The sequence below is a fragment of the Panicum virgatum genome, chromosome 8K (genome assembly GCF_016808335.1).
Source record: "Panicum virgatum strain AP13 chromosome 8K, P.virgatum_v5, whole genome shotgun sequence".
NCBI classification, from domain to species: domain Eukaryota; kingdom Viridiplantae; phylum Streptophyta; class Magnoliopsida; order Poales; family Poaceae; genus Panicum; species Panicum virgatum.
In genome coordinates this window covers 51764369-51905770 of record NC_053143.1, presented here as the reverse complement: position 1 = coordinate 51905770, position 141402 = coordinate 51764369, and the positions used below count along the sequence as shown (strand labels likewise).

The 141402-nt window shown below is 46.8% G+C and overlaps 9 protein-coding genes and 2 long non-coding RNA genes across 18 annotated transcripts; 8 read left to right on the top strand and 3 right to left on the bottom strand.

Annotated features, from left to right (window-relative positions):
• Positions 1-12099: 12099 nt before the first annotated feature.
• LOC120645146 lies at positions 12100-19547 on the bottom strand. 7 transcript variants are annotated; one of them, XM_039921911.1, is made up of 12 exons: positions 16016-19345; positions 15849-15936; positions 14583-15765; positions 14306-14461; positions 14143-14220; positions 13846-13920; positions 13531-13766; positions 13219-13443; positions 13028-13120; positions 12847-12945; positions 12407-12742; positions 12100-12321 (listed from the first exon to the last, which is right to left on the bottom strand). In XM_039921911.1, exons 4-12 carry the CDS (start codon positions 14412-14414, stop codon positions 12292-12294), a joined length of 1281 nt encoding a protein of 426 aa, XP_039777845.1. In that variant the 5' UTR covers positions 14415-14461; positions 14583-15765; positions 15849-15936; positions 16016-19345; the 3' UTR covers positions 12100-12291. The 7 variants fall into 7 exon arrangements, 6 of the variants coding, with proteins under 6 accessions (XP_039777845.1, XP_039777847.1, XP_039777846.1 ...); XM_039921913.1 differs by lacking the exon at positions 15849-15936 and having other exon boundaries at positions 14583-14808; positions 18946-19345; XM_039921912.1 differs by lacking the exon at positions 16016-19345 and having other exon boundaries at positions 14583-14808; positions 15849-15992.
• Positions 19548-24380: 4833 nt separating this feature from the next.
• LOC120645946 lies at positions 24381-24895 on the top strand. The gene is made up of 2 exons (XM_039922645.1): positions 24381-24661; positions 24755-24895. The coding sequence occupies exons 1-2, from the start codon at positions 24458-24460 to the stop codon at positions 24893-24895; spliced, it is 345 nt and encodes a 114-aa protein (XP_039778579.1). The 5' UTR covers positions 24381-24457.
• A 1202-nt stretch (positions 24896-26097) lies between these two features.
• LOC120646397 lies at positions 26098-26894 on the top strand. The gene is made up of 4 exons (XR_005664415.1): positions 26098-26202; positions 26266-26373; positions 26448-26558; positions 26630-26894. It is a non-coding gene; the product is annotated as an uncharacterized LOC120646397 (long non-coding RNA).
• A 10019-nt stretch (positions 26895-36913) lies between these two features.
• Positions 36914-37643, top strand: LOC120646396 (receptor-like cytosolic serine/threonine-protein kinase RBK1). The gene is made up of 2 exons (XM_039922976.1): positions 36914-37104; positions 37321-37643. Exons 1-2 carry the CDS (start codon positions 36940-36942, stop codon positions 37528-37530), a joined length of 375 nt encoding a protein of 124 aa, XP_039778910.1. The 5' UTR covers positions 36914-36939; the 3' UTR covers positions 37531-37643.
• A 1401-nt stretch (positions 37644-39044) lies between these two features.
• Positions 39045-43018, top strand: LOC120645145. The gene is made up of 2 exons (XR_005664150.1): positions 39045-39767; positions 42460-43018. It is a non-coding gene; the product is annotated as an uncharacterized LOC120645145 (long non-coding RNA).
• Positions 43019-46434: 3416 nt separating this feature from the next.
• Positions 46435-47862, top strand: LOC120645945 (protein ALP1-like). The gene is made up of 2 exons (XM_039922644.1): positions 46435-46664; positions 46806-47862. The coding sequence occupies exons 1-2, from the start codon at positions 46435-46437 to the stop codon at positions 47860-47862; spliced, it is 1287 nt and encodes a 428-aa protein (XP_039778578.1).
• Positions 47863-51137: 3275 nt separating this feature from the next.
• LOC120645144 (leucine-rich repeat receptor-like kinase protein THICK TASSEL DWARF1) lies at positions 51138-52899 on the top strand. Its single transcript, XM_039921906.1, has one exon. The coding sequence runs from the start codon at positions 51207-51209 to the stop codon at positions 52434-52436; it is 1230 nt and encodes a 409-aa protein (XP_039777840.1). The 5' UTR covers positions 51138-51206; the 3' UTR covers positions 52437-52899.
• Positions 52900-56620: 3721 nt separating this feature from the next.
• Positions 56621-88706, top strand: LOC120645143 (glutathione synthetase, chloroplastic-like). 2 transcript variants are annotated; one of them, XM_039921905.1, is made up of 15 exons: positions 56621-56691; positions 56787-56846; positions 57307-57388; positions 84533-84702; positions 84921-84996; positions 85111-85241; positions 85985-86107; positions 86207-86287; positions 86568-86648; positions 86725-86794; positions 87129-87250; positions 87481-87617; positions 87693-87885; positions 88010-88136; positions 88292-88706. In XM_039921905.1, exons 1-15 carry the CDS (start codon positions 56636-56638, stop codon positions 88292-88294), a joined length of 1512 nt encoding a protein of 503 aa, XP_039777839.1. In that variant the 5' UTR covers positions 56621-56635; the 3' UTR covers positions 88295-88706. The 2 variants fall into 2 exon arrangements, with proteins under 2 accessions (XP_039777839.1, XP_039777838.1); XM_039921904.1 differs by lacking the exons at positions 56621-56691; positions 56787-56846; positions 57307-57388 and adding an exon at positions 83554-84087.
• Positions 88707-95313: 6607 nt separating this feature from the next.
• On the top strand, positions 95314-112501 carry LOC120645142 (nuclear pore complex protein NUP107-like). The gene is made up of 25 exons (XM_039921903.1): positions 95314-95541; positions 96297-96658; positions 98627-98696; positions 105638-105753; positions 105889-105920; positions 106038-106163; positions 106582-106740; positions 107065-107157; positions 107245-107412; positions 107550-107648; positions 107723-107931; positions 108014-108071; positions 108434-108522; positions 108599-108730; positions 109102-109224; positions 109471-109569; positions 109676-109867; positions 110031-110202; positions 110304-110460; positions 110594-110796; positions 110969-111110; positions 111185-111345; positions 111457-111573; positions 111668-111765; positions 112102-112501. Exons 1-24 carry the CDS (start codon positions 95423-95425, stop codon positions 111746-111748), a joined length of 3279 nt encoding a protein of 1092 aa, XP_039777837.1. The 5' UTR covers positions 95314-95422; the 3' UTR covers positions 111749-111765; positions 112102-112501.
• A 4892-nt stretch (positions 112502-117393) lies between these two features.
• Positions 117394-120581, bottom strand: LOC120645141 (laccase-19). The gene is made up of 4 exons (XM_039921902.1): positions 120397-120581; positions 118331-119610; positions 117935-118164; positions 117394-117821 (listed from the first exon to the last, which is right to left on the bottom strand). Exons 1-4 carry the CDS (start codon positions 120493-120495, stop codon positions 117667-117669), a joined length of 1764 nt encoding a protein of 587 aa, XP_039777836.1. The 5' UTR covers positions 120496-120581; the 3' UTR covers positions 117394-117666.
• Positions 120582-134852: 14271 nt separating this feature from the next.
• Positions 134853-137101, bottom strand: LOC120646395 (putative laccase-18). The gene is made up of 3 exons (XM_039922975.1): positions 136917-137101; positions 135288-136797; positions 134853-135192 (listed from the first exon to the last, which is right to left on the bottom strand). The coding sequence occupies exons 1-3, from the start codon at positions 137019-137021 to the stop codon at positions 135038-135040; spliced, it is 1770 nt and encodes a 589-aa protein (XP_039778909.1). The 5' UTR covers positions 137022-137101; the 3' UTR covers positions 134853-135037.
• Positions 137102-141402: the final 4301 nt, after the last annotated feature.

Sequence of the window (141402 nt, the reverse complement as noted above, 5' to 3'; positions counted from 1 at the left end):
GATAATTTGGGCGCAAGCTTACAGTTATGAACATGAAAATTTTGCTCCCTCCACTAGACTACAACTTTTTTGCAGGTGAACACGGACTGTGCTTCGCTGGCCACCATCGCGGCGCCCTGCCCGACGGGTGGCGCTTCGGGACGCCGACGGCGCCCACAGAGTCGAAGCCCCGCCCCTCCCAAAGATCGGACCGAGGCTCCGAGGGGCTACTGTTGGGGGCACCACCTTCGGTCCGGTCGCCGAAGGTGCGCGAAGACAGGAAGTCAAGGACTCTGAAGCCGATGCCAACAGCAAGTACGGGGGTGGCCCGTCTTCGCTTGTCTTCGAGTCGGAAGGCGAAGACAAGACACCAAGAACACTAAAGCCGATGCCAGGAGCAAGCACGGAGGTGGCCCGTCTTCGCTGTTCTTTGGGTCAGAACACGAAGACAGGCGAAGACCGGGCGACGCCAGCATCATGGTAGGGAGTGGTCAGTAGGCCCCGTGGTCTTCGTCGACCGGGGTGTAGAGGACCGCCTGGAGTTGTGGGCCCTTCTGAGTTGTACCGCACCCATGCTGTGATATGGAAATCACGTGTACGTCCGGGAATATTCTAGGTATATGACCGTTGGAAGGGTGTAAAAGAGTAATTATACATTGGAAGCGTAACGCCACCTATAAATACCCCCTGTAATGTTCATTGATGGGAAACATTGAATAGAGAGAGAGAATATTACTACTTGAATTGGGTACTTGTCCCTTGCTGTTGTAGTGTCCGTCCGTCCCGGAGACACTCTCCACCAACAGGGAAAATCGGCGATCTCATCGCCGTCGGCGGAGACGGTAGTCTCCTCTGCCTCCGATGGCCTCTGGCGCGTCGTGAGGTGGCGAAGACCACTGCTCTCTTGCTGGCGGGTGGGGTAGTTCGTAGATTAATTCCTAGGGTGTCTAGGTTTGGGTATCCAGGCGGCGCCGACGAGGCGGGGGCGGCGGTGTTGCGTTGGAATAAGTCCTCCGATCCCGGACTCTTCCTCCTCTTGTTGGCGCTCTACTCCAGCACCGGCGATGAGCCCGTGGAGGTGTGTCTCCCTGTGTGGGAGTTCTGTTTAGGAGCTCTCCGGCGGCATCTCGTATCTTTTGCTTCAAGGCTGCGGAGGCTGCTGCAGGATGGATGGAAGTTTGGAGGGTGGATCCGGCTCGTGTTTCCTAAGGCGGCGGTCAGCGTCGACGGCGAGCGTAGATCCAACATCGAGGGGACTTGGGGTGCGTCCCCGGCCGATGGGCGACCAGCGACGTCTTCATCTTTTGTGGCTCACTTCAAAGCCTTCGTGCGATGGAGTTCCCTCCGGTCTTTGGGTGTGCGGCGGCCGGATCCGGCAATTCCCGGTGGCGGAGTTCGTTGGAGGCACCGGCGAGCATAGGGGGTAGGGACCTGCTTGTAATTTCTCATTTTCTAACGGCCCTTTGTGCCAGTTGGGTGGGACTGTTGTCCTTCGTATCCTTGTACAACATACTTGTATTCGTATGGGTCTGTGTACGTTTCCCTTAACTTGGAATACAGGTATGTTTCATCAAAAAAAAAGTTCTCTTTCTATATTGTATATTCCAACCTAGCCCAAATCTACACATGCTAAATTAATAAATAAAATAATTTAGGAGGTACTAAAAATGTGCCCAAGCCAAATACTTGTTCTTATAATATTGTATAAACACACGTTATCCTACCAAAGCTTTAGATAGATACTGAAAATTAATAGTAGCGAATATTATTGATTTCAGCAGTATTATACACACACAAAAAACAAAATCCAGTGAAGCAGCCAATATCAGCCAGCCAAGGCCCAGCTTAGATCAGATCCAGCTCACCCTCAAGATATATTGCTCAGATAAATTTGTGCAGAAGTAAATAATACTCAACTAAAATACAAAACAGCATATAGCTTACGTACTTTGAACAATCCGAACTTTCAATATTTTGACTAACACTCGGATATTTCAAATTCCTTTGCACACATGTTGATCTAATGGTCAACATTATATTTGACTTTGAAGATCAAGCTAAATTGAAACATGCCTTGTATCTATAAACAGAGAATGTGTAACACGAAAATATGCGCCAAATTATTATGGCCAAAGAATCAATATATGTGCTTTACAAAGATATATTAAGCTCATATCAAATATGCTTTTTGCGAATCATATCAAATGTGGTTTTTGTGAATCATATCAAATATGTTATTACGCAGGTCTATTATATTACACACACAAAAATACAAAAATCCAGTGAAGCAGCTAATATCAGCTAGCCAAGGCCTGGCTTAAATTAGATCCAGCTCACCCTCAAGATTGTGAATCATATCAAATATGCTATTACGCAGGTCTATTATATTACACACACAAAAAATACAAAAATCCAGTGAAGCAGCTAATATTAGCCAGCCAAGGTCTAGCTTAGATCAGATCCAGCTCTCCCTCAAGATTGCTCCAGATAAATTTGTGCAGATGTAAATAATACTCAAGTAAAATATAAAACAGCATATAGCTTAGGTACTCTGAACAATCCGAACTTTCAATATTTTGACTAACACTCAGATATTTCAATATTCCTTTTCACACACTACGTTGATCTAATGGTCAACATTATATTTGGCATTGAAGATCAAGCTAAAATGAAACATGCCTTGTATCTCTAAACAGAGAATGAGTAACACGCAAATACTCACCAAATCAATATACGTACTTTACAAAGATAAATTAAGCCCGTATCAAATATGTTTTTTGCAAATCATATCAAATATGTTTTTTTTGGCGAATCATATCAAATATATATGCCATGGCCCAGCTAACCCTGACCAAGCTATATTTAGCGTGTATTGAATTTAATTACCTAGCAGGTGACAGCTACATGCTTATTGTACAAAAGATTTTGGCACAAACAGAATAGATCTGGCAAAAAAATAAGAATATATTAGTAAATACGTTTTGCTGACTCACCAGCACTATTATATATACATCACACGCCCTCGTCAAGGCTAGTAAGAGAGCGAGCGAGACTCCACTCCTACGCCACGGCCAGATCCGAACAGCAAGAGTTTGGGTGTTGAGAGACAGAGAGATCATCGACACCATGGCGGCACGCAAGAACCTGCTTCTCATGGCCGTCCTCCTCCTCTCCACCGGTAAGCTAAGCAGCGATCAAACTTCTCTCTTGCTTGCTCTTCTACCACCAAGATACCCCAGCTAGCTAGCTCAAAAGTTAAAAGCGACCGCCATTGTTGTCGCATGGATGATTTCAGTTGCGGTTCACTCCGTGGCGGCGGCGGCGGCGGCAGGAGGCGGTGAGGTACGAGGAGAAGACTACGCTGACCCGGTAGCCGCCGGCGGGTACGCGTTGTGCCGGCCCGGGTGCCCGGACGCCTTCTGGAACTGCAATGACTGGTGCGCCAAGAACGGCTACAAGAACGGCGGCGTGTGCGTGCCGCCGCTGCGCCAGCAGTGCTGCTGCTTCAGTGGATCTGCGTGAGGGAGGCGCGGAGCTTATTGAGAGATCTTTCGACGACGACTAGTTTCTGTTTCTGCAAGAACAAAAGGTGGAGATTCTCTACAGCCGGGAAAATCAGATGATGAAATTATTTCTTGTAACAGGACGAACCAAATGATCAGATTAATATGATTATATGAAATTTGAGTTCTTGGGAACGTTCTTGTGAACTCATGGATCTTTTTCGTTGCTCAAAACATGGGAATTTTTCGCGATTAGTTACGCGAATTTCATCATCTGACCTACTTGGTTTCTTCTAATATAAATTTTTTGCTCGTCTAACGGACAAATCAAGAACTTTAATTAGACTAGACTCACTTAGACTTCCAACTCATAGCTTTCAACATTCGACAGAATGGTCAAAGAACTTCTGAGTTTATTTTCTTCTTCCTGCCAGTGTAGGATGAGAGAGGTCAGATAAATACGGCCCATTAAACATTTTACCTATATAGGCCCAACATTGTATAATCCAGCCCAGATAAGCTTGGTCTGGGTCTAGCTGGAAAACAAACCAAGGCCTATCTTACAGCAAACCATATCAACCTTGCATCGAGTGTCCAATCATGGAAAATAAGTACATAAATTATCTTTTACCTTACTATAAAAGTCTAAAATTAAGTATAAATTATCTTTCATCTTACTATAAAAGTATCATCGGACTAGTACCTGTGTGATTAAATTTGATAAATTTTTATCACTAGGAATCCTAAAATGACTTATACCTGTGATAGGAGGAGGGATTAAATAAAGATGTAGTATCAACAACAATATAGCATTATTAGCTGTTGTGTAACTAGTTAACCTCACCAATACCACATTCAGATATTCGCACAGCCCCTCGCCATTTTCAGCTACCCTGCCCGGCCCGCTGATGATCTGAACGTCAAGAATCAGACAGTAAGATCACAAGCAAGGTGCTCGATCTGACAATGGCGGCATATGCAAGACCCTTCTCATAGCCGTTCTCCTCCTCTACGCCGGTAAACAATTCTGCTTCTCCTCTCCCTGACGATCCTCCCCCGTGATCGAGCCATTCGCTGACTGCCGGAGCTCGCCGTGACAATAATTGATCAGCTGCAGCCTATGCCGATGCCACCACCGCAGCCGCCGGGGACGGCGAGCTGATGCGAGCAGCAGACGAGGAGGGCCCCGCGATCAGCTTGCCGGCCGGCGAGTACGGGCGGTGCCTGCCGGCAGGGTGCCCGGGCGGCTTGGACGGCTGCGAGGAGCCGTGCAGGAAGGAAGGCTACGACAAGGGCGGCGAGTGCGTGGTGTCCGTCCACCAGTGCTGCTGCCTCGGCCTTCCGCTGGCCGCTTGAATCGGCCCTTGATTGGTTACCGGCCATCCATGATACTACTGTATCTCTGTCTGCATAACTGCATTCACCTCCGACATGAATGGGACGAGATATGTAAGAGCTATTTTCAGTGAAAAAAATCTTGAATAAGCAGAGGTTTTAAATTATTGTTACTATTATGAAATGCTGATGGGATTACCTATTAGTAAATTTTTTAGTACAGCACAACACAGACGCACACAACACGCACGCACACTCATCCCTATGAACACACGTACACAAACACTATCCTTATGAGTACCTCCGAATGACTGGACCAGCAGATCTAGAGACTCCCGAAGTCACCATTGGCCGTCTCGTTATCGAGGGGAACGTCACTTACCACTTAATGCATAATGCCGAAAAATCCTAAAATAAATTCAGAAAAGTGCGAGCACCCGTGCCAAGTCGAGGACTTGAACCCAGGTGGGTAGGTTCCACCACAAGAGACCTAACCAACTGATCTAAGATCAGTTCGCACCTATTAGTAATTACCTTCTGGATCTTTGCTGAAGAACACGCCATGAACAAAATGGACTGGCCAACTCTTTTTTAGTCTTGATTGGTGGCTTACTACTACAAAAAAGTATTAACCGCGATCTTTTGAAAACCACTCTGAGGCAGGCAGAATTTTCAACCAAGACTGTCATTTTTTATTTACCGAGGCTATTATAGAAACCACCTCGCAATAACCGAAGTGAGCACCCTTAAAATGCCCGCCTCGGTTAATATAGAATAACCGAGGTGGTCATCTTAACGCAACCGCCTTGGTAAATACATTTACGGAGCGGGCATATTACAATGCCCGTCTGAAAAAATACTAGCCCAGCCTCAGAGTCTAGATAGCCCATAATTGGCCCGATACCGTGCTCAGTATATAAATAGCAGAGTTAGGGTTTCCACTCCTCACCCTCACTCGCTCTCTCCGAACCAGCGTCGCACTCCCTCCCTCTCCCTCACTTGGCCGACTGCTCCCTCCCTCCTTCCCTCCGACGACGCCCCTCCTCAACTCCGACGGCGCATGGCCGGGCGCACCATCCCTCCCCAGTGTGACGCACCCTCTCTTCGAATCAGCAGTAGCGGCCGGGCAGCGCGGCCCGTACCTCCCCGAGCAGTGGCGCATCTTCCACCAGTGGCAGCACAGGGCGCTCGAATCTGGCCAGTGGCAGCGCAGGGAAGCCAGATCTGACGGCCACGGAGGCAGCGCACCTCTCCCTTTGTTTGCACCGGCCTCACCTCTCCCCTTCACTGGTGGTAGAGCAGGGCGGCCGGATCCGACAGCAACGGCGGCGCACCTCTCCCCTTCGCCAGCGTTGGCCTCACCTCTCCCCTTCATGGGTTCGCTAGATTTTTTGTTTTTTATTTTATTAACCGAGGCGTGACCTTGGGTCCGAGGCATTTTAGATGCCTGCCTCGGTTAATCTAAAATGCCCGCCTCAGTTAAAATTATTGTAGTAGTGGCTCCAATCGGAACTAAAGATCCCTTTCGTCCCCTAGCCATTGGAACCGGGACTAATGTCCATTTTATTCTCGGATCCGATACCAGCTGGGACAAATATAAAGAATCAAATACCCTTTTTGTAGTAGTGATATCTGAGATGACAAGTATTTGGAAACTAAAGTGTAGTGAATTAAGTTTTCATCACTGCATATGTGGTAGACTAACAAGCTCTCTCTATCTGGAAAACTTCATAATTGTGGAAATGACTTGTGGTGAGTTACAACAATAACAGCTCTGATGTCCATCAGGGCTTTGGGCAAGTGCACCATCCATGCATGTTGCCACAATTCAAAGTCAGAAGCATTATTCCAATGCATGACATTGATCAAGCATGTACTTATGGCGCAGCAAACATAGTTTTCAGTAGTCTTGAAGCGACTCAACTTCCCGCTGTGCCGTTCTTGCTACTGTCTCGAACATCACGACAAAATAAGAATGAGCAAGTATGTCAAGCCATGATATGATTGACATTTCCAGTCTCGTGCCCCTGGTTGGAGATGGTATATTTTTTTGTTTTTCTCCAACACCTCACTGGCTCATGATTCATATGGTTAGTCTGGTTTGATGGTAGAAAACAGAAACTGTAGGAGCTTCCTGTATGTACGTAGCTGACCGAGCAGCTTAATTTTAGCAGGGACTCGCAGACTGCTGCCTGACTGCTCTCTCCCTCTGTGTGCATATATATGCAGTAATGCAGAGTTCTCCTTCCGTAATCCGTATGCATGCATGAGTTCTTCATTTTTCTGTTTCCTTCAAATAAAAGAAAGACATGAGATAGGTATGAGTAAGGCGGCTGAGTTGCTCCTGATGACACATACTGCTTGTTACCACGACCATCAGTAAGAGTACGTTGCTTACCAACTAACTTTGGAGTGCCGGTGGCCAATTAAGCAAGCTAGTGGCACGGCAGCACTACTGTACTGCAGACTTGCAGATGAGAAATGATGGTGAGAAAGCCAAGCCGACCAGACGCAAACGGGACAAGATCGATCGACTTGTAGGTGAATGGACGCTCTGTCTACCACTCCAGGCTCGGCAGATTATTGGTCTCTAATTAGAAACCGCAGGGTTTTTCCGTGCAGATGACCAAATCGTTGTGAGTTGTTACATACTGCAACTGCAAGGCCATCAAAGTGCAAGGTGGTGATGGACGATGAGCTTGCAACGTATATATACAGGCTAGCAGTCACCAACTAAAGCAGCTCGACTATTGGCATCGAAATGAAGCATGATCACAAACACGTACTGGCCGTGAAATTCTTTCCACACTACCACTACCAGAACCTGCCATCATCATCACGAACTGGCCCTGCATCTGGCCATCTTCCAACTTTTTTTATTTACAGAGGGAGGGGGAAACATGACGAAAGAACACTGGCCAAATTGTTGCGCATCCACCCCATGATACCTTTGCTAATCTGACGCTGCTAGCTTCAGCAACTCAGGTGCAGGCGGGACGCCACCGTTGGTGGCAGCTCCGGCGGGGGCGGCACATGCGGACATGCCCCTACGGCGCGGCGGCGGCTCCATCGGGGAGCCAGGGCCGTACCGGCAAATTCGAGGGCCCTGTGCGAAACAATGGACTGGGCCCTAGTGGCCTAGTGCAGGATCGCGAATACCAAACGATAGCAGTCGGCAAGCACGATGTGCTGTGTGAAAGCACAAATGTTAGAAGTCACATGTGTGACTGGCAGTTAAATCATCACAAAAGGTCCAATAACTATTTTTTGTTCCGGAATAATTTCTTTTATTGCTGGAACAATTGTTATTGTTTGAGCAACAAAAAAATTCCAAAAAAAAAGTTTGTTCTAGCAACGAAGCATTGAGGGGCCTGGTTTATTAGGCCGATTTTAGGTTCAAAACATGAAATCCTGGAGAGGTTGTGGTGCTGTGATAGGTCCACTCGATATCACACACGTGACCCCGAGTAGCACCCATGTAAAAGGAAGTGACAAGTGATACGCCTACAACAATTTATCTTTTAGGAGCAATTTTGGTCATATTTTGCCACAAATTGGATCAACAATCAACTAAATTAAAATTTTTACATGACTATATCTAATGTATATCTAATATTTTGAGGGCTCTTTAAATTTGGGGGCCCTGTGCGGTCGCACGGCCCGCACGTGTCTAGATACGGGCCTGCGGGGAGCTGTGCCTCCTCCTGCTGTGGCGCGGCGGCTCCGGCCGGGAGCTGACCCTTCCTCGCCGCCGCCGCCAAGGCTCGCCTCCTATCTTCACGCACCAAACGGAGAGCATGATCCCGCAGCTGACGACGGCGAGCCCGATGAGGAAGAGTAGGATCGCGATGATGGTGTCCATGGAGCTAGCAAGCAGCTGGACTACTACCCAAGAGAAGCAGGCAAGAGCACTTGACCGTTGTAGGAGAAACATGGACACGGACTCATGGAACTGACACATGCTCTTTCTAAGAGGCATGGAGTGATGGAGACACGTGTCAGTTACTAAACCGGCCAATCGAACGCTTGGCCCGCCTGTCATCGACTAGATGTCACAGGCTAATAACTTCCTCACAGTAGCATAGAGGCATGGAGTGATGGAGCCACGTGTCAGTGATGTGAGACGATGCAGGCATGCAGCTAGTAGTACGCATGCAGTGGCCAAGGTAACATAAACATATTTTTGACACTCTCCAACAATGTAGTGGCTCACCTTGGACATGACAAATTAAGCAATAATTGGATCAAGGCCCTACCATCTTTCTTATTTTTTTGTATTTCAAATCTCAAAATGGTTGAATTAGTTTGGACTGTTGCTGCTAAATGTTGAGAATATATTTTTATTTTTGTATTTAAAATCTAAAAATGGCTGAATTATTAGTTTCTGCTGGACTGCTGGCGGACATTTGAGATGATCGCTAGCACAAATACATTTTCACCATCTATTATTTTATTATTTGGCCAACAAACGGAGCCTCCACGTTCGCTCTCAAGGCCTAAAAATTCCCAAGTTAATCAGAGAAAAATAGAAAAATAAAAATTACCCACCACTGCCATTACGATAAAAATTAGTCTAAAATACCCCTGTGCCTAATTAAAAATCACCCACCAATGCCATTATGAAAAATTAAATATAAAATACCATTTAGCTATGTATCAGTTATAAATATATACTATTAATAAAAACTAAAGCTAACAACAATCAATCAAAATAAAATAAAAATAAGAATAATTATCTGCATAATATTATTAAAGCTCAACAAATCAAATTGTTATTATAGGTAGATCATAGTTGAATTGTTTTAATCAGCAATAAGACATAATTTACGATAATGAGCAGGTTGATGTATGGTAAAAAAATAGTATAACCTTTAAGTAAGGATACAGCGACATGTAAATTTTTGAATTTTCAATACTCGCCGCGCAAATGCGCGGGCTATACGCCTAGTTGGTACAAATAGTACCTTGCCATAGGCAAGCCCGCACGCGTCTGTTGGGATGATCTAGGATGCATGCTCACGGGCGGCAAGCCGATTAATCAACCGGTCACAGGGGACTCAACTTGTGCAGCCGCTCCTCTCCCTACACTGGTCGTCCTCCCTCTTGCATTGGTCGCCTTCTCCCCGCCCTTGCAGTAGGGTTCCTTCAGTTTGGTGAGGCTGCTATCACTTGGGATGTTCTGATCCTGGCAAAATTTGACTATATAGTCACAGACGCGCTCCTCCGAGATGAAGCTAAGCCTGGTTATGGACAGGCCATTCTTGTCCTGGCAGCAACCTGGTAGAAAGACCTTTGGGATGCCCTAGGGCATTAGTAAAAATCATTGCCGGCAGCAGTCTGACTCTACATGTCTACATTTTAAGTGTGATAGGCAATGAGCAAAGAGTTGGTATCTTTGACCAGCCGTTTCAAATGATCGGTAGACAAATTATGCATCCTGACTCTTGTGAGGTGAGAGAAACAACATGTGTGTGCTTCAACCATGCACAAGAGTGCTTAAATACCCTACAGGCTGCACTTATTTTAGAGGGTATGGATGATAGCCAGAGCCTGAAAGTTTCATGGGGTATTGGAGATGAACAAACTATGGGAATTGCAAATTGCCTCCTGGATGTGAGTGAGCATTCAAGAGAAAAATAATACAGTGTCACAATTTAGATCACCACGTCATAGATGGTTGTTCCTTCCTCACACCCATTGGTGATCGAAGCGAAGGGCTTTGCCTCTGGTATGGTGAGCACCATTGTTCCCAACGCATGTCTAATGTAGTAAACTCTGATGCAGTAAACTCATCGCAAACCTCATCAAGATACGTGAAGGCAGCAACAGGTTCACTAGGTAGAGCACCACAGGGCACAATCCTCCCCTTCACGGCCCTGTTCATACCCAGAGCTTCACTAGCTAGGTAGAGCATATGGTCAGAGAGGTGTGCATATATTTGTCGAAGTTGTGAGGACAAGGGATGATTATTAGCCTAATGCTCCTTCACTATCGATTCCTGAGGTGGGAGTAAACCTAACAATTGGCTTCCATTCAAATTACTATAAATAAGAAAAAACAAATACCTTTTGTAAATATCTTTTTGGATAATACATTTTTTCTGAATAAGCTTTTGTACAACTCCATTTTTTCCCCTCCACTTCAAAGTATAAATGGCTTTCAAGTCACGAACATGATTGAAAATATACACATCTGTTTACAAATTAAAATCTTTAATATGGTTATGTTATTGTAATATTTGCAAACTACTACCAACTTTAAACAATGATAATTTTTTTTAAAATGCATGACAATGGACTGGGGCAACACGGGTTATTAATGTTGCTTTTCATAGGTTTCATGGGAAAGATATGTTGGGTTGGATGGAACTTACAAATGTGTTGCAACAGGAATAAATTAAAAAAATGACTAGAAATTGAAATGACCATGTGCACATCTAATCTCATAGAAAACGAATCTGTCCACACCATGTGCACGTTTCTCTCTACTTATTAGCAGGTTTCAACACCACGGCTGTTTGGTAGAACAATTGAAACCGATTGTTAGTATCTCTTTGTTTCAAATGAAATTATGAAAATGATGTAGTCAGATCATCTTCAACATTAATTTTGAAAAGCTAAAAGTTAATGTTTTCTATATTTTTATTGTGTTTAACACTAATAATTTACAGTCAAAGTATTGTATTAGAGACTGTGCTGCTTTATCTGAAGTGACATAGTATTGAGAAACTAAGTTGAGTAGATGAATTTACTTTCTATCACCACACACGTGGTAGACTAACAAGCTCTCCAACAGAAAAACTTGTAATTCACTACAACAGGAAGGGTTATTAACGACAGGATATGTGGTCGTTAAAAGTGCAGTTGTGGTCATTAAAAGTTATTAACGACCACAAAAATGTGGTCGTCCATGGTCGTTAAAAGTTCCGTCGTTAATACTATTAACGACCACATACAATTTCCGGTCGTTAACTTTACAACGACGACACAATATGTGGTTGTTGAAACTCTACTATCAACGACCACATTTTAATTGATAACGACCACAATTTTGATCGTTAATACTATTTTGACATGTTGCATGAGGTATTCAACGACCATTTCCTTCTTTTTTAACGACCACAATTTTTTTTATCAGCAACAACTTTGTACTATGGTAAATAGCTTTAACAACCACGTCAAAAAGATTAACAAATATTTTCAGATCGGCTACTTTTGGGGAGTTAACCACCGCTTTGCACCATGTAGGGAAACCATATATTTTTTAACAGGAAAAGAATGCATGCTTGTTAAAAAAATATATTTGCAAAAAACATAATCCAACATCATAGTACTTCATGTTTTTTGCAACAGATATCCAGGACATGAAACTAACAAAGGCTAAGGCCAATCCTATAAAGAAGATCAAACTAGCTGTAAAAATTGGCATATGCATGCAACGTAGATCTGCTCATAAACCATTCACTTGTCTTGTTTTAATAATCTTCATCCGGATATCTTGTTCCCTACAGTATGAATGTTTCATATCAGCACTGAAAAATAGGGGGAAAATCAGGAATAAACAATATTTTTGAGTGTCCATGTGCTTACAGCTGATCCCGGTGAATCAGGTTGGCTATAGTTAGCACTCATATACTTCTTCATTTGTGCCCATTCTTCTTCCATTCGGCTCATACGATTGTTAACTTTTCGATTTTCTTCATGAAGGACTTGATTATCATCCTGAAGTGCTTGTCTTTCTTGCTCAGACTGTGCTATTTTTTCTACCAGTTCAGCCTTGGTAATAGCTGGACTTCTCAAGTCTCTTGCTTTTATTCCACCACCATAACCAACAACATGGTCACGCCTTGTGGATGGGAAGCACTTGTCCACAAGTTCTACATTAGAAAGAGAAGGGTTCAACAACCTTTCCTTCTGAATCTGTGCCTGCAGAGCAAAACAATCTGAATTATCGGCTTATACCAACACATATGTAACTATTATGAGGTAACACTGAAAAAAAAGAGGTCCATGTGGAATTATAAACTTACATGCTTGCTGGAGGTTTCAGAATCCACAAAAGTTCCACCCTTTGTGTGAGTGATAGAAAATAATGTGTCCAAACTTGGAGGCTTGTTTTGGTTGCCACCCTATAGTGATAGAACAATGGAACATGTAATAAATTGACAAGTAAAAAAATTGAGCAATGAAATCTATACAGTCTATACATACATTGTCCCAGATGATCTGTCTGAAAGGTTTGCTGCCACTGTGATGATGAATTTTTAAGCTAGATCTATTTTTGGAGTTTCTCTTGCTTTTTTCCTACATTTTGAAGAAATTATGTTACTAAGGGCAATCACAAGGGGTCACATGTAAACCACACAAGTTATTATTATATAAGATGCAAGATTAACACTTACTGTGAACTCCTTGCTGTAGAAATGTTCTTTGACAAGCCACTCCCAATCTGCTTTTGGAATCTCTTGAGGACAATTCTTAATAGCATGTTGCATATTCCTTGCTGGCTTAACAAAATGCCGATTTAAGTCTCCACGCCAATTGTTCCATAGATCTCTAGCATGCTCCATGATCTCATTTTCGTAGACATCAAGTTCAATATTTTGGTCTGCATTTTCGAACTTGTCCTACATGCGTGTGAAACAAGTATTGTTATCTGGACTTTGCTGGAGGACAAAAAGAATGAATAGGCAGCTGCATAGGAGAGCAGTTACCTTAATTGCATAAAAAATGTGCTTCTGAGCTACTGGACTTATATCTGTCCATTTCTTGACCCTTATTGGAGTGATGTTAAGATCACGCACAATTCTACCCAACTGTCGTGAGAATGTTTTAGATAAAGCTCTCTTGTTATAGAACCTCACTTTAATTTTCTCGTCTGCCTTTAGTTTAGCAACCTTCTTACATTTGTTTTTTCCACGACCTTGTTTCTTTTCAACTTTTTTGTCACCTGAAACATTAATGAAAATATCAGAACAATTTTGATCCTGTCGAGACTGATTTTATTTCACTTGTGTTAGTGGTCATACGATTTAATCTATCTGCAAGATGCTGATCCTCTTGTGCTTCTTCAGTCTCCATGTTATCATTATTAGACAATCCGTCTGCATATGATGTAAATAGGGGAAGCTTGAGAATATTGTAAAATTTCACCTAATGTCTATTTAATGACACTTTAATCTATGATTGGCTAACACTGTCACAAAGTTGAAGGTTACAGAAAATCAGTGCTCATCTCTGAGTGGTTGACATTTAATTTTCAGTACCATCATGCATTGAATATGTAGTACTCTAAGGAATCAAAGTCATTGCAGCATGTCTCCTACCTTGATCGACAGACCTTCCATCATCTCTGCTCCATCCAGCATGCATCCTATCTTGATCAACTAGATCTTTGTTCTTGGCTGCAAGACAGAAGCATTAACTGCAAATAATAAAAAGTTTTAATTCAAGATGGATTTTCTAATGTTTTCAGGGTCGGAGTCGCACATAAGAACTTCTTTGCTTTCTTGTTCCATTCTGACCAATCTGTGTCTTCATCTTCTGGTTCAGAGCTAGCATATGCAAAATATGCACCTTTGGACTTCGGTGTATTCATTGTCCTATCACACAGATCATCTAATTCATCTCCATGTTCTGGATTATCTGTAGGAGGATAGATATGAGTCAAATAACTAAAAATTAGATATTATATCAACACCCTTAGTGCATCCGTTCTCTTGATAGAACTAATACATAAGGATAACATAGCTGTAACATTATTTACCCTCAGGTACTTGGAAATGGTTCTTGAAACTAGTAGCTTTCTTGATTGAAGTATGAGCACCATTGGTGCCTACATTACTACTGTTGTGGATTGGTGCACCGCTACTGATATTTGGATAGGTTCGCTTCGCATGTTGCTGACGAAGCAGTCCAGGACTTATGTATTGTCACTTAGCCAATGCTGCAGCCGTGAGATTTCCATACCTGCCTCTTTGCATAGTGAGAACCTGAACAAATAGCAGCCATATCAATTACTTAAAAGTGGTGTATGAAGGGAAAATTATTATGATAAGCACTGAACCTAGTAAGCAGCCATATCAATTACTTAAAAGTGGTGTATGAAGGGAAAATTATTATGATAAACACTGAACTTGGTAATGAAAATATAGCAATATTCTTACCTGGTAATGAAAATATAGCAATATTTCTTAAGAGTGGTGTGCAGTACATGAGAAGAGATTAGGGAAAAGAAACAAAGAATTAAACCTGCTGCATGCTCTAGCTAACCTTGACTCTAATTGAACTCTAGGCCATACTGTACTAAGGCTTACACTAACAGCTAGCCAACTCATGAAAAAATAGCACCATCATGGTTTCCTCTTTCCACATGATGATATGTTTGAAGGGTCCTCAATGTGCTCGTCTTCATAACCATCATCATCAGGTTCAATTGCTTCATCATCTGAATCTCCAGGGGGTACATCATAAGTGTCACGTGGTTGCATTTTGACGACCAAGTGCCATCCTTTGATTAGATTGTCCTTAACAAAAAATACTTGAGAGGCTTGTCTAGCTAAGACAAATGGCTCATCTGTCTTAAGTAAACACTTGAAGTTTATGCTAACAAGTCCATAAACATCTGTCTTTATCCCTCGAGAGTTATTAAAGATGTCAACCCACTTGCAACGAAATAATGGCACTCGCCTTCCACCTAAAAATTGGAGCTCAAGTATCTCTGTCAAAACACCATAATATTCTACATGGTCCTCATCCATGCTTCCTTCGGAAATAACAGCCACCCCACTATTCTGTGTACACCGGTTCCTATCACGACTTTCGATGCGAAACCTAAAACCATGTGTATCATAGCCTGAAAAACATGTTGTGTTTTTTAGAGGGCCTCGTGACAATGACAAAAGGTCTTCCATTCGTTCACTTTTATCATTTTCATGTAAATGATGAACCTGCAGATTTAAAACATATCATGCAAACTCCAGAAACATACCTATTAAACATGTATGTGTACAAAACTAATATTGTGTTATACCTTCTCTTTGAACCAAACAATAAAATTTTGGTTCCAAAGGGGTGTAAACTGTTGTAATTGGGAGCCCTCAGGACTGCTGGTGTACTCACTACAGTACCAAAAAAACTTAAATCATCTTGTGAAAAGAAAATAATATGTACGAATAGTATGGCCTGAGCAACAAATACCTTATAAATGGTTGGACCTCATCACAATTTCGGAGAACATAAATATGGCCTTGTTGTAACTCAACCATATCAAGGTCTCTAGTTTTGCCAGCACCAAGTGGCCGTCCAGAAGAGGAGAATTCTGGTAAATAGAATTTTTCATGGTCTGATGTATCATTGATTCTTCCAGGTCGATTGTGCATTGTCTCCATATCATCCAAGTACCTCGAGCACAATGTTATAAACTCATATGCAAGATAGCCCTCTGCTATGGAAGCCTCTGGGTGAGCCATGTTACGAACTAGGGACTTTAGAAATTTTATTTGCCTCTCAAATTGATACATCCAACGATATATTGTGGGTCCACCAATCAGGGCCTCGCTAGCCAAGTGTACAGGTAAATGCATCATGGGATCAAAAAAAGAGGGTGGGAATTCCATTTCAAGTTTACATAATGTGCTTGGTATTGTACTCTCAAGTTGCTCCAGTTGCTGAGTTGATAATGCTTTGGAGTTCAATGTGCAAAAAAATTGGGACAGCTCTACCAGAGGTGCATAAATGTTTGTTGGTACAAGTCCTCTTAATGCAAAAGGAAGTATATGATTCAAGATGACATGGCAATCATGACTTTTCAGTCCAGAAAGCTTTCGCTCCTTCAAATTAACACAACGGCTGATATTAGAAGAAAAACTATCTGGAACTTTCAAATCTCTGAAGAATTGTAATAGTTTATTCTTTTGTTCAGTAGTGAGATCGTAAGGTGCTCGTGGATAATCTGTCTTGCCATTATCTTCAATAGGATGCAGATGCGGCTTTAGGTTCATTTCTTGCAAATCAAGGCGACTATTAATATTATCCTTTGTCTTTCCTATTATATTTAGAATTGTTCCAATAATACACTCACATATATTCTTTTCTATATGCATCACATCCAGATTGTGACGCAGCAAAAGTGTGCTGAAATAAGGTAATCGAAAAAATATGCTTTTCTTTAACCAGTTATCTCCTCTTTCACTGTGTGATATCTTGGTCTTCTTACTCGGATCCTTAGACAAGACTACCTCCTCTAGATCATTTACCTGTTGTAGCACCTCATCTCCTGTTAGTGGCTTTGGTGGGCCACGATGTTCCCTGGTACCATCAAAAGAAGTTTTATTCTTTCTCCATTTATGATCATTTGGAAGGAATCGCCGATGGCCCATGTAGCAAAACTTTTTACCCTTTGATAACCATAATGACCATGTTTCTTTGTGGCAAACGGGACAAGCCAGCCGTCCCTTGGTGCTATGTCCTGATAGATTCCCATATGCTGGGAAGTCATGAACAATCCAAAGAAGAGCTGCTCGGAGTGTGAAATTTTTCCTGGTTGATGCGTCGTAGGTGTCAACGCCATTATCCCAGAGATCAATCAGCTCTTCAATTAATGGTTGCAGGTAAATATCAATTGCATCCCCAGGACCTTCTGGTCCAGAAATCAGCATGGAAAGCATTATATTTTGCTGCTTTGTGCACAACCAAGGTGGCAAATTGAGAGGAACAAGGAATATAGGCCAAATGCTGTATGAGGTTTTCATGTTAGTAAATGGTTGGAAACCATCACCAGCAAGGCACAACCGTACATTGCGAGGCTCAGAAGCAAAAGAGGGATGGGTATCATTAAAATGTTTCCATGCTTTAGAATCAGCAGGGTGCCTCATCACGCCATCATCTACCCTGCCCTCATTATGCCATGTACAGAAACTAGCAATTTTCCTACACATGTACAGTCGCTGAAGTCTTGGCTTGATTGGAAAATATCGCATAGTCTTCTCTGGGATCTTCTTCCCTTTGGCTGACACTATTTCTTCACCTGAATGCTTATCTTTCTTCCATCTCGATCTGTTACATACCTTGCAGAATTGTGCATCTATATCATTTTTCCAGTATAGCATGCAATCATTATGGCAAGCATCGATTTTTATGTAGCTTAGTCCCAGTTCCTTCATAATCTTTTTGGCTTCATAATAAGAGTTTGGCAAAGTGGAATTATCTGGTAGAAAGTCCTTGCGGAGTAACTCCACTAACATAGAAAAGGACTTGTGACTCCACTTCCCCAAATTCTTTGTATTAAGCAACTTAACAGTAGCAGCTAATTTGGATATACTAGATCCTTCATAAAGAGGTTGGCTCAAGTCTTCAAGCAATCTGTAGAATTTTGCAGCTTCAACATTTGGTTCCTGTTCATATTCTTCATTGGGAGTTGGTGCCGTCATAGTGTTGCTGATTGGGTTAGTTTCTTGGGGAAATAAATCCATCATCAACTCTTCCATTCCATTATAACCTTCTTCTTCAGTTATTTCATAAGAGCCACCATCCTCTTCAATTTCTGAATCTGTCTCAGGCTCACCCAAAACTTCTCCATGATGATACCAAAATCTATAGTTTCCTATGATCCCAAAGATTTTAAGATGGGAATACACTTCCCCACGAGATTTGGAGTATGTATTGCAGCATCTGATGCATGGACATTTAATTTCATCAGAGCTACCTGTCCTATTAAAGGCATAGTCCAGAAACTTTTTTACACCAGCCAAATAAATATCTTTTTTGGAGATGTTCCCATCTAAACATTCCTCACTGATACGTTCATCAACTAAATCCATCCATGCCTTACTTGGTGCCATCTAGTGTTTTATATCTGACTACCTAACTACCTGTACCAATATATATGGAGTCAAAACAGAGATATCTATCATTTACCAGTAAGATTTTAATTACGAAAATCTTATTTAAATGAACAAGACCAAATGTATCAGTACACCTAATTGTTATTGATAGACAAGCAACTGGGCATGAGAGCCAAACGGAGCGTGAATAATTGTCAGATCAAACAATGCACTTCCCCCCTTTAATTTTCTGAAGTAGGAGCCCATAAAAATTGACTAGGGAGATGGCAATCAAAACTAACGGACCTGCAGGACGGATTGATAGTCCTAGTTGGAGAAACTGATGACATTGGTCAGAGGTGCCGGCAATGGACGGCGGGGACGGCAGGGGCGCTGGACGGAGGTCCTGGCGACGGGTAGCAGGAACGGGAGGGGCGCTGGCCGGAGGTCCCGGCGACGGGTAGCGCGGACGGCGGGGGCGCTGGCCGGAGGTCCCGGCGACGGCGGGGACAGCAGTGGCGCCTGCTGGAGGTCGATGGCGATGGAGATGCAAGAAAGGGAGCAGTAACCACACGGTCGCTTGGGATCCCTATGGCCTATGATGACCCGGCGAATAGATAACTACGGAGTCAATAACTGATTCTATTAGATCAGAAATATTTGCGCCAAAAATAGAGCTGTTTCATTGAGTCAAAACAGAGTATTTTTTTGGAGACGGCCAAATCAGAGCAGGAAATTTTGGCATCCCGCTTTTTTTCCCCCACGATCCAAGGTACAGCAGCCCAGTTAACGACCACACAAGCAGCTGGACAACGACAGGATTTAATTTCGTCATCTTGTTCACTGTATAAGCCTTGGCCTGATGTGGAATACCACACGACGACCACATATTATGCGTGGTCGCTAATTTCTGGTCGTTGTAGGTGGTTTCTCTTGTAGTGATTGTAATTGTCGCAATGACTTATGGTGATTCACATCAACAATACCTCTGATGTCTACCGGGCCGGGGCTTTGGGCTAGTGCATCATTCATGCATGATGCCAGAATTCAAAACCATTATTCCAATGCATGACGTGGAACAAGAATGTACTAATGGCGTAGTAGGTAATATAGTTTTCAGTAGGCATGAAGTGACTACCATGTGGCGTCAACCTTCCGAATCCGCGTTGTTGCTACTATCTCGAAGATCACCACAAAATGAGAATGGGGAAGTACATCGAGCCTTGATATTATTGACATTTCCACTCTCGTGCCCCTGGCTGGAGATGGTACTTCTTTTTGTTTTTCTCCAACACCTCACCGGCTCCCGATTCATGTAGTGCTTATAGTCTCGTTTGATGGTAGAAAATAGAAACTGTAGGAGCTTCATATATCACTATACCTATATGCACGTAGCTAACCAACAAGCAGCTTTTATTAGCAGGGACCTGCAGACTGCCTGACTGCTCTGTGTGTGTATATATGTTCAGTAGTGTAGAGTCCTCACTCCATATGCATGTATGAGTTTTTCAATCTCTTTTTACTGAAAGACATGGGATAGGCATGAGTAAGGCGGCTGAGTTGCTCCTGATAACACGTACTGCTTGTTACCATGATCATCAGTAAGAGTTGCTTACCTACTAACTTTGAAGTGCCGGTGGCCAGGAGCAAAGCTAGTGGCACGTAAGGCAGCTCTGTACTGCAGACTTGCAGATGAGAAATGATGGCGAGGAAGCCAAGACAACCAGACGCAAACACTAATTGGTCCCGAATTAGAAACCTGGGCTTTTCCGTGCAAATGGCCTGATCAGCATGGGCTCACTGCACTCGCCAGAAATGGCAACGTTCGTCGTTTGGGTCACTCTCACATGATCTCACATGGTTCGTTCAGCTCGAAAGCTGCCAAGTTTACAGCGAGATCGAACAGGAGCTCCCAAAGTCCTGCCCGGCTTTGAATGCATTGTGGCCGGCTTGGAGCCAGAACCAACCACCATGGCATGGAAACCTGGACGTTTCTGTGCAAGTCCAGTAGTGCGTTTAGTTTGCCAGAAACGGGAGCAAACACACCAGGGCCACCACCAGCTGCCTGCCACGAGCTTTACGTTCTTGCCATCTCGTTGATGGGACGATGCAATGGCAGGCGTGCTGGTGGATCGTCAACTACAGTAGCCATCACAGCCCATATCATTTTCGCGTTTGCTACAAGCTGGAAGGCTATCGAACTGCAAGGTGTTGATATGATCGATGATCAGCTTGCATTGCAACGTATGCAAGGTAGTCAGCTAGCAGTGACCAAAGCCGCTCGATTGGCATCGAAATGAAAAACATGATCACAAGCACAAACACACAATCAGATTGTTCTTTGCACATCACTAGCCATCATCATCACCAACAGGACATGAAGAAAGAAGGAAGAACACTAGCCAGAATGTTGCATGTACATCCACCCCTTGGATCAAACTCACCTGGCATGCTCGAATCGATCGCACACACCCTACAGACAGACACACGCAGTGAAGAGCACGCAGACTAGAGAGAAGTAAGAGCCGGCAGCCTAGCTTGCTGCGTGCGTCCAATCTGATGACGCCACTACTGCAACAACTCGATCACGGTGCCGGTGGGGCGCCACGGTTGGCGGCAGCTCCGGCGGGGGGCGGCACCTGCCCCTGCGGCGCGGCGGCGGCTCGATTGGGGCGCGGCGCCGGCCCCTGCGGTGGCGGGGCGGCTCCGGCCCGGACCCAGGCCCGGCCCGGGGGGGGGGGGGGGGAGCTGTGCCACCGCCCCGGGCCCCCAAAATGGAGGGGCCTCCAAATGTGTATACACGTATACTTGTATATTTGCAATTGGGCCAGGTCCAAAACGAGAAGCCAGAAGCGGCAAGCTAATCTCCTGCCGATCAATCAGATCAACTGATGATTCGCATACCGCGCCTTCGACCACCGCTCCATCACGCGCAACTCGCCGACTCCTCGTAATCCTAGCTGTTCACCTACTCGTCCGGATCGGATTCCAATCTCACATCAGGCCCGTATCTAGACACGTGCGGGCCGTGCGACCGCACAGGGCCCCCAAATTTAAAGAGCCTCAAAATATTAGATATACATTAGATATAGTCATGTAAAAATTTTAATTTAGTTGATTGTTGATCCAATTTGTGGCAAAATATGACCAAAATTGCTCCTAAAAGATAAATTGTTGTAGGCGTATCACTTGTCACTTCCTTTTACATGGGTGCTACTCGGTCACGTGTGTGATATCGAGTGGACCTATCACACACCACAACCTCTCCAGGATTTCATGTTTTGAACCTAAATCGGCCTAATAAACCAGGCCCTCAATGCTTCGTTGCTAGAACAAACTTTTTTTTTTGGAATTTTTTGTTGCTCAAACATAACAATCGCCTCCGACGCTAACTGCCGTTTGCCGACGAACTCGATTCATCTATTTGCATTGCCGACATGCACGGCCGGGCCGGCGGCCGGCCGGCTAGGACTACGCCAGAGCCTGAAGTGAAGTGTGAAATCGTAAGTGATCTGATACTAGCCCCTTGCCCCCTCCATTGATCTTCCGTCTTTGAAGTCAAAATTCATCTATATGGTGTAGGCATGCACCTGCCCCTGCGCGGCGGCGGTGGCGGCTCCATTGGGGAGCGGCGCCTGCCCCTGCGGTGGCGCGGCGGCTCCGGCCGGGACCTGCGCCTGCCCCGCCGCCGCCGCCAAGGCGCGCCTCCTCTTCACCCACCAGACGGAGGCAATGATCCCGCAGCTGACGACGACGAGCCCGATGAGGAAGAGTAGGATCGCGATGATGGTGTCCATGGAGCTAGCAAGCTGGACTACTACTACTCGAGAGAAGCAACTGCAAGAGCACGGTGGAGGAGAAATGTGGACACGGACTCTAGGAGGCGACTGGCTGGGACAGATGCTCTTTTTCACTCGGTTACTGAACCGGGCGATCAAACGCTTGGCCCACCTGTCATCGACTATCGACTAGGGGTCTGTTTGGCAAGGCTCCGGCTCCTCCAAAAACAGCTCCGGCTCTGGCTCCTCAAATGGAGCGGCCTCTCTGGTGGAGCTGGAGCCGTTTTAGAAAATATTTGGCAAAATAGCTTCACTTGTTAGATTAATGTGTAAGCCACGTGAAGCCACGATTTCATAGCTTCATCTTGCTTGTATAAGCCATCGATGGCTTTAGGACCGACTTCACACGTGAAGTCGGTTACAAACCTACCGTTTGGGAGGGCTTCGTCTGGAGCCGCTCGTGAAACCGCTCCAGAAGTCCTCCCAAACTGGGCTTAGGTGTCACAAGCTAACTTCTTCACAGTAGCATAGAGGCATGGAGACCGCATGTCAGTGATGTGACACGACGCAACTAGTAGTACGCATGCAGTGGCCAAGCTGACATCTTTTTTAGGGCAAGGGTGCCCTGAACCTTTATTTCATTGTGAAAATAACAATTTACAATGATTATAAAGATTACAGAGGGCTAGTTAAAACCAAGGTGACATCTTTCTACAACATATTTTTGACGCGGTTTTTTATTTTTATATTTTTTTATTTCCGTTTTTTATAAAAATATATTTTCGATTTGTTAATTTACAGAAATATACCCCGGCCGACCGGCTGCCGGGCGGCAGGGGCTTATCTGCAAAAAAAGATGAAAAAATTGCGAACAGGTCCTTGGAAACCGGCCAGCCCCCCACCTCTATATAAGGGTGTTTCCTGCCCCTCCCACTCATTTGGCTTGCTAAAAATCCAGAAAAAAGAAAAGAGAGGGAGGGAGGGAGGGAGAGGAGGGGTGAGGGAGAGGCAAAGCGGCGAAATCCTGTCGGATTTTCAAGGCGGCGACTTTAGGTAACTAAAATTTTCCACATTTTATAAATAGATTATGTTGTAATTATTATTATTTTGATATAGTAGATTACCAATCAGTTCAATTATTGTTAGGAGTGATTAGTGGTACATTTAGGTGTATTTACTTATAGTGATTAGCATTGATATAGTACATTAAGTGTTAGATTTAGTATTAGAAAATACTAGAAAATTGTTAGAGAAGTATTAGAAAATGCAAGATAATATTAGAAAATTGTAGAAAATGTTAGAAAATTGTAGAGAATGTTAGAAAATTGTAGAGAATGTTAGAAAATTGTAGAGAATGTTAGAAAATTATAAAAAATTATAGAAACTATTTTGTTTAAACAGTAGATTAGCAATCATTTTAATTATTATTAGGACTGATTAGTGGTACATTTAGGTGTAGTTAATTATAGTGATTAGCGTTAATATAGTACATTAGCAATCTAATTAATTAATCTTAAAAATTGCAAGATAATATTAGAAAATTTCTAAAATGTTACAAAATATTAGAAATTATTATTAATGGTTAGAAAATCTTATAAATTATTTAGGAAATATTAGAAATATTTAGATGTGTGTAATTATATTGTATTGTTTTGATCTTACGTGGTAGGTATGGCCGGGGTTACTCCTGCGTTGCTGAACCCAACAATAGACTCGGGTCACCGGTCATTCCTTGCGAAGGTTCAGCACCAAGAACTAAACGTGCTGCGTCCACGTCCACCTGCAGAGTTGGTTGCTGTAGACCCACGATGGGTGCCCAGGTGATATGTCGTATATTTTTTGTTTTTATCCGTTATACATTTCGTTATATAATGTATTAACATTTGAGCACTATATGATGCAGGCTGAGCGAAGCAGGTCTTCTCACAGTGGCTCGTCTTGCTGAGAGTGCTTTGGTGAAGCTAGACTGGTCTCTAGTTTCAGCTCTCGTTGACAGATGGAGACCTGAGACACACACGTTCCACCTCCCTTGTGGGGAGATGGCACCGACCCTGCAGGACGTTGCGATGCTGCTTGGTCTTCCTATCACCGGAGATGCTGTCGGGCCCCGCGTGGTACCTTCTACGTGGCTGGAGGATCTTGAGGAATGTTTTGCAGGTGTTGCCACCACGATTGATCCTGAAGATTTCAATGAGCACCCACAGTCGAAAGGCCCTTCCAAGTCATGGCTCCTACAGTTTCAGGTACAATTTCGTACAAAACGATATGTTGATGTATTTTATGGCTTTGAAATAACTCATGTGTTTCTTATTCTCAATGTTCGTACTTCATTGCAGCCGGATCTGTTGGCAGCCCATGCTGATGACTACAGCGTGACTAGATCACTCGAGGCATACCTGCTGTGGTTATTTGGGTACATCATGTTCAACAACTCACACGGGCACTGTGTGGATAGGGTGCTTCTGCCATACGCATAGGAGATCGCCGATGCAGATGAGGATGCCATACCCTTATATAGTTGGGGTTCAACGGCTCTTGCATGCACATATCGTGGACTCTGTAAGGCATCACGGCAGAATGATAGGAATGTTGTCCTAACGGGGTGCCCAATTCTGCTACAGCTTTGGTCTTACGAGAGGATTGCGATCGGTCGTCCCATGTTTGACCAGTCACCGTACACGCCGGATATGTATGGTGACATGGAGGACGATAGACCCACCATGGGGACTCTCTGGTACTCTCGACAGGTATGGACCCGATAAAAATTTATATTCTATGCGTACTATGGTCGTACATTGTTCCCTCAATACCTTTCTTATGGACACATAATTTTTATTTTTGCAGAAAACATGGGCACATGTACAGACCCGGCGGTCTTATCCTGAGTTTGTTGCCGAATTTGATCGATTGACCGCAGAAGACATTGTGTGGGAGCCATACAGTCCTTTGGCTATAGCCGCACGTGCACCGCTTGGGATATCTTCGGTGTGCACACAGGACCAGGTCCTATGGATGACTACTGCAGCATTGGTGTACGACGTTGCAGTTGAGGCCTACTGCCCGGATAGAGTCATGAGGCAGTTCGGTCGATGCCAGTCTTTCCCTGTGTCTTTAGCGTTGGATCGTGTTCAGCGCCACGATCATAGGCAACAAAAATGTATGAGCACCCATGTACTAATAACGTGAAACTAATTTCTATTTAACGTGCAGTTTATCAAGGGCTGGGCATCCTTTCTCGACAATGTGGGTCACTCGATTACAACCATGGGTGGCTGCGTGTGATGATGCAGACGAGCAGTTGACTGAGGATACCGGTCCACACACTGAGCCTTTGTTTCGGGCGTACCTGACCTGGTACGAACCGAAGACTCGTTGCCGTTTGACGTATGTTGACATGCATCCATAGCCGCATGTTGTAACTTCGCAGGATCGCTATGCACGACACAGGGATGAGGCATTAGCTGGGGCGGTGAGTAAATGTTGACGGCATTTTCGATCTTTTAATATTTGTATACTAAGTTTTTTTTGTTGCAGTTCGAGGCATGCAGGCTGCTTGAATTAGATTGCTCACTGAATGTAATGAGGATTCATGGCGGGTCTACGATGAGCGTGCCGGCACAACTCAAGGCCTGGACCACTCAACGTGTTAGAGCCCGATGTATGCTTCAGGCCTTTGGTACGCGGACGGAGTACAAGGATTCCTACGGATCGTCGCAAGCGTCGACGTCGGTTCCTTGTGGTCCCGCATGGCAGCAGCCTCCCTTATATCACCGACAGGCAGAAGGTATGGTGTGATATTTACCGATCCGTATGTTTATATGCATTATTTAAATACGACTCCACACAGGGTACGGGTACCCCGGTTCTCAGCCCTATGGAGGGCCAGGTGCCTCGCAAGGGGCTCCATTTCATGGAACCCCGTTTACCTCTATGCCACATGCTGGAGGGACTTTAGGTAAATATGTGGTGTATAATTTTATTTGCTTATGTTTTATGGTCAAAGGCTCATACGTTATTATTTATACTCAGGATCACAACAGTTCACCGGAGCGGGGCCGTCTTCGTATCACCCTATGCCGTCACCATCTGGATATGAAGGAGCTTCTTCCTATCCACCACCACCACCTCCTCCAACACAGGGTATGTACAATAATTTGTACGGAATTGCATTCACCTTTTGAATGTTACTTAAAAAAAATTGTGATCTGTAGGGTGGTCTGAAGACAACGCCGCGGCCTCCTTGGACGAGTTTACACGGTTGTTTGCTACGCCTGCCCAGGACGATGATCCCAACTTGCATACACCTCTGACTCAGTTACGCCGTCCTGCCAGAAACGTGGGGCCACCGGAACATCATAGCTACCCTACAGATCACGTACACGCACAACGTAAGAGAGGTCGGAATGGTAGGGGTCGTTAGTTGTTTGCACTTGTTTCTCCGGCGGCATTATGGACTGTTTCGATTGTTCGGATTATGATTATTTATGATTGTGGTAGTTTACTTGTCATTTATTTCTATAGATATTATTGATGTGAACTTGTTATGTTTGTGGGTTCCATAATGCTCGTGAAATAAGGGAATCTCTTGCGAATTTTTTCCGTGATTTAATGAAGGACAAGTTAGTTGCGGGAGGAGTTAGCGGCCGAAATCCCACCGACGATGATGACGACTACCGCATACAGAGTAAACTTCGTGACACGCTCATATAGCTCAAAATAGGGACCATAGTGTATCTATCTGCGAGTACGAGATCACAGGTTGCCACTGCTCAGCACGACGATTTCAAAAAACCGCATTGTTTGCCCAGACAAACGTGACAAAAGACGACAGCCCAATAGTAGTGCCCTTTCACCATTTCAAAAAGATGTGACAACACGGCAACCACAACCAGCTCACATTCAAAGCAGTCTCTCGGGCGAGGACGACGGAACTGTCATTCTATAGCGAAGGTCTGTAGCGTGTAGTGGGGAAGGCGGCATCTAGGCACGATCGACCAAGCGGCAGCAATGCAGTGCTGTGAGTCTGCATGCACTTAGATGCTCTGCATGTACAGAGATGCATCGAGTAGTCAGTTCGATAATTGCATCTAGCCTTTTCAGTGTTCGGCCAGCTAGCCTCTTCACTGTGTTGTCATGTAGGCTTTTCAGGTCCATTTACACTCCACACTCCGGGTATCAGACCTTTATGCGCCTATAAATACTCCGAAGTTTGTGAACTCCCATCAGCACTCAAACAACAAAACTCGTTGTATACCCAATGTCTGGAGGTGGGTCTAGCGGGAAGAATTACTACGGTTTTGGGAAAAGAAAAGGGGGAAGAAAGGGAGACCCCATAATATGGGAGTGGCCTCTTGGACCTGATTCTTTCTGGAACCAGTGTTTGAGTTTCCACCACAGCACAAGAGTGATTTTTACCAATGAAACTCCTCTACGACAATATGATAACCGTAGAGAACCGTGGCCAAAATGCAGACATGGTGAGGACTGCTTAGTGCAGATGTGCACCGACGGGATGGATGGTGGGTCGGCGTTTCTTCAAATGCCCACACGCATGGGTAATACTCGGTTGTTTTATTTCTTTATCTTCGTTGAGATACCTTACATGAAATTTATTTTGCAGTCTTCAGATGCTCTAGAAAACTGTGGTTTTACCAGATGGGTCGATCCTGCACCAATTGATTCAGTTCAGGAGTTCATCGAGTACCTCCAGATAAAGATCTTTTATCTGGAATGCAAGGTAAACCATTACGAGGAATTGAGCGAGGGTAACAAAGACGACGAAGATGATGATACCAGCAATGCTGCCGCTTCACAGGATGAACCATGCACTATTCCTTACTGCAACTGCCCTTGTCACAAGAAGAAGGGCCCTGCCCCTCTGGCACCACCGCCTGCACCACCTGCAATGGGTGGATACTGCGGAGAAGGCTCAACGCAGTTTGCTACGTGGGGGTACGGCTACTAGGACTATCTATTGCTAGTCACATGCTGTATCGTTGTGTTTGTTGTGTTTTTCTAAATTACCTAAGGCATGTTAGTTTAGTTCAGAATCTGTTTACCGTAGTTGCAACGGGTTCTGCCATGCCACTGCATGTCTGATGTGTGTTTCATTAACGTTGTATTATAATATAATTCCTATGATTTATATTGTGTAATGCAGTTTTTAGTTCTTAATTCTTACCGTTATATTTGATGTGTGGTTCACAGTATTCTAGTCTCCTGAAAATGTCCGAAAATATTAAAGGCAAGTTCGAAGATTCACTAGATTGCTTGTGCGTGCGTGGCACCTCGGCGCCGTGATCTGTGGCGCCGAGACGTGTTATCTCGGCGCCACATATTACAGCGCTCACCCCCAGGGTCTATTTCTGCAAAAAGTTACAAAAAGGGCACATATGTGATATTATTTCGCTAAAAAGTTAAAAAAGCGGCCGGTAACCAAGGATCTGTCTGCAATTTGTTTTCGTCTTTTTTTGCAGGTAAGCCCCTGCCGCCCGGCAGCCGGGCGGCCAGGTCCCGGCCGCCCGGCAGCGGGGCGGCCGGGGTATATTTCTGTAAATTTCCATATCGAAAATATATTTTTGTAAAAAACGGAAATAAAAAATATAAAAAAAACCTATTTTTGACACGAGAAAATTCAGTGCCTCCAACAACGGTTGGGCTACTCTAAAAAAAAAACAACGGTTGGGCCGGGCCACCATGCATGATGCACCTTGCAATCCATTCACATTTTGATCCGTGAGAATGGCGCAATAGGATGATTGGCGAGCAGTGGGAATTTTTAATTTTCCACGCATGTATATCCTTATATATCCGACCTTAAAAAGAGAAAATTTGTTCAGATGTTTTTCATGATGCAACTGAATCAAGAGCACTCAATACAATCTTATGAGGTTACCATGTTTTATGGATGCCTATGTCTTAAATGTGACAGGCGATGTGCAAAGAGTTGATATCATTGATCAGCCATTTCGAATGGTAGGTAGGCAAACCATGCATACCACTCTTGTGAGGTGAAGGAAACAAAGTGTATGTGCTTCAACCATAAGAGCGCTTAAATACCCTCTAGGCTGTGCTACTTTAGGTGCAATGGACGATATAGTCAGAGTCAGATCCTAAAAGTTTCATGAGGTATTGGAGATGAACAAACTACGAGAATTGAAAGTGGCATCTGAGTATTGAGTAAGCATTCAAGAATAGTATAGTGTCATAATTTAGGCCATCACTTTGTTGATGATTGTTCCTTCCCCATACTGATCGTTTGGCTTATAGGGGCGAAGGGCTTTACCCCTGGGATGTTGAGCACCATCGTTCCCAATGCCATATCTAATGTAGTAAACTCAGTCAACTACCTCTTGAAGACGCACAAAGGCCTACTCAAAGATGTTGTGCAGTGCTAGGGCACACTCATCACCTCCCAGCTCCTACTGCGGAAGGATCACTCACCCTCAGGGCTCCGCATTGCAGCATTCAAATTGTGACCAAAAGAGATGCACACAATTCATTGGAGCAGAGCGCACAATGACCAATGAGAAGCTTTTTCTCTGCCAACTTTCTTTGTACTTGTTTCAAATTAATTTTATTTTAGCCTTTTTTTCAAAGAGGCCAAATACAAGCTAGCAGTGGTTATTGGAGTACAAGTAGAGGTGGCAAGAGTCCAAATAAAAGAGTAACGGTAAGAGAAACACAGGAGACAAACAGTGCAGGGTGGAGAAAGATAGACTGTCGAGCTGAATTTGTGTCTTACATGTTCTTTGAACTGCTCACTTGTACAAATCGGCTTTTCTCTTGGATTCAGTTAGTCTTTTGCCATCTCCTTTAATTAATTGATTGCCTTTTGTTGCATTTTGGCAGGTGGATGAGCCCGGATCCAGCGGTAGTTTGTATCTATGAAAGCCATCATGTTCGTGCATGAACGGACGTAAATCAAACCTGGACGGCGGCCAGGAGTCAAACAAGGTAGATACCTAATCCAAGGCTCCAAAGGCAGCAACTCTCCAGGAATAAGAATAATCTGCATCAAAGCACAAGCATGGATTTGATTTTCTCCAAAACCTCAGTGGAATCAAAGTGAGGCTGAATAATGAGGATGCTAGATGCATCTCCTAGAGATGAAAGCATATTCAGACATTCATATAGAGAGATACAGAGGGGGAGAGGGGGCTTCGTGCAGAGCATATGGCCTCGTTCTCCTCGAATTGAATCGATCTTTGTGGTTTTGTGTGATGTGTGGACAATGGGCAAGGAGAAAAGCATAACATTTTTGTGTGATGTGTGGACAATGGGCAAGGAGAAAAGCATAACATTTTTGTCTCAAACAGACAAGAAGGGCATGACAATTGTTTCGCCCTTAGTTTCTTCCCTCCCACAGAAACAAAAATGCTAACAGATTGCAAAAGTGCAGAGCCAGCAGCAGCAGCAGCCCAGAAGGGCATCCACAACCTGTGAGATCCCATTGTCTTACCACGGCTGTACTAAGGGCAACAAGTTGTCAATCTCATGGCTGCAAGGGAAGTAGTACTACTGCTGACTGCACACACAACTCTCTCATACGGAACTTTTGTGGTACCATACAGAACTGGCATATGCCAAATAGGACTCGATCAAATTGAGCATTTCAAAGAAAAGTGTACTCATTTTGTTATCTTTTCATTGCAAAGAAAGGTCACGATCAAGAAATGGGGTGAGAAAAGTTTAATTTTAAAATGGTACGCACAGCCAGACTTGCAGCATGATACGACAGCCTCTACTACCATGTCATAAGTTCAAAACACACTAGTGTAGGAACATGCGCAGCCACTTTGTATATGGTATGTAGAAATACTGTGAAACACGGTCAATTAGTGAATTCTTCTCATTTAGTTTCCAAATACAACAATTGATCCAATATGCTCCTCCATTACTTCACCTCGAATAAATCCTCTTGCACAACTCTAGAAGAATTTTTGTAATTTTTCTTATTCTACTGCCCACATCTTTCTAGTATGTGATTGAAATCTTGCAGGCCCGTGCATATTGGTTCTCATAAAAAGCTAATTAACCCGAATGAATCTCGAGTAAAGTTTTACTTTCCGACTCAGTTTCGCTTGTGATTCTTGCAAATACCCTTGCACGGAGCTTGTTCCGTTCTCTCTAGATCAAAATACTTCGCATTGGACCGTGGGCATGGATTTGGCTTTCGCCAAAATCTCACGAACAGCACACGGTGGAGGTCAAGGATATGCAAGTTAAAAGCATCTCACGCAGAGATAATAATGATACCCGCAGCCGTGAAAAGATCCATACATATGTAGATAGATAGATGGAGGCCATATGAATCGGTTTTGTCATGCATTTCTCCTTGAATTCAGTCAATCTCTAAATTGGTGTGAGCGAACCGGGAGAAAAGCATGACAAATTGCAGAGCAAAGATTAGCACATTCCTTCCATGAGGCAGAGTCCAAATTAGATAGCTTCTAAATTGCTTGTTGGTAGGATCAGCCCAAAGAGTGTGACATTTCTTAGATGGGCCACTGCTCATTTGGGCCAAGATTTTTTTATTTTTTCTCTGATTGGCTCCGCCCAACAAACATAAGGCCCATGAGCCCACAAGATCTTTCTCCCATGGTCCATGGATAACGCTTAGAACATGTTTGGTTAGTGTCCTAGCTAGTGACGAATTTCACCACAAGGCTAAAGATATGTTTTGAAAGCATGAATTCACAGAAATTTGTATTAGGAACAAATGAGAGTTCCCTGTGTTCCAAACAATGAACTTTTGTTAGGCATGGCGTGGATTAATGAAAAACCATGATGACCAACATCTGCCCCCACAATCCCACTCCCACACGATCATGGGAGTGCCCAAAGGTAGGCGAAATAGAAGCTTGGGTTAACTTAGCAAAACGAAGGCAGGTGAATGATGAGATCAGTTTCTTTGGTCACATTTTATATTGTAGGTAAATGCTGAATGCACAGGCCTGCATGTGCGTGGTACTTTCGTTAAACTTTATGATTAAAAAAAGCATAGAGTTTTTTTTAAGAATGTACCAGATGCATGCAGCGGCTCTGTGAAACTACGAAAGTAATCAAGCATCTCTGATGAAATCTGTTGAGGCACGATGACTGAGGTTAAACAGAGCATCAGTTCTAGGCATGCATCTGTAGTCTGCTCGCTGCATGCCCGCATCTGTCTCCTGCACTCCTGCTGTTGATGAGAGTTGCTGAATGCAGATGGTGCTTTGCTGCTGCTACAACCTGTAGAGAGAGTTGTGTTGCGTTTGCAGGTCCGCTCCTTCCTATTCAGGCTGCGTTGGCGCTGCAGCCGATCACCGTAGATCACGGGGAAAGTTTCTGAGAAACCCGGCCCCCCGGCTCGATCGGCCGCATTTCAAATGCATCGTTGTTCATCTGAGTTGTGCGCCAGCGTTCGTTCTCTCCTCCATGAACAGAGGAGCAGCGACTGATGACTGTGGCTAGGTTGGCCCTTGGCCGACGGCGATCGACTGTGGTGGTGCCGTGCCCCCGGACACGGCAAGGACGACGGCTCGACGCAGCTCCGGCAGTGGGTAGCTAGGTCAGTACGGCGGCGCGCGCGTGGCTGCTCCGTCGAGCACCCCTTCCTGTGCCTGCGCTCCATAGCCCGAGCCTATCGCCGGCGCCGCGCCAGGCTCGCCGGCGCCACGCGTGGTCGTCTCCTCGCTGGGCGGCTGGGGTCGCGAGGGAAAGGGGGAAAGGATGTGAAACCGGACGCGATTTCAAAATTATCCTAGCCGCACAGCCTATATTGGACGGACCGGATGGACCCAGAGGTGGACGGTATTTGAACCACCGTCCACCCGGTCGGTATCTCAAGCTCAACCACCACCGTCCGCTGCCGGGGTCGCCGCTCGCCGGAGCGCTGCCGGCCTGCCGCGTCTCGGCCGGCCACTTCGCCTCCTAGCTAGAGAGAGCCCTCCGCCGCCGCTATAGCATGCGTCCACCATGCTCTCCGTCCGGCTCTCCCTTGGCTCTGCTGTGCTGCCTGGTGCCCACGGCGGCTCTCGCGCTCAGCGCCGCCGTGGGGTCGTCGTCGTTCTCCGCGCGCGGCGGAGGCTTCCGCTCTCGGAGCGACCGTGGTCTCCGCGCAGGCGGCGTCGGAGGCGGACTTGAGCGTGCGTCCGCTATGCGCTGCCTTGCCTTGGATACGATTTGATCATGCACGCGGCACGGTCAAACCCAGGCCGCCGAGGCTTCTTGTTCGCGTCCACGGATGCTGCTCCTCTGACAAAATCTCCTGTCCATCCACACCTGTCACGGATGTTGTGGCGCGGTATGCCGACGAACCCAGAAAAATTATGGAAATAATCATGCATCTCTGAACTGATCAAATCTGTTGAGGCACGAGCAGGACTAAGGTTAAACAGAGCAGTTCTAGAAACTCCACATGTTTAGCCAGAGCCCAACCTAAAAACTCAGTCTGGCGAAGAAGAAAAGATGTAATGCAGCAAGTGGCGAAGCAGAGGCACTGCCACACCACTCACCTGACTACTGAAATTGTTGGTGCACTTGTGTGCAGTAGTCTATGCATGGTATGTATATATATTTGTCATGTAGAAGTCGTTTAAATAATAGTAAATGATTTAAAGCCACAATCCAAAGAACAAAAATGAGTCCAGGTCACGATTAAGATATATATATATATATATATATATATATATATATATATATATATATATATATGGGGTGAGAGAAAAATGTTTATTCTGAATAGGTATGACAGCCGGCTTGCAGCATGATACGAGAGCCTCGATCAGAGGTATGTAGAAGGATAGACTATAAAAAGAGTCATTTTGTGAATTCTTCTCATTCAACTCCCAAAAGGGAAAAGACATTAACAAATGAGGGTGATCTTCTCAAATCCAAAATGCTAATTCAGAGCAACAGTTAAGTTGCTACTTGCAAGGTAGTAGGCTGTATCAGGTCCAAAATTGGGATACTTGTGTCTGTGGATCTCTTAAGATCTCTACTTCAGAACTAAATCTACTGCGCTCAAAATACTCCCATGAATGGAGGACACCCACAACACGAGTCAATCAGTCTTGTGACTCTTCCATGACTAAAGATGCAGCTTTTCAAATTTAAAAAATACATCAACAGCTTGCCCCAATGTTGGGATCTTGATTATTACTACATTGGCTTTCAGCAAAAAGCCCAAACAATCTAGCTGCAGGATTCATGCCATTACATAGTAGGGAATTGGATCCGTTTGTAATCCAGGTTTACCCAATCGAACACTTTGGGTTCTTGCCATTACACAGAATCAAGGTACCTCTTAAAAAGTGTAAGCTTGCATTTGGTTTACTCCAAAATCTCAATGATAAGTTAAACTGGAGATAGACTATGTGCATACGAATAATTTATCATGCAGATGAGATCTCCCTAACCTAAACAAGATAGAAATATATAGAGAGATGTGTGTCGTATGATGATCTTGTTCTATTTTGTCATGCATTTCTCCTCAAATTCTGTTTATCTCGATATTGGCGTGAGTTATTAGGGGAAATGGCATGACAAGATTAGAAGAGAAATCCCTAATTCTTTTCATTAAAAAGTAGAGTTTAAACTTCCGCATAACATTTCTAATACATTCAAATCAAAAATGTTTTTTTGGATAAAAGGAAGATCCCAGCGTCGGACGCTCACGGGTGAGTGTCTACAGCCAACAGAAAAGCAGCAAGCAGTCTGCAACCAAAACAGTTTAAATATCCAACAGTATAACAGAACAAGGACTAACCTAAACCATTGATTCAAGAACAACAGGGCTAACCCCACGAAAGGGCCTGTAGCCTAGTGGTTACAAGAGTCTCGGTAGCACCTGAGGTCATGGGTTCGACTCCCTATAGGAGCGAATATTCTGGGATTTAACGGCATTGTGCATTCAGTGGTCCCGTCGACAGCGAGACGCATGTGGTGACTTCGTCAATCTCGAGGATTTGCCGGCTCAGTCTTCGAAAATGCTCATAGGAGTAGGGTTTGTGTATATGTGTTCATAGGGGTGTGAGTGTGCGTGCATTGTGAGTGTCTGAGTTGTATTGCATAATCTCAAAACAAAACAGAGCTAACCCACCAATCTTCTTCTGCAATTCCATATGCCTGATGCGCCAAAATCTAGCAGCACACCTTCCAAGACAATCTGCAAGTATGAATTAGGCATGGTTCTACTAAAAACCGCATCATTTCTAGTGAGCTAAATAGCCCAACATAAAGCTGCAGCACCAACCAACACTTGTTTTCTGAATTTGTGAGAAAAAACCATCGAGCCAGGACCCTAACAGTTCCGAATCAATAGAAGGGGGCTGAAGTTCTAGAACAGAGAATCCACACAAATTTTGCTATATGGCAATAAAAAAAGATGTTGTATAGTTTCCTTAGAATAATAGAAACAACACCTATCGTATGCCCTTCCAGTTTCTATTGATCAAGGTATAGATGTCCAAATGGGCCGTGTTAGATGAGTCGCACGGAAAACGACACGAACACGACCCAACACGATGGGTTTAGTGCCAGTGCCAGCACGGCACAGTCGTAGTGTAGTACGTGGGCTGAAACCTCAGCACACAGTGCCGGCACGGGCACGACACGACTAACAGTCGGCACGGTGCTGGCACGGGTCCAGCCCACAACACTCATATATACCTCCCACCTCTCTCAAACCCTAGTCTCTCGGCGTCGTGCTGCTCGAGCTCCTCACCGGCCGCCGCGCCATCGACGCCGCCAAGCTCAGCCTCGTCGCATGGGTATGCACTGATCATCAACAAGCAGCTGGATCAGCGCGGCCATAGGCGCCTGATGATGACGCCTCCATTGATCGATCTCATGCTGTGAGCTTTCTCCGTGCATGCAGGCGAAGCAGTTTTCGTCGACGGCGAGGAAGACGAGATGCTCAAGATGGCCGACCCGGCCCTGGGCGGCCGGTACGACGCCGAGCAGCTCGGAACGTGGCGTGGGCGGCCAAGCTCTGCGTCCAATCCTCCCAGACCACAGGCCGCAGATGAGCAAGGTTATACCGTTAGAATTAGTTTTGAAAAAAGTAAAGCTTTTCTATGTTTAACAAAATTACTACTCAAAGTAATAATTTTTATGCGTAAAAGGCATTTCTTCATGATCGGAAACAGTACGAAAAAAATTTCACACACCACATACAAGTGGTTTGATTTATGAAATATCGCATTCGGCACGGCACAGTCGTAGTGTAGTACGTGGGCTGAAACCTCAGCACACAGTGCCGGCACGGGCACGACACGACTAACAGTCGGCACGGTGCTGGCACGGGTCCAGCCCACAACCACTCATATATACCTCCCACCTCTCTCAAACCCTAGTCTCTCGGCGTCGTGCTGCTCGAGCTCCTCACCGGCCGCCGCGCCATCGACGCCGCCAAGCTCAGCCTCGTCGCATGGGTATGCACTGATCATCAACAAGCAGCTGGATCAGCGCGGCCATAGGCGCACTGATGATGACGCCTCCATTGATCGATCTCTCATGCTGTGAGCTTTCTCCGTGCATGCAGGCGAAGCAGTACTTCGTCGACGGCGAGGAAGACGAGATGCTCAAGATGGCCGACCCGGCCCTGGGCGGCCGGTACGACGCCGAGCAGCTCCGGAACGTGGCGTGGGCGGCCAAGCTCTGCGTCCAATCCTCCCCAGACCACAGGCCGCAGATGAGCAAGGTATACCGTTAGAATTAGTTTGAAAAAAGTAAAGCTTTTCTATGTTTAACAAAATTACTACTCAAAGTAATAATTTTTATGCGTAAAAGGCCATTTCTTCATGATCGGAAACAGTACGAAAAAAATTTCACACACCACACTACAAGTGGTTTGATTTATGAAAATATCGCATTCGAAAGTGAGTTTATGATTTTGAAAAAAAAATTGCTTGCATAGGTGGTGCAGATATTAGTAGGGGAGAGGACGCAGGCGCATCCATGGGGAGAACGGCATAGGGGGAGCCACCGTCCGGGAGAGCTGCACGATGAAACGGACGGCTACGATGCGGCGCCGGGGTACCTGGATGATCTGAGCCGCCACAAGGCGCTCGCCTTCGACTTCGATGGGGAATCCACGCCACGGACGCATGTTGGTCCTTATTCTTGAATTTTAGGCACAACCTTTTATTGTGCTAGGGATGTATATTTTGTACATACACGTTAATTAAGTTGTGCATTGTACATGATTTGATGGGAAAGCTCTGTACATTTCGTGGTGCACTGGGAATAAAATTAAGATTTAGATCTGTCAACTTTTTAACAAGGAGTACAAGAATATTTAATGCACACAAATATTTTAAACCATCAATTTTTCATGCATGTATTATTACACATGCATAGTAAAGCTGTAGCGCTTTTTTTTGGGAGGGGGGGGTGGGGGAGGGGTTGCAAAACAATTCGTTACACAATTCATCTGCTTGCGACAACTTGTCATATTGTAAAAACAAAATGTGATTGTTGGCTCTTCATTTTGGGGTTTAGCTTTCCTGGTGCCTAGGGAAAATTCAGTGCAAGCAGAATTTATGGTGCTAAGGCCTTTTTCAATGGTAAAAGTCAGTAGGTATCTATAAACAACAAGTAAATTTAGAGTTAGTAGGTAGGGCTAAGCCAACATTGAATGTCGTGAAGTGAGAGAGAAGCACATTGAAAAATATTATAAACTGACTGCTAACTATTTTTGCTAGCTTTAAGCTACCCCTTTGGAGAGGAGCCCTAAAGAACAGTAATTCATAGTGTACATATTGTACAATAAAGGAGAAATGAGAATTTCTTAAATTTGCATTGTACATCAGGTTGATTAAAACCTGCTTGTTTGCTCGCACGCCCACATTCCATGCGAAAAAGTGGACGCGCGGCGTTCAACGGTGGCTCTGGCTATTTTTCGGAAAAGTCCTCTTCTTTACTAGAAATAATAACTAGACCCATCTCATCCAAACAACACAATATGCGCATTCATATATTTGTCACTTAAGTCCTATAACTAATGTTTATTTTGATACGAAGAAGCAGATTTTGGATAATGCTAGGGGTGGGCATTCGGTCTATTCGGGTATTTCGGTTCGGTCTATTTGGGTTTTGCGAATTTCGGGTTTCAAAAAATGAGAACCGAAATTTTAAAGACAAAATTAGGAACTGAACCCGAATAGACCGAATATTTCGGTTCGGTCTATTCGGTCCACCGAATTAACCGAATAATAAACACACCCTCATCTTCCATCAAAATATATGCAATGAATAGTTAAATAGAAGTACGAGTAATAGCGATAAGTAACTATGAAAAAATAGCATAATGAAATAGACACACAAATATTAAGATGAGATAACAACTATTAGCTAATAAGTTCAAAAATCACATAAGATATTATGGCATACCAAGAGTTTGAATGAATTTCGGGTTATTCGGTCTATTCGGGTTTTGGAGGCTAGGAACCGAACCCTAACCCGTACCCCGAATTAAACCATAAGTGTGGACCGAACCCGAACCCGAGAACCCGAATAGACCGACATTTCGGTCTATTCGGTTCGGTTCGGTTTGGTTTTTTCGGGTTTTAAATGCCCACCCCTAGATAATGCTGCCGTCTTTTCAAAAAAAGCCCTGGCGCTTTTACAATTCCCCCCTCCCGCAGCCCCAACCCTAACCCCCTCTCCTCCCCAGCTCCCCGCCGCCCGCCGCCCTCGCCCTCCTCTCCTGCTCCCCGCCGCCGCAGCCCCTCTCCTCCTCGGCTACCCTCCCCTCCCCTCACCCCTCCGCGCGGCACGGGCCGACGTGGATCCGGCGAGTCGCGGCCTACCTCCCGTGGCTGCTTGTCGGTGAGCGCGTTCTCGAAGGCCTCCTCCTCCTCCTCCTGTTGCTGCTGCTGCTGCTTCGCCCTCAGCACCTCCCCGCCGGCCGCGGCCCCCGCTTGTTCGAGAGCCGAAGGCGTCGAGGCTCGCGCAGCCTTCCCGGCGGTGCTCTCCTCCTCCTCCTCCGCCCTCGGCGCCTCCCCGCCGGTCGCGGCCCCGCTGCTCCTCGGGCATCGGCGGCGATGAGGCTCGCGCTGCCTCCCCGGCGGTGCTCTCCTCCTCCTCGGGAACCGGCGGGAAGGGCGCGGCTCCGGCTTCGACTCGGCGCTGTGCCCCTGCAACTGGGCCGCTCGCGCCGCCGCCACGCTAGGCGAGCGCAAGCGTGAGCATGGCAGCGCCGGGTGCCGGCACCATGGAGGGTCTACGCCGAGGTCCGCACGCTAGGCACCCTGTCCGCGCGCCGCGCCCCCGTGAGGGGCGCGTCGCCTCGAGACCCCGCTCGTCGCACTCTCAACCTCGTCGCTGGATCGCTCGTGCTCTTTGACGGCGGCTGCAAGGGAGGTACTTCCATCCAAATCATTTCACCACTTCGTTCTTGTTAGATAATTTGGTTCTAAGGTCGAAACGGTGAGTGCTTTGTGCGTGCTCTATGAATCAATTCACTAGGAGAAATTCGACGACTGGGGCAGAGTACTAGGATGGGCATGATGAACTGCAGTTGATTTGGCTGTGGTTACTTATATTCTGCAAACTATATGCAGAATCTTTGTATATGTTGCTGCTGCAGGTGTTTAGTTCATGCTTTAATTTGCTTCATTCGTTTTTCCTTCTTAAGAAAATGGCATGGGATCTGTTCAGACAAAGTACAACATGTAGTACTGAATCTTGCACTGGTATCACCTAAAAAAAATGCTTCATCAACGCTCACATGGTTCTGATAGTTATGGTAGACTTGCCAATTGTTTAGAGAGCCTTCATGCAACATATCATGTATCTTGTTACTTAACCACTTGGGATACAGGCTCTGCACTGGTATCCATTTTCGAACATAATTTATCTATATTTTGACAATTATTCCTGCATATGCCAAGTAATACCTTGGCGGTGCTCCTTTTCAGACGTGCTTAGTATATCATCCTAATGAATCTTTCTGCATACCAGGCTGATTTGGGTCATCCTAATGCTCCTTTTCAGTTTTGGGTCATGCAAACTGATTTGGTCATGTAATAACCGTTAGTCTCCCAAAACTTCAGTTCACATATACACATGACTGAATTAAGTAGCGTCAATGTAGCTGATTGCTGACTCCAACTCTTGGAAGTTGGAACCCTGATGATAAGTGCGAATATGAACAAATTATTTAGTGCCAAATTCTTATAAAACGGTATGCATGCTGGAGTTTGTGTTAGCTACTAAAATTATAATCATGGTTCATCTTCTTATTTGCTTATAGATTTATAGATCTGCATTTACATGCTATATACATAGTATAGTTTCAGAAATAGTGCAAGCTAGAGCCTGCATTTCAGTAGTACATGAATGGATGGAAATTAGAAAAGAGCAGCCATACAGAATTATCAGTTTTAATATGCATGGAAATTTTCATTCAGGTCTACTTCATCTGCATTACATTTTTTTCATCCTGTTAGTGATTATCAGCTCACACCTTAATTTGAATTGAAATTGATTAAGTATCTTAATGTTCTCACACAAGATAATTCAAATTGCTGTCATGCCTTATTCCAGTTTATATTAGAAAGGTTGAAATCAGAAAAGAGCCAAGTCAGCTATGCTAGCCATAATCATTCAGCATGCCTAATTTTCTTCTATTAGCCTAATTTTCCAGTTTTTTGTTGACTTTTTAGTTATTAGCCCTTGATGTTTGAAAATTTCAGACCCACAAAATATTTTTAAGCATGTTCCTTGTCTCCTTTTTCTTGTTTTTTTGGCGAACGTGCCTGAGCACGTATTTCATTAAGAGGAGTAGAAGAGTACAACAACGCCATCATGAACTGCAGTTCATGATGCCCAGATGTTTGTTACAAATAGATGCTTACATAATCATGTTTAGGCGACCTACATGGATAGGAGCTAGCAGCCCGCAACAGCTAAGAAAAGCTTCTAAGGACCCAAAGCCCGCCTGTAGCCAAGCATTGGCCTCCTCAAAAACTGCATTTAGGACATTGTCAACCGATTGAAAGACATGATCAAAAATTCGCCGGTTCCGTTTCCTTCCAAATAATCCAAAAGGCAAGAAGTACCAAAGTATCAAAAGATTTACGGTCGACCTTTCCAAATCTTTTGCGAGCAGCTAGCCACCAATCAGAGAATATGGCGCCTGGGTGAATCGGTGAAATCGAGTGCCAACGACCACGTAGAAGAATTCTGTACCAAACTTCCCTTGAGAAGGAGCACCCAACCAGCAAGTGTGATATAGTCTCAGGCTCTTGATTGCAAAGGGCGCAAGTGTCATGTTGCTGCAGATTATGGCGTTTTCGTCTATCGGCTGTCCAACAGCGATCATGTAGAGCCAGCCAAAGAATTTGCATTTGCCTGGCGCTCTCGTCTTCCAAAGGACCTTGGCTCCAGTGATAGAAGATTGACCAATAAAAAAAGCACGATAGGCCGAAGCAGTAGAAAAATTGTGGGGCTCCAAACTATGTTGCACCAGAGGTGATGATGCTTTGCTTTTGCAATTTACGTGTTCCTACCTATCCAATTTCCTAAGATTAGTTTTCAGCTTGTAATTCCTTCACTTTATGGGAATGCAAATTACTACAGAGTTGATGCAGCCATAATATATGATGTTGACCTCTCAGTTGTAAGCTAACAAATGTTTGTAGAACCTGACATTGGAAAGCATTTTCTAAGGATCGGAACGCAAGGCTGTTCAGGTAAATATATTACCTTAAGATTCTGGAGTAGCAAACTGAAATTCTTCTCAGTGTGACAGTGCCACGGTTTTAACTATCTAGCCAATGGAAATATGGACTCTTATTATCAGATCTGGCAACTAAATCTGGACTCTTTCTATTAGATATGGCAACTTCTGCTTGACCGAACAGAAGGACTTGTATTATTTGCTACTACACTATTGTTGCATTGATTATTGATAAAAGTATTCAGGCTCATGCTGGTGGACACCTATATTAAGATCACTCCGTAGAGGACACCGAAGAACGGCATATAGATATGCTGCATACATATTTAGTTTAACCTTATGTTCTAATGATAATTTGCGATTTGTTTCTAGAAAAACTGCTTTCCTGCTTCCCTAGCCGGCTTTTGTGGACCCTTCATCTCGGGCAAGAAGAGTCTGATGCATGGGATCTGCGGTCTCCATGGACCTCCGCCGGCAAACTATGTAGCATGGTGATTAACTTTTGGTTTCAGTTAGTATTCAAAGCTACTTGCTAGGTTGTTTGGTAGCTATGCATACTTGTGTTGCATGTAGATATATAGTGCTCAGATGTGCCGTAATATTGATGCTCCAAATTCCGGACAGACACCTGATGATAAGATAAATTGGGTCCTCGGATGTAACCATGGTGATCGGATGTATACTGTGATGTTGATGATTGAGATGCCAGATAGACACCTGATGGATAAGATAGTTCGGTGCTCGGATGTATATTTATTATTTAGACACCTGATGGCTAGGATAGTATGGTGCTCGGATGTGCAGTAATATCTATGATTCAAATGCCGGATAGACACATGTTAGCATGATGTGGCTGTTACCTAATGTGGTGGTTTCGTATTGAATTCATCTTATACTATACGTATAATATAATTGTCACTTTTTATTGTCTTATGGTTACTTACATATGATTGTTTAAATGATAGGGCGCCCATTGCGCGCCGAATGTTCTAGTATTTTTAATGGCTGGCACAATGCAATGACTTAAAGTTGGGGACATTAAGCGCGGCACGTAGTGTTGTCGTTCTGGACATGCTTTTATAATACAGTATATTGTGTCGCAGCAGACAACAACTAAATACATGTACCGGATCAATTATTGCAACAATTAATAATAAGATTACTGAGCCTAAACACAGTACATCTCATCGGTGGTGCCAAATAATGTCAAGACTATACAAGTTACCAACTTAGGATATACTACCTTGATTAACCGAGGCGGTTGGCTGACCACCTCGGTAAAGGCCCCGATTAATCGAGGTCTTGCGACCGAGGCGGTTGTCATGCCCGTTTCGGTTAATCTGTTTTGCCCGCCTCAGTTAAACATTGTGTAGTAGTGCCAATTATTAGTTGCTTCGACTTTTATAAATATATAGATTTTACTTTATATGTAAAAATATAATATATATTTAGATGCATAATAAAAATTATGTATTTAGAAAAATTAAAACGACTAATAATTTGAGAAGAGAAGACTATGAAATAGTATGTATCTATAGTACTAGTACTAGTTAACAAGGAAACACCATTGTTGGACGCCTTGACCTGTTGCGAAGCTGGCAGCACTAGGCGTACGCGTGGCCGTGCTCTCCATCTTTTCAGACACACTTTTTATGGTCATTGTAGCCGGGGCGGAGTAAGTCCTTGTCCTTGTGTGCCAAATAGCAATCAAGGGTCTGTTTAGATGAAAGCTAAAAACTTTTTGTGTTGGAATTTTGTTAATTTGAAGTACTAAATGAAGTCTATTTACAAATTTTTTTTTGCATAGATGGGTTGTAAATCGCGAGACGAATCTAATGATGCTAATTAATCCATAATTAATCAATAATCAGCGGAAGATTACTGTAGCACCACTGTTGCAAAACATGGATTAAGTGGGCTCATTAGATTCGTCTCGCGATTTACAGCACATCTATGCAAAAAGTTTTGTAAATAGATTTCATTTAGTACTCCATACATGTGTCGAAACATTGACAGTTTTTTTTATTTATTTCCAGGGTCCAAATCCACGCACTGTCCGAACTGCCAGCGCAAGAAACAACACGATTAATTACTGCACCGGAATCATATCCCAGCTGCTTACATGAAGCCAACAAAATCTTACCGTGTCCTGTCCACAGCAGCGGAGCCAGCGAGCGAGTTGCTACAGTGTACAGCAGCGTGGTGATGTGGCCACAGCCCACAGATGGGGATCGAGCAGCAGCCGGCGGCGTGAGACCAGGTTAACCATTTCGTTTTCCGGTCAAATCCCGGTGTTTAGCGGAAACGGAATTCCGTTCCGAAATTTCGGTAAATTTTGGCGAATTTCGTTGAATTTCGGTCGAAATTTGTTGAATTTTGAATTTGAAAACGAAATATACCGAAAAATACCGAAATTTCGGATCCCGGTAACTAGCGGAAACGAAAAATTTTCCGAAATTTCGGCGAAATTTCGCCGAAATTGTTAACCCTGCGTGAGACTGACCTCACTAGACTACCCGCCTTGGATGACGTGGAGCGGGATTGCACTGTTTGACACGGTAGAAATAGGTTTGAAATAGGCAGTGGGCGGGGTAGTTGGATAGGTAGTAGTGAGGTCAGTCTGAATGCGGTCGGCAGGGTTTGGTCCGCGCCACCGCACATCATTCAATTCAGGGGCTGCCTCCTGCCTTGGCGCGCGCTTGCAGGGGCCAGCAATGGCGTCGCCCGCCGGCCGGCCGCATTGGCGTGGCGCGGCGCCAGGTAGACGCCGACTGAGATCTCACAGGCGATGCGTAGGCCTAGCACAAAAATTTTGACCAATAATTAGGAGTACTAAATAAAGTCAATTTACAAAATTAACTCCACAACCCTGCGCTACTTCGCGAGACGAAACTAATGAGGTCTCTGACCGCACGATTAGAGGATGGTACTGTAGCATTACTGTAGCCAATCATCGATTAATTACTGTTATTAGATTCGTCGTGAAAAGTTACACCCATCTGTGAAAATTTTTTGCAAATAAACTTCGTTTAGTACTCCATACATGTGAAATTCTTTCCTCAGGAATTGTGTGTGCTACTCATGCTACAAAACCAAACAGAGCCAGGACAGAAGGTAATAAACACACTGGCATGCATCTGGCGCCCGTCCCTCCCCTGCGTGGCCAAATGCGGCAACCACACCTGCGACGCCATGGCGGCGATCCCAGCAGCTCGCCGGAGCATAGCCGCCGGGGCGCACGCAGGACCTGCGTGCTTCGAGTTGGAGGTGGTGCCGGGAAAGGACCATGCATATGCCGCCATGCGACGTGAGACGACACGACGTTTGGATAAAGCTAGCTAGCGCGGTCATGGTCATGCCGCCCTCCCTAGGCCGGGCGGGCAACCTTTTTGTCCCCTCTTCCAATGCAACCTTTTTGTGTTTACGGGGTTTGGGGTGGCTATGGCTGTTTTCAACGGTTCCTCCTAAATTCGATCTCTAAAAAAAATATTCCTTCTCCCCTATACCAATTCCATCCCCCACACAAAATTTTCCTCCAACAATATTCCCTACACTACTCCCCCTATACACCACCATCACATATTTTACTCATTTTCTCCCAACTACCACTTCCCTCTTCATTCTCTCTCTTTCCCGTGGTGACCGGGGGAACCCAAGACGCCGGCGAACGGGCCTCCGCTGCCGGTGCTCCTTGGCCCTCGCCGATCCTTCGGAGGGCGGGATCGAGAGTTGGGCCACCAGATCTACCCTTGCTGGTCCGCGTCCGCTCTCATCGTCTGTCCGGCGACGCGTCCTGTGCAACAAGCAGACGGATCCCCGCCAGCTGTTGTCCGCGGCGCAGGCGGGCGGACGCTGCTGCTGTGACCTCCTGCGTGTCAGCTCGGAAGGCGTTGGCGGTAGACGAAGAGGGTGAACCTGCTGAAGGCAAGTATCTCTGCGTTTTCCAGGGTCAGTGGACCACCTTCGATCCACTCTTTTGTGTTTCGTGGCTGAGAAATCCATTAGAGTTTATGAACTAATGCTTTGTTAAAAATTTCTGAGACGTCATAGTTCATAAATTAGACAATTTGGCATCCGATCCACAATCCTGAGCTAGAGAAACTCATGCTCCTGAGCAATGCAGAGCTATTAATTAGTCATGTCATTATGGTAGGTTCAGTGCAAATAATGTAGGAACCGGTGCATTTACATGTTAATTACTCCTGTCATTGCTGCCGAGGAATATATTTATTACAATTTCTTGTTTAGTGGTACTAATTCTTTACTGTTATTCAAATTTGTGACATGTAATCTTTTTGCAACTTTGTGGTCTGTTATTTGTTGCACTTCTGAAGGTCTGCAGAAGTCATGGAGGACAAAAACTTGCTGCTGAAATACCTAGATGTCGCATACGACTCTGATGAAGAGATGGATATGGAGCTCGATGAAATGGAGGAAGTGATGTCCGTGATGTTCGTCATGGAGGAGGAGCAGCACATGATCCCCAGAGCTCCCCAGCTGCCAAGCGACGTTGTTTGTCGTAACTTCAAAGAGGGCCACGACAGGATATGGGCACACTACTTTACGCCGAACCCAGTGTATGGCCCCAAAAATTTTCGTCGCCGGTACGGTTTGCGCAAGACTTTGCATATTGATTTTCTGTTCCAATTTATGATCAATGGACCTGTGAAAGTAGACACTTCACCATTTTCTAATACGTGCTACTCCTATAACTGCAGGTTTCGTATGGCAAGGCATGTGTTCAATAGGATAGTAGATGCAGTCAAGCTTGTGGACAAGGAGTTCGTTCAGCGACATGACTGCACTGGGCTCATGGGATTGAGCAGTTTACAGAAGTGTGTTGCCTCCATTCGGATCCTAGCATATGGACTCCCAGCTGATGCTGTGGACGAGTACATCCAAATTGGTGACTCCACTGCTCTAAAGGCAATGCGGCATTTCTGTAGAGCTATTATCAAAGCCTTTGGTGCAACCTATCTCCGTGCACCAAATCAGCAGGATATAGCTCGGCTACTTGCTGAAGGGGAGAGTCGGGGATTTCCTGGCATGCTAGGCAGTATTGATTGTATGCATTGGGAGTGGCGTAACTGCCCAACAGCGTGGAAGGGTCAGTTCACTGGAAGATACAAGAAGCCGTCCATGATCCTTGAGGCTGTCGCTGATCACAAGCTTTGGTTTTGGCATGCGTACTTTGGCATGCCCGGTAGCTGCAATGACATCAACGTGGTTCACCGCTCGCCGCTCTTCTCCCGATACATGGAGGGTCAGACAGCCCCTGTAAACTTCAATGTGAATGGAAGGGCGTACGACACGGGTTATTACTTGGCTGATGGTATATACCCCGACTGGATTGCCTTTGTCAAGAGTGTGCGTCAGCCTATGGAGAGGAAGACACAGCATTTCGCAGCTCAGCAAGAATCAGCCCGAAAGGACATCGAGAGAGCTTTTGGTGTCCTGCAAGCAAGATGGGCAGTGGTTCGAGGGCCAGCTTATGGTTGGGACAAGCGAGCAATTGGTGAAATAATGAAAGCTTGCATTATCATGCATAACATGATAGTCGAAGACGAGGGCGACGGCGCCATGAACACCAACTTCGACAGCCTTGGGGACCTTGCAGATCTTCGGACAGGCATCCTTGCACAGCGAGATGCTTTTGTGAGAGCGCATCACAAGCTCCGGAACCGTGAAGTTCATGGTCAGCTGCAGGTAGACCTGATAGAGCATCAATGGACTCGTCTTGGTGCTAGGTTGAGCTCTAATGGAGCTACAATGTGAGGCTCTAGCAGCTTTGTGGAAATTGTGCTTGAATCTAGCAGCTTTGTGGACATTGTATTTTAATCTAGCAGCTTTGTGAAATTTGTGAAATTCATACATATAAATGGTTCTCGAATACTGAAAGTGAAAGTGAACTGAATACACAAATATAAATGGTTCTCGAATACTAATACATGTGGTTCTCACACGCTAACACAAATGGTTCTCACACACAAATATAAATGGTTCGCACACGCTAATAGAAATAGTTCTCACACATAAATACAAGTGGTCACACACTACAGATTCTTGTTGTCTCAGTCTGAACTTGGGTTCGTGTACTTGGCAAGAATTTTGTCCTGCTGAGCCTTGTAGAACGGGCGGAGACACGGAATGCACATATCTAGATCAATGCTCAAAAACCGCTCTTCATCAGCCACAATCCTAGCCTCCCTCTCCTTTTCTTCCTGGGCCAACCGCCTGTCCTCTATGGCCAAACGACGTTCCTCAAGCCTCATATTATGCTCCATCTTCTCCTTCTCAAGCTCCACTTGACGGTCCAGCTTCTCCTTCTCGATTGCAGCTATGTGGGCAAGGTGCACATTCTTCTCATTCTGAGTCTCCTTCATGTATGAGTTCCTATCACTCCAAAGTCCATGCATCTTTGAAGCGAATGACTCTGCTGTCTTCTTCCTAGAAGCTTTACTTGAGTCCCTCCCTAGTGGGCGCTTGCCGTTGCCAGAAGATGGGGTCGAGTTATCATCGGTTGTGTCCACTTGGTTTGAGGCTCCGTCAACCGTCTCCATGCAATCTTCATCATCATTAGATGTAGTCGGCTTCTCTACCTCCTCGTGCCACTTTGGCTCATCTTTGAGGTATTTCCAGCAATGCATGTAATTGAAAGGCTTCTTTTGGGCACCAGCATACCTCGCAAGTGCCTCAGTGGTCTGCAAGTAAATGATAGATATGTAATACAATTGATAAACATGTAACAAATCATGCATACACTGAAAAATGAATGAGGCATACCTTGTCCGCATCTGACATTCCGCTTGGATTAATCCTGACAATTTCAGCATAACGGTGAGAAAATATAGTGCACTCTACTTTTATGCCTTCCCAACGCTTAGTAATCGACTTCTTTGACCTTTTCGGGTATGGGCTGCATTGTGAGTTGTAGCCGCTGCAAATTCTAGACCACATCCCTTCCCTTCGCTGCCCGGTGTTTACTACCGGGTCAGTGCAAATGGAAACCCACCACTTGGTTAGAAGGATATCTTCTTCAGGGGTGAAATTTGGCTGCTTTACCCTGCTAGCCCCTGCTGTATTGGAGGCAGAAGCCCCTCCTTGCATCTGTTGTATGGGATGATGCATTGGCTGTTGCATGGAATGATGCATTGGTTCTTCATGAGGAGGAGGCATTCCCACATTGTGAGGAGAGCGGTAATATGGAGGGGTTTGTGGATGCATGCCATAGTGCTGGTTGCGGAGCATCCATGGCTGGGATGCTGAATTGACCGTTGCATCAAGATGGAGCCGCTCTTCATCTGTGTCGCAACCTTGGTAAGCATTGTTGATGACGTGCTGCATCTTCACAGGTCATTGTCATCAAAGTTAAAATACAATTGAATGAAAACTCAAAGCTGACTGTACATAGCTTTTGTGAATGACAACCAACCTGCCTGATTTCAATTTTTCAGTGACACTATGCTACTGATTGTAAAAGAGAACATATAAAAACCAATGAAAATTGTGGTTCAAACACAGATGGCATGAAACACACACAATTATATTTAGGCAATAGTCTGCGCATACAAATATCCTTAATCATTAACATGACATAAATAATGTACCAAGGAAATCCTAGATCCACCAAGGAAATCTTCAACATGCTCCATATTCCACTGCCCAAAGCTAATGCGCTAATGGATCTGACTAAATAATGTACGAATCCTTAGCTTCAACATGGAATCAGACTGAGATGCAGTAGAGGTACCTTCTTGTGCGCCGGCGCTTCGTCGAGGACGAGGGATCTCCGAAACTTTGCCTGGATCGATGACGGAGCCGCACAGACCTCGGCAGCTTCAATGTCGCCCCGGTGCTCTTGCCCACCAACGCCCCTCTTTCCCCTCCGTCGCTGTTGTCGGTGGAGATGCGCTCGGGCTCCGCCAGATCTGGGCCCCACTTCCCCGATGTGCCGCCTTCCTTCGCCGCCGCTCGGTCGCGTCGTCGGCACTGGGGCGCTAGCGTACCGGCCTCTTCTTCCACCACGCTCCCGCTGCGCCGCCCCACTTCCACCCTCGCGCGCGCAGCAACGGCATTTGGCGACGCGAGTAAATGCTCATCCGATGGGGGCGCTCTGGCCGGCCTCTTCATTTGGAGTGCGCTCGCACCGTCCCCCACTATAGCGTTGCCTTTGGAGGGCACCGTTGGAGCGGTAAGTTTCTACAGTACGCCCCTAAAGGACGGTAGGGGAAGGGATGGAGGCAACCGTTGAAAACAGCCTAACTAATGTGCGCGAGCTTCGTGTAACCCCCATGATTAGGGCGAGACAAAGCGCAACATGACAAGGGCAACACCAAGATGCTGCTGCTGCTGCCCTGCCCTGCCATTGCCAACCACATCCACATCACTCTCTCTCTTCTTTTTTTCCCCCTTTCCCGTCCGGCTTCCTAGGAGCCGAACAAAGCAGCAAGGCTTCACAATCATCAGGAGGAGACGCAGGCGTGTCGCGCCGAGATTCGTGCGCGGGCCGCGGGACCCACCTGGCAGCCTGATGAGGAGGAGGAGGGGCACCCAACCTGACCTGAGCCTCTGTTTCGGTGCACCCACCCAACAACTGTCAAAGCGGCTAGCTTTTCCCCCACTGGGCCCCGCCGCCCCTCCCAAGGGACCTGCTTTGGGCCCACGGCTCAGTGCCGCCAACGCGGCCGGCGAGGACGCCCAGCCCCTACCGCTGCCTCCACGTGCGGCTCCCACTGTTACGTGGGCCGCGTCTGCGCGGGGCCCGCGCGTCATCGAGAGTGGAGCCGGATGGCGGCAGTGCCGCCGGCCACGGGAACGTGCGGACCCACCCGCCAGTGAGACGGGGCCGACGTGGCCGGCACGAAAAGGCAGGGCCGCCCGAGACGCCCGACGCTGCCACGTGGGCCCCCGCGTCCCCGGGCCCATCCGTCAGCTTCCGCCAGACTGGCACCCACACCTGCCCGCGGGCCCCAACCGCCTCGCCCCCGCACGCGCTTCAAAGAACAGAGCGCCCCCTCCCGTCCTCCCCAAGCTTACCACCTCACTGGCTCACTCCACTCAGCTCGCTCCGCTGCCGCCGCCACCACCGCCACCACCGCTTCGCATCGCCTCAGCAGCTCATGGGCCCCGCGCGCGCACCGCAGCGCCTCCCCTCGCTGCTCGCCGCCGCCCTCGTCCTCCTCCTCCTCCTCCTCGTCGCAGCGCCGCCGGCGGAGGCGACGCTGCACCCGGTGGACTACCTGGCGCTGCAGGCGGTGCGGCGCGCGCTCTCGGACCTCCCGGGCTCCCGCTTCTTCTCCTCCTGGGACTTCACCGCCGACCCCTGCGCCTTCGCGGGGGTCTCCTGCTCCCCCGCCTCCGCCTCGCCCGCCCGCGTCGTCGCGCTCGCGCTCGGCGACCCGCGCGCCGGCGCGCCGGGCCTCGCGGGGGCCTTCCCCGCCGCCGCGCTCGCCCGCCTCCCCGCGCTCGCCTCCCTCTCCCTCGTCCCGGGCCGCGTCACGGGCGCCCTCCCCGCCGCCGTCGCCGCCCTCCCCGCGCTCCGCTTCCTCGCCCTCCCCGACAACCTCCTCTCGGGCCCTCTCCCGCCCGCCTTCGCCCCGGGGCTCCGCACCCTCGACCTCAGCCGCAACGCCTTCTCCGGCGCGCTCCCGCCGCCGCTGCTCCGGCTCCGGGCGCTCCGCACCCTCGTCCTCTCCCACAACGCGCTCGCCGGCGGGATCCCCGGCGGCCCCGTGCGGGCCCCGCTCGTCCACCTCGACCTCCGCGGGAACCGCCTCTCCGGCGCCGTCCCGCCGCTACCGCCCACGCTCGTGCACCTCGCGCTCGCCGGGAACCGCCTCTCGGGCCCCGTCGGCGCTGTGCTGCGGCGGCTGCCCCGGCTCGCCTTCCTCGACCTCGGCGGGAACCGGTTCTCCGGCGAGGTCCCCGGGGAGCTGCTCGCGTCGCGGATCGGGTACCTGCAGCTCCGCCGGAACGCATTCTCCGGGGAGCTCCGCCCGGCGGGACGCGTCGCGCCGGGCGCCACCGTGGACCTCAGCCACAACGCGCTGTCCGGCCGCGTGCCAGCCGAGCTCGCCACCGCCGGCGCGGTCTACCTCAACGGGAACCGGTTCGCGGGCGAGGTGCCGCGGGAGGTCGCGGCGGCGGCGGAGGCCGGCCGGATGCGGGTGCTCTTCCTGCAGGACAACTTCCTGACGGGGGTCGCCGTCGGCGCCGTCCCGGCCAGCGCCGCCGTGTGCGCGCACTGGAACTGCGTCGCGCCGCCGCCGGCCGTCGTCGCCGCGTGCCCGGCGAAGGGCGGCAGGGGGCGGCGCCGCCCGCAGGCGCAGTGCGGCGGGCGGAGGGGGTGAGTGAGTTCTTGACATGGGTTTAAGGTTTTTTCTTGGGTTTAGTGGGTGATGGTGGTCAGGCAGGTCTCAATGCTCATGAGACCCACAAGTGATTAGTAATAATTCTTGGTGTATATTTTGATGTTAATCCGGGGATATAGGGCTGTGATTTTGCCGGTAGGACACGTGGACGGCGGATCATCGGGCGGGTTGCCAATGTTAAGTGGTTGCAAATTACATAGGAAAAAGTTTGTGTAAAGGAAAAGTAAGAGTTAAGCTGGTTCCTGTTGTTTCGTCTCAACTGTCAGATCAAATGAAAACCCAAAAAGTTCGAGCACTCAAATGTCAGGAAACATCTGTATTTGTCCCATGGTTCCTATGAATTCATATAAGTTTTACTCCACAGGATTCAGAGCAATCTTGATTCATCTTGCATCTGCTGACACTGTGTATACACGCAACACAAGAGTTGTGCATTTTCTTCTCTGAACTTTGTCTTTACAGTTGAAGAATGATCATTCTCTGATTTTAGGCATCCGTCTTGATGCTGGATTCTCACTCAATCAAATTTTGCATAGATCTGTGGTCTGGCTCTTATGCATTCATTTAAACTGACTTTGCTCCACATAATTTACACCTCTCTTAATTTACCTTGCATATGTTGGCAAATGCTCAAGAGATGCATATATTCAAGGTACTGCATTTTTCTTTTCTGAACTTTGGCTTTGCAGTTGGACAATGATCATTCTCTCCCTTCTTTCCTACCTTACCCCTTTCAATATTTCAATGGTTACATTCAGAGAAGCTTGCCTCAGGAAAATGTAAGGATTATTACTGTTTTTCAATGGTTACATTCAGAGAAGCTTGCCTCAGGAAAAAGTAAAGTTACTCAAATTCAGCAGGAGGGGTTCTCATGATCCCTGGTCCATATAAAATGCTCGCTCCAGATAATTTTAACCCATCAGTTGAATTAGCTTTGCAGAGTTGAAGAATGAACACCATCTCCCCCTCCCTTTACGTCCTTTAACTTTCTCATCTTTTCCTGTTTCCAAGTTCACTTTGGGAGCCCAAGAAGAATCAGAATTTGACCAGAACCATCCGGCGTTACAGTTACAGTAGCCTTTCGACTCCATTTATCGGATTCTTGGTAGTACCTCCTGCAAAGCTGTGCATACAATACAACACTTAACTGCCTGCCTGCTGTCTTACTCTAGCAGCACCTTGTTTTAACCTTTTAACAAAGATAGTAAGTACTAGCAGAGTGGTAGAGAACAAAAGTGACAGTGCCCCCAAAATCTCTTGGAATCCGAGGAATTCATAGCTCAGTTCGTACCAAATCATGCTTTAAGTAATCCGGCTGTCAGTCTGTCACTGAGCATTGCATCTCCTTGACACCGATCAAGCTGGGGAAACTTTTCACCTCCCAAATCTTAATCATGCCTCCAACCCTCTCGTCCTCTTGGCCTTCATAGCTGCTCTTGCCGTACCTAATGATGCCGCAACTAATCTGGCTGTCACTGAGCATCACACCTCACTGCAATCGATCGAGCAAGCAGCAGCAGCAGCAACTTTTCGCCTCCCAACTCTGAATCATGGCCTCAAATCTTTTCCGTCTTTGGGTCTCGGCCTTTGCTTGCATTGCTCAAATAGCAGTAGCAGACACCACATGAGCACAGCGAAATGATGCCTGCATAGTTGCCTAGCACTAGGAGAAGCATGCCACTTTACTCCTGCATTGCACAAGACAAATGTTTACATGGAGACATGCCTTGGCTCTGCATCATGAGGTATCATCGCCTCTGCTGCCATGGCGCCGAGCAGACCATCATGGTCCATGTCCCACGAGAGTCCACGGCACGGGCGCACGGCTGGCTTACTGGCCTATTAGAGGATGCCGAATCCTTAATGATCAGTCTCAGGCTCTCAGCCCAGGAGCAATTAGAGGATGGAACAGAGCAATTGGGCTAATGATCTTTCTGATTGGGGGAATTACAGAATGCTAGATGTGAATGCCATGGCATGCTACTGTTGCAGACACGCAGTGGCTTTGCCATCTCTGTGCCGTGGTGCCGTCTGAACCTCTGAAAGCCTGAACCCAGCGTGCCCGGCCGTTTTGCGTCGGCGGCACGCGAGAGAGGCGACGGAGGAGGAGGACGAGCAGCTTGTCTGGCCTGGCTTGGGCGGCAGCTGGTAGGCTGCCAGCAGCCAGCAACCGTCCTGACGGCTAGGACGGGCCCGTTGCGGAATGCGAGATGGCGACAGGGGAGGAGCAGAGCAGGAGCAGGAGCTGCAGCAGGCGGCAGTGGCCATTGGTTTCAGGTCACGGGTTGTCGGGGTCGCAGGCTCTGACGCCGTGGTCTGGTCGACAACAAATCAATTGGACGCGACGGCAAGCTTGGAAACAGCCAGATGCAAGTCAATGCTCACTTCGCTCGTGAACATGAACAGATTTGTACATGCACGGATTAACGCATCTCTGCAGGTCAAATTTCCTTGTTTTGTTTTTTTGAAAATGGAAGCATCAGGTCAAATTTCACCGGGTTTGCATTCCCGGGGACCTGATAAACTGAGGATCTTTCCGCATGCCATGGAGAATGATAAACTGGCACCTCAGAATTAAATCACCGGGAACTATACATTCAGCAAGCTGGAAATTTGCCAATCCGGTTGCTTCCTCTTAATGAAAAATGGTTGGGGCCATCATCATACCTCACTGGTCGAGTTTCTTTTTATATATACATTCAGGAAGGAGATCAGGGATTAGTGTTCAAGGGAAGCGTCGCGGTCAGGGCCAACAAATGGAAGCCGACGGTCCCAGTGAACGGATTTGTACATGTACATGCACAAGCACAAGTGAACACAAAAACAGTTGCTGCTGCAAACAATGATTGAATTTTTCTTCCCCTGAATGTGCTGCTGGCTACCAGGCCCTGCTTGCCCCTCGCCGCCTTGTGGTCCATAGGGAATGGCAAATTGGCAAGAGCAACTTTTACCCTTTTTTCGAGAATATGCAGTAGAGCTGCAATCATTCTATTAAGGGGGGGGAAATTAACTATTTCACCGTTGTTTGGTAAGAGCAACCTTTATCGTGTTGCATGCTGAGCACTTGCGGATACCACCGTGTGTTTTTTTTTTATATAAGCCTGGTAGTCGTCTCCGCAAGCTTCTGTTAAGAAAAAGGTTAGCTATTTCATTATGTGTAATGGTAGACCCGATAGAAAATTGTGATTTATGAGCGGCGAGAGTCAAACAAGTAGCCAATTTGGGCCGGACCACTGTGGCCTTTCAGCAGCCAGCCCAAAAGCAGGGCGCACTGCACCAGCAGGTGTATAAAAAGGCAGCAAGAGGAAACCCTACCTAGCATCGCATCTCCCAATCCATCTGCCCACATCCCTAGCCGCCGCCAACACTCCCATCCCCAACACCACCGCCGCCATCACTCCCATCACCGAACGCCACCGCTGCCCCCTTCACAGGTCGCTGCCATTACTCCCATCCTTAGACACCACCATCAGCCCCTTCCTGGGACATTGTCGCTCGTCCAACGCATGTTCAACGCCATTGCCTTGGCATGGTCAGATCCAACATCGTCGCCCTAATCTGCAACTATGTAGTTCCACTACCTCTATCCCCCACCATCCTACGCTCGCTTGTTTCCCACTATTGTTGATGCCTCTCTCCCTACCATGCCGATGTAACTTTTCTCCCACCATAAAATAGATCCCTCAATCATTGCATCAAAGAGGAAAGCCTCAGGTAATCTCTAACCATGCCTAGATCTAGCACGTTTTCCCTTCGCAAGGTTAGACCTTGCGCTCACTAGTGGTGACACATGCAAGGTTTGGAGGAGGCTGATAGTGGAGAGAATGTTCCCAAAAACAAGAAGTAGAATTTGGCCCTTGACTCAGCACCATCACTTGTTGTGGGGGAGTCATTTCTGATTGAGAAAGCTAAAACATTGTAGAATGAGATGACACCATATCTGTGTGCCCTCATATATCTATGATGGCAACAATTAGTGGCCACGCATACTAATAGGCGCACTAATCCATAATGGATTGCAGGATTTGTTGTAGTGAATACGGCTAGATCCAACGCTCCTTAACTTTGACATGTCCAGATCTAGCACTCACATGTGAAGATGCATGCAAGGGTGAAACAGATCTGCCCCGTCCCCCACCCTCCATGGTTAGACTTTGTGCTCGCTAGCGGTGGCAAATATGGGGGGTGGCGATGAGAACAATGTTATGAGAATGTTTCCTAAGGATGAGAGCAGGTAAATTAAAAGAGAGTCCTTGCCTCAACGCTATCACCAATGGAGATTTAGGAAAATGATTGCCAGTTATATATTCTTCTCTTTTCCATGGCTAGGTTTGGCGCTTTTGTTTTGAAGTGTGCATTGGCTATAAGAAGGTCGATGATAGGGAGAAGGTATGCAGTACTTGGGAACCATATTGACTAGAAATTAAAGTAGCCCTTGCCATGGCACAATCACTAGTAGAAATTGAGAAGTTCCTAATTGACTAGCTAGCAAGTATTATACCGCTCAGTAACCTTGGTTTAACTCCCAAGAAGGACTTAAAAGGTTATTTGTAAGCAATTTGAACCTCTCCCCATGTTAAATGCTTAGATATTTGGGCGCATTGACATGTTTGGTATATTTAATTTGGCGTCATATTTAATTTTGTTCAGAATATGCATTGACCAATCACTTGGATAGTATTTGCCTAACATGAACCACTTCTGTGTAACTTTAATTTCCATCGTGGATGTGTGTTGACATCATCAACCTTTTATTTGGACCCTTCAGTTCTTGTTTCCTCATCTTTAGACTGATTGAGCTTGAGGTCAAGTGTTACATTTCACCAACTATAGTTTACCTTGTGCTTAGAGGTTTCCATGTGCCTTGGGAAGAACGTTTTCTCCACATTGAGGAGTTCATGGGCAAGGAAAGTATTATGGAGTTTCTCCAGGTAAGCACGATACCGCACAATTAAGTTACCTAGATGTACGTCAAATGTGAATTCTATTTTGCACGTGTATAAATTTGTGTTTTATATTCCTTTAATATGATCATATCACCCAATCTTTTGTTTAGGATCATGTTCATGTTCTTAAAGGATAGATGTTTAGTATTCACAATTCATTGATGTTTTTTTACTTCCTGTTATATGTGAATAAATGGGGAAAATATGTGAGTTTTAGTCCCCTTTAAAGTAATTAGTATTGTAGCGTGATTTTTTTGGAATTTCTTTTTCAAAGAAATATTCAGAAGTTAAAACTCTATTAATGAACCTCATGACGTAATGCATGCACCTCGGGATTGATTAGAAACAAAATTGTACAATGTAGTATATTTCCCTTTGTGCACCTAAAATAATGCAATGATGATTTTTCATGTCTTCCCATCCACATCCAGCACAATTTTTATGATCCCCGGCCCACTAAACATATTACGCTCTTCTACTATTACCACAGATGAGATACTCCATTCCATTATATTGACAATGGTACCGTTTTTCTTAGGTACTATATCTGCGACATTCTCTTGTATTTTCTTCAGAATTCTGTGAGATTTGACTTTCTTCCACATTCCTACTTAAGGGTAACCATGGAGCGAGGATTCATTTATACTTCAAATTAACTAATTATTTCTTAATTTAATAATAATAAAACTTAAAAATAGCTAATTAAGTTCAACAGATTAATGGATCAATCTGAGCCAGCCCTACTAAATTAGGCACTATGATAAAGTTCATTGCCAACCCATGAGAAGATATGCACCTATGCTTACAGCCATAAACTTCTCATTCTAGAACCAAACCAAGTGGAGTGGGAAGATAGAAGCCGGATTGAAATAAAATAGATGGATGCATGTTCTGTTGGTATAGAGAGGCAGTAGAGTCCAGCTGGAGTTAGACAAGCGCAACCACCCATTACTCATCAGTGGCACATTTGCACACTATATAGCTCGGTGGTGTGTCTGAATTGTAGCCACACTCTTGGATACCTATAATGGGCTCCACCTTCTTTATCATAGCTCCAACTCAGACATGTCACCTAGCTATATTGTGTGGAATTCTACCATTGCATGGAGCAACAGATGGTTGTGCATAACTTCGACTAGACTCTTCCTCCATACAATAGAATGTCTACCTCTTTGATTTTCAGTCTGTTTGTATCTCCCTACATTGACCTAGTTTGGTTCTCGAGTGATACATTTTCTGGCGTGACATTGGTATAGACCTACTCATCTAGCTTTGCCTCGTATTGAAAGTTCCTAGAGCCTACAAAAAGCAAGCCCAAAGAGAAGCATGGTGTTATTGGTGAGCTAGAATGGATCCATGGATTAACCCATGCCATCCCAACTTTAGGCACATTCACTAAGCCCTTTACCAATTTTCCGATACAACTCAGGCAGCCCACCTAGCTATATCGTGTGCAACTCTACCATGGAGCAAAATGTGGTTTTGTAACTTTGACTAGACTTTGTCGTACAATAGAATGTCTACCTATTTGATTTTTAGTCTACCTGTATCTCCCACTTTTACCTTGTGGTAGTGTTCTTGATTGATATGTTTGCTGGTGTGACATTGGTCATTGGTGAGACCTATCATCAGGCGTTGACTCATAGTGAAAAGTTCCTGGATCCTAGAACAAAAAAAGCCCGAATGATAGTGCTATTAGTGAGGTGCGGTGGATGCCATCCCAACTCAAGGAACATTCACTAAGTCCATTACCAGTTTTCCACAAGTAAATGTTGTGCACCTATGTTATAGCTAAATCCAGATTGAAAATAAAAATAGATGGATATTATGTTGGTATGGAGGAAGGGTAGTCTAGCCAAAGTGAGCGAGACTCAAACATCAATTACTCGATGGCACAGTTGCACACGATATAGCTCGGTGGCGTGTCTGAACTGTAGCGATACTTTTGGGTACCTACCATGGGCTTCACGTCTTGAGCATAGCCACAATTCAGACATGCCACCTAGCCATATCGTGTGCAACTCTACCACAGAGCAACAGGTAGTTTCTTGTAACTTTGACTAGACTCCGATCCTTTGTGGTGAACAAAATGTCTACCTATTGGATTCTTAGTCTGCTCGCATCTCCCCACTTTGACCTAGTTTTGGTTCTCAAATGAAATGTTTGTTAGTATGACATTGGTGTAGACCTACTATCTCTAACTCATTTGGCGTTATGTTGACTCATAGTGAAAGCCTGAAAGTGACTGGAGCCTCAAGAAAAATAAATCAAGCCAAGAGAATGTGCTAGCAATGAGCTACGACGAATCCATGGAGTGATTCATATATGCCATCCAAACTCAAAGCACATTAACTAAGTGCTTTGCCAATTTTCCACGAGTTAATGTGCACCTATGTTACGACTATAAAGCAAGATTGTAAATAATTAAAATAAATGAATGTTATGTTGTTATGGAGTAAGTCTAGTTGGAGTGAAACTCAACCACCCAAGTACTCAATGGCACGGTTGCACGCGATATAGCTCGGTGGCGTGTCTGAACTACAGCGATACTCTTGGATACATACCATGCGTGGACTTCACCTCCTTGAGTAAAGCTACAATTCAGACATGCCACCAAGCTCTATCGTGTGCAACTCTACTACGGAGCAACAGGTGGTTGTTTGTAACTTCCTCTATACTCTGTCATACAATAGAATGTCATTTTATTTTTAGTTTGTTTGTATCTCCACACTTTGACTTAGTTTGGTTCTCGAATGATACGTTTGCTGGTGTGACATTGGTGTAGGCCTAGTCAGCTACTCATAATAGTTTCTACAGTACCCGTCACATCGAATCGTTAGACACATGCATAAAGCATTAAATATAGTTGAAAAAAATAACTAATACACAGTCTAACTGATTAGCACGAGATGAATCTTTTAAGCCTAATTAGTCTATGATTGGACATTGTTTGTCAAGTAACAACGAAATGTGTTACAGTACCAAAATCCAAACATTTTCGCGAACTAACACAGGGTGCTAAGTGGACCCTCAAGATACTGTACTACTCCCTCTTCTCAAATTTGCCTACTACATACAGTTGTACAATGATCATTCTCTCCCTAGTTATTTCTTCTCTCGGCTTTCCTCTTCTCAGTCGTAAGGTGGATGGTTAACAATTTACATTGACAAAAGTTTGTCCAAAGAAGCTGTAAGATTCAAGGTTTGTTTGTGAGCTCCAATGTGTTGTTCAAATGACAACCTAGATGGTTCAGTTTAGTGATTTGTCTTGACCTTCAGTTTATTATATAGCTACTCAAATTATTTTACAACCCAGAGTGAAAGAGTGAATCATCTCCTTTATTTTACACCTGCTTTTGCTTTCAGGTTTTCCAGTTTCCAAGTTCTCTTTGGGTACCGAGGAAGAAGCTGAAACTGACAAAAATAATCCAGTCCAGTACATGTTACAATTGCAGTGCAGTAACTCGTTTTTAGCCTTTGAACAAAGCTTGTGGCTTTGTGGTAGCTAGAGAACAAAAGTGACCGTGCCCAAATTCTCTTTGGAATCCGAGGCCTTTCCTTCACACAGCATCATCAAAAATGCTGAGGGCTTGTTCTTAACCCGGCTGTCACTAAGCATCAGGTCTCATCGATCAACTTTTTCACCGTCCTCACCATGATCTCAAATCTCTTTTCCTCTCTTTGCAAGCACCAGAAGTAGCACTTGCACAGGTCAACATGTCAATGCCCTGCATCATGAGCCTTCCTCCTCATCGCCTCCGCTAATTAATGAGCGTTCAGATTTTCAGTGGCCATCGGCTTTCAGTGATCAGAAACAGCCTCCGTCCACTCACATACATGACTAGCTGCTGCGGCGGAAGGTTTTCTCTCGCCGGCCGGCGCCGTCGCCAAGGGATGGAGCTCGGTGCCTAGACTGCGGCACCGCCCGCGAGCTCGAGACGGCGCAGCAATGGTTAAGCTGAGAGCGGACCACTAGCCGGCCGGCCGTAGGCTGCCGCAGTTTGGTCGGAGAAAAAGAAAACATGGCACAAACACACGTAGCACCGACCACAGTTCCAGAATAAGATCACACTTCACACCGAACCAAATCAAGGATTAACTAGCTACTGAAGCCAGTGATCGATCGATCACACCGAAAACCAAAATCCAATCATGAAGACGAACTGCCCTGCCCCTCCTGGCGATGATGCCGATGGCCTCCGCTCGGCTGGGCCACGCCGTTCACGCCGCTGGAGATCACGGGAGAGGGAGGCCGGTCATCCCCGTCCCCGCCGCGCCCGCTGAGCCGGCCGTCCACGCCGGGCACGCCGTCCCCGCCGCGCTGGCCCGGGCCGCCCTCGCCCCATCACCGCCGCGGCCCCGGCGCCGCCGAGGCCGCCGTCGCCGCCGCGGCCGCCCTTGCCTCCGACGCCTCCTGGGCCGCCGACGCCGTCATGTGTTGACGACCAAAATTGACATTAGACAATACAGACCGGTATGACCGGTACGCCCTAGTGGTCTGACCGGTCAGACACACACTGTAGTCGGTCCGGCAGCAGCCGACCGGTCTGACCGGTAGGGTCGACCGGTCTGACCGGTCCAAGTGGAATCCGAGGTCAACTAGGGATTTTAATAGATATAGATCTTATAATATGATTTCTTTCAGGATAAGTCAACCCCACCCTATAAATATAAAGGGTCACGGCCGATTAGGGTATCCAATCTATCAAATACAAAAAAAAAAACTTTTATCTTTTTACTTCTTCTTTGCTCTAGCTTTTTCCCATCTACTATCTGTTGTTCCTCCTTTGTCTTACGTCGATTAAGGGCGTTCTAGGTGCCCTGCCGACCCTAGAACAATCTTGCGTGCGCCTGCCCCGACGGGTCCTTCCCGGACGACGTTTGTTTTGTCTCGCCGCCGGTTTTCCCGGCGACAACTGGTCTGAACATCGGCGCTACGTTGTGCCGTCGCTCGCCGCGCGTTCTAGCGCTTTGGTATGTTGGCCCCAGTTTTGCGCCAACATACTTTTTGGCGACTCCGCTGGAGAAAAGAAAAAATAAATCGGTTGCCATGACCGGTATTCCTAAACCTAGTGAAGTTGAAGCTGCCAATATTCGGAGGCCGAATGTTCAACAACTTCCGGCCGAGCATCAGAAGATTCTTGATGACATCCAGAAGAAGATCAGAGAAGAGAAGGAGAAGGAGATCCAGAGGCTGGAAGAAGAAGCCATAAACCAGTACATATCGTACTTCTCCATCGACCGACAAGGGAAGGTCACGACGGATGATGCCTTCGATGCTTCACAGTTTGAGGTAAAATTCGATGAGAGCGAACAACCCGTCCTTAATTCTGAAAATAGCTAATGCTATAGATGATGCTGTTTCTTCTCATGTGAATAATAAGATAGAATTTATTGGTCAAAATATGCATGATATGTTTGATGATCGCTTTAGCCGAATTGAAATACATCTTGGTATGAAGTTTGTCGGTAATAATACATCTATATCTAATACTGATAAGACAATGCGTAGTTCAGCAATTTCAACTAATAATGCTATTGCGACTAATTCGGCTAATCAGCGAAGCCGAATTAATTATAATGCATCACCTAATGCCAATGTGCCATATGGGGCAGCAAGTTCGTTGTGACATTCTACACCGCCGAACTTTGCTCAACCTAGTAGTACACCGATCACTAATCGGCTTAACGCCGATGATGTTGGATCAGGTAGTATTAAAGAGGAGGTGATTAAGATATTTCGGTAAACTTTTGGTATAGAGCCTAAAGCCAAATGCCGATCTTATCAAAGACCGTACCCTGAGAATTACGATTATGTTGCATATTCTCAAGGGTTTAAAATTTCTGAATTTGTTAAATTAACTGGTGATGATAGTAGAACTACATTGGAGCATATTGGTCAATTTATTATACAATGTGGTGAAGCTAGCACTAATGACATTTACAAATTGAGGTTATTTCCTTTATCTCTATCGGGTGCTGCATTTACTTGGATTATTTCATTGCCACCCAATTCAGTTTTCATTTTTGCTGATTTAGAGCAAAAATTTCATGATTATTTCTTTAGTGGTGAAACTAAATTGAAATTATCACATCTTACATCGGTTAAGCAAAAGATACATGAAGGTATTTCTGAGTATATTAGAAGATTTAGAGATACTAAAAACCGATGTTATAGCTTGACAATTTCTGATAGAGATTTAGCTGATCTAGCTTTTGTCGGTTTACTTGATTTTCATAAAGCAAAGCTAGAGGGACAAGAATTTCTAGATGTTAGTCAAGTCCTACAAAAAGCTCTGGCTAATGAAAGTCGAGCTAAAGAGGTTAGAGATTCACAAAAGTCCAATGAAAAGCCTAATCGTCCTGTTTATGTACTTGAATGCGATTCTAATTGTTCGAACGATGAGGGTAAAGATGTATATGCTGCCGAATTCGTTTGGCCCTCCAATAATAAACCTTGCGTTTGTGGTTCTCTCAAACCGGTTTAGAAAGATCGGCAAGAAAGATTTACTTTTGATGTATCCAAATGTGAGAGAATATTTGATGAATTATATAAGAATGGATACATCAAGATGTCGCATGTCATACCGCCGCTTGAAGAATTAAAGCGGCGAGCTTATTGTAAATTCCATAATACTTTCTCTTATGCAACTAATGATTGCAAGTGCTTCGAAGGCAAATTCAATCAGCCGTTAATGAAGGTCGAATAATTGTTCCACAAATGAAGGTGGATCAAAATCACTTCCCTGCACATACACATATGTTTGAATTCGGCCAAATCAAGCTGAATCAACAAGAGGAAAAATATATTTATTGGTGAAGAGAGATCGGAGCCTTCGAGATCTCACCAGGAAGCTCCAGCGAAGGAGATCCCAGAAGATTCATTGAAGAATTCAACGTTCGGGGGGCAGAAGCAGAAAAAAGAAGCCGAGTCTGCGAAGACCGGTCTGACCGGTCTGGAAACCGGTCTAACCGGTCACTCTGGGAATTCTGGAAAGAATTTCAAAAACAAGAAAGAAAAAGAAAGGCCTAGTTTTAAAGAACTCTTGGCCAAATATGAGAAGAAAGGAGTCGTCCAGAAGCAGAGGGGACAGCCAGACAAAGCCAAGGATACAAAGCCATCATCGTCTCAAGAGCAATCGAGTTTAAGTCAAGGTAATTCATTTAATGGACCGATTGCTCCATGGTATTACTGATATCCTTATTATATGCCTTTGAAATATAGTAGGATGCATATGCAGTCGTATTATATTCATTATCCTCCTATATATATCCAAGTTTTGCTTCATAAAGACCGATTAGTGATAATCTGGTCAAAAAGGACATTGATTGCAGCAAAGAGTGTGAGAAGAGTATAAAACAAGATTCAAAATATCTATAGCCGAGGTGGTGTCCCTCAGGCTTGTCTCACACCCAAAAGAGGAGGCTGCAAAGGATGCGCAAGAAAGAGTCCATGGAACAGCAAGCGGAGGTTGTACTAGCAAGGTCGGCGACTATGAAGTAGGTATGGAGGCCTAAGCAAGTTGTTTCGTCATCAGCCTGAAGAAGAAGTAAGGTACGGCCGATAAATTGTTATCGCCCTTAGCACAAAAAGTAGCCGATGTATTCGTCGCCCTTAGACAATTTTGGTCCAAGAAGAGTGTTCTTTAGCACGCAAGCTTTGACAAAGAACAGGGGGGCATATGTTGACGACCAAAATTGGCATTAGACAATATAGACCGATCTGACCGGTACGTCCTAGCGATCTGACCGGTCAGACGCTGTAGTCGGTCCGGCAGCAGCCGACCGTTCTGACCAGTAGGGTTGACCGGTCTGACCGGTCCAAGTAGAATCCGAGGCCAACTAGGGATTTTAATAGATTTAGGTCTTGTAATAGGATTTCTTGCGGGATAAGTCCACCCCACCCTATAAATATAAAGGGTCACGGCCGATTAGGGTACCCAATCGATCAAATACAAAAAACTTTTATCTTTTTACTTCTTCTTTGCCCTAGCTTTTTCCCATCTACTATATGTTGTTCCTCCTTCGTCTCTACATCGATTGAGGGCGTTCTAGGTGGCCTGTCGACCTTAGATCAACCCTGTGTGCGCCTGCCCCGACGAGTCCTTCCCGGGCGGCGTTTGTTGGTCTCGCCGCTGGTTTTCCCGGCGACAACCGGTCTGACCGGTATACCCGGCCGGTCTGAGCATCGGCGCTGCGTTGTGACATCACTCACCGCGCGTTCTAGCGCTTTGGTGTGTTGGCCCCAGTTCTGCGCCAACGCCTTGGCCACCGGCGCTGCCGTGACGGCCCCTCCCGCGCGTGCCTCGGCCGCCGGGGGCCCTGCCTCGCCCTCCCGGCTGGCCGGCCTCGCCCGGCAGACTTCCCATGCCGCCGCGCCCTCCCCTTCCCCTGGCCGCCATTCGCAACATAGTGAGTGAGACTAACGCCAACGCCGATGGGAGAACATAGGAGACGGCAGAATTCATTTATATAGAGAGCTTCATGGTTGGTTTCCAATTTTTACCATGCCAAAAGTATGGCAAGTCAACGTATTGGCATTGCAAAATTATGGTACGCTAATGTATGGATAAAATAATTGGATACTTATTTGATTTAGTGCCAAAAATACGAAAATTGATACTTTTCCTTTTATAAGGTTTAAGAAGTTTTTAGAATCTTGACCTGGTTTTGGGTCAGAAATATTGAAATGTGTGCGGCAAAATTTTATTAGCATGCCTTGATTTTGGCATGGCAACAATTGGAAATCAGCCAATTAAGTAGGCGAGAACAGTCGGACCTGATGAGCAATGGAAATTGAATTGCAAATTTGCAACAAATACACTGAAGGCGAGATGGTGGAATCACGGGCTTCTTTTCAATTGGCACTGCAGTACAGCGAGTCATCGTTGTCAAAAATTTATTCAAAAGTTTGTAGGGGAACAATGTTCAAAACCCAGTTGTTGGAGGCCAAAATTGGCAATAACCGAGTCTGACCGGTTGGGTCGATCGGTCAGACCGGTCTGGGCCTGTAATCCGAGTAGAGTTAGGGTTTTGTGTTAAGAGTCTTTTTTAACCCAATTTGGAAGGGGTACGTCCTCCCCGGCCTATAAATATAAAGGCTGCGGCCGATTGAGGATTTTTTAACCACAATCGAATCAATACAATCTCTTTTACCCTTTTACTCAAACCCTAATCTTTTCCAATCCCTTTGCTGTTCTTTGCTCATCTCTATGGCGTTCAAGGGCGTCTTGAGTGGCCTGCCGACCTCAAGGCAACCCTAGTTCTTCAAGCTCCGACGGGGTCCTTCCCGAGCTCGAGGTTCTAGGTTTTCACGTGTTTCTGTCTTCAACCGGTCGCCATCTGAAGCCCGCTGGTGATGATCATTGCGATCCGCACATATTAGCTCTCCGGTGTGTTGGCTAGATTAGTGTCAACATATTTTTTGGTGACTCCGCCGGGGAAGAAGCAATCTACATCGGTTGCAATGACCGGTGAAATAGGAGATGCTTCCAAGGTAGATCCTGCGAATACCATCAACGTCAGCTATGAAGATCTGCCTGAAGAACAGCGCCTGAAGTTTGAGGCTGATGTCAAACGTCAGAACGAGGAGATCAAGGTGAGGATGCTAGCCTGCTATGGGAAGACTTGGCAAGGCATGATCGAGAAGGAGACGTTCGTCATGCCGTCGATCTCATCTACTACACCACCACCGCCTGCTCCTTCAGTCGTCAATGTAAGTTCTTCCCCTCAAGATCTATACAGCATGTTATTATCTGATCTTGGGAAGAAAATCAACGATGCACAACTATCCACGCAAAATACTTTGATTGATCTATCTGAGCGTATGGATAGGATGGAGAAGGGTAAGACTGTAAATACCACATATTCTACTAAAGATCTTACCCCTAGTTTGGTAGCTCCTACGTCTACAGTTAATGTGGAATTTGGGATGCCACTGAATTATTTCGCTGGGCAGTCACCACCGCCAGGCACCGTTCGGCCAACTACGGTCGAACCGGTCAGACCGGTCGCATCGACCGGTAAGACCGCTACCTCGGCGGCAGGTGCGGTCAGGCCGGTCTCTCAGACCGGTCAGACCTGTACCATGGTGATGGGCTCAGCGTCTACTCCGGCGCTTGCGCCAATCCCGAGTTCGGCTGTTGTTGGCCGAACAGATGAGTTGGAGGGTTTTGTACCGCCGTATACTACCAGATCATACGGCAAACCTCCTTTCCCACCACTATGCCACAAGATGTTTGGGATGATTTGACAAGAAATAATCCCCATCATGCTACACAGACGATGAGTACTACTAAACCAGCAACTAATTGTCTAGCAACTAATGCTCAAACATCTAGTAGTAGGAATTATGAGGCCGATCTTGCCAGGATGAGAGCGGATTTGAACACTTTGCTTGGTACCAAACTTAGTCAGTTAGGTATAAATCCTGGTAGAAATCAGTTGTATCAAAGACCGTACCCCGACGCTTACGATTTGGTTCCTTATCATACGGAGTGGCGCATTCCTGATTTTATTAAATTTAGTGGGGACAATAATCGGTCGACTTGGGAGCACATAAGTCAATATGTTGCTCAATTAAGTGAAGCTAGTTCTAGTAACTCTTTGCGAGTTTGTTTATTTTCTTTATCATTAACTGGAACTTCTTTTTCTTGGTTTTCTACTTTACCCCCGAATTCGGTCCGCTCTTGGAACGAATTAGAACAAAAATTTCATAATCACTTTTATAGTGGGGATAATGAGGCAAAATTGACAGATTTGACATCGGTTAAACAAACTAGAGATGAATCGGTATCCAATTACTTCAAGAGGTTTAAAGAAGTTAAAAACCGATGCTTCAACTTGTCAATTTCAGATAAGGATTTGGTAGATGTTGCTCTTAATGGTTTGCGCTCATACTTGAAAGAGAAGCTCGAAGGGTTTGATTATTATAATCTTAATGCTTTGCAGCTTCGGACAATGAATTAAGAGTACAAAATTAAGAATTCAAAAGATGCATATAAGGCTCATCGTTCTAACACTCATGTTGTTGAGTATGATTCTAATTCTTCGAACGATGAGGATAATGAGGTCTACACCGCTGAGTTTGTTTGGCCATCATCGGCCAAACCATGTTCTTGTGCATCACTTAAGCCGACTCAAAAGGGTCGGAAAGAGGAGATGAAATTTATGTTTGATGTCTCCAAATGTGATCGTATTTTTGATGAGTTATTGTGTTTGGGGCATATTAAGATTAATCATGTTATACTGCCGCTTGAAGAATTAAAGTGGCGAGCATATTGTAAATTTCATAATTTTCATTCTCAGGCGACTAACAATTGCAATAATTCCGTCGCCAGGTTCAATCAGACATGAATGAATGACAATTGGTTTTTCCTGAGATGAAGATTGATAAAACACCATTCCCTGTTCACACCAACACACATACCATTGATTTAAGCAATGCAAAGGTACTGATTCGGCCAGAACAAGTCGAAGGAGCAAAGGGCAAGAATGTAGTGATTGGTGAAACAAGGCCGAAGAATATCGATGACAAGATTCTAGCTAGGGAAGTGGTTCTGAAAAAGGCTCCTGATGGTAAGGAGCTAATAAAAATTACTGTCAAAACTCATGTGCCCGGGGGGCAAGAAAGTTCCTCTGCTACTGCAAGTCGGCCTGCTGTCCAGGACCGACCGGTTTCACCGACCGGACAGACCGGTCAGCCCCAGGGCCGACCGAGTACTTTCAAACCCACGCGCCCGGAAGAGGGTACTTGGAAGCAGAATGTGCTAAAGATTCAAGGAAAGATTGTTGCCCAGAAACCAACCTTTGGCCAGCTTCTGAATAAGTACACGAAGGTCGTTCAACAAGATCAGCCACTAAAAAAGAGATCTTGGTCACCCCCGCTCGAGGTGGTTCTCCAGTAAGGGAAGGGCCCAACAAACGCAGAGGTGATGTCATCGCCGTGTTCCCACCCCAAAAGGCATATGCTACTATGCCATGGATGCCTCCGGCATTGAATGCTACAAATCCGGTGTGAGAACACGAGGGAGTCTGGATGCAGTGCTTCCCCATGTGTAGCGAAAATGGCCTCTCATGTCATATTTCAATATAATATTTTGGCGATTGATGACATACACAACACTTGGACTAATATGATTGTTAAGATGAACATTCCCAGGCTTTTAGGTTCAAGTGATGACAAAGAGAAGATAGGCGTAGCTAGGCCCGAAGGGCCGCCCCTACGGGGGTTCAAAGGACAAGAATCGAAGAGACTGTGAAGAAATTCAATACACCGGTTGAACCGACGTTAAGGAAAAGACACACGCCGGTGTAATTGTCCAGAAGCTGGAAACTGAAGATACACTCACCGGATTAACCGACGTTGAAGAAAATACATACGTCGGTGCATTGCCAAACGAAGACCGATGAAAATACATACATCGGTTGAACCGACGATGCATCGTCAATTGCATCGGTTCAGTTGTCTAGAGAGGTGGTTTTTGGAGGAACGTGAAGAAGTTACAATCACCGGTTAAACCGACGCTAATTTTACATACACCGGTTGATTGCATCGGTTAAACCGGCGATACACCGATTAATTGCTAACGGCTAGTTTTTCAAGTGGCAGTTTACATACACCGGTTGAACCGATGATGGCTTTTGGGGTACGTCGGATTAACCGGCGTTAAGCACATTTCTGGCAGCTTTTCTCCAACGGCTATATTTGCTTGTGCTGCCTATATATACCCCCAAGGCCAGGTCATTTGTGAGTGCTGGAGTTCAAGGAAATATACAAGAGCTAAAGATCATCTCCAACCACCATAGAGCTTCATTGTACATCATATAGGCTTAAGCACACTTGTGAGAGTGCTTAGTGCTTGTAATAGGGATTAGTTCTTGCGAGAGCTCCCTCGAGAGAAGTCTTGCTGCGGCAAGCAACTTGTGATCCGTCGTGTGACCCTCCGTCTTGGTGTGGAGTGGCAACGACACTTTGTGCGGGGGAAGAGGAGGCCCCTTCCTTGGTGGAGAAGCTCCGTAGTGGATTTCGGCCGGGTGACCGAGAGAGACGGTGGCGGTGCACGAGACTCGGTGTCTTAGGGGCACTTGCCTTTGCTTGCCGGCATCGCCATTGGTGGCGTAGTGCAAGACGGTGATCGGAAGAGTCTCGGTGTCCCGTGGACGTAGGCGTTTGTGCCGAACCACGTTACATGACCGTGTCTACTCGGGAGTTTGCATCCCTCTTGCACTTATCTCTTTACATACCGTATTACGTTTCCGCATTTACTCTATCTTGCATGCCTTTACTTTCCTAGTTAGTTTGATTAGGATTGGCTATAGGTTGCAAGTTTTTAGGGGTAAGTAGAGAGTAGCATAGATAAACATTAGTCATAACTAGCATGTGTAGGACGTGTTAGGTTTATCTTATGCAATTAGATTGAGCCCTAGGGTAAAAAGCGATTAGCGACCCTATTCACCCCCTCCCCCTCTAGGGTCGGACACCCCGGTGATCCTTACACCATGCCATATCCTCAACATTACCAAGGGGAGGGTTCCAGGTAAAGATGGCAATGGGTAAAATCCGCGCGGATATCAACTTCATAAATCCGTACCCGCGTGCTAAAATCCGCTCCCGTGCCCGCGCCCGCGACCCGCAATGGGTAGAAAATGATACCCGTACCCGCTATCCGCGGATACCCGCATACCCGCAAGTTTTAGAAAATCAAGCACACAAGCACATTTTAATAGTATGTAAATATTAATATGCACCTCTATATCTCAATATTAATAAATTATAACCTAATAATCAACATGCCAACACCATTTATTTGAGGAAACAAATAAATTTTAGCAAATAAATGAACTAGTCTCATACATAATACATCACAAGAGTCATTATTTGCGGGTTTGCGGATTCGGATATCAATTTTTCAAACCCATTTGAAGATATCCGTTGGGTATAGAGTTGTACCCGCGCCCGTACCCGCGGGCACAAACTCAAACCCGTATCCGCGCCCGTCGGGTTTGGTATCCGCGGGTACGCGGATATTTCGTACCCGTTGCCATCCCTAGTTCCAGGACACCGGTGCATGACCGATTAGGCCCACACCAATCTGGTCAGCAGCATTATGCCGCACCGGTCAGACCGGTCTCAGCAGAGACCGGTCCAGTCTCATCCTCCAAGGCAAGAATACCGCATCAAGAAGAAGGATGAGGAAGTTCAGCCTATGCAGGTTGATTTTGGGAAGGCCACTGTGTAAGGATCACCGGGGTAACCGACCCTAGAGGGGGAGGGGGTGAATAGGGTCGCTAATCGCTTTTTAACCTAGGGCTCAAACTACTTGCATAAGATAAACCTAACACGTCCTATACATGCTAGTTATGACTAAGGTTTATCTATGCTACTCTCTACTTACCCCTAAAAGACTTGCAACCTAGCCAATCCTAATCAAACTAACTAGGAAAGTAAAGGTACGCAAGATAGAGTAAATGCGGAAATGTAATGCGGTAAGTAAAGAGGTAAGTGCAAGAGGGATGCAAACTCCCGAGTAGACATGGTCATGTAACATGGTTCGGCACAAACGCCTACGTCCACGGGACACCGAGGCTCTTCCGATCACCGTCTTGCACTACGCCACCAAGGCGATGCCGGCAAGCAAAGGCAAGTGCCCCTAAGACACCGAGTCTCGTGCACCGCCACCGTCTCTCTCGGTCACCCGGCCGTAATCCACTACGGAGCTTCTCCACCAAGGAGGGGGCCTCCTCTTCCCCCGCACAAAGTGTCATTGCCACTCCACACCAAGACGGAGGGTCACACGACGGATCATAAGTTGCTTGCCACAGCAAGACTTCTCTCAAGGGAGCTCTCGCAAGAACTAATCCCTATTACAAGCACTAAGCACTCTCACAAGTGTGCTTAAGCCTATATGATGTACAATGAAGCTCTATGGTGGTTGGAGATGATCTTTAGCTCTTGTATACTTTCTTGAACTCCAGCACTGCCAAATGACCCAGCCTTGGGGGTATATATAGGCAGCATAAGCAAATATAGCCGTTGGAGAAAAGCTGCCAGAAAACTGCGTAACGCCGGTTAATCCGACGTACCCCAAAAGCCATCATCGGTTCAACCGGTGTATGTAAACTGCCATTTGAAAAACTAGCCGTTAGCCATCAACCGGTGTATCGCCGGTTTAACCGATGTAATCAACCGGTGTATGTAATATTATCGTCGGTTTAACTGGTGAGTGTAACTTCTTCACGTTCCTCCAAAAACCACCTCTCTAGACAACTGAACCGATGCAATTGACCGGTGCATCGTCGGTTCAACCGGTGTAGGTATTTTCCTCGGTCTTCATCTGCCAATGCACCGACGTATATAATTTCCGTAGCGTCGGTTCATCTAGTGTAAAACCCTAGACCGCAGACCTTCTCTGTGATTGCACCGGTGAGTTCATTTTGCCCTACGCCGGTTTAACCGATGATAGCAAAATGCCTCAATTCTTGTCCCGTAGGGGTGGCCCTTCGGGCCTTGCTACTAGACCTGGGCATGGGCTGCCCGACCCGACGGACCTGACCCAACCCGCCCGAAAATAGCCCGACCCGACCCGACCCGAAGAGTTTAATGGGCGGGCTCGGGTCAAAATTTTTGACCCGGTATGACTGACGGGCCGGGCACGGGCTAAAAATTTTGACCCGAAACCCGAAAAACCCGAAGGAACCTGACATTTTACATAGGCCCGGCCCGACCCGACCCGAACCCGACCCGACCCGACTGGCTGTCGGGTCGGGGGCGGGCTCAATTTTACGGCCCGGCCACCGGGTCGTTTCGGGCACGGGCCGCTAGAAAAAACACCGGGCTTTTTTTGGCCCGACCCAAACCCGACCCGGCCCGGAGGATGCCTAGGTCTACTTGCTACGCCTATCTTCTCTTTGTCATCACTTGAACCTAAAAGCCTGAGAATAGTCATCTTAACAATCACATTAGTCCAAGTGTTGTGTGTGTCATCAATCACCAAAACATTATATTGAAATATGGCATGAGAGGCCATTTTCGCTACACACTGCCGATGATGTTGTGAATGTCAGCGATGTGAATGTGGTCATCAAGGATGTTGGGAAGAAGCCGATGGTGTTTGGTAAATCGCCTAAAACTGATTCCCAGAAGCCTGTGCTGGCTAATGATCATGAAGCCAGCAGCAGCGGCTCGGCGAACAAGTACCATCAACCTAGATGGTGTCCGCCGGGTTTAAGCCATTCACAAAAGAGGAGATTGCAGCGCTTAAGGCGCCAGAAGCAGAAGGAGCAAGAGGCCAAAAAGCTCAGGGATGAGCACTTCATTAAATATCATCCAATGGTTCCTCAAGGCAAAGAATGGCGGGCCAAGCCTACTGTAGAGTCAACAGGACCGGTCGAACCATCCCAGGTGACCGGTCTGACCGGTGCTCGCGACCGGTCTGACCGCCAGGCGCAACCGGTCAGACCGGTCGAGCCTGTTGCCGAGCACAAGGCCGAAGCAGCTACTTCGGCTCCACATGATGAAGTTCCAGCAGTTCCTGCAGCTTTGGGTGATGAGGAACTGGTGGATTATGAAGCTTCTCCAGAGCGCAGCAACATGGAGATAAATGTTGTGTGTTTCACCGAAGAGTACTACGCTGTCTCGGAGGAGGAGGAGGCAGCTCATCTGGATTTCGGGCCGTGTGAGGCCATATTCCAGAAGCCCAAGGAATCGGACAATCATTTGAAGGCCCTCTACATGAGGGGTCATATCAATGGAAGGCTGATTTCTCGTATGCTTGTTGATGGAGGGGCAATTGTGAATTTAATGCCCTATTCATTGTACAAGAAGCTTGGAGGGACGGATGAAGAGCTGATCAAGACGAACATGACGGTCGGCGGCATGGGTGGAGGCGATCCTATTGGTGCTAAAGGGTGGCTTCCATGGAGTTGACTGTGGGGAGCAAGACGCTAGTGACAGCCTTCTTCGTCTCCGAGGTGCAAGGTAACTTCAGCTGATCAGTTGCACCAAAGATGGGTTCGTGCCTGCTACTCTAAAGCCAATGGAGAATCGGCTACATTATTGCAAATAAAATGAGTGCAGCAGGCAACTCAGGCGAGACCGGTCAGACCGGATGTCCAGACCGGTCATCAGATCAGTACACATAGCTGACCGATCAGACCGGCCAGTCTAACCGGTCAGACCGGTCTGACGCAGACTGGTTGATGGAGAGGATTGAGCACTATCGGTCGCGGATGAACGATATGTGCGAGGCCATTGAAGACATGGATAAATTAGGCTAGGGGTTTACGTCGGCTGATCCTTTAGAAAAAGTAGATATTGGAGATGGTAGTACTCCTAGGCCGACTTTTGTAAATGCATATTTATCGGCTGAATATAAAGCCGACTTAATAAAGTTTTTAAAAAAGTACGTTGATTGTTTTGCATGGAGTTATTCTGAAATGCCTGGTTTGAGTCGTGATTTGGTTGAGCATCGGCTGTCGATTAAGGCCGGTTTTAGACCTTATAAACAACCTACTAGTCGATTTAATCCTGCTATGAATGACCGAATTAAAGAAGAAATTAATCGCTTGCTAGAAGCTAGATTTATTCAGTCTTGTCGATATGCGGAGTGAATTTCTAATATAGTACCCATTGAGAAGAAAGATTCGGGCAAGATTAGAGTGCGCATTAATTTCAAAAATCTTAATAAAGCTACTCCTAAAGATGAGTATCCTGTGCCTATTGCCGATATATTGATTAATGAGGCTTCCGGACATCGTGTCATTAGTTTTCTTGATGGTAACGCCAATTACAATCAAATATTTATGGCCGAAGAAGATATGTCTAAAACGGTCTTTAGATATCCGGGATTTATCGGTTTGTTTGAGTGGGTTGTCATGACTTTTGGTTTGAAGAATGTCGGTGCTACTTATCAAAGAGCTATGAATTTGATCTTTCATGATTTGCTTGGTATTATATTGGAAGTCTATATTGATGATATTGTGATTAAATCGGCCGGTTTGGGAAATCGTTTGGCTGATTTAAGGTTGGCTTTGGAAAGGATGCGTCGGTATGGTTTGAAGATGAATCCACTCAAATGTGCTTTTGGAGTATCGGCTGGGAAGTTCTTGGGCTTTATTATTCATGAGAAAGGCATAGAGATTGATCCAAAGCAAGTTGAAGCCACGAAGCGTGTTGAGGCTCTGACTTGTAAGAAAGATTTGCAGAAATTCTTGGGCAAGGTGAATTATTTGAGGAGATTTATATTTAACTTGTCCAGGAAAATTGATTCTTTTACTCCTATTCTTCGGTTAAAAGATGAAGCCGAATTTACTTGGGGGCAGAACAGCAAGAGTCGTTTGAGAAGATTATGAATTACTTGTCTTCGCCGCCAGTACTTAAGGCACCTAAGAGAGAGGTCCCTTTTAGGCTTTATGTGGCCGCAAAAGATAAAATTATTGGTGCTATTTTGACTCAAAAAACCGAAGGGAAGAAGTATATTATCACTTATTTGAGCCGACGACTTATTGATGCTGAAATAAGGTATACATTTATTAAAAAAATTGTGCTTATCTTTATACTATTCTTGTACCAAGTTGGGGTATTATTTGTTATCTAGTACATGCATAGTAACTTGTCAAGCCGATGTTATCAAACATAGGTTAAAAAACGATTTTGAGTGGGAGAATCGGCAAATGGGCTTATGCACTTGTGGAATATGATTTGGCTTATGAGTCTTTAAAATCCGTAAAAGGCCAAATTGTAGCGGATTTTATTGTTGAGCATCGGATTAATGGTGAGCATGATTTGGAAGTCGGCTATATTACTTGCACACCATGAAAATTGTATTATGATGGATCGGTTTGTGATGATGGGAGAGGAGTTGGCATTGGTAATGTTCTTATCTCTCCAAGTGGTGTCGTTTTTGAGTTATCAAACCGATTGGAAGAATTTTGCACAAACAATCAAGTTGAATATGAAGCACTTCTATTTGGCTTGGAGTTTTTACAATCCATGAGCATGAAGCATGTTGAAGCCTTTGGTGATTCACTTCTGGTGGTGCAGCAAGTATCCAAGGTATGACAATGTTATAATGGAGCTTTAAATGCATATCTTGATAAATGCCTTAATATTATCTCTTGCTTTGATGAATTTATAATGCGACATATTCCAAGAGAAGATAATGAAAAGGCTAATCCTCTGGCTCAACAAGCATCAGGTTATAATGTGACGAAGAAATATTTCAACATTAGAAAGCCGATGTGGATTAAAGCCGAGTCATTGGTTCAGGACGAACCGGTCCGACCGGTCGTTGAGACCGGTCTGACCGCTGAGAGCGGCGTGAGCAGCAGTTCGGCTGAAATTCCTACTCAAAAGGATGAGGCCGAAGTGCAAGATTGGAGGGTGCCTATCATATCATATTTAAAGGATCCTGGTCGTGGTGCAGAGTGAAATATTCAGCGTTTAGCATTTAAATATATTTTGGTTGACGATGAGCTTTATCGTCGGACCGCCGATGATATTCTTCTCAAATGTTTGGGGACCGACCAGGCCTGTGTTGCTATGGGAGAAGTGCATGAAGGCATATGTGGTACACATCAATCGGCTCGTAAAATGAAGTGGTTGCTCAGAAGAGTCGGTTTTTATTGGCCAAGTATGATTTCGGATTACTTTAGATATTATAAAGGATGTGAAGAATGTCAGCGGTTTGGTGATATTCAGTTGGTGCCCGCTGCGTTATTGCATCCTATCAGTAAGCTTTGGCCATTCAGAGGATGGGGTTTGGATTTTATTGGTCAAATTAACCCTCCTTCTTCGAAGGGGCATCGCTTCATATTGGTGGCGACGGATTATTTTACTAAATGGACCGAAGTGGTACCATTGAAGAATATGATATATAGAGAGGTAATCGAGTTCATTACGGAATATATTATTCATAGATTCGGCATTCCTCAAACTTTGACAACGGATCAAGGTTCGTCATTTATTTCAAAGAAGGTACAAGAATTTGCCGAATCTTATAAAATTAAGATACTCAATTCATCTCCATATTATGCTCAGGCCAATGGTCAGGCCGAGTCTAGTAACAAAATTTTGATAAGGCTCATCAAGAAAAAGATAGAAGAGAATCCTAGGAGGTGGCATGAGGTTTTATCCGAAGTATTATGGGCTCATCGTATATCTAAACATGGTGCTACTAAAGTTACTCCTTTTGAGCTTGTTTATGGTCAGAAGGTCGTTTTACCCGTTGAGGTTAATCTGGACACTTATATATTGGCTAAACAAAATGACCTTTCCGCTGTTGATTATCATGACTTGATGATGGATAATATTGATGAAGTTAGCGACAAGTGATTGCAAGCTTTGAAGAAAATTGAGAAGGATAAGCTTCGGGTGGCTAGAGCTTACAACAAGAAGGTAAGGGCTAAATCTTTTCAAGTTGGTGAGCTGGTTTGGAAGACAATTCTGCCTCTTGGGACAAAGAGCAATAAGTTTGGCAAGTGATCATCATGTTGAGAAGGTCCATACAAGATTGTTAAGGTTATCTTCGGAAATTCTTATATGGTGGAGACGCTGCAAGGAGAACGTCTACCCAGGACGCTGAATGGAAGAAACTTGAAGAAATACTACCCAAGTGTTTAGCGAGACGCTTGAAGATGAAGACGGCCGGTATTTGGATATCGCCCTTAGCATTATTTTTAGGCCAGTGCTGGATTTCTAATTCTGTATTCTTAGAGCATGTTTAGGTACTTGCTTTTTGGCTTGCATAGCTCACCAAAAATGATGAGGACATCACTCCTATGGATATACAAGAGATTCCTCCGCTGGACATTCAAACCATTCAAGGTCCAATCACAAGAGCTCGCGCACGACAATTAAATTTAGAGGTGAGCTCGCTCCTAAGTGTTTCTATTAATAATTGTGAGAATGATTTGCTACCTAATTTTTACAATGTGATTAGGAACCAAGGAGAGGGCCATGGAACATATGGAGAGGAGCATGGAGGTGTGGAGGAACAGCAAAGGCCGCCAAGCCACATGGAGGCCCAATACAGTTTAACTTCGAGTCCACCTCGGAGTCCAGGAGCAGCCTGACGTAAATTGGACGCCTAGGCCACATCCAAAGTCCGAATTCGACGATCCACATATGGATGGAAAGCTAATTTCATGGAGCTTCTATTGGAGTTGGTTTCAGACCCAAAATCATTTTGAGTCGTCAGGAATTGTCCGAGGAAGTTGGCGTCCAGAATCTGTCTCGGTGCTGCGACATCGTAATTTGGGCTTTGGGCCGTGTATCTTCGTTGAGCCCATTAGGGGCGCGTCCAGGGGGGAGCCACACCCCTATCCCCTATATATCAGTAGTCGCTGTCCTCATTAGGGTTCGGGTTTTGCTTTAGATCAATCTGTCTTTGAACAGTCACCGTCTTTCGGTTTGTAGAACCCCAACTTTCGAGCTTAATCATTCATCTGCAGTTGTCACTTCAATTTGAGTGCTGCGTTTCTTTCGAGTTCTTGCTTGTGTTCTTCGTTTCGCAGGCAGGGATTAGCCTTCTCGGCGAGGTCAACCGGATTGTGACTACGGTTGATAACCAGAGGAGTTGTGGTGCTAAGATTGCGGGGTTCGAGTTGCTGACTTGAAGCCGGATCGGTGTGTCGCATTCCGACCAAAACGAGAGTTATCCTTCACCTGACAGAAGATCGGGCACCCCCGTTCATATCAAGTGGTAATCAGAGACTCAGGTATTACCATCAGGCTTACCCTAGTTTAGTTTGTTCCATCGTCCTATAACTCCAGAAAATTGTCATACAAAAAAAATTCCGCTGTCCTAGAACCCTTGTTTAGCCTTTGCAATTTTGTTTTCAGACTCGCTTTGTTCAGTTTGTGTCCGTGGTCGAGTCGTGTTGCTGGTTTAGGGTTTGTCTTCGTCATAGTTCAACCGCACCATCGCTGTGTTTTTGTTTCCGCCGCTATCCCATCCACCTTTACCCAGATCCCAAGTCGATACACCCCATTAATCGACTTGCCCTCGCTAGCCGCCTTGTGTGAACTCTCGCCGCGCCAGCCCTAGATAGGTTGCGAGCCGCCTTGTGCCTTCCGTCTTGCACCGCAGCCCCCCTTGGATCCATCTGGCGATTAACCATTGTGCATACCAGGGAGAATTTGTGCCCTAGCCGCTGCTGATCTATCTGCCGAGTTGTGCCTTCGAAAAAAAACATAACTTGAGATACCTTCCATAAAACAAGCATAACTTTTCGCTCGGTTCTCCATTTTGGCTGAAATTTTTACAGGAGCTTGGCAACGAAAAGTTGCACATACGATTCACCGGACCTTGCCGGTTAGGCCGATCTCAAAAAATTCAAAAAAAAATCAGGAAGAAAATTAAAAAATTCAGTTTCTATCCAGCACGCTTTTCGGTATACCTGTTTGATTTTCTGTAGACCACATCTACTCTCTGTTTCAGTTGAAACTTGGTGTGGTTCCTATTCTGGTGTTGCTTGTGCTGAGAAAAATATCAAAAAAATCATGGAAAAAAGAAAATCGAAATCAACTAGGTTTTGCACTAGTGCCTTTTTGGCATTGCTAGTACAATATTTACGGTACTGCCATTCTGATTGTTCTGTGAGTTTTTTCCATTGTTCTTTGTTCCAATTTGTTGTACTACGCCTAGGACACGTCTTAGCTAGCAATTGTGACTTGTACTTTGGATAGTTATTGAACTTTGCTCATCTGCACTCGATTTTGTTCCACATACACATACATATTGTGCCTGCCCTACAGCTCCACATACATACACTTCATCTCAGTGCAGCGAAGGACCCTTGCAATCTTGGTACCCTCTTCTCACAGGTTTTCACCATCCACCGTTGTACCATCCCACTGCTTGTGTTGGTAAGAACTTGGTAAGACGCGTGTGAGGGTGTGATTCCACCAACAAACCCACCTATTTCCTAGGGTCTTTTTGTTTCACTAACCATGCCGGATGACAATCCTATTTTGTCTAGTGAATTGCAGGCCATGAAGGATGAACTCAAGGAGTTTTTCGCTAAGGAGATAAACAAGGTGGCGCAAGACGTCCAAGGGGCCAATCATACGATTGAGGGTGTGAACAAACGCCTCTCTACGCTGACCGACAGGGTTCAACGTCTTGAAGTCAACCCTTCCAAGAACAAAGACGACAATGATGACTGGCTAAAGGACGATGATGAAATCATTTTTGGGTCTGATGGCGAGCCTGATATGGCTAAGACTCGCGCGGAGAAAGTCCGTCGTCAACGTCTTCGCAAGAATAAAACAGATATGGGAGGAACCAAACATCGGCGCACTACAGGTAATGATGATCCTTATGCCAAAGTCAAATTTACCATACCTTCTTTCCATGGTCGTTATGATGCAGAGGAATACTTAGATTGGGAGATGACTATTGAACAAAAAATTGCTTCCCATCTTGTTCCTGGCCAACATAGTGTTAGACAAGCCACTAGTGAATTTAAAGATTTCGCTATAATCTGGTGGCAAGAATGTGCTCAATTAAATATACAACCTGATTCATGGGACGCGCTTAAGATAGCAATGCGTGATCGTTTTCCCGGAGCTCCGACGAGTCGGCGGCGACAGTGGCCAGGCCGTGGAAGCACCGCAGGGCCAGCCTGCGGAGGCGTATCGCGCCGGGGACGTCGAGCTCGGCCAGGTGCTCGCAGGCCTCGAGCGTCAGGTCGGCGAGGCGCGGGCACGCGGCCACCAGCCGCTGCACGGCGCCGCCCCGCCGGTGACCCGGGTCAGGTGCAGCGCGGCGAGCGACGGCAGCGAGGCACCGGCGGCCGGCAGGTCGAGCCGACAGGGCCCGATGCGGAGGCTGCGCAGCGCCACCCACGTGAAGAGGCTCCTCGGCGCGACGTAGTCGTTCTCGTGCGGCGGCGGGGGCTCGCCGCCGACGGCCGTCTCGCTCCTCGGTGACGCGGGGGTAGTCTTCATCGTCTTGGGCGCCGTCGCCTTCCTCGTCCGACTCCTCGTAGCCGCATGGGCGGCATGGCACCCATCCATCCATCACGGGCACTTCGCCGCCGCCGCCGCCGTCGTCATCCGTTACCTCGGTTCCGCCGTCGCGCCGGCGGAGCGAGTAGGTCTGGCCGCAGACGGTGGCGCGGAGGAGGCGGAGGTCGACATGGAGCTCCTCGCCGGCCTGCCTCATGGCGTACGAGAGCCACGCGTCCACCAGCCCGGCGTCCAGGCCGCTGAACGCCTGGAACCCGACGCGGAGCGCGCGGAGCAGCGCGCCGTCGCCGGGGCCTTGGCGGAGGCGGCCGAAGAGGGCGCCGCTGACGCGGTTAGAGGTGGGCGGGGCCGGGACGCCGGCGTTGCGGTCGAAGGGCCCGCCGGGGCTCCAGTCGCCGTGGTAGTCCGGGATGGGTGGGTCCGGCTCCTCGACGGCGACGGTGTGCACGTGCACGAACACGTGGCGCCACCGCCGCGAGAGCGCCGCGGCGCACGCCGCCTCGTCGGCCGGCAGGAAGGAGAGCACGTGGCCGAGCACGGCGTCCTCGAGCCCGCTCAGCCTGTCGCCGCCGGCGAGGACGGCGCCGGAATCGGAGCCCATGGCGGCGCGCGACCGACCACGGCGGGATCGAGTTGGAGACGTGACATGATGACCCGAGGGCTGCTTTCTTTGGCCTTGTTTGGTTCCGCAAGAAATCTAGCGCGCACGCTTGCTAGAAAAAGAACCTCGCATGCATGAAACGCTTCATTAGATTCTTCATAGTCACTAGCGCAGAGATTCTGAAGTTGGTTTTGTAAACTGACTTTGTTTGACACCGTAATTAATGGTCAAAGTTGTTACTATTCATAGCGCGCTAGGATTCTAGCACCAACCAAAGAGAGAAGCCGTCTCCTACCTGGATCCGGACCGGACACGTCCACAGCCCATAGTGCGGTGTAGGACACGTGGCACCCCAAAAAGAAGCTGACGTGGCACAGGAGTGTCGTTGCCATGTGAATGCGAGCCGTGCACGTTGCTCGACCAGGTGTGGTTGCCATGGTGACGTGCCTCGGGATAGCGAGGCACCGGTGCCTTGCCAATTTTAAAAATTTGTTAGTTCAATCTCTCTAATATGCTTATAGAACATAGATATAGGATTGTGTGCGTCGATAACGAGATACATGTGATGATTTGTCAATTTCGAGAATATGTCGGTTCAGTTTCTCAAAGGTGCTCATAGATGTACAATTGCGTGCATATATTTATGGGGATGACTGAGCGTGTGTCCTAAACGTCTATTGACTGTATTGGGTTTCAAAAAAAAATCTAGCTGCCACGCCAAGGAACTTTGTTTTTTTTTAAAAAGAGAGCTTGTGGTTGGCATATACGAATATTTTGCCTGATTGCCTTTCTGTTTCGTATGGGTGCCTCTAGGCTCTAGCGTTGCAATGACCTTTTACCTTTCAATGCCATTTATTTATATAATTTATAGTTGTAAAATATCCTATTAGAGATACTACAATAAAACATAGCATAGTTAATATTTAGTATAAACGGTGTCCTACTATCCATGGTTCTTTCTTAACTGGAAGAATTCTGGAAAACCCTAAGCTTGTAACTTCTTGTCTAGAAAAAGATTTTTTTTTACTAAGTCCAGTTTCAATGCATAGTTTCATTGAATAGTTATTTAGAGAAAAAACTTGATTACCAATTCGGATGAGTATTATGGGATGAAATTTCTCTAATATCCCATGAACTCTTTTTTATCTCTCCTTATAAATAATCTTGACACATCAGTACATGAAATTTCAGCCTTATTTAGATGCATAAAGTTTTGAGTGTAAAACACTGTAGTACTTTTATTTGTATTTGGTAATTATTGTCCCGCCATAGATTAATTAGGCTCAAAAGATTCGTCTCGCAAATTATAGACAAACTATATAATTAATTACTTTGTTTAGCTATATTTAATAATTTATGCATGCGTTAAAAGATTTGATGTGATGGGAAATTTTGTAAAGTTTTGAAATTTTGAAGGGAACTAAACAAGGCCTCAGTGAGTCTTTGATCTAACTGAAATTTTCACTGGTAAAGCCTATGGTGAATGGAAAACTAGTTAACAGAAAACGTCGTTGTCAAAGAGAAAAATCCTGGATGGACGAACAAGGATGAAAAAGAGAGACCACGGTCGGGACACGAAATCATTCGCAGCCATGGTGTGCCTCATCCCTGACTCCTGAGGCCATTGGTGAGAAAGAGTCGCCTCGGGAGGACGCACCTGGACACGCCTCTGAGAGCTCCGACCTCCGACCTCCGACCTCCGAGTCCGAGTCCGAGAGATCCCCAGCTCAACTCTGACCCGCCATATCGGACGAATCCGTTCCAACCCCCTCAATCCCCCCATTTCCAAGAAGGCTCCCCTCTTCGATCTCCCTACTAAAGCCCCCCGCCATGTCCTCCTCCTGCGTCTCCCACCACCACCAGGCCGTCCGCCCCCGCCACGGCGGCCGCCTCCCGCGCCCAGCGGCCGCGTCCTCGTTCGCGCCGCCGGCGCTGCCCCTCCGCCGCCGGGCGGCGCGCGCCGCCGCGACGAGCGCCGAGGCTGCCCCGGGCGTCGCTCCGGCGGAGGAGGCGGGGCGGCTGCGGGGGGCGGCGGTGCTGGCCGAGATGGCGGAGGAGGCCGCCGTCTGGTGCGCCGTGCACGGGCTCGTCGTCGGGGACCGCGCCGACCCGGTACGCCGCCACCCCGCTCGAAAGGTTGCTCTTTGCGGGTGCTCTCCGAAACGTGACGCGGCCTTGGCGCTTCGCTGCGGAGAAGCTCGGATATCTGGGCCCGATTTGCCGAATCCGAATAGTTTGCCTGCGGTTCTCCGATGATTCTCCTCTAGTTGTACATTTCGAACTAGTCGCAGTTCGTTCATTCGCTCCTTGGCATAGGATTCGGAAAATTGTGCTATCGTAGCGTCCCAGCTTGCCAGTTGGCAGTTTAGTGAGCTGTACTTACTTGCTAAAGTTGAACAAAAATTGGAATCATGTGTTCACCTTCACCCCGTGGCAGATTCTGATCTTACCCATGGAAACGAGCACGCAGCGTGTCAACATTACCTGCAGATTCTTGTTGTTCCGGATTAGCTGCTCAGTGCCTTCTCCTTTTTTTTTTTTTTTTTGCCAATTGCAGAGATCAGGAACTGTACCTGGTGTCGGCCTGGTTCATGCCCCATTCTCGCTGCTTCCAGCGCGTTTCCCGGCATCCTTTTGGAAGCAAGCGTGCGAGCTGGCTCCTATCTTCAATGAGCTCGTCGATCGTGTGAGCTTGGATGGAGAATTCTTGCAAGCTGCATTGTCTAGGCAAGTTTTGAATTATATACTGAATTATTTCGACATCGATGTATATCTTTGTGTTTGGCTTGCACAAAGAAGCTGATTTCTTTTTATACTAAGGCTGTTGCCTTACATTTCTGAAAGGAACACAATTCATTGTTAGTCAGGTCATTGGATAGCTAGCCTATTTTTCATTTGCCCAGCGGTTTCCAGATCCAAAGTAACCTATCGCTTTCCAATTTCAGAACGAAGCAGGTAGATGAATTCACCGCTAGGCTGCTAGGAATTCATGAGAAGATGATGGCAATAAATAAGAAAGAGGTAAGCAATCTGTTCCCTATCATTTTCTGAATCCCAAGTTTGAGAAATGTGTCTTTCAATTTTCCGCATCTTGTTTTTTAGCTAGCTACTGACATGTGCTTAACGCATTTTTAGGATATCCGCTTAGGATTGCACCGATCTGACTATATGCTGGATTCTGAAACCAATTCACTGCTTCAAATAGAGCTCAACACTATTTCATCATCCTTTCCTGGCCTTGGTTCCCTTGTCAGTGAACTTCACAGGTCAGGTTACTGTACATTCTTGCTCTCTTAGCATAATTATCCTTCCTTTTGCAACTATGATTTTTTTTAATTTTCTGTTAATTTCTGTAAACTATAACTGATATGATGAATGTTGAGATATGTTCACTATCCAGTTGTAGATGGAAAACCTTGTGACCATATAGGTTATCTCTTGAGCTTATAAGAGAATTGGGGCTAAATACCTTGACGTAGTCATCCGACATGCTTTACAGAAGTGTTTACATAAACATTAGCTTCATACGACATGCTTTGCAGAGGTGTTTACATAATATTAGCTACATTTGAATTCCAGATTTCGAAATCCTCAGCCTATCCTTACAAGCGTAAACAGTGTTTGTTCATTTTAGAGTTTCAAAGTCCTTATGTTTAAGGATGTTCTACTTTAAAGATTCAAGTGTCATACTTGATTAGTTAATGTGCCACTTTAACGATGACATATGAGCGAAAATGAAATTAGGCAGCAATGAGTTCTTAGTTTATTATTTTCTAATAATGACAAGATTTTCTTATTTCGATCTTATGTATGTTTGAATATCTCTAAAGAGATAGCTTTGGATAGGAGCGCTTGGAGACTAGCTATCAATGTGCCTGAACCTTGAACTTATTTCTTTCGGGTTTCATCTCTAGCCTACCCCAACTTGCTTGGGAAAAAAGGCTATGTTGTTGTTGTTGTTGATCTTATGTATGTTTGACCTTATAAGTGATTATTTTGATAACTACAGGACCTTACTAAATCACTATGGAAAAGTTTTAGGCCTAGATTCTAAAAGGATACCACGGAATTGGGCCGCTACTCAATTTGCTGAAGCATTGGGCAAAGCATGGGCTGAGTATAACAATGATAGGTTGACACTTATCTGTGCAGTATGAATTGTATTATTCAGATTTACTAGAAAAATCCAAGCATCAGTTGACATATTTCTTTGCTTCTACCGGCCACCCAGTGCTGTTGTTTTGATGGTTGTTCAACCTGAAGAAAGAAATATGTATGACCAATACTGGCTTGTCAATCATTTGAAGGAATCATATCCTTTTTTATGTTTGCTTTTTTATCACTCCTACCATCAGTGTCTGGGCTTAAAAAGCTTTAGTTAGTTCTTACCTGTGGTTTGGTGACTTGAGTCCAGTAAAAAACTAACAAGATTTGAATTCCTGTTTGTACACAATCCTTTCAACATGTAGCCTGCCTGATATAACTTCAGAGAACCACTAATGGGTTTGGTAACCATATGATTTTATTTTTTTCTTTATTTAATTGTCACATCTGACAGCATGAAAAATAGTGTTTCCTTAACTACCTATCACATATGGTGTGACGACTATAAGGAAAACATTGGCTCAAGTTGAAGCTGAAGGGCAGGTGCTTACGGATGGAACACTTGCGATGTAAGTATCTTATACAGACATGAAGAAAGGCTCATTATTGCTATTAGTACTTAGTATGCACATCTGTGAATTGCAGAGATGGTCGTACCGTTGCTGTTGTATATTTCAGAGCTGGGTATGCACCAACTGATTACCCTTCAGAAGCGGTATGCAATCTAGCATTTGCTAATTCAAAATATTTATGTAGATGCGAATTTGTAGCGGTATGCAATCTAGCATTTGCTAATTCAAAATATTTATGTAGATGCGAATTTGTAGATCAGATTGAAAGCACATTTTGCTGGCTTTTTTCTTTAAGAATAATAAGAGTTCTTTGAATTGTTACAATGCTCTTTCCTTCCTTTTCCTTTATTAAAGAACATACTTTTCTTGCGCATTAATTTCCCTCTTGTGTACAGCATGGTTGAGGATGCATAATAACTGGTTTTGTTGTGATAACACACCATAGTCTTACTGTGACATTTTCCTGTTGTATTCCAGGAGTGGAGAGCGAGACTTTTGATGGAACAGTCATCTGCTATAAAGTGTCCTTCAATATCATACCATTTAGTAGGAATGAAAAAGATCCAGCAGGAATTAGCAAAACCTAATGTCCTTGAAAGGTGATTCTTAGTACCAATGTATGATTCGCTGGTATATGTATTTGAATATTTCGTTGATGTGCAAAGTGCATTAGTTCTTCTCAGGAAACAAGTACATACCAACTTGATAGGACATCTTACCTTCTAGTTCTATAAAATTATACTTTAAGCTTCTTGACTGGATTTCATTTCATTGTCTATTGTGATTTAGAGCATTAGCTCAATCTAAACCACTTTCTGATATGTCTTAGGTTCCTTGACAACAAGGACATTGCCAAACTACGTAAAAGTTTCGCAGGATTGTGGAGCTTGGATAATGAAGAGATTGTGAAATCAGCAATAGAGAAACCTGACCTTTTTGTCTTGAAGCCTCAGCGAGAAGGCGGAGGTATGCTTCGGAACACTTGTAAATCACCCAGTTGTCTAAATCTTCCTTGATCCTATTCCTGATTATTGATTTCAGGGAACAACATATATGGTCATGATTTGCGAGACATGCTGATCAAGCTCCAAAAGGAACAAGGGGAGTCACTTGCAGCATACATACTGATGCAGAGGATTTTTCCGAAAGCTTCTCTTACTCCCCTAGTTAGGGGCGGTGATTGCTTCGAGGACCTTACAATCTCTGAGCTAGGGATATATGGAGCCTACCTGCGGTAATTACCTATTGAAGTTTTAAACATCTGCGCTCTATGAATATTCCATGTTAGTACCTTATCATTTCGCTGATGAAATGATACATTCTGATTCTGACATTAATATTTTGATGGTCGATCCCAGGAACAAAGATAAGGTGATCTTAAATAATCAGAGCGGTTACTTAATGCGCACCAAAGTTTCTTCATCAAATGAAGGTGGTGTTGCTGCAGGATATGCTGTTTTAGACAGTATTCTCCTCACTGATGAGGTGATTACCGCTCATAATTATCTTATTCCTGAACCCTGATTAGTCTATTATTGTGATGAAGGCATAAAATATCCTAGACAAATATAACACAAACATTGAATAAAGAATCTTCCTTTTGGAAAATTTTAACTGAAGCTTATGTTGTCTTCCTCCAGTGAGACAGGAAAGGCTGAGTTACAAGTGACAACTGACCTGAACCAGTGACAGTACCCACAGTCAAAAGATCGCAGTGTCATTGGGCACAAATTGATCTTGGCTGCAATTGGAGAAAAACTGTGAATATAGCGTACATAATACCAGACAGCAGATGCTACACCTTGGATGGAGAAGATGGTATTGGTATTTGCTTGAAGAAACCCTAGACGAGAAAACGGAACGGGATCATGAAGAAGCTTATGTTGTCATAGTTTCATGAATTTGTATAGCACCATATAGAGCCGCATCCGAGCCTGATGTTTCATTTGAGTGGTTCCATTCTGTATTTTGGCGACCTTTATTCCTGACCATGAGGATAATTGTATTGAGTAAGAATTGAATAAAGCTTTTTTTAAGAGAAGTTGTACAGCAGAATGTTCTGTTACTGCGGCCCACTGGGCCAAAGTGTGGCAATGACTCCTATAGCCCGCCCCGTCGGCAGAAGTGCTTCAACAACAGTGCTTCAACAACACTGTACAGCCTGCTAGGCTGCTATCGTCTAGCCTATCTGAAAAATACTGTGTAGCCTACGGAAAAATACGTACGTAAATAAAAACAAATATTCTGAAACATTTAACTCTTTGTAGAATCCTGCATTTTTTTTTACATCCACCTACGCGTCAGCTTCATCTAGTCCTACCCAGCCTGAAAGACCATTGTTATCACCTCCGCCACGTCATGAATCTCTTCATCCATGAAGAAACGTGTTTCTAGAACGCAAGCATAGTCATTAGTCAAGCGCTCATCCATCTATCTATCTATCGCTGTCGATTCCGTTGGAGAGGCGAGAGGATAGCGAGCAGAAAGCCAGAAAAGGGAAGCGGAGCGTCGCCATCGCCGCCCAAAACCAACGGTTGTTTTGGGATGCAGACTGCCTGCCCCAGCCTGCTGGACGCCATCGCACAAAAGCCAAAAACTGCCATTCACAGGCCATCACAGCTGCGTAGCAACGCTCTCTGTACTAGTGTACAGTGTGTATCAAGACGGTTTTTATGACAAAATTTGCAAGCTCATGTGATTTACCCACAAAAATTGGTGGCCGTTAATTTTTAAAATATATGATGATGTTTAGTCCTAATTAGATTGTACTAATCATCGTATGTTTTTTTAAAACGGAAACATTCTTGTTTCATAGACATCTAATTTAAGAGACTTATTTAATCACATCGTTGCCAATCTATATATGCTCGTTTCAAAAAGAAACAAAGAAATCGTTCACAGGAAAAATCTATGCTCACGTATCGAAAACGTGCGTAACTGTGAGCAGCTGTGACCGATTCCACGGCTATGTGAACTATATCCGATCCGGAAAAAGGAAAGAAGATGCGCATAGTGTCACGCAACAGAATGATCATACCCATGAACCTTTTTGTCCAAAATACAGCAATGTCGTTCGTTGGAGGATGGAACGACGACATCCATGCTTTTTTTTTTCTCTCTCTCTCTCTATGGATAGCAAATGTAGTCCGGCAACTTCTTTTTGTCGGCACCACAAAGTTTGATTCGCAGCTATATTTGTATTCTCCTCATTCTCTTTTGTGTTCTTGCATTACCTCTTTGTTGTCAAACAACTAATTAACCATGCATGCATGGAAATTTAGCCTAATGTTTAGCCAAAATTTAGGCTGTTTAATTAATTTGGCGATCAGTTTAGCGAGGTTAGCACATCAACCCATGCGTGCGCAAATCAAGCATGCTTGGGCTTCAACACGAGCGAACTCTGGAGCCCTCATGATGAAGTGTGGGAATGATTTTTCCTATTAAATTCCAATTAATTCTTTTCGTGCTCAAAGTTCCTATTAGGACCTAGTAGTACTAAAACACAGCTAAAGCCAGCCCTCATATTATTAACCTTCTGGCTGCTGTGACTCAGCAGTTGTAAACTTTAATTGGCCCACAAGCACAGGTACGATACATCATAAAAATTGCAAGTGTTAGCAGCACCTATTGCTTGCCAAAAATGAAAGCATGGGTTAGATTGTACACAGCTCAATCTTTACAACTATTTTTACTACAAAAGAGGAACATTGCAAAATTATATATAGCGCATACAGTTGTGTGCAACTCATCATGCATGAACTAATTAACATCAACATTTACTTGTTTCGACTGCGGTTAGGCGCCAACTGATTTACCATTTTTAAGACAAATGGTTGCTTCTGCTTCAATCCCTTCCCCCCTTATTTTTAGATAATTACAATGTTCCTTTTTTTTAATTTTGCCTTAGATTATACGTACTCCGATCCATTCCAACATTATTCCTTTGCACTATTTCATATGAAATGGCTACCGAATTAAAATAGCCGTAGCTGCTGCATTCTGCAAGAGCGTGTTCAAGTAGCACTTGAATCTCTTTGGGGTTTTAATTTCAGGTCCAAGTTAAATCGTCATCCCTAGCTTACCAAGCAAAGATCCAGCTTCTATATAATCAAGGGAAAATGACAATCCTTATTACATCACACTAATCAAAATCTGAGAAATGAAACGAAAGCCAGAGAAATGCCTCTGATTAGAACACGATTCAAAATAAAATACAACGATCTCACACGAAAAAACTCTCTGACGCACACACTCTATCTCTATCGATCTCTGAATGAAGAGCATGCAGGTGCAAGGAGGAGAGGAAATGGAATGCAGCTAGCTAGCTATGGCGTCTAACAGCAGAGCTAGAGGCTGCTGCAGCCTCGGCCTCAGATCTCGATCACCGCGCCGACCTCGACGCGCGCCCGGCCGGCCGCGCCGGCGGCCGCCACCTGGCACGGCTCCCCGCCGTTGAAGCCGGCGCCGCCAGCAGCAGCAGCCTCCGGCTCGCCGCCGCTGCCGCCGTCGTCGTCCGGGACGGCGGCGGAGTCGTCGTCATCGGCAGCCGCGAAGCGCAGCAGGAGGCGTCCGCCGTCGCGCGAGGCGCGGAACAGCCCGCGGCGCTCGGCCCCGGCGGCGCGCACCTCGGTGAGGATAAGCCGCCCGCCGCGGCGCTCCGCGCGCATGGCCAGCCCCCCGGCCGCCCGCGGCATGGCCGGGGGCAGCCCGCCCCCGCGCCGCCGCCTCTTCTCCATATCCTCCGGCGGCGGCGTCGGCACGGCCTCCTGCCCCGGCGGCGCCTCCTCGACGCCCGCACCGCCGCCGGGCGGGAGGTGGTAGATCTCGGCGCCGCCGACGTCGCCGCTGTCGGAGCCGAGGCCCTCGGTGCAGGCGCCCACGGCGCCGCGCCACCGCCCTCTCCCGGCCCCCTCCCGCCGGAGCATCGCCGCGCCCCTCCGCTCCTCTCCTCTCCTCCCCCACCGCCGCCAACCGGCCCGTGTGAACGCGGCGAGCTGCTGGTGCACGGCGCGACGGAACAAGGCCGGACACTCCCCGAGGAGGTGGGGGGCTTTTATATACGGCGGGGGAGCCGAGCCAGTGGCAGGACCCGTAATTAATTACCTACCTCCTGGGCCCACCCACGCCCGCCCCACGCTACAGTGCCTATCCAACTGACGCGCGGGCCCCGCCGTGACGTGTACCCCACCGTCAGTTGCCGTGCGGGGAGGAGCCGCCTCGCCAGCTGGGGGGGCGCGGGCCCCACCTGCCAGCGGAACCGAGCGCCGGCGCGGCCGTTGGCGGGCGTCTCCGAGCTGGCGGGGGAGACGGGAGAGAAGAAGCTTCCGACGGACGCCTCCCCGCACGCGCGTGCCGTGCCTATCCGGCTCGGTCGCTGACGCGGTGGGGCCGTGGCTGGGTGCCGCCGCGCGCCCGCGCCCGCGCTGAGCTGGGGCGCAGGAGGGAGCGCGCGGGGGCACGAGCCTCGACGCGCGCCGGCGTGGGTGCCGCCGCGCTGGCACGGCAGCTGGTGTTGGTTCAGGTGGCGCCGTGGCGGCTAGCGGCGAACTAGCTACTCGTAGCCAGCAGCAGCAGCAGCAACTGATCGATGGCGAAGGAAAGCAAAGTTTTGATTTTTGTTGTTGTTCTGCATGGATGAAAAGTTTTGATTTTTGAATCTCCCTCCTCCGCCATCCTTGGATTCGAACTGGGCCGATGGTGTTGCTGTCTGGCAGCGTCGTGGGCCCTGGACTGTTACGTGGCTCGGTAACGCCGTGCGTCGTGGTTGTGTTGCGAGGAACTGAAATTGGCGGCTACTGCTAGCTGTGCCGTTGCCGTAGGAGGTGTGCGCTATTATTGCTCGCTCGGCTTTGGAAGAAAAATTCCATGTGCATGCATGGCATCTGCTCCCATCATTTCCGAATTACATTTCGTTTTGACAAATCAAGATATAAAAATCAGTTTTTGCTACGTATCTAGACACGATGTGCATTTAAATGCGTACCAAGGAGCTCTTTCTTAGTTTGTGCTGAGCTAATAATCCAGTAGGCAGTAGCGGCCAGACGAAACATCGGGATATACTTGTACATTTCGAATTGTGTTCCGGTTGTCCATGAATATGTGCTTGTATTTGCATTGGTTCGTTCTCTATGGATTGGGATGAATATGGATGCGAAAAATACTCCACGGTAAGGGAAAGGAAGAAAAAAAAAACCTTTTTAATTTGGCACCTGGAGCAGCCAGCCAGCCAGATGAGCCGTCGCGTAGCTAGTGTTGCCTATATGAACACATATACGAGACTGGATGGCATGCATTGGCGGCAAGTTGCCAAGTGACAGCTCGATCGATCGCATCTCATGCTGGCCTAGCCTGCCGTATACCGATGCTAGCTGATCGATGATGATCTCTCTTATCTCGATCGATCGCGACCACATCCCAATGTCCTACGTGCTGCTGCAGCCTGCAGCTGGCTAACTCGATCGATCGGTCTGCACACATCATACATATATATGAACAGTATGTATACCCTTGCGTACTTGAGAGATATATACTTATCATATATATATATATATATATATATATATATATATATATATATATATATATATATATATATATATATATATATATATATATACCAGATGTGTGCCCGTGCGTTGCTACGGGAGATAGAAAATTTCAACGCAATAAATGGAGCTTGGGAAAACATAATCTTATGCCACATTTGAGAGATTCGACATCATCAACATGGTTTTCATTGCAGGTAATAGATCATGTTTTAGGTTACAAACAAAACACATAAGTACATCTTATATCTTTTCTTCACATGAGCATGCTTCATGAGCGAGGCGCAGGCCGTGAGTTCAAATAACAGTGTAAGAGTCCGTGATAATCTTTTTTTCTTCTATCTTGCTTTGTGAGGTTCACTGGTGCTTGTTGGTTGTTCATCAACAGTCCGTCTTTCAGGGTTTGTCCATCTCAAGTAATCTGCCAAGGTCATAAGCACTCCATGTAAAGATACAGAATAACAGAAATTATCTAATCCATCTAGTACAGTAGTACTCCACTGGATAAGATTCATAAAAGGCCCTCACTGCCCGAACTGCTGCAACACCGGTACCACATCCCAGGAATTAATTAACAGAGCCCTTCCGGTAAAGATTAGCCCTAATTACCAAACCTAATCAAGTGGCAGAAACAAAATTTGATCTAATCACTACCTAATGGAGGTCACGAACTCACGATCCCCTCTGCTCTGATCCCTTGTAGAAACCTGCTTGCTTGTTCCAGGTCCTTGGCGACGTCCTCGTATGCTGGCCACGCCAGAGGCGGCGCGGACGGCGGCAGCCAGGGACGGAGCGGCGTAGCGGACGATCTCGCGATGGCAGCCGACGATGGAGGAGCGCAACATCAGGAAGGAAGCTGCACACCCGTTCGGTTCCCTGCATGCGGCGAGGGATTGATCGGGCGGCTTAGATTTTCTAGCGATGGGACGATGTAGCGCGAGAGGGCGAAGGGCGGGCCAAACGAAACGATCGCACAGGTGGGATGACGAACGAAAAAAAAGTCTTACTTAGACCCTTTTTAGTAGTAGTAGATATAGAGATATATAGATATATATGAATATATCCAGAGGGCCCACCGGAATCGGAAGCACTGCATGCACGAGGTTCTCTTCAAGGCAGAAATTTGGGTCAAGTGTGCAAAAATATATACTCCAAGTATTATTGGATTGAGGCTTGCCTCAAACTGAGTAATAAAGTTGATGCTTGCCGCAAGTGTCATCAAGACCAAAAGTTCGTGCATATCCTAGTATTATTGGATTACCTTATTTTTTGGTTTTTGTTTGATAATACGCCAAGCATCGTGCTCGGATATATACTCCCGCGCGATGATGTGTATCCGGCCTCTATATCATTTTTTTTTTGGTGACGTGGACTGGCCGGCGATGACATCATGGTAATCACCACCAACACAGGACATCAATCACTGCAAGATTGATGGGCACGTTAGCAGCTTTGGCTTGCCTAAATTTCTTCCCGCTGTTAAAACTTCCTCATTTACCTCAGGAATTAATGCCCTTGCTCATTTAGGAAGATCTGTTCCTAGTGGGTTGCCGTATATCCCATGGCATACCTAAAATTGTAATCCAAAATCATTAGCCGTGCAATCAAGATCCCATTACCAATCAATACCGGATTATATATAAAAATTTGTTACGGCGTATCATTCTCCAAATCCTGGGTACGCTAGCACTTAGGCTAATCTCAGTGCACGTACCATACCAGCTTGGCACTAATTATTCTCTCACCATTCATCTAGTTATAAAGGATGGATGGACACGGCAAACGATGCGGCCACACGGCCCTCAAAGGTGCACGTGCAAAATTTGAGCTGGAGATCCACTCCAACGCGAAGACGACGTGCCTCTCCCAAGGTTTTATCATCGGATCAACAGAGGTTGATGATGATCGTGGAGCATGGATTTTTTTCTTCTTTTTTTGAGGGGTTCATGAACATGGGGATAGAGTAGACTCGATGGAAATCGGATCGCCGGGTGAGCCCGGCCCATAACCGCTAACTGAACCAGGCCCGTACGCACGCAGGAAGGCCAGGCCCATAAAAGGCCCACGCAAACCAGCCCAGCCGTGCAATTAGCTTTTCCCCCCCTCTCTTTTGGGGAAAAAGAAAATAGTTCGAGCGAGCTCTCGCGACGCCGCGCAGCCACATCGACTCCGGCGAGGGAGGGGGGCCAAAACCCTAGCTGAACCCGCCGCCCGACAGCCGCGTCCATGGAGGTGGACCACTCGCCGTCGCCGTCGCCGTCGCCGCCCCCGTCCCGCCCGCCGCCCCTCCCGGGCTACTTCGACCCGGAGTCCTCCGGCCGCCGGGAGGAGTACCGCCGCTACAGGTCGGGCGCTTCCCCCCCTCTCTGTCTCCCCTTCCATTCGCGCTCCCAGCGCTGCGGTTCCGGCGGGCTTTGCCGAGTAGTCCGTGCGGGTGCGGTCGGCGACGATTCGGGATACTGGTTTGATTTCTGCGGGGGTTGTGTTGGAGGCTCCGGCGGCCGCGCTCGTCGATTGGATGGAGCTTCCAAGGGTTCACCCGTTGCAAGCAAAGCGTCTTACTTTAGTGGTACCTCGGGGCGAGCGTACGCTGCTTAGTGCTGATTTCGCGGCTGCATTTCGGAACATCCTTGGGCCGTGGTTCGTGAGAACGTACCAGCAGCCACCGGATTTCGGTCCCTATTTAGAAAGAAAAATTGGTGCTCCGGGGGGGGGGGGACCCAACTAGTTACTTGGTGACGGCACTACAGCAGCGCGTGACTGAGGCTTTGTGCAGTTTGGGAGAGCACGAATGCCACCCACCGCCCGCCCTCTGTGCTTACTTACTACTGTATTCACAATGTGGAAGATGGTTTTCCTTTGAACCATCAGTGCAGAGAAATTAATTTTTGTTCTAGTACAGGAGAAGGCTTTACTTAGAGGCTCGGTACCCTTACTTGTTACTTATTTTAATGTATGGCCTAAATACTTTGTATAGCTCAAATGCCACAAGCCCACAAGAGAGTTATGACTTATGTATGAGATGTGGGAGGTAATTGTGCGTTTGCTGGGAGTGGTTGCTGCAACAGCTAATCATGTTCGTTTTCTTTGCAATTTACAGAAAGAGGTTATCTTCTTCAAATGCCTCGCCGCTGCTGGGGAGCTCGCTTTCCAAATCCTCCGAAGCAAGGCTGTTATATGATGGAGGCAGCATCCCGAGGCGGCCTAATGCTGGTTTACTCCTTGAAGACATCAAGCAGGAGGCTCAGGATTACTCCAACCTTGAAGGCTTGGATGGGTCGAGAATGTTCAGTTCAGCCAAAAGACGGGCATCGCTAGATGGTGGGTCTGCCTCAGACGCAGCTTACAGTTCGGGGAGGCAGACACTTAAACCAGTCAAGATGGAAGACGATATGTATTTGCCACATGAAGGAGAAACATCTTTTACAATGTTTGCATCTCTCCTTGATTCTGCGAACCAAGGTTAGTGTAGTACCTGGTCTGGTTACTTGTTTAGTGAGCTGCTTGTAGTAGCAGCTACTATGGCATGGGCTATTGTTTTTGTTCATGTGTTCTTTTAGGATGACTCCTGTGTCAAATAATGTTTTCATCTCTAAATCTTTATTTTGTATCTTGTTTTACTTTAATTGTCAACTGATGTGCTTTCTGATCCCTTTTTATTTCATTTGACTTTGGCCAATGAGTAATTAATTAGAATATAGATCGCACATATTTTTGAGTAGCACAAAATATTAGTTTATTACTGGGTGGTTGCAAATTCCGTCCCCCATTTTTCTCCCTTTGTCTCGAGCATTGTAGCACATGTTATGCGATTACCTGTTGTTTACCAGATGATTAATAGCACCTGCATCCTTATGTTTGCGAGGATGGGCAACCTGAATCTAGCACATTTGTAGGTTTTAGCTATATTCTTGATTTGTACGACATAAAGTAAATGGTCAAACAAGATGCCGGAAGAATGGAGGAGAAGTATATTAGTACCTATATTCAAAAACAAGGGTGATGTTCAAAGTTGTACTAACTACCGTGGGATTAAGCTGATGAGCCATACGATGAAGCTTTGGGAGAGGGTTATCGAGCATCGCCTAAGAAGAGTGACAAGTGTGACCCAAAATCAATTTGGGTTCATGCCTGGAAGGTCAACCATGGAGGCGATTTTCTTAATACGACAATTGATGGAGAGATATAGGGAACAGAAGAAGGACTTGCACATGGTCTTCATTGACCTTGAGAAGGCATATGACAAAGTACCGATAAATGTCATGTGGTGGGCCTTGGACTCACAAAGTCCCAACTAAGTACATTACCCTCATTAAGGATATGTACAAGGATGCGACGACGTTTGTCCGGACATGTGATGGCAACACCACTGACTTTCCTATTAACATAGGCCTACACCAGGGGTCAGCATTGAGCCCTTATTTATTTGCTTTAGTGATGTATGAGGTCACAAGGGGTATACAAGGTGAGATCCCTTCGTGTATGCTCTTTGCTGATGATGTGGTGCTAGTTGATGAGAGTAGGGCAGGGGTTAATAGGAAGTTAGAGCTGTGGAGACGCACGTTAGAGTCGAAAGGGTTCAGACTTAGTAGGACCAAGACCGAGTACATGATGTGCGATTTCAGCGCGACTAGGCATGAGGGGGGAGACGTTAGTCTAGATGGACAAGTGGTGGTCCAGAAGGATACTTTTCGGTATTTAGGATCGGTGCTACAAAAGGATGGCGACATTGATGAAGATGTTAGGCATAGAATTTCAGCTGGCTGGTTGAAATGGCGGCAAGCTTCTGGCATCCTTTGTGACAAGAGGGTGCCACAAAAGCTAAAAGGCAAATTCTATAGGACAGCAATTCGTCCGGCGATGCTATATGGTGCTGAATGTTGGGCTACAAAAAGGCGACATGTCCAGCAACTGAGTGTAGCAGAGATGCGGATGTTGCGGTGGTTTTGCGGGCACACAAGGAGGGATAGAGTCCGGAACGAAGTTATTCGGGATAGGGTCGGAGTGGCACCAATTGAGGAGAAACTTACCCAGCATCGGCTGAGATGGTTTGGACATGTCCAACGAAGGCCTCCTGAGGCGCCGGTGCGTAATGGGGTTCTTGAGCGGGACGATAATGTAAAGAGGGGTAGAGGTAGACATAAACTGACGTGGGATGAGTCGGTTAAGAGAGACCTTAAGGATTGGAATATCTCTAAAGAGATAGCTTTGGATAGGAGCGCTTGGAGACTAGCTATCAATGTGCCTGAACCTTGAACTTATTTCTTTCGGGTTTCATCTCTAGCCTACCCCAACTTGCTTGGGAAAAAAGGCTATGTTGTTGTTGTTGTTGTTGTAAAGTAACCACCTTTACTTCCTTTCAAGTTTCCAGTTCATTCCTGATTTTATTTACAAGTACTTAATTGTGTTCGTGTTTTCTTTTCGCTGCAGGTCTGATGCCCTTTCCAGATGTAATTCTACAGTTCGAGAGGACATGTCGAAATGTTTCCGAGTCGATCAGGTTGTCATTGCAAACATACTATCGTCTGTTATATTTTAGTATTTTACTTCTCCCAAACTCTTAGGAGTGACTCTTTGCCTCTTAAAATTTAACTGTTACATTTCTCCACGTACTTTAGTGTTGAATCTTGACAGCGAAGATTAAAAAAAAAATCATGTATTGTTCCAGTTAAACCCATTATGGTTAAGAAGAAATTAATAGATATTTTTTTCATGAGATAAAATTAAAAGATTCAAGGAAAAGAAAACATGATGTAGGATACTTGTTTCTTTTATTTTTGTTTGCATTTAATAGTTAGAGATCACATCGTGCAAATTTACACGAAAGTCAATCAGCTCAAACTTTCTTAATTGTGAGTTGGGAACATGAAGAAAAAGTGGTTGGAAAACCATTTCACTTGCTGTTGATGCAGTATAGCCGTTTTTTTTTTCAGTTGGCTCTTTATGGGTAAGTGTAACATATCACATACTGTTAGCAGCTCAATTTTCACTCTCATTGAGCTGAGAGGATGACACTCAAGTTGGGGAAGTTTTCTGGGTTTTTATTCATTCACACTCACAATGCCATGCCTTCCAACGGGAGGGGTGGCCACGCTTTTATACAAGGGCTGCAGGGCAGCCAAAACACACACCAAGGACTAGTCTAAGATGCTGTCCTCTAGGTCCTAATTGTTGTCCTCTAGATGCTATCCTCTAGATGCTAAAGCTAGTCTAAGATGCCAATGTGCTGCAGCTGCAGCAACCACCACGCAGCAAGGACCATGCAAGGTCTGAGATGCTGGTCAAAAGAAAAACTGAAACCTGTCCTAGGTGGAGACCCACAAAGACCGAGATGACATAGACTTATTCCTTCATTCTCCCCCTAAGTCTTGTCCGTCGTCTTGTGGGAGGGTTGAACCATTCCGGTCCTGGAGCAAAGCTCAAGGAACTTGATCCTCCCAAGGGGCTTGGTGAGCAGGTCCGCAAGCTGATCCTTGGTGTTGATGTAGCTCGCCTTGATGCTTCCTTCCTCCAAGCAGCCTCGGATGAAGTGATACCTCACCCGGATGTGCTTGCTCCGTTCGTGGAAAACGGGGTTCTTCGCCAAGGCCAGAGCGGACTTGCTGTCCACCCTGAGCTCCACTGATCCAGTGTCTCTGCCGAGTAGATCACCAAGCAGTCGAGCGAGCCAGAGCGCCTGAGTCGACGCGGTGGAGGCCGCTATGTACTCGGCCTCGCAGCTGGACAAGGCCACCACCTGCTGCTTGACCGACTGCCAGCTAACGAGGCACTTGCCGAGGAAGAAGAGGATCCCGCTCGTGCTCTTGCTGGTGTCGATGTCGCCGGCGTGGTCGCTGTCACTGTACCCGACGAAGTGTGCCGCTCCAGGACACCTCGGGTAGTGGAGACCGTGGTCGAGAGTCCCCGCAACATAGCGGATGATCCTCTTCACGGCCTGCTGGTGCTCCGTCGTCGGTCGCTGCATGAACCGACTGACGTAGCCGACGGAGAACGCCAAGTCCGGCCGTGTGTGGGCGAGGTAGCGGAGGCTCCCCACAAGACGCCGGTACTGAGTAGCGTCTACCTCCTCCGCCGTGCTGTCACGGCTCAGCTTCAGCCTCTCCTCCATCGGAGTGAGAGCTGGGTTGCAGTCGGTGAGCCCAGCGAGCTCGACGACGCGCTTGGCGTAGGCGGTCTGTCGAAGTGTGATCCCGGAGTCGTCCTGATGCACCTCGATCCCCAGGTAGAAGGAGAGAGGCCCCAGGTCGCTCATCTGGAAGGTGGCCTTCATCTCCTTGAACGCCGCCACCTCCGCATCCTTGGTGCCGGTGATCACCAAGTCGTCGACGTAGACACCCACCAGCAGGGCATTGCCTCCTTTGCCCCGCCGGTAGATGGCCGCCTCGTGCGGGCTTTGCTCGAAGCCCATCCCCTTGAGCGTGGAGTCCAGCTTGGCGTTCCACGCCCTCGGGGCCTGCCGCAAGCCATAGAGGGCCTTGCGCAGACGTAGCACCTTACCCTCCTTGCCGGGGATCGCAAACCCCGGCGGCTGGTGCACGTAGACCTCCTCCTTCAAGTCGCCGTTGAGAAACGCCGACTTGACGTCCATGTGATGGACACGCCAGCCCTCCTGGGCAGCTAGCGCAAGGAGGAGTCGCACGGACTCCATCCGTGCCACGGGAGCGAAGGCATCGTCGAAGTCGACTCCCTCCTGCTGCACGAAACCTCGTGCCACCAGGCGAGCCTTGTGCTTGACGACGGTGCCGGCCTCATCCCTCTTCAGCTTGAACACCCACTTAAGGGTGATCGCGCGGTGACCGCGAGGGAGGTCAGCAAGCTCCCAAGTGCGGTTCTTCTCAACCGCATCCATCTCCGACTGCATCGCGGCACGCCATGCCGCGTGTCCCTCGGCCTCTGCAAAAGACCGAGGCTCGCCGTCGTCGCACGCGAGGTGCAACTGCGCCTCCAGGTCGTGAGGCACCAGTCCCGGCACCGGCTGATCGCCGAGAAGGTCCTCCATCGTACGGTACCGCAGCGGCTCACCGTCGTGGTACGCGTCGATGCGCTCCTCGTCGTGAGAGAGCGGAGTAGCGAACTCCACCGGGCTGTGAGCAGGTGCTGGAGTAGGCGTGCCCGGAGGAGTGGCTGTCGGTGCTGGAGTGCGCGGCGTCGCCGGCTGTGGTGGTACAGCTGAGGAACTCGGCGCAGCCGGAGTCGTAGCTGAAGGGCGTGGTGCCGCCGGTGTGGCGGGCGCCGGAGTCGGTGGAGGCTCGGGGACCGGGGTAGGCACGCTCGGCGAAGAAGAGCTGCCTACTCCCCCAGCTCCCTCGAAGTGGACGTACTCGACGGTGAAGTCGTCGTACGTCGGAGTCGAGCCGTCGTCCACCGCCTTGTCCCACGCCCATCCTCGCCCTTCGTCGAACACAACGTCGCGCGCCGTGCGCACACGCTGTGTCTCCGGGTCGAGAATGCGGTAGGCCTTCGAACCCGCCGCGTAGCCGATGAACACTCCCGGAGTGCTCCTGTCGTCGAGCTTGCCGATGTGGCCAAGCTCCTTGGCGAACGCGAGGCAGCCGAAGACCCGCAGGTGGGAGACCGCTGGCTTGCGCCCATGCCAAGCCTCATACGGCGTCATGCCGTCGAGTGCCTTGGTGGGCGAGCGGTTGAGGATGTAGACGGCCGTCACCACCGCCTCTCCCCAGAAGACAGTCGGCATCCCCCTCTGCTTGAGGAGGGCCCGGGCCATCCCCACAACCGTCTGGTTGCGCCGCTCGACGACGCCGTTCTGCTGCGGGCTGTACGGCGCGGAGTAGTGGCGCTGGATGCCCTCATCCGCGCAGTACGCCGCGAACTCGGCCGCCGTGAACTCGCCGCCGTTGTCGGTGCGCAGCACGCGCAACTTGCTGCCGTGAACTCGCCGCCGTTGTCGGTGCGCAGCACGCGCAACTTGCTGCCGCTCTCCGCCTCCGCAGCAGCCTGAGCACGCCTGATGGCGTCCGCAGCCTCTCCCTTGTTGCCGAGGATCATCACCCACATGAAGCGGGAGAGGTCGTCGACGAGCAGCAGGAAGTAGCGTCGTCCTCCCGGTGTGACCGGTGTCACCGGGCCACACAAGTCCCCGTGTACGAGCTCGAGCCGCTCCTTCGCTCGGAAGCTTGCCTGCTGGGGGAAGGAGTGCCGCCTCTGCTTCGTCAGCACGCAGACGTCGCAGAGCTGCTCCACGTGGTCGAGGCACGGGAGGCCTCGCACCATCTCCTTGGCGCCGAGCCGCTTCAGGGCCTCAAAGTGGAGGTGCCCAAAGCGCTCGTGCCACTGCCATGCCTCGTCGTCCCTACGAGCTGCAAGACAAAGAGGCTGGGCCACCCCGACATGGAGGATGTAGAGGCGGTTCTTCCCTCGAACCACCCTGGCGAGAAGCTGGCGACGGTGGTCCCAGATGCGGAGGACCCCGCTGTCGATCACCACGCGGGAGCCGCTCTCATCGAGCTGCCCAAGGCTGATGATGGAGTTCCGCAGCGCCGGGATGTAGTAGACTCCGGTGAGCATCCGGTGCTCTCCGGACTTGGCGGTGAAGATCACGGAGCCCACGCCCTTGATCTCCACGGCGGAGGAGTCCCCGAACCTGACGGAGCCACCTACGTCGACATCCAGGTCGGAGAAGAACTCCCGCCGCCCGGTCATGTGGTGCGTGGCGCCGGAGTCGAGGTACCAGCCATCGACCCTGTCGTCGTCGGAGCCGTTGCCGAGGAGAACTCGGGCACGCGGCTCGTCGAGGTGGAGTAGAGCGGTGACAGGCGGTGCCGCCGGCTGCGGCTCCATGTCCCCGTGGAGTAGGAACAGAGCCGGCTCGTCATCCGGCTGGGCCTCCGCGACGTGGGCTTGGCCCCCACGCCTCCGCTGCGGGCAGTCCCTGGCCCAGTGGCCGGGCCTGCCACAGTTGTGGCAGGCGTCGTCTCGTGCCGCCTTGGGCCTGTCAGCGGCGCCGCCCTGAGCATCTCCGCGGGCGCCACCCTCGGCGCGCCCTCGTGCCCCGGCTTGGGCACCTCCGCGCCCCTTTCGCGGCTTGCCGCGCTTGCGGCCACCAGTCGAGGAAGAGGGCTCCCCCCTCCTCCTGTCACCGCGCCGAGCCTCCCACTGCTCCTGAGTGAGGTGGAGCTTCCCACCGATGGAGATGCCTCCCGAGGGAGGCTGTGGCTCGTCGCTGTCGACGATCTTGAGGCGACCTATCGCCTCCTCGATCGTCATGGTGGAGAGGTCCAGCAGAGACTCGATCGAGCGAGCGGTCTGCCTGTACCTCTCGGGGACGCAGCGGAAGAGCTTCTCGACGGCTCTCTCCTCGTCGTAGGTGTCGTCGCCGAATTGCACCACCTTCTGCAGCAGAGTGTTGAGACGGAGGGCGAAGTCATCAACATCCTCACCTGGCTTGAAGGCCAGGTTCTCCCACTCCTTGCGAAGTGCCTGGAGAGTGGTCTTGCGGGCGCGATCGCTGCCGATACGTGCCGCAGCGATGGAGTCCCAGGCCTCCTTGGCAGTTCGTTTCTTGGAAAGCGTGAACTGCATCTCGGGCGGGGCTGCTGCGATGAGAGCATCCAGCGCCCGTCGATCCTCATCGTAGTCGACGTCGCCGTACCGGACTGCCTCCCACATATGCCGCACCTGGAGCTTCACCTCCATGACCGCGGCCCACTCGACGTAGTTGGTCTTGGTGAGGGTGGGCCACCCACCGCCGGGACCGACGTCCCTGACCACCGCCTGGAGGCCGTGGTAGCCGGGGGCGCCGCCGCGTGCACCCCAGCCAGGAGCGCCGCCACCGCCCTGCGCGCCGCCGCCAGGGGCGCCGCCTCCGCCCTGCGCGCGGCCTCCGCCGCCGGGTGCGCGGCCCCCTGGACCGTCGCCGGGCGCACCGCCAGGCGCGCCGCCGTCCAGGCAGCCGCCGGGCGAACCACCAGGCGCGCCGCCGTCAAGGCCGCCGCCGGGCGCGCGGGCCCCTGGACCGCCGCCGGGCGCGCCGCCGTCCAGGCCGCCGCCGGGCGCGCGGGCCCCTGGACCGCCGCCGGGCGCACCGCCGTCCAGGCCGCCGCCGGGCGCGCGGGCCCCTGGACCGCCGCCGGGCGCGCCGCCGTCTAGGCCGCCGCCGCCGGGGTGGGCTGCTGCCCACCGCGCGGTCCGCTCCCGCGCTCTCTCCCTCTCCAACTCCTCAAGGTCCTCGTCGGCGGTGGCGTCGCCGGCGATGGAGCCGCTGAGGCTGCCGCGCAAGGTCTCAACCTCGACCTCCGCCGCACGCGCTGCATCCTCCGCCTCCTCTGCTTCCACCTCCGCCCTGGCCGCTGCCAGCTCCGCTGCAGCCAGCCTGGCCGCCCTCGCCGCTGCTGCAGCGGCTTGAGCCGTCGCTCGCCTGCACTCCTCTGCCGCGGCGAGCTCGGCGTCTCGCTGGCGCCGTGCGCTCGAGGCGACCGAGCGCTGAGACGGTGCGTCGGACATGGCGCGCCTCCAAGGGGTTGTTGCGTGGAGAGGGGGAAGGGAACGGGGAAGAAGAGGCAGCCGGAGCTGCTGCTGCTGTTGTTGCAGCGGCTGCTGCTGCTGCTGTAGTGGCTGGTGCAGCTGCTGCTGCGCTAGCTGCTGGTGGTGGTGGCTGGGCTGCTACCGCGGCTTGGGAAGGGGAGGAGCAAGAGATATCCAACCTACAGGAAAGTACGGCTCGGATACCAGATGTTAGCAGCTCAATTTTCACTCTCATTGAGCTGAGAGGATGACACTCAAGTTGGGGAAGTTTTCTGAGTTTTTCTTCATTCACACTCACAATGCCATGCCTTCCAACGGGAGGGGTGGCCACGCTTTTATACAAGGGCTGCAGGGCAGCCAAAACACACACCAAGGACTAGTCTAAGATGCTGTCCTCTAGGTCCTAATTGTTGTCCTCTAGATGCTGTCCTCTAGATGCTAAAGCTAGTCTAAGATGCCAATGTGCTGCAGCTGCAGCAACCACCACGCAGCAAGGACCATGCAAGGTCTGAGATGCTGGTCAAAAGAAGAACTGAAACCTGTCCTAGGTGGAGACCCACAAAGACCGAGATGACATAGACTTATTCCTTCACATACAGATCTGTAGACTATAGAGTTTAAGTCCATCATTCTATTTGTGCAAGGTACTGAGATATGCCTCAGCTTCAGGTGCTTTGTATCTCTGGTGAAGAGTTGGCAAGAGATACCACTATTGCTGACAGCTGACTACCTACATTTGAGCATAGCTTTTACCATGTTCCTCCCCTGCAAACTTTTGCCATTCATTTCTTCACAACTAAGTTGAATAGCCTCTCACTGAATGAATGCAGCTTTTTTCCTTTTTTTTTCCCAACTAAAGAATGAGGTTGCTATTGTCAAGGGATGATTGGATGAATGGATGCCTGTATTACATCTTAGATACTACCTTTGGAATATCTGTGTAATGCTTTCAAATTTCAGATCCGCTGCCACTGGAAAGCTTCGGGTGGTGGAAGATAAACTTATGCAGCAAAAGGCACAACTTTTACTGGATGAAGCTGCTTCCTGGTCACTTCTTTGGTATCTCTATGGCAAAGGTAATAGTTTCGATGTGGGTACTTAAATGTATCATTTTTCTATCATTTTCATTTGCAGTATCAGACTATAAATGAATACTTTTTGAGTAACCACTTATTGTATCCTCTTGAAAACTTTCATATGCTTCATAACAGAAAATGAGGATCTTCCCGGAGAGCTTTTTGTGGTACGATGCATATAAAATTATAGTTACCAATGGATTCTAGTCCTTTCTCCTTTGCATTTTTTTGTCCTTAGATGTTGTCTACCTAAAATTATTTTTTTGCGCTATGTTTGTAAACAGTCACCAAGTACATCCCATCAGGAGGCTTGCCGGTTTGTTGCAGCAGATCTTACAGCGCAACTGTGTCTGCGGATCGTACTTTGGCTTGAAGGTCTTGCTTCTGAAGCTCTTGATTTGGAGAAGAAGGCAAGAATACCTTGTTTTTTTGTTGTTGCAAAAATGACTTTAATATCATCCATTTTGTGTTCTATATCTTGGCATTCTGTAGTTACATATGATTGACATAGAATGGAGGAACATTTTACTAATATAAATCATAGAATTGCAATTCAAAGTGAGTGAAATGAGTAGCAATCTATATTTGCACGCATTAAGTCTTGTATAATGTTAGAATTGAAGTATCGAGATTTCGAGATACAACACAACTATCATATATCCATGGTTCATTCATAATGATTTGCCCTACCCTTCTTAATTAAATTATTTCTGTACCATTGGGAGTGTTTTGGTATTAGCCATTAAATGGTCAATTTCTATTCATGAGCAAATTGATAAGGTGGCATCTGTTAATGGTTGTGCTTGTTGATGTCATACACTCATACAGGTGAGAGGGTCTCATGTTGGTTCATATCTACCAAGTTCTGGTGTTTGGCACCGTACACAGAGGTACCTCAAAAGAAACAATAATGATTCTACCATAGTGAAGCATGTGGACTTTGATGCTCCAACTCGTGAAGAAGCCCAACTTCTTCCTGATGATAAGGTAGGCTATTACCACCTATTCCAAATGTAGTGTGAAGATAATGTTTCATGCTGCATATAATCTTTTATGCTAATATTGGAAATGTGCATTATGGTTGGTTTCATTTGACCTTTCTGGCACCATTCTTTCCTTGTTTTAGCAAAACCTGTCTTTAGATATCCCTGGTTGATCTCGCCTTTTTCAAACATTCTTCACTGAACTAAAGCAAAAACATTGGCCTAACGACACTATATATAAAACATTGCTTATTTTCTGAAATCCTTTTTGTTTAGCGTCTCAGGTCTAGTAATAGTAATTTGCTTTTTTGTTTTTGTCAACAAGCAGAAGCAAGATGAATTGCTTCTAGAAGATATATGGACTCTTTTAAGAGCGGGAAGATTAGAAGAGGCATCTGAGTTGTGCCGTTCTGCTGGCCAGGTAGATTAGTCAGTGTAGACTATGTTATTCGTATTATGTCATATCTACTTATTTTTCTGATGCCTTGACTTTTGTGTATATTTTCAGGCATGGAGAGCTGCCACTCTTTGTCCTTTTGGTGGCATTGATATGTTTCCATCCCTGGATGCATTGCTCAAGAATGGAAAGTCCAGAACACTACAAGCCATTGAATTGGAAAGTGGCATTGGACGGCAGTGGCGTCTTTGGAAATGGGCATCATATTGTGCTTCAGAGGTGAACTCTATTCATCTTCCAGAGTATGCTTTCTGTTATTTTTGATGTAGTGCCGTGCATGTTAAACAACTGGTCTGCTTTATTCTTTAAATTTGCTGCTTTTCCACACTCACTCGTAATTGATGGTACTATTTCAGAAAATTGCTGAACAAGATGGTGGCCGTTATGAGATGGCTGTATATGCTTTACAGTGCAGTAATTTAAAGCGTGTGTTGCCAATCTGTACCGACTGGGAGGTATGTTCTTGATTTAATGTTATCCTTTTCTTTGTCAGCTAGTGTGTGATGCATTATTTTATTCTCTTTCCTAGTCAGCTTGTTGGGCAATGGCTAGATCCTGGCTGGATGTTCAAGTGGATCTACAATTATTTAAGTACCAAACCAGTAGATCAGATGAAAGACAGCTCGATGATGATATGAATGGAGCCCAAAATTCAGTTAGTCCAGAAAGTTGGCCATACCATGTTCTTGATCAACAACCTCGTAATATCACAGCGCTTCTGCAGAAACTCCACTCAAGGTATTAAAAAAATTATTTAGCACTCCCTATCTGTGTTTACCTATGTATATATTATTGATCGGTGATCGCTCATGTGATACAGTGACTTTGTTCATGAAACTGTGTCTCGAGCATGCCGGGAGCAGCATCGACAAATTGAGGTAATATTTATTTCCAGGGATGGAAACTAGCTGTGTTCTTGTGCATCATGCATTGCATATAAGCTCGTGTAATAGAATTTACTGAATTGAACCTGACGAATTATTCCACACGTCAGCATTGGAATTGGGTTAATTATGATGTGCTGTTCTGACAAGATGCCACATTTTGTCCTACATTTATCTAGGTCTTCTATTAAAAACATCTGCACATATATGGTTCCAAGCATTTGAATGTATTTGTTACCTCTTTTCCCTCTTTGAAATTTCTAGGTTGTAATTCTTTTCTATCAGTAACTTTTGGTAGCCACATTTCACTGAAAGAGTCCTCTAATTAAAACTAATAAACCATTATTTAATTGCAGATGAATCTCATGAGTGGAAATATAGCTCATCTTATCGACCTTCTATGGTCATGGTTGTCCCCTGCTGAAGAGGACCAAAATATTGCAAGGTAGGGTCTTTGTGATGACCTGAAATACTTAATCTGTTTATTGCATCAAATTTTAATAACTTCTGTGTTTTTTTAGGACCCTTGATGACCCAGAGATGATACGTTTCGGGGCACATGTTGTTCTGGTACTGAGATACATTTTCAGTGATGAAATGGATGACGAGTTGGAGGAAAAGCTGGTTACTGTCGGTGATCTCATCATCAACTTGTAAGTATTGTTGATGAAGTACTAATCTTCAGTAGTGTCAGGCACATTTTTTTTTCTAACTTCTTGGGCCTTAATCAAGTCATATTGCTGGTCCTTCATATCCATTTGGTTGATTTCAAATTTCAGTTGTGTTTGGTGGTAGTATAACATAATAATTTCAAAGATAGAGTTTGCATAAGTAGCATGAATTTTCCAACAGATCTATCAAGGGCTTAATCCTTTACCTCTACTGTTCTCTTATCTAAAGATTAAACTGAGCCTGTTCATTTTATTTGTGTTGAATCTTACGTTCTCCAATAGTCCAAATGTTGTTTGTACCTTCTCTTCGTGTTTAATTTATCATCTTAACAGCAAAAAGTCATTGACTTCAGGTATGTGAGGTATTTGTTCTCAGAGGATCAAGAGGAGTTGGTTGGAGTATACGCTTCTCAGCTTGAACGTGATCTTTGCATTAATTTGTTCGTGGAAATGATGGAATTAAGGTTAAATAGCAGGTATTGTTATCATATGTTTATCTGGCTAATTGTCTGCAGTTTAGTATCGGTGTATATCATTATTACTTTTGGTTGTTCATTGTCAGACATAATCATGCAGACACATGTTATGTGAATATTATTTTTCGGTTGTTCAATCTTTTTTTGGTGGTTGTTGAGAAGTCAAACAGGCAGCATTTGATGTATGAGTTCAGCAATTTTCAATGAAATCATTTTACAAGCTCACATTTTTTTTTCTGACAACAGTTTGCATACTATGTACAAGCTTTTCCTCTCTGCTGTGGAGTATCTGCCATTCTCATCTGGAGATGCATCCAAAGCTTGTTTCGAAGAGATCATTGAGAGGTTTGTTGATCCTGGGGATATATGTTGCCATGAAATTCACCAAGCCTCATATTTTTTTTATCATTCTCATAGATATGTTCTAATTTTTTTTTTAAGTTCAATGCAGGGTGCTTTCCAGATCTCGACAAACAAAACCCAGCAAGTATGATGAGGATTTCTCTGATGTTGCACATCAACATCACTTGCAGTCACTTCAAAAGGCAATGGTTATTCAGTGGCTTTGCTTCACACCACCACCCTCGATTCCAAACTTTCAAATGATCACTGGGAAGCTTCTGATTCGGGCATTGATGCATAGGTAATTGATTCTAATATGTTTTTGTGCAAGGGAAGCTTGAAATATTCTCTTTTCCATGCTATCACTAGGTTTATTTTTGCAAATGTATATGTAAAATAGTTTCACTTTTATTTTCTAAAACTTTGTTGTCATGGAGCTTATGTTTGATGTCTTTATCCATCAGCAATACACTATTCAGAGAGTTTTCCCTGATATCAATGAGGAGAGTTCCTGAACTACCAGCAGGGCCGCACAAGTTGCTTGCCATCCTAGCTGAACCATTAAAGCAAAAGGAAAATTTGATTTCTCTGGAAGATCAGGAGGTATCTGATAACCTACAGGAGTTTGAAGATTGGGTAAGATTCTAGTTTACATCTTGATCTTTATGCCAAATATTTTTATTTCTATGTATATGTGTGAGTCTTGATCAAATATACTCTTTTATTTGGTTGAACAGCATGAATATTACTCCCTTGATGCGACTTATCGGAACTGGCTTAAAGTTGAGATTCAGAATGCTGCTGTTCCTCCTGACATGCTTTCAGCAGAGGAAAATGATCAAGCTGTTGCTGCAGCAAAAGAAACACTGGAATTGGCATTCTTGTTATTAAAGAGTAAGTTTATAAATGGTTGTATTCTATGGCGTATCAGTGTTAAAATATATTTCTTGTGCTGCAAAATTTCTGATAGTATATGTAAGTATTCGACTTCATTTTCCCTGTTTTTGATCTTGTCTGTTGCAATCAGAGGATGAAAGACCATGGTTGGATGCTGTCGAGAGCAGTCCATTTGAACCCTCACAGCCTATTTTCCTTGAGTTGCATGCATGTGCAATGCTCTGCCTACCTTCTGGAGAATGCATGTTACCAGATGCAACATCATGCACAGCTTTGACTAGTGCACTATATTCAACTGCCAATGAAGAGGATATGCTGCATCGCCAGTTGAAGGTTGGGTCCTTCCCCTCCAGATTTTGTGCTTCCAGCATAAATAAGTGAAGCCTAGCTTGTTGCTTGTCAGTCAGTCTAAATAGCTATAGTGCACAATAAGAACTGTTCGATGATCAACTTTGACTTTCAGCTTCCATTAATTCTAGTTCTGAAAATATAACTCATTGAACAGGTAGACGTTCAGGTCTCATCTAGAGACCCTTGCTGTATTGAAGTTGCTCTTTGCTGCCTAGCAGCAGAAGGTGATGGATATGGGCTTCATGAAACCAGTGATGGAGGCCTTCTTGCTGCAATCATGGCAGCTGGTTTTAAAGGTATCTTCACTAAAGAAGTGGGACCATGATTGGAAATATTTTGCGCAGCGGTTGTAAATGATCTGTTATGGCAGGTGAACTCAGTCGATTTCAACCTGGAGTTTCGATGGCAATTTCACGGCTTGATGCTTGGTACTCTGATGGGAATGGTTCTGTGGAAAGCACTGCTGCATACATAATTCGAGGGCTATGTCGAAGATGTTGCCTACCTGAAACGATTCTCCGATCCATGCAGGTGATTGAGGGAATCTATTTGACAAGCTACTGCATTTCACTACCAATCAATGGTTGCTATTTTGCTTCTTTAGTAGTGGATACATCAATCTTGGTTGCTTAAATTTTGCAGGCATGTATCTCGCTCTCTGCAGCAGGTGATTCTCTACATGACTGTGATAAACTTATCGAGTTGGTTGGTTCGTCTGAATCTGGAATGCTGCATTTGTTCAGCCAGCAACAGTTACAGGTTTACTTTTGTGACCTTCGGTTTATTCGTCCAGCATGCGCTTTAGTTTCTTTTTTGTGGTATATTGACAAAATTGTTTTTCAATATCTGTTAGGAATTCCTGATTTTGGAGAGGGAATGCTTGATATCTAAAATGGAGATTGAGGAGGAGCAGCAGTTATCTTCTGATAGCTAAGTCTTCCATGTTCTCAGGTGCGAATCACAATGGTAGTCTTCTCCAGTTTGCAAGGAAATCAGTAAAATCAATGCCGTGCAAATATATAATCAACTTGGCATTAGGAGGGTAAACTGGACTGCACGATGCTCCAAGCAATACTTGGTTCAGGCAATTAGAGGAATTAGCTTTTAGTATCCAGTAAAATAAACTGATACCAAATGTTTGATTGCAAGTCTTTTTCTCCCTTTATGCTTATGTAGACGTGCTGGAATAAGCTGTTTTTTTCTGTCTACGTACGGCGTTCAACTGGTGCTCATTCTTGCTGCTGCAGTTGATTCATGTCATTCTCATTGTTTTGCTTATGCATGCAGAGAATCACTCCCAAATCACCGGCGTGTTTTGATGACTGGTGAATCACTTCCAGAATTACCCGCTGATGATAGATTCAGGAGCCATGACCCACGGATCTGGACATCGTGGCATCAAGACTGGAACACCGAAGAGCCTGTGTAGTGTACTGTGATGCCATTAGAGAAGGGCCGGGACACTTCGAAATTCAGTGTATAGGTGCTGCTCAGTAACATCATGGATTGTGAAACCGCCCCACTTTAGTCCCCATTGTCTGTATAAGGATGAGGATGAATGCAGATTTCGTTCGCAAATGCGGTACAAGAGGCTACTGCATATCCAACATGGTTCATGAAAGATTGAATTTTTTCCCTGTTTTGGTGAAATTTTGTTGAATTCGGAATTGTCATGCTGGAGTTATCCTATCCATCCTTCAAACCCCTTCAGTATACCTGTTTGTCTTTCCCCTGTTTCCAAGTTGGAAACTGCGTATTTTCATACCAGGCATATATGGGGTACGTATCCGTACTAACGCATGCGTATTTTCATACCTATGTAGAGCCTTGTCAACCGTACAACCAACGATGCACGTGTACGGTTCGGATCCAACCGTGTAGCCCGGGCCACTACAAATCTGACATTCTGACTCCAGCTCGATCCAACCGGTCCCTACTCCCTAGGGCTTCCTCCAGCCATGGACTCCGGCGAGAACGCCGCCGGCGACAGGCTGAGCGGGCTTGGCGAAGCCGCCCTCGGCCACATCCTCACCTTCCTGCACGCCGCCGAGGCCGCCCGCGCGGCGGTGGCGCCACGTCTTCCCCGCCGTGCACAAGCTCTCCTTCAGGGAGGCGGAGCGCCCCTTCGCCATGGGCTACGAGTGGTTCCGGCACTGCAGCTACTGCCACCGTGGGATCTTCGACGACGTGCTCGCCCCGCGCTTCGTCACCGGCCTCGGCGCCGCCCTCCTCGGCCGCGACCGGGGCGCCCGCGCGCCGGCCGCGCCGCTCCGCGCGCTCCGCCTCGCGTTCGACGAGCCCGGCTTCCAAGGCGGGGACGCCAGGGAGGCGGTCGACGCCTGGCTCTCGTACGCGGCGTACCACGCCAGCGACGCGCTGCAGCTCGAGCTCCGCCTCGACGCCGCCGGACCCGTCTGCGGCCGCCAGTACGCGCTGCTGCCTCGCGGCCTCGACGCGGATGATAGCGGCGGCGACGACGACGAAGACGGAGGTGAAGACGAAGACCAGAGCATGCCGATGGACAACGCAGAGGCCTCGTCGCCAGCAGCCGCCGCCGCCGCCGAGCCGTGTCCGGAGCCGACCGCGTACGTCACGCCGAGGAGCCTCTTCTCCTGCGCCGCCACGCTGCGCAGCCTCCGGCACGGCGGCTGCTGGCTCGACCTGCCGCCGTCCCTCGCCGCGCTGCACCTGACGCGCGGCGCCGTGCAGCGGCTGGTCGGCGCGTGCCCGCGCCTCGCCGACCTGACGCTCGAGGCCTGCGGGAACCTGACCGGGCTCTCCGTCCACCGCGCGCGCCTCCGCTGGCTGGCGCTGCGGTGCTGCCACGACCTCGCCGCCGACTCGTCGGAGCTGCGGGCCTTCGAGTACCGCGGCGCCGTACCGGGGCGCGGGTTCCTCGGCCTTAGCATGGCGCGCGCGCCCAAGCTCTTGCTGTGCGCGCTCGACTTCTGCGGCGGGGAGCCCGCCGCCCCGCCGGAGCTCGGCTTCCTCCGGCCGTTCGCCGGCGTGGAGCGCCTGCACCTCAAGTCCGCCCGCCTCGGCCGCGGCGTCGTCGGCCGCGGACCCGGAGCCTTCAAGTTCCCCGCGCTGCGCAACCTCTAGCTCACCGGGATGCTGCCGGAAGACGACGCCGCCGCCGTCGCCGCGGTGGCCGCGATCCTGGAGCGGGCCCCGAGCCTGGAGACGCTGTCCCTGTTCTTCCTGCCGGAGCCTCACCGACCGGAGAACACCAACTTCTACTCCAAGGACCAGGCCGACGAGGAGGGTATCCACGCCGCGCACAAGCTCAGGTACGGCCGGAACGCGGCGGACCTCGCCGTGCCGGACGTCGAGATCCCCAGCTGCCTGAGGGAGAGGACGAGGGAGATCAACTTGATGCACTACCAGGGGGCCATGGCGCAGAGGAAGCTCGCCAAGTTCTTGCTCCGCAACGCCCCGGTCGTCGACGAGGTGTGCTGCGAGTTTGCGCGTGGGCCGCTGCCGATCCAGACCAAACTCATGGAGGAGATCAAGGGGTGGGTGATGAACAAGTCGGCCAACATGATGTTCTTCTAGTGCAAGCAAAACTTGCTTAAATATACTTCCAAGTCTTTCATCAGGATCTAGTAGTTTTGATTAGAAGTGTAAGCATCTTCCGATGACTTGCATAAATTGCGTTTACATATCCTCTATGTATGTGAGTCTCCTACCCCCAAGATATACAAAACAATAACTAAGAGAAAGATTCAAATTCAGGAAAAAGAGTCAATAAGCGTTGTGCTTTATAATTTGCTTTTAAGCTACAAAAGATTCAGCATATTCTGCGCAACTAAAATTTATATATTACCTAATGAGGGTATTTCATCTTCTAACATAAAATGTTTATGTCACAATGGTGGCATGTAGGCCCTGCGGTTTTCATTATCAGAAATAAAAATTTATCGGAGGTCATCGATAAATAAGATAAACAGAACATTTCGGAAATATCATCAAACTAAATTCAAAAAAAAAATTGCAGAATTTGACTTGAAACTATTTCTAAGCTATTAAACATCACTTGTTCACAGATAAAAACAAGAATAGGATATTATGAGTGCGGGATTGTCGCGCGGGTAAATTTGGGCCGTCTGTGTAGAAGCAGGATAAATAGAAAAGAGTAAATTGCACCCCAGGTCCCCAAACTTATAGCGAAGTTCCGCTTAGGTCCTCAAACTCTCAAATCATCCATCTGGGTCCCTAAAGTATATTAAGTGTTTCACGAGGGGTCCCAAACCTACCATGCGTGCATCCGAAGCCGACGTGGCATGTCACGTGGTGCCACGGTGGCGAACATTTGCAAAAAAGACCCTAAATTTATTTATCTTCTCATATTTGGTCATTTCTCACTCTCTTCCCCTCTCTCTCTCCCATCTCTCACCAGCTCATCCACCGGAGCTGGTTGTTGTCGCGCTGCTCTCTCTCCCCCACGTGCCGCCCGTTCCTGCCCCTCCCCACATCGGCATCCGCACTCCCCTTGAGGGCCATCTGCCCTACCATGGCGGCGGCGGCAGGTGCGCGGGAGGGGGGGGGGGTCTACGCGTCCATGGCGCGACCCTTCTTTGTCGTCCTTGCTCGCTGGTGGCTTGTCCGGCGCCGGCTAGATTTGGGCGGCGACGTCGAGGGCAGACCGCGGCGAGTGCGGTGGCGCGAGCAGCCGACGCTTTTCCCTCCTTCTTGCCTCGCCGCGCCGGCTCTCCTCGCTCCCCTCCCCCACCGCGCACCCCTTCTCCCTCCTTTCCACGCCGGCGGACGGCTCCCCTGCTCCTCTGCTCGCGGCGGCCTCTCTCTCCCTCTTCCTCCCACCTCCCTCCCTCCCAGCCACGGCGGCGCGCGGGACCGTAGGCAAAAAAAAAAACTTTGCTCATTAGCTGCCCCGTAGGCAAAAAAAAAAAACAACAATAACAAGATGATGAATCAAATTCTTAGTTTCATGTATATCCCTCATAATTCCAATCTATTATATTAATAAAGGAGTGTTAAAAGAACCCACCACGTTCGTCGAGAGAGTCTAGAAATTCTCACGTTAATCTAAAAAAGAGAAAGATTTCCACCGTTGGATTTAATGAAAATCTGACGGTCTAAACTAACTAAAAGAGTCCATGTAAAATTAAATGAAGATACAATATTCTAAACTACTTAGAGTCCATATCCAATTGAAGTTAAAGCTATAACAGAGCCTCTAGCAAATAAAGAGTCCGCATGATATAAGAACACACATTTCCATCTTGGCTTACACTATGTATTAAATATTCCGTATTCTATAGCCCATACGTAACTTGCATGGGAAAGGATAAAGATGGAGCAAAGTAAAATGGATAAGCTGGAAGGTAGAAAAATAGAAGAGAACAGAAGGTATGAAAAATAACAAAAGTGAGGGGGGAAAGAAAAAAGGAAAGACAAAATATTGGTTTAGTCCATGATTATATTCATTACTATGTTATTTCATATAAAATTATATATATTATAAAATAATATTATAATTATTTGTACATGCATATAGCTAGAGGGGCATTGGACATTTGACATCTTCTATGTATATTCATTAAAAAATAGAAGAAGTGGTTCTATTGTATCAAATGTTTTTCAAACCGGCTCCATCTCCACTAGAGAAAATGCTTCATCAGAGGAACTAGAACCAGAGCCATTTCAGCTACACCTAGAGACCTGCCAAACTAGCCCTATGTCAATAGTCTACGATACACAACAAATGATTCAAATAGACAAATAGCCATTGCCGTTGCTCCTCTTCATTTAGAAAAAAAAATAATAAGCTTTGAGGCACAATCTAAACTCAGTAAATGAGCTAACTAAACAGAGAACTTCTACATTAGGTGTATCGCACATGAAACACACTAATTTCAAATGTGTCGAGCAAAAAAAATGAAAGATGGAGAAATCGACCAAAATAGCTCGAGAAAATGGAAGTTAAAGAAAAGGGTTAGAAACAACGTCAAAGAAATGCCTCAAACTATACAACGCTGAGATAAGAAAGTCTGAAGTTGACCAATTTATACAACCAATCAGATGGACTAAAAATAAATTAAAAAAGATATTGTAACCAAAGTGGGGAAAATAACAATATATATTATATGTATGGAGAACTAGAAATAAATAAATAAAATATTTTTGACCCAAGTTAGTAAGGTGGCCCCAACAATTTTTAAATATAACATTTTATTTAATTCATGATTTATTTTAATTCACATCCACAATGAGTCAGACCTACGTCTGCTAGATGCTACTCACGTATTCTGACAATTAGGCTAGAGATTCTTTTGCTAACTAATAAATAAAATATTGCAAGGCACAAATCGAGATCCAACATCTATTCGAGGTGGCCAGTATTAAATTCAATCCTCAAATTTATATTTTGCAAGTTTTTTTTGAATAAGTTATTTTGCAATTTAAAGTATTAAAACATGCAAACGTGATATAGACCAAAAACAACTTAAAGATCGATGATTGAAATGAACTTCTATACATATAAAGCTGCAGATAGTATTCAACAAGGGTGAACGAGAGATAAATGAAATACCAAATATAACTCTTCTGTTATGGTTAAAAAATAAAAAGATTTTTTTTAAAAAAACTAGCTACCCGCGCTATTAGCGTGGGCCATCTTGCTAGTTATATAGGACGACAGAGTTACACTCATTACTGCATGCAATTTAATTAAATACTAAACAAAAAATAATCACATCTCCGACAAGATCACAAGAATGACTAGTGATGGCCAACAATACAGCGGACAATGCCAATATCCCCGTCTTTATTTCCTATATATGTTTTTATTTTTTTCACTGACTCAATTTCTTTGTTGCTGTTTGAAAAACTCTACGGTTGAGTGAGACCGTTGGCGCCGCATCTCTTGAATTCCGGCGGCGGTGGAGGGAGGCTCGTCTCGGGCGTCGGCCCGTTCTCCACGATGAATGCCGTCGCCATGCCCATCGCAATGTGAAACTCAAAGTGGCAATGCAAGTACCACATCCCTGTTCATCAAGATGATTCATCATTCAAAGTTCAGATATAAATAAACGGTATGCATAATTATTCCCTCATTGCAAGAAAAAACAGCCCAAACATCATCAGAGGCATATGGTACCTGGATTGTCTGTGACGAAGCGGACCGCGGCCCATCCGGTCCTGGGAACCTGCACGGTGTTCCTCAGCTGCGGGTTGTGGTAGTTGAACTTCTTGACATCCCTCTTGGGGTTGAAGTTGCCGAGCCCCTGCGCGAGCACGAAGAAGTCGTATCCATGGAGGTGCATCGGGTTGGAGTCGCTCTGCAACAGCGCCGTGCTCTGGAACACGATCTCCACTGACGTGTTGTACCTAGGGGTGGTAAAGAGTCGTAAAATTTTGCTAAGATAATCTAAAAGCCGAGCTCTAAAAGAGCTGATCTTATACAATTTTAAGCTAAAAATTAATAAAGATCAAATTAGATTGTGAAGAGACTGCTGGATCTATGATCCATTACCATCCCTAGTTGTATACGTACCTGAACCGCCGGAGCTTGGTCGCCTTGAACGTCGGCTCCAGCGCCTCCTCGAGCGGCCCCGGCGGGATCAGGTCCCTGTTGGTGTAGTTGTACGGCCGCGGCGGGTTGTCCGGGAAGTCCTCCGTGTACACGCCCTCGCTGGCGCCGTCGTAGTAGCGCTCCAGCAGCGCCGTGGTGGTGGGGTGGTGGAAGGAGACGTTGTTCATGGTGGCCACCACGATGGTCTCGTTGCTCCGGCGGCGCTTGCACGCCGTCCGCCCGCCGCGGCAGAGCGACCCGAGCCCCAGCGTGACGAAGAGGCGCTCGTCGACGTGCGCCGGCACGCGGTGGCGCCCCGGGTAGGCGAGCCCGGTGAGGTTGCCGTGGAAGTAGTACGACGGCATGGTGTTGTGCTGGTCCGGCATGAGCGGCACCGGCACCGGCAGGCCGTTGTTGTCGCCGCGCACGCCGGCGTAGCGGACGAGGCCGCGGGAGACGAAGAGGGGGATCTGCAGGTCGGGCTCCGGCGGCTGATTGGCGAGCGCGACCATGTGGTAGTGCCCCGGCGGCGCGTCGGCAGTCAAGAGCACGTCGATGGCCTCGCCCGGCGCGACGGTGACCATGTCGGTCTCGAACGGCGTCAGGTAGTTGGCGTCGGCGCCGACCACCGTGAACGTGTGGCCGGCGACTTTGAAGTAGTACTCGGAGAAGAGCGCCGTGTTGACGATCCGCAGCAGGTAGGTCTCGCCGCGCACGACGTCGAGCACCAAGCTCTCCTCCGGCGCGCCGGAGCAGTTGCTGAGGTCGCCGAGCTTGCCGTTGATGGTGGCGGAGAGCGGGTTGTCGTCGAAGTTGCCGTCGGCCATCCGCCGGTCGAGCTCGAGGAGGTCGAGCTGCCACCACTCGCCGATGAGCACGGGGACGTCGCCGGCGGGGGCCGGGAACGGGTACCTGCCGTCCTTGGGGCGGACGACGATGGCGCCGTTGATGGTGGCGCGGAGGCAGGTGACGTGGGCGTGCCACCAGAGCGTGCCGACCTGGCCGGTGAGGTTGAAGCGGTAGGTGTGGTCGCCGCCGGGAGGGATGGGGCACTCGGTGACGAAGCCGGCGCCGTCGGCCCAGCAGCTGCGGATCTGCCGCACGCCGTGCCAGTGGATGGTCAGGCCGTGGTCCAGCCGGTTGGCGACGCGGACGACCACCGTGTCGCCGTCGGTGACGTCGAGGGTCGGGCCAGGGAACTGCCCGTTGACCACGTAGATCTTGGTCGTGTTGCACAGGTGCGTCACGTTCATCTCGTGCACCTGTTTGAGCGAGCAATCATTCGTTAATTAGGATTTAGGACGAGACAAGATTACCAATAATGCAACCACTACTATAGAGTAGGTTTTTTATCCTGCATATTTATATCCCAGCCACTGTCGGCCACGGGACCAATGAAAATTTTAGTCTTGGGTCCAACGGCTAGAAATCAGGAGGGAGGGAGAGAGGAGGGTTATTTAGTTTTGGTTGGAGCCTCCAACTGGGACTAAAAGTTTCTCTGTAGTTCTGGTTATTCAGCGTTGAATGATTGGTCGGCAAATAAATGTTAGTGAGTAAAACTTTATACCGACGCCACTTATGGGGACAGATACGTGGAGTTGGCATAGAGCTATACCAAGTGATGGTTGGTCATCATAGGGGCTTTGACCGACTCCAACGTGGTCGACGTTTTTGGGCTGTGGTAGTGTAATAAGTCAACACGATATACTTGCTGAACCACCTAGGTTATAAACTTGTCTAATAAGCAAAGTCTATCACATTGAGTTTGAGAGGAGACTTGTAGCATAAAAAAGATTCGCAGCTTTCTTGTGTATTCTAAAAAAAAAGTGAAACTTGTAGCATAAAAAAAAGAGTACATGACATCACGCATCACCAAGCTTGTAGCATGCAAAAGCTTATCTTATCATAGCTTCCAGGCTTACTCAAAGCCCTTGCATGCGCCCATCATTATTCTTTCTGAAGAACATTTAGGCTTTAGCCTATCATTTCCTAGACAAAAGTAACCAAATCGACGAAAAATTAAACATAATCTATGTAGATTTACTTACAACAAAGGTGTGCTCGACGACTGCCGCCTCACCGATGGAAACCGCCGCGGCGAGGGCGACAAGGGCCATGCAGAGGACAGGGGCCGCCATGGCAGCCATGAACACCAACCGCGCTGCTACTTTATTTGGCAAACAATACACCACTCTGTTGAAACCGAAACTCTTCTTTGAATTTGTGAGGAGTTGATACTGCTGATGAGACTGTCACTGTGTCCTATATATACGCCCAGTCGCCAGCACTGTTTGCTGTGTACCAGTACTACTTGTCTGACAATAGGGAGACGAAACACCTGAACTGAACGGGCGTTTGCAACGCTTGACCTGGCCAGCCAGGTCGGAGAAGACGAAACATGGACGGTGAAGATCAACGGCACGGACAGAAAACTTACCATGTGACGTTTACTCTTCTTACTCAACGCCTGCACGCAAGCTAGGTCGTTGGATTGCGCGGGTTACTTTTGGATAGTTTTTTTTATGCTATCTTTTTTTTATCATTGGCATCATCTTTTTGCGCCAATAATTAGAGGGTTAAATTAACCTGCTTTTGGTACGGATTAGTTAACGACGACCCAAAAGATTGGAAGGCTGTAATCACACAACTCTTACGCACAATGACTCTCTCTCCTCTTGCGACAATTCAAAAATCGATCCTAAAAAAAATAAGCAACAATAGGTGTTGTTCCCAGCAGGGGCATATGTCTTGTTTTACCTCTCGAACTATCACAAAACTCTAATTTTTAATTTTTAACTTCAGAACCGAATAACAGAGACCATCCAACTGTTGAACCCGAGCAATTTGGCCCTTAGGTGGTTTTTCAATTTATAATAACTAAAACAATCAATTTTTTTAAAAGATAATAATTAATTTATTGTAAACTAAAAATATGAAATAGGTATAATTTTTTTTCTAAAAGTGTAACCAACTAATTGGCACGATACTTGTCAGTTATTCAGATCCATTTTTATGTTTACAATATTTGGTTGCTTGTAGTTATATCAATTATTTTTGAATAACTAGTATTCAAATAGAGCAGTACTCAGGTTACATTTTTGAAAAATTTAGTATTAGCTTCATATGTTTTGACTTAAATTGAATCAGTTTTGATTTTTTAGATCTAATTATTTTTTTTTAAAAAAATATAAAACTACCTTCAACACCACCCAAGGGTTAAATTTACCCATTTTCAACATTTGGATTGGCTCTGTTATCCGGTTTTGTAGCTGAACTTTAAAATCCGGTTTTGTAGCTGAACTTTAAAATCCGGCTTTTGCGATAGTTGGAGAGTGTAAATCGAGGTTTTCCATATATAATTCTAAACTAGTTCAACACAGATCAAATTAATCCAGGCTTGGTATCAGGTGGGTCCACAAATGCTAATCTAACTATTTGTTCAGTGATAGGCGATGTGTCCGGTTGTTAGTTATAGGCTGATTCAAGAAAATTGAAATCCTAAACAGCCCAGAAATGAAAAGCTACAACCCAGAAAAACACATCTTGAAAACACAAAGATGAAATTTTACTAGTACAAAATTCGTTTACGAGTAGCTAGTATATGGGCCAGGGCCATCATGTCGCCGGTGATAGTTACCGTGTCAATTAGTTTAGTCCCATGCAACCGTGTTTAGCCCCCGACAGTTAGCGTTGCGTCTCGGCAGTCTCGGCCGGCAAAGACGTTTTCTAGTCTTCCCACCAACACCTACCAACCAAACATAACCAGCAGTCTCTCTCTGACTCTCTCTCTCTCTGGGCCAGTCATGTCCATTCCTATGACAGTGCGACGCCGTATGATACCGGATGCCTGGATTCGGGTGCTACTTCGACAAGGATGCTTGAAAGATCTTTTCATTCCGATCTTGATGTGCAACCGCGCGCAAGATCCTGCTATGTACGTATTTTTTTTTAAATTCAAATGCAACTTTGACTTGTTTTTTCATCCCTAGAGCAAGCTATACGGACATGATGCATACACAAGGTCAAGACGCATGGTAGCTGGTATAGTTAATTTTTACTACAGTGCATCTTGACTTTTATTTTTTTCAGGGGTGGAAATGGAAATTGCGTAGTATCTGCATGTGGTAGAATCTAGCTATACCTTTGTTTGAGTTCAGATTGATTCCCCTGCTGCTGGTTGGATCAAGTCACTACTAGAAAACGGGCATTGGGCACCGGCTGAGAAGGGACAAAGGCACTGGTTTCCCAACCGGTGCCCCGCAACCGCGACCAATGGCCTCGCCTTAAGACACCGGGTTTTTCAACCGGTGCCTTAGGCTTCCATTGGTACCGGTTGGAAAGACCAGCCGGTACCAAAGAGGCTGCCACGCTGACGTAAGGTGGCAGCCCCATTGGTACCGGTTGGTATTTCCAACCGGTACCAATGACTTTTTCCCTTTTTTTACCCAAATCCAGTTTTGTTTGTTATATTTATTACTGTTTATTCTTTTATAATTGCTAAACGCACTCAAGCTCTACAGTACTATACGTTCATTGGTCGTTCGTGTTCGTTTTTAGAGAAAATTTGAAACTAACTAAAAGTGAAATGCGAGCATATAATTAAGCTAATTAGATGAACTAATATATTTACAAATTTACAAACATCAAGGCATAATGTTTAAAAATATTTACAAATGTACAAGTCATGTTAGCAGTCCAACTACTAGTCCCCTCAGGAGGTCGATGGAAGTCCTCTATAGATGTGACCGTCGTGGTAGAACTCGCCTCTAGGATCCAAGATCTCAGTTCAAAATGAATCCGGCGAGCTGCTCGCACACGGCGTTGATCCGATCAGTAGAGTAACATTCATCCCCCATTTGAGACATCTATCATTTAGGAAAAAAGGATTAACATCATGTGCGTTAGTACAATTATGAAAATATACTAGTGAACGGTTTGGACGTACTCTCGTTTCTTCATCAGTAGCCTTCCCGCATGGAGTCATGATGTGCAAGTAGTCGCATACGTTGTACCCGCACCAATCAGTTTCTTGTTGTTGTCTCGCACACTTAAGGAGAAACAAATAAATTACTCAATTTAGAATAATTTGGGATTATATACTTAACTAGACAAATCTTTATGAATGAACATACCGGATAATCCATGTTAACGTTCAGTTCGGGCCTCCATTGACCACGTCCTTTGTTATTTTTCACAATTTTTTTCCAAACCCTGCGCTCAAAGTTAAGTTTGATATTCAGGAATTGTTATTAACAGAAAAAGGATTTGATTGTGCAAACTGAACTTACCTGTTCAAGGGGTCTATGATATGTTGGATTGCGGTACTTTGGATTTCTCATTGAGTCAAAGACTATAAGATTGCCGGTCTCTACAGAAAGTATGAGTAAAATCCAATGATAACTGCAGATATAGATAGGATATATAAATAAATGTATTAGACAACTTAGTATTTATTTAGTAATATAATAGAGGATTGAGTCGACCAAGGCTTACCCAAAGTTGTATGGTATGAATATATAGGATTTGTAATTTTGCCTAGTCAACGAATCGTACATGTTTTGGCACGTTTCCTTGTAACTTTCGTTGATCAATTTCTGGTTGACTAGCAAAGGAGACATCAAGCCGATCTGATGGTGCCATCCATGTTTTCGGCTCCTTTGGGTCTCCTGTCTAAATGATGCAATAGAAATTTTATAATGCACACATATAATTATGTTCTTGTTAACAAAAAGTATTAATGTAGAGGTAAGTGATACTTACAAAACCCAAATAGTGATGATAGAGGCGTCGAGGGCTTGTCGATGGTAAATGTCGAGGGCCAGAAGTCGTCCTCCCCGCGGAAGAAATCATGGTCACGATACTTGAATCCAAACATTTTCCCTTCGTCATTCGCCATTCGCAGGTACCATCTATGCAAATTGAACATCTGCGTGCCTAGACTTTTCTCCTCTTCCTCAGTGACAAAAGGTTTTCCATGCTGGAATGGAGTAATAGCGCGAGCGACAGGGATTTTTGCCTCCACATGCCCCGTTGCCTCCTCTAGCATTAATCCAGTTTCAGAAAGAAATATTATGGCATGTAGGTCCGCCTGGAGTTGTACGTCCGTCGGGTGTAGGAGTGGCAACCCTGGCACCCGGAGGGTCTCGAGTTCTTTTTGTTGTGTGCCAAGCTGAGGAATGGTCTTGCCACATTTATTCTTCAGATTTCTCACCTTGTGTGCCTTTGTCAGAGTACGATCATAGTCCGAGGGTAAGCTTTTCGGTTTTGGTGGGTTGTCTAGGTTTGCGAGAAGCTTTTTCTCTAGTTCTAGAGGTACCTTTTCCCTCGGCGGGAGGACTTTAGGCTTCAATTGTTCTTTTATATATCGAGCAGTCTCCTCTTCCAACTCCTCAGCGGTTTTCTCGTAGGTTAATTGTCTTTCGACCGTTTTCTGCTTCTTCTTTGAGGGTCCAGCCGCTGGGAGGGATGCTGTCTTTTTCTTTCCCTTTTCTGGTGCAGGAGGAGTTGGAGTACTCGTGGCCCTTTGCGCCGGCAGAGACGGTGGTGAAGGAGGTGGTAGTGGGGACGGCGGTGAGGTAGGCCGCGGAGACGGGCGATCGGTCTGCAAGGATTCAGTGCGTCTCCCAATGTCTTCTCTCCATCCCCTCCAATCAAGTTGAGCTCAAGATCCTCATTGTTTCCAACTATCTGCTCGACTGTGACGGAGGTGTAGCCAGGGGATATCGGCCTTCCATGAATTGTAGTAGAAGGATTCAGGGGCAGGGCTGACCCGTATGCGACATGAATGGATATATTTCTTGCTCGTACATGAAGCTCGCATGGTGTCGGCATGGTGACATCATCCACTGGATACCTCTGGTCATCTACCGCCGTTGGCTCAATCTGGGGTTGCTGTTCCGCTTGTACGTCGGGCGCCGCCGTGGATGCACAGCTGCTGCATCGCTGAGAGGCCGGGCTTATCACAACATCCGGGTGCGACCCAGCAGTGCCCCTTTGGCTCAGAGCTATCTGCACCGCCTCATTGACCCTGGCGTCCATATGAGATTCCAAGGACGCAACCTTCTTGTTCATCTTTTCTTCTATGGCACGAAGTTTCTCTTTCTGTTCGGCTTTGCTCTTTCGGTGAGTCTTGTAAGAGGGATCTCCGGCCCAAGCAACTTTCCATGCGACCACGCCGATACCGCGGGCTCGTCCAAGGTGTTCCGGATTCTTTAATGCCCTTGTCAGCTAATCATTCTCCCTTTGAGGATGGAATGTTCCTTGTTGAGTCTCATCTATTGCAGCGACTAGATCGCGGGACACTTCTTGCATATGCTCGGGCACGGCCAAACTTCCATCCAACTGGTTTAGTGTCACGCCACTAGCAAATAACCACCACTTGGATCTATCCGGCCAATCCCAAGTCGTCGGCCTGATGCCTCTATCCATAAGGTCCTGCTCCATCTTCTGCCATTTTTTAACTGACTTCTTGTACCCGGCAGCCCTAAGGTGGTGGCTGTACTTCTTATTTGCTGCATTCACCTTGGCTTGTTCGAATTTTTTTTGGCTTCCTCTAATAGTTTGTATTGTTTGAACTCCTCCCAGTATGGTTTAACCTAAGGAAGATCGTCCCAGTTCGGCTCCTTATCCTTCTTGATGTAATTGGTGTACAACTTCTTCTTGAAAGTTGCAAAGGCAAGGGCCATCTTTCTCAAGGCATATTTCTTCACAAGTTCTTGGTCAACTCCTTCAGAAAAAGTGAACATATCCTTGAGTTCTGCCCATAGCATTTCCTTCTGATGTGTAGGCACGGCGTGTTGCTGTTCTTCGGGTTTGGTCGTTTTCCATAGTCTTGTGGTGATTGGAATTCTTGCCCGAACAATAACCTCACATTGGTTGACAAATTTTGTGCTAGCATCATCTGGAGCACTTGGACAGCCCTCTGCGTCCACTTCTGTGATGACCTGTCTTCCCTCCATTTTCTTGGTTGGCCGGCGTCTCCCTTTTGACTGGCTCAACGAAGTCGATGCGGAGGTCGACTAAATTACAGAAAAGATATGTTAATCGCAAAACTAATCTACCGAAGTCACCATGCATATAGTTTTAAGATTCGTACTGGAACATGCTGCTGTTGATTGGGCGGTGGCGCAAAGTCATCATCTTCTTCATCGGCATCTCCAGACATATTCAGGAACGAATCAGCTGTCCGAGCATCTTCTTCAGCGATTGGCTAGGTGGTGTTGGCCCTCGTATCTTCATTTATTGTGTCCAACATGTATTGCCCGGCGGCCTGCTCATCACCGAAGGGGTCCATCCTTAACTGAAACCATAAAAATGTGTTAGAGTATGTGTCCATCCTTAAATGAAGCAGGAGAATTCAATTCTTTGAACGAATATGCGTGTTTGAGAGAGAGAGTGTGTGTGTATGTTAGAGGGACAGAGAAAGAGAGAGAGAGTTAGTGAGTGTGTGTGTGTGAGTCAGTGTGTGTGTGTGTGTTTGTGTGTCTGTGTGTGTGTTAGTGTGAGTGTGTGTGTGTGTCTCGAGGGTCGATACTTTATACAATTGTGTTAGAGTGTGTTAGAGAGAGAGAGAGTGTGTGTGTGTGTGTTAGAGTGTATTAGACAGTGTGTGTGTGTGTGTGGGGTCAAGGAACCGGGTCGAGGAACCGGGTTGAGGGTTGAGGGTCGAGGTCTAGAGTTGAGGGTCGAGGTCGAGAGTCGAGGGACGGGGTTGAGAGTCCGGGTCGAGGGTCGAGGGATGGCGAATGCGTGAGTTAGAGAGCGAATACGAAATTACTCGTCGTCGTTACACGAGTTACATGATAAATACATGAGTTACAGAAATACATGATAAATACATAAATACAAGCATTATTCAATCTCTATTTAAATATATGATTAAATAAAGTCTCTCTAATAACTAAATTCTATAACTAAATTATACACTACATATAATGAAAACATTGTACACTATTTGCAAGATGAAACATGGGTCGAAATGTTAAAGATATGGCTAAATACAAGTCTCTCTAATAAAGTCTCTCTAATAACTAAATACATGAGTCAAAATGTTAAAGATATGGCTAAAACAAGGTTCTAAGGGCTTATTTGCAAGAAACCAGGGGCTAGATCATAATTAAACCTTAGATTTGAGGACTAGATTGAAAAAAAAGAGGGCTGGACGGCGGGTTCAAAACCTAGAAAGCTTAGGGTCCTAAACAGAAGAAAAAGGGCCTCTCTGGAATTTTTGAACTGCAGTGTGAACCGCGGGTTAATTCAGGAAAAACCCGAGGGCTCTTTAGCAAAAAGACCGGCGAAGCGTTACGCTGGGTCTAATCTGGTGCGTCCGTTGCCGATCGGACGGCCCGGACCTACTCCGCGCGCGGGAGCGGCGGCGCTCACCCGCCGGCGGCTCTGTCCGCGGTGGCGCGGAGCGGGGCTCACCGGAGATGGCCGAATTCGGCCCTCCGGGGGTCTAGATGAGCGGGGCTTGGCCTGGGAGTGAGTTCGTGCGACGGCGAACTCGTCTGGGCAAACGGGGCGGCGGATTAGGGTTTGGCCAAGGCTTGCCACGGCGAGGGGCGGCTCTGCTTGACGGGGCTCGCCGGCGCGCACGGGTTCCGGCTGTTCTGGGCAAGAGCGTGGGTTCAAACGCGTACGTGAGCGCGCACGGTGCTAAGGCAGACCGGAGCGGGGTGCGAGCGTGGCCGTGCGGTGCTGCTGGGCATCTGCCATGGCGAAGCTTTGGCAGCGGAACGCCGGCGAAGGTGTTCCGTCCTAGGTGAGGGTTCCCGTGCCAAGAAAACTAGCGCAGGGGGTAGAGAGGGTTGCGTGAATGCTCACTAAGACTTGGATTCAAGCGGGGAGGCTGTGCAGGGTCGACGGCGTCGAGGTCCGGCGGCGGCGTGCGCGGCGGAGCTCGCGGAGGTGGCGTTGCGGGGGAGAAGCGGGCGGACGACGCAACGGGCCGAGCGCAGAGGAGAAGCGGTGGTGCGCGCGGACTATGCGACGGTGCGCGCACGGAGATGGAGGGCGGCGGCGGTCGACCGGAGGAGTGCGCTGGTGAGCAGTGGAGAATGGAGGAAGAAGGTAACGGATTTATACCCTTGGCCAAGGGTACCGGGTCAAAAACTCAACAGGTACCTATGTAGGCCTTAGGTACCGGTTGTATCTCCAACCCGTGCCTTAGGCGAGGCCTTAGGTACCGGGTCTCCGCACAACCGGTGCCTAAGGGCCCAACGGGCGGGAAATGAAAAGACCCTATGGTACCGGGTGGATATCCAAAACCGGTACCTTAGGCCATTTAAAGTTCAGTTTCACGACTCTTTGACCCAGTTTGAACGGAATTCTTCAGTATCTCAATGGTAACACTCGGTAATTTGGGCTCCGCGGCCACGGTTCGACTCCCGTGAAACGCCCCACTTTTTTTTACCCAAATAGGACCCTAAGGTACCGGCTGGATTTTCCAACCGGTACCAAAGGTTCTCTTTTCTTTTCCCTTTTCTTTTTCTCTAGTAAATCTATTAATTGCCTCATAATTCATAATAAATCTGATATTTGCATAATAAATCTGATAATTGCCTAGAAAATCTGATAATTATCTAATAATTTAAATAATTGTCTAATAAATTTGTTATTTGCTCAATAAATTTATTAACTGCCTAGTAAATCATTCAACTAAGAAAATATTAACTATGGTTTTAGGTGCACAATAATAAATCATTTAAATGCACAATAATTTTAATTACTACATAATAAATCATTTAGGTGCATAACTAATTATTTTAATTTCATAATAAATCAAATAATTGCATAATAAATTATTTAAATGCAAAATAATTATAAATACGACATGATAAATCATTTAGGTGCATAACTAATCATTTTAATTGCATAATAAATCATAATAAATCAAATAATTGCATAATAAATCATTTAATTGTCTAATAAATTAATTCATTGCATAAGAAATCTAATAATGTTCATATAAAATATTACAAGACATAATCATTCAACTAAGGGAATATTAACGATGGTTCGCTTTACAATCGTCCCTTCATTATGATCATGACGTGCGTACGGAGCCTCCTCTTCGACTAAAAGAATACTTGTGTCAACGTCCACTGCGAACAAAGTCATATCTTCAACCTTATTGTATTCTTCTTCATCTGTGACATCGTCGACTCCCACAATTTTTTTTCCTGCCAGAACAATATGGCGCTTTGCCTCATCTCCGACACCTACAAAACTTGATTTATTCCGGGACTTGTCCTTTCTCGGTTTGCTAGACATGTCCTGCACATAGAAAACTTGAGTGACATCTTTAGCTAGGACGAATGGTTCGTCTCGATAGCCAAGCTCTTTGAGGTCTACCGTTGTCATTCCGTACTCGTCGATATCGACACCTTTTCCTGTGAGTTTAACCCATTGACCACGAAATAGAGGTATCTTCAACGGCCCATAGTCGAGTTCCCAGATCTCTTCAATGTAACCAAAATATGAGTTCGTTTGGCCACTAGAGTCGGTGGCATCTATACGGACACCACTATTTTGATTGGTGCTCTTGTTATCTTGGGCTCTTGTATAAAATGTGTAACCATTAATTTCATATCCTTGGTACATCAGGATTGAATTTGCCGGACCCCTGGCCAGCCAAGCTAGCTGCTCATGAATTTGATCGTTGGCCATGACTTCCTTCTGCAACCAGGTGGCGAATGTATCGTTATGATGTTTTGTAATCCATGTCTTAGACTTCAAAGGGTATATACTTCGCACAATTTGCATGTGCTCCTCCATGTATGGAGCCACCAAGGCTGATTGTTGCAGAACTGTGAGATGTGCTTTGCTCAACGTGGCATGATCTGTGGCATTTACTGATTTTCTTTTATGTGTGCCCTTTCCAATCAGCCGCCCCTCATGTCGTGATACTGGAATCCCAATTGGGCAGAGTTCTTCCACATAGTCAACACAAAATTCAATGACCTCCTCTGTGACGTAGCCCTTTGCAATGCTTCCTTTTGGACGAGCCCGATTATGAACGTATTTCTTTAGGACTGCAAAGTATCGTTCAAAAGGGAACATATTATGAAGGAAAACAGGACCGAGAATACCAATCTCTTTGACCAGGTGAACTAGAAGATGCGTCATAATATTGAAGAATGATGGAGGAAATATCATTTCAAGACTGACTAAACTTTGGACAACATCCTCTTGTAGCCTGCTTAAACTCGATGGATCGATTGCCTTCTGAGAAATTGTGTTGAGAAATGCGCATAGCTTTATGATTGTTGCTCGAACATTAGCTGGTAGAATACCTCTAAGTGCAATTGGAATCAATTGCGTCATCAACACGTGACAGTCATGGGACTTTACGTGTGCGAATTTCTTCTCTTTCAAGTTCAGTAGCCTCTTTATATTCGAAGAGTAGCCTGATGGGACCTTGATACTGTTCAAACAGTCGAACATACTTTGCTTCTCTTCCTTACTAAGAGTGTAGCACGCAGGACCTAGATAATGACGTCCTTTATCCCTTTTTTCTGGATGTAGGGTGGCCCGTTGTTTCATACGTTGAAGATCTTGCCGCGCTTCTAATGTATCCTTTGGCTTACCGTAGACACCAAGGAAGCCTAGAAGGTTCACACAAAGATTTTTTGTTAGGTGCATCACATCAATTGCGTGGCAGACGTCTAAGACTTCCCAATAAGGTAACTCCCAAAAAATACTCTTCTTCTTCCACATAGGTGCACGTCCATCATCACTCTGCACTGATCTGCTGTTGGGTCCTTTTCCGAATACTACTTTTATATCTTTGACCATTTCAAACACCATTTTCCCACAACGGTGCCTAGGCTTGGTACGATATTCTGCCTTTCCATCGTAGTAAGCATGCCTCCTCCTTAATGGGTGCTTGATCGGAAGAAATTGATGATGACCCATATACACGATCTTCCTACAGTGCTTGAGGTACATGCTGTCGGTTTCTTCTAAACAATGGGTGCATGCCCTATAACCCTTATTGGATTGTCCGGAGAGGTTACTTAGTGCTGGCCAATCGTTGGTGGTTACGAAAAGCAATGCACGCATGTTAAAATGATCCTCTACGTGCACATCCCACATACGAACACCCTCATCTTTCCACAACAATAGAAGATCCTCAATCAGTGGTTTCAGATACACATCTATATCGTTACCGGGTTGCTTCGGGCCGGGGATAAGCACCGGCATCATAATGAATTTCCGCTTCATACACAACCAGGGAGGAAGGTTGTATATACAGAGTGTCACAGGCCAGGTACAATGGCCACTGCTCTGCTCACCGAAAGGATTCATGCCATCCGTACTTAAGCCGAACCTTATATTCCTCGCATCATTTGCAAATGTTGGGAATGTTCTGTCCACTTTTCTCCACTGCGACCCATCAGTGGGGTGTCTCAACATATTGTCTTGCTTACGTTCTTCTTTGTGCCATCGCATCAATTTAGCATTCGTTTTGTTCATGAACAAACATTTCAGACATGGTATTAGAGGAAAATAACACATCACCTTGGCAGGCACCCTCTTCTTGACACGCATCCCCTCAACGTCGCCTGGATTATCTCGAGGGATCTTATACCGGCATGCGTTGCATACAGGGCATGAATCCAAATTTTCATACTCACCTCGATATAGGATGCAGTCATTAGGACAAGCATGTATCTTCTGTGCCTCTAATCCTAAAGGACAAACAACTTTTTTTGCTCGTATGTTGTCTCCGGCAAGGTGTTACCCTCAGGGAGTAAGTTTTTTATAAGTTTCAGCAACTCCTCGAATCCCTTGTCAGACAAACCATTTGATGCCTTCCATTGCAATAATTCCAATGTGGTACCCAACTTCTTTTGGTCTTGTTTGCAATCAGGGTACAACAATGTTCTGTAGTCCTTCAACATATGCTTCAGATCTCTCGATTCCTTTTCTGTTTCGCAACCTTCCTCAGCTTCGCGCAGCATCTGACCAAGATCATCTTCTACAACGTATCCTTCAGTATCTTCTTCAGGCTCACCTATTGCAGTGTCATTGAAAAAGGAATTATAATTGGCTGCAAAGTCAAGAATCCTGTCCTCTTTTTCTACATTATTATCCAGCACAATTCCTCTTTCACCATGCTTGGTCCAAACATAGTAGTTCGGCATGAAACCACTATTGAACAAGTGACTATGGATGGTTCTTGATGATGAGTAATCCTTCTCATTCTTATATAATTTGCATGGACAACGAACGAAACCGCCATACTTGTGTTTCTCGGCCGCTTCTATGAATTCATGCACGCCATCCATGAACTCCTTTGAACGTCGGTCGGCCATGTACATCCATTACCGACTCATCTAGGTCCACAATACATTTATATACATCATTGTACTGTACAAATAGTTCATTCATACTACCAATTTATAACAATATATTTATATAATTGATAATGCATATAACTATAATAAATAGATACTATTCACTTATCAAATAAATTGAAAAAACATATAAATACAATAATTTGATAGTATTCAAATATCAAATAAATTGATAACATATATAACTACAATAAGATGCTACAAATAAAAATAATTATCACATATATAAACTAAATCAAGTAATAACTGTTTCTAAAAATTAATTGCTAAGTTATAAAGAAAAATAACTAACTTTTTTTCAAAAAAAAAGCAAAAATTCGCCTCTCCTCACCCCACTCAGCTGCCATGAACAGTGAGTTCACGGCAGCTTGAGAGGGGGAGGGGCTGGGGTATTTATAGACTCGGGCCAAAGGCACCGGTTGATTTCAATGACCCGGTGCTAAAATTAATTCAATAGCACCGGCTCAAGGCACCAACCGGTGCCTTAGGCCCGAGCTCCTGGCAGCTGCCACGTTTCATTACCATAGGAACCGGTTATTCCTATAAACCGGTGCATTTAGCGCCGCCTTCATTTGGTACCGGGTGGTAGTTCAGACCGGTTCCTATGGTGACGCATTGGAACCGGTTGGAACCACCACCCGGTGCCAATTGCCCTCCACTAGGTCGGTCGATGGCCAAAGTTACCAGCTGCTGTTGCAGCCGGTACCGAAACCATCGGTACCTTTGGCCAGGACCGATGTCCCGTTTTCTAGTAGTTAGTCTTGATGCCAACTTTGGGCATGATATAAATATCGCAAGCTAGCATATGGATATCGTGTGTAGCTTTTTACTCCAAGTATTCCAAAATTGTTATATCCACGAAGAGAATGTGTATAAAGTGCATCAACAAAGAAATCCCAAGAATAAGCATTCACAGGTCATCTATCAACAAAGATAGACATGAGTCTTAGTCAAATAGCATTTAGAAAATTGTGGTATAGCATAAATTCAATTAATTAAGATGGTAACAAAGATCTTATTTAATCTAGAATCCTTATAATCTATCATCTATACTTGTTGGTCGACCATGCCTTATTATCTATCAACGGGTAATCGCGGCATAGAGCAAAAACTCAACTCCTTATAAAGATCCTCCCAGAAGAGGGCACATGAGCCATCATTCAATCCAGAAGAGGGCCGGGTGTTGGTTCCATTGCCAGACATTAGATACAATAAGAGATGCTCACAACTTTTTTTTTCCTATCTTACATTACATATATATATATATATATATATATATATGCCACATGTTTCCTTTTTTTCTTTGCCACATGTTTCCTGAAAATTCAGAGATGCTCTATGCACTGCACGTCTGCCATTATCGGGCTCTGATCTTAATTCTGAAGAAGATGCATGGGCTGTAACGTAGCTGGGCTACAATTTTCAGTGTTGTTAACGGGCTATCTTTTTTCTTGGCCTTCACTCAAATTTTGGAGACAATGTATCCTTCTTGATCTGGTTTCCATGGGCCAATTGTTTTTTGAGTTGATTGTTACTATCAAAGTTTGGGCCCAAGGACACTTATATGGGCTTTACTTCCCGTGGCTTTTGCAACTGGAATTTACTATGGGTTGATGCAGGAAGTTTGGGCATGAAAATGATCGATGAAAGGAGACAAAAAGTAGGATCAAAGACGAAGATTCTCCATTAGGAAGTGGATCTAAATTTAGAAGGGCTATGCATAAATATAAATTTTATTTGAATGTATCTCGTAAAGTGCAGTTTCTAAACTTTTTCAAAATTTCACCTAATGAAATTGGTAGAAAGTTAGAATGAGTTCACTGACTATACGAACTGTTTAGCCGGGCACCGGGGAAACATTAAATAAAATTTTTATAGAATGCTTCATTTTGTAGGCGAGGTTAGTAAGATGATGATGTAGGTTAGCCGGTTAAAATTTCTGCTTCAGATAAAGATTCCTGGCAGATATTGCATGATAAATTTAAAACCCCCATGGAATGGGAGTAGTGCCCCAACAATTTGCTCTACTTCCATTCCATTGGAGGGCAAGGGAATACCTGAATATTTGAAAAATAATATGTTTATTAATGGTAACAACAAGATTAATAGAATTCTTACAAATTCCGAAATTCTTATATTCCTCTCAACTTGAATTGTTATGGTACCGACTTACGCACTGACATACACATGTAAATATAAAAAAAATTACATCGATCTCTTGCAATAAGAATTACAACCAATAATGCGATGAAGGATGGTAATGCCTTCATCTTTATTCGTTACGTTGAATAAATAAAAATAAAAGTTCCCCACCCATCTTAATCAGAACTTAAGGCTTACTGAAACCATTGGTGCCGCATCTCTGGAAGTCCGGCGGCGGCGGGGGCAGGCTCGTCTCAGGCGTCGGGCCATCCTCCACGATGAACGCCGTCGCCATGCCCATGACGATGTGGAACTCAAAGTGGCAGTGCAGGTACCACATCCCTGTTCAATGTTCATTCATCAAGATCGACTCAACCAAACATTAGACGACAACCAGCTGGTATAATTGTACATTATTGTACAATTATTGTACATACCTGGATTATCCGTGACGAAGCGAATTGCTACCCAGCCTACCCTTGGCACATGCACAGTGTTCCTGAGCTGGGGGTTGTAGTAGTTGAACTTCTTGACGTCCCTCTTGGGATCGAAGTTGCCGAGCCCCTGCGCGAGCACGAAGAAGTCGTATCCATGGAGGTGCATCGGGTTGGGGTCGCTCTGCAGCAGCGCCGTGCTCTGGAACACGATCTCCACCGACGAGTTGTACTTGAATCGCCGGAGCCTGATCGCCTTGGTCGTCGGCTCGAGCACCTCCTCCAGCGGCCCGACTGGGATCAGGTCCATGTCGGTGTAGTTGTACGGCCGCGGCGGGTTGTCGGGGAAGTCCTCCGTGTACACGCCCTCGCCGGCGCCGTCGTAGTAGCGCTCCAGCAGCGACGCCGCCGTCTGGTGGTGGAAGGAGACGTTGTTCATGGTGGCCACCGTGATGGTCTCATTGCTGCGGCGGAGCTTGCAGTCCTTCTTGCCGCCGCGGCAGATGGAGCCGAGCCCGAGCGTGACGAAGAGGCGCTCGTCGACGCGCGCCGGCACGCGGTGGCGCCCCGGGAAGGCGAGCCCGGTGAAGTTGCCGCGGAAGTAGTATGACGGCAAGGTGTCGTACTGGCCGGGCATGAGCGGAGCCGGCACGGGCAGGCCGTTGTTGTCGGCGCGCACGCCGGCGTAGCGGACGAGGCCGCGAGTGCTGAGCGCGCGGATCTGCAGGTCCGGCGGCGGCGGCTGGTTGGCGACGGCGGTCATGTGGTAGTGCCCCGGCGGCGCATCGGCGATCATGAGCACGTCGATGGTCTCGCCGGGGGCGATGGTCACCATGTCCGTCCGGAACGGCGTCAGGTAGTTGGCGTCGGCGCCGACCACCGTGAACGTGTGCCCGGCCACCTTGAAGAAGTACTCGGAGAAGAGCGCGGCGTTGATGAACCGCAGCAGGTAGCTCTTTCCGCGCTCCACGTCGAGCACGAAGCTCTCTTCTGGCACGCCGGAGCAGTTGCTGAGGTCGCCGAGCTTGCCGTTGATGGTGGCGGAGAGCGGGTCGTCCTCGAAGTTGCCGTCGAGGTTCCGGCGGTCGAGCTCGACGAGGTCGAGCTGCCACCACTCGCCGATGACGATGGGCACGTCCTTGGCCGGCGTCGGGAACGGGTAGCGACCGTCCTTGGGGCGGACGACGATGGCGCCATGGATGGAGGCGCGGAGGCAGGTGACGTGGGCGTGCCACCAGAGCGTGCCGACCTGGCCGGCGACGTCGAATCGGTAGGTGCGGTTGCCGCCGGGAGGGACGGGGCACTCGGTGACGTAGCCGGCGCCGTCGGCCCAGCAGCTGCGCAGCTGCCGGACGCCGTGCCAGTGGATGGTGACGCCGTGCGGCAGCTGGTTCACCAGGTGGACGACCACCGTGTCGCCGTCGGTTACGTCCAGCTGCGGCCCGGGGAGCTGCCCGTTCACCACGTACACCTTGGTCGTGTTGCACAGGTGGGTCATGTTCATCTCATGGACCTGCAGTTAGTTTGACCATTGGGAGAGATAGCAAGCAAGATTACAAACTCTGGCAGGTGGCAGCTGATGAGTCGATCAGCAGGATCAACATCACGAGGTAGCATAGATATACTACTTACAACAAAAGTGTGCTCGACGACGGCTGCCTCGCCGTCGCCGACGACGGCCAGGGCGACAATGGCCATGCAGAGAATGGATGCCGCCATGGAGAGTTGCTTCCCCATGGCTTCTCCAAGCTAGGATTAGCAGCTGGGTTTGCTATAACCTTCCTTGCTAATAAGCCACTTGGTTAATCTTGTGTTGTGGAGAGGTGATGCCTGCTTCTGCTGCTGGGCCTGTCACATAGGCCTATATATACTCGCGAGATGGAACACCTGAGCCACACGGGCGGATTACACAGAGTTCAAAATCAAACACTAAAAAACACTCGAAATGACGACGAGTGTCAAAATTTTGGCAGACGCCGTACAACACAAGGTGTTTGGGTTGGGCGGGCATCAATTCTTCTAATGCTAGCTTGAAAGTATCGTGGCCCGAGAAGGGAGGTTGAATTGGAATTTTTTCGAATTTCTAACTAGTTCTTAATCTAGACTAGTATTGCCCAATCTATAAATTCGAAACCTAGTCACTAGAGCACGCTAGCAAAGGGTCCTTAGGTAGGTAAACATACTATTATGATCATTTTGCCTAGACGGATGCACACTAGCAAGATCAAATCCTAAGAAAGAGCTCACGCTAACAAGCAAGTTGTCCTAGTCAAACTACAAGCAAGAAAAGCAACAAACGGAATTAAATGCTTGAAGTAAAAGTGGAAGACAAGAGACAACCGGATTTTTTCCCGTGGTATCGAGGAGTTGACGCTCCCCCCTAATCCACGTTGGAGCACCCACACAAGGGTATAGCTCCCTTGCTCCACCAAGAAGCAAGTGATCACTAAGAATGCTCTTTCTCCATCTCCGGAACGGCGAGCTTCACACCGTATACAATCTTCTTGTCTTGGGGCTCCCACAAACACCAAGAGCTCACCAAGAACCTCCCGATCACCAAGACCGGCTAGGTGCCGTGAAACACCAAGAGTAACAAGCTCCTAAGCCTTCACTTGACCTTCACTCAGTTGGCCCTAGCTCAAACACACTTGCTACACTTGCAAATGATGGATTCTTCAAGGTTGAAGCACAAACAAATTGCTAGATCTTCTCTTGTTTGCTCAAAGCACTTTCTCTTCTTCTCAAGGGTGGCCTCTAGTATTCAGGGTGTCAAAGGCAACTGAAATGAGCCACGGGGTGCCCTTATATAGAGTGGAAGGAGTTACATAGCCGTTGGAGGTCCACTGCAGAAAAACCGTAAGCACCGGAAGAACCGATGGTGTCAGTTTTGAGGCGTCAGTTCAACCGGTCTCTCTGTGTCCAAATTGTAGCCGTTGGGGTTCTGACACAGTGTCCAGGCTTGCTTCAATGCACCGGTGCATGCTCCGTAGGGGCATCGGTTCAACCGGTGCTGAAGAGGTTTACTGATCAATTCAAACAAGTTCTCTGGAACAAAGGACGTTTGATGCACCGGTGCTTTGATTCCGAAGCGTCGGTTCAACCGGTGCTGAAGAGAAGTTGAAGTCCACCAAAACATGCTCTCTGGAACAAAGAACTTCCATTGCACCGGTGCTTACTTTTTTTTTTACCATCGGTTCAACCGGTGCTAGACTTGATTTTTGCCTTCATCCAGAGAAGATAGACCGATAGGGCATCGGTCCTTCCGCCAAGCATCGGATGCTCCGACACTAGGGCACCGGTTCAACCGGTGCTGCTGTTTTTTCTGGTTTTCAGCTGAATTGACTTGGATTTCAATGTAACTTCGATTGTTTCTTCTTCCAAGTGTTGTGTTAACTTCTATTGACCATCTTGAACTGTTTTTGAGCGAGTGTGCAAGATTTCTAAGGCCAACTCAATTTTGATCAAGCTACTAACTCATGAACCCCTCTTAATAGTACGGTCAAAAACTAAAAACTATAAACCCTATCTAAATCAAGTGTCCTTCATCTCCTTGTGACACTTGAGACTAGAAAGGTCCTTAATCTTTGAAATTGAGTCCTTGGCACGCATGATTGTTCCGAATTGAGGGGTCTCTTTTCACATTTCATATGAGACTAAATTAAACAATAATTTTTCCTTCAAAACATACGTTAGTCACATATGGTTGTCATTAATCACCGAAACTTACCATTTACATCTATCGGCCTAGATGCACTTCAATCTCCCCCTTTTTGGTGATTGATGACAACACAAAGTAGAGATACACAAGATATGAAATTGAAAGCGATAAACAAGCATGCATTACTCGAAATAAAGCACATGTAGGGACATGTCAACACAGAGCAAATACAATATCCAAATAACATGTCCATACACAAAATCCATGAAGATCCAATCACGCCACAAACCACCAAGCTCCCCCTATCTCTACTCCCCCTATCTATCTCCCCCTTTGGCAACAAAGCACCAAAAAGAAAGGCGATCTAATCCTGAGCTGGAGAAGGCGGGGTCTTCCTGCTGGGTCCGGTGGAAAACTGAGCGGCGGAGTCGTCGGCGTCGTCGTCCGTCCAGTCGTCGTCGACCGAAGAAGACTTCTGCTCGACCGGAGTCGTCGGAGCAGCAGAAGTAGCTGGAGTAGCGGTAGAAGCTGGCGCGGCGATGATCGTGGAGTCCGTCGGAGGAGCAGACGTGACGGGAGTCAGGTCTGGCTGAGTGGGGCGCACGACGGATGGACGGAGCACCTCAGGCTGTGAAGGTGACTCGAACGTGAGTGACTGAGCCGAGGGGTGCTGGAGCTGGTGTAGGATCTGCTGCTGTCTAAGAAACTCTGCATGCTGCTCGGCAGTCCAAACACTAGGCTGTGGAGCAGGAGCCGGAGCAGCAGTAGGTACAGGACTGGCAAACAACCCGGTCTGAAGAAATGGTGACATCGGGAAGGATGACAAGGGTGTCTGCACAAAACCGCCAACAGGAGGAGCGGGAGCAGTGGGGTCGAACTGGAGCTGCTGGGGTGTAGGGAGCTGAGGCTCAGGCAGTCCAGTGTGACGATACAGCTGACCGAAGCATCCCGAGAAGAAAGTGAACATCTGCTGCTGGATCTGGGACTGCTGCTGAAGCTGTAATCTCATGGCCTCCTGCTGCTGCCGAATGCCCTCAAGAACAAGTGTCTGGGCCTCCTGCTGGCGAGCCTGCTCAGCTTGCATGCTCAGCTGAGCTGCAGCAAACCGGTCCTGCTGGTCAGAGAGCCGAGTAAGTATCGCTGCAAGAGAGTCTGGCTGTGTGACCTATGCAGTGGTAACTGGAGGAGCAGGGGCTCGTGCTGCACCGGAGGATCCTGCCTCATCATCATGAGCACCTCGAGGAGCTGTGACAGTGGGAATGAAATCCTCGTCATCCTCCGAGTCCTCCGAGTCTGTGATCAGGTAGTGTGGGAGCTGGGCCTCTGCTGCTGCAAGTGAAGCGTCCTCGGCTGCTATCGGATCGTCTACAACTCTGCCCTCAGCTAAGAACCGCTCATCCAGAACCCGCTGTGCTCAACGCTGGCCTCGCGAGCCACGACGACCGTCTCGAGGAGTAGCAGGTGAGTAAAAACTGAAGTGTGTCCTCGAGTGCTCCAGCTCATCCATATGCTCATTCTGACTGAGCTGAGCAAGAATCCAGCAGATCCAATGAGCAAAAGGATGGCGACGGTGTACTGTCATCCCATCCAGAATCACGTCCTCAAGCTCGCAGATAAAGAAGTCGACGAGGTCAAAGTCTCGTCCTGTCATGATGTATAGTAGGAGCCACTGCTGCAGAGCTGTAATCCCCTCGTTGTATCCAATCCGGAACAACAGACTCTTTCTCAGAGCTAGGTGGATAGAGTGTGCCATGGGAGTCAGTCTGTCCGGAGTCCTCGGTGTGCCAGGTAGGAATGGCTGCTGAAAGAGAATACTGATCTCCTCGTCAGATGGAACGTGAGACTCATGAGGACGTCGAGGAGGTACCGTGCTGCCATAAGCCTGGTAGTGTACGAAGTGTGGCTCCTCGGCAATCTGAACTCCAAGAAAGGTAGCCAGTCGTGCTCGGGTCAAACGATAGTGCCTCTCCTGGAACATGAAATCTATAAACTGCCGGTCCTCCTCAACAAACAGAGTGGCGTAGAAAACTCGAACCCACTCTCGAATGTATCTGGACCTCTCACTGAGTAGAGCAGGCAATCCAACATATCTCTCGAAGAGAGGAAGCACTGGAGTCCCACCTGCTGCTACACGCATAGCCACCCAGTGGAGCATCTTGTGCTCACTGATCTTGATATCCAACTGGTAGTAGGTGTGGTAAAAAGACTCCTGGAGCAGAGTGTAAAAGCGACGATCAACTCCAACGTCTCTCTGCTCGGGAAACCACTGCTCCGGGGTGACATATCTCAGTCTCTTGACCCTAGGTCCTGAAATACCCCTGAGATCAAAAAGCTTAACCTCGGGCAGCTCCTCACTGTCCTGACCTCCTGTCTGAGTCTGACTGTCGGTGTGCTGCTGCTGTGTATGACCTGCTCCCCTTTGAGTGCCACCACCTCGAGTCCGTGGACCTGAGCGGGACT

Coding starts and splice junctions, on each gene's coding strand:
- LOC120645141 (XM_039921902.1), bottom strand. CDS start 120,495: ATGGCTGCCATGGCGGCCCCTGTCCTCTGCATGGCCCTTGTCGCCCTC. Junction 119,611..120,396: donor TCGTCGAGCACACCTTTGTT/GTAAGTAAATCT, acceptor TCGCTCAAACAG/GTGCACGAGATGAACGTGAC. Junction 118,165..118,330: donor ACCAAGCTCCGGCGGTTCAG/GTACGTATACAA, acceptor TACCACCCCTAG/GTACAACACGTCAGTGGAGA.
- LOC120645142 (XM_039921903.1), top strand. CDS start 95,423: ATGGAGGTGGACCACTCGCCGTCGCCGTCGCCGTCGCCGCCCCCGTCC. Junction 105,921..106,037: donor TTCCCGGAGAGCTTTTTGTG/GTACGATGCATA, acceptor GTTTGTAAACAG/TCACCAAGTACATCCCATCA. Junction 108,072..108,433: donor AGCAGCATCGACAAATTGAG/GTAATATTTATT, acceptor ATTTAATTGCAG/ATGAATCTCATGAGTGGAAA.
- LOC120645945 (XM_039922644.1), top strand. CDS start 46,435: ATGGAGGACAAAAACTTGCTGCTGAAATACCTAGATGTCGCATACGAC. Junction 46,665..46,805: donor TACTTTACGCCGAACCCAGT/GTATGGCCCCAA, acceptor CTATAACTGCAG/GTTTCGTATGGCAAGGCATG.
- LOC120645146 (XM_039921907.1), bottom strand. CDS start 18,657: ATGGCACCAAGTAAGGCATGGATGGATTTAGTTGATGAACGTATCAGT. Junction 15,937..16,015: donor GAGGTCCAACCATTTATAAG/GTATTTGTTGCT, acceptor TTGGTACTGTAG/TGAGTACACCAGCAGTCCTG. Junction 15,766..15,848: donor TTGTTTGGTTCAAAGAGAAG/GTATAACACAAT, acceptor TTAAATCTGCAG/GTTCATCATTTACATGAAAA.
- LOC120645144 (XM_039921906.1), top strand. CDS start 51,207: ATGGGCCCCGCGCGCGCACCGCAGCGCCTCCCCTCGCTGCTCGCCGCC.
- LOC120646396 (XM_039922976.1), top strand. CDS start 36,940: ATGCAGGCGAAGCAGTACTTCGTCGACGGCGAGGAAGACGAGATGCTC. Junction 37,105..37,320: donor ACAGGCCGCAGATGAGCAAG/GTATACCGTTAG, acceptor TTGCTTGCATAG/GTGGTGCAGATATTAGTAGG.
- LOC120645143 (XM_039921904.1), top strand. CDS start 83,806: ATGTCCTCCTCCTGCGTCTCCCACCACCACCAGGCCGTCCGCCCCCGC. Junction 85,242..85,984: donor CTTGTCAGTGAACTTCACAG/GTCAGGTTACTG, acceptor TGATAACTACAG/GACCTTACTAAATCACTATG. Junction 86,288..86,567: donor GTCAATCATTTGAAGGAATC/ATATCCTTTTTT, acceptor ACTACCTATCAC/ATATGGTGTGACGACTATAA.
- LOC120645946 (XM_039922645.1), top strand. CDS start 24,458: ATGGCACCGACCCTGCAGGACGTTGCGATGCTGCTTGGTCTTCCTATC. Junction 24,662..24,754: donor CATGGCTCCTACAGTTTCAG/GTACAATTTCGT, acceptor ACTTCATTGCAG/CCGGATCTGTTGGCAGCCCA.
- LOC120646395 (XM_039922975.1), bottom strand. CDS start 137,021: ATGGGGAAGCAACTCTCCATGGCGGCATCCATTCTCTGCATGGCCATT. Junction 136,798..136,916: donor TCGTCGAGCACACTTTTGTT/GTAAGTAGTATA, acceptor AACTAACTGCAG/GTCCATGAGATGAACATGAC. Junction 135,193..135,287: donor CTTCGTCACGGATAATCCAG/GTATGTACAATA, acceptor AACATTGAACAG/GGATGTGGTACCTGCACTGC.